The following is a 144,179-nucleotide window of genomic DNA, read 5'->3' as shown; positions in this document are numbered from 1 at the left end:
CTTTCAATATTACAGAAAATGGTTAAACCTTAAAATGAATATTTAACGAACACAGGAATCACCTACTATCAGTTTGGGAGTCCGCTACCGCAATCTCCTATCATTCATCCTCCCTTCCCCCTTCATCCTCTCTGATATGATTCATAATGCTCCGTACCATCGGGGACAATATACTTTATAGTTCAGTAAAATTTAATTCTAACTTCTGTAAGTAGCAGGATTCAGAGAGAGATTTCTTGATATTGCAAGGAGCACTGAATGCTCCCAGGAGGATATTAAATGACTGGACATATGTGCGAGCCTGCACAGTCTCAACTTGCAATGAAATGTGAGTGGTGCAAAGAGTAAAGGGTAAGGAACAGCCGATGCCAGTATGAAGACACCAAGTAGTTCATGCCCACCAGAAGATTACTATCACATCATCCTAAGAACCCTACCAACATCCTTACCCCACAGTGCATAGTATTATCTGACGTCACAGAACACTACTTAGGTACCACACTGCTTCACCCTGATGGGAAATTAAGGAGAATGAGGGAGCAGCCTGTGTGTGGGTGTAGGAATTCAGTATTCTCCTTTATCAGATTCAAGGATAGAGTTTTGTAAAATTTTAATAAATACATATGTCTTTTGCTGGCTTCTTGAGATGCAAAATCAACAAAAACGACTTAAGACAAATGGAATTGAATTTGAAATTGAATTTATAAAGCACAAAAAACCAGAACGCATCAAAGCGCTGACACTAAGTAAGGCCTCAAAGGAGAAAGGGGATCTAAACCCATGTGTAATAGATGCAAACCGTAGCCATGGATTCACCAAGGGCAAGGTGGTTTTAAAAAAAGGCAGGTTTTCACCTGCTTAGGGAAGATCAGATAAGAGTTCAAACGCCTAATATTTTCTGGGAGAGTGCTCCACAGCCTGGTAGCTGCCAACAAGAAGGCTCATTCCCCCATGTAGCTTATCGGAACCTAAGAACATCACCTGCCGATCTAAGAGGTCTACTGGGAGCAAACCAGTTGAAGGCGGCCCTGAGATAACCCAAGCCCTGCTGATGGAGGACCTTATTATACCAGGCACAAGCCCTTAAATGTCACCCACTTCCTCACTGGTAGCCAATGTAGTGTCCTCAAGCCCTCCCTTACCGAGCTGTGTTTCGGCAGGCCCAGGACCAACCGAGCAGCCACTTTTTCGATGACCTGAAGTTTATTCAGCAAATACTGGTTGGCATTAAGAATCATGGCATTACAGTAGTCAACGTGAGATGTAATGAGTTCAATGACCACCAACACCCTTAATTCCTGAGGAAGAAAAGGAAGAATTTTCTTGAAAGTCTTAATGATCCAAAAGCATGAACTCACCGTTTTATTGATCTGGGTGTCAGATGTCAGCATGTTATCAAAAATCACCCACATATTTTTTGCACTGACCACTGGAACGGGTAGGGGATCACAGGTTTGTGGCCACCAACAGTCAGTCCAAATTGAATTCTCTGTCCTGAAGACCACAATCTCCGTCTTCTCTCCATTCATTTTAAGCCAGTTCTCCCTCATCCAACTACTGACTTCAACCATGCAGGACCTAAACTTGTATTGCACCCCTTCAAAATCATCGGAAATGGAGACAATGATTTGTGTGTAATCAGCATAGGAAGACACCTGAAAACCAAAGGAGCATACCAGTTTCACCAGAGGGGCGACATAAACGTTTAATAAGGTGGACTGATGGAGGAATCCTATGGAACTCCACCAGGAAGCTGGAAAGATGTAGCCCTAAAATTTCTGCAGCTGACTGTAATAGTCCTATTCACCAGAAAGGGCCCCTGCAGGCTTAAGACAACATCCCTCAGCCCTTCCTGACACAGGCTTAGAACCAAAAGAGATGGAGATATGGTGTCAAAAGTTGCGGACAAATCGAGCGTAACCAAATAGTCAACCCACCTTGATTGACTTGCTGGTGAATGAAATCACATGCCACCAATAGGGCAGATTCTGTGCTGTGATTGCTCCTAAATCCATTCTGAGAGGGGTCCAGGAATTTGTGATCATTTAGAAACTCCACTAATACCTGGTTGATGTTTCTCCAAGATTTTAGCTGGGGCAGGCAACAAGGAAATCGGCCGATTTTTTAAATCTCCCAAGTCCCAATTAGGCGCACTCCTGACTCCAGAATCCAAGAATAGACTTTCTCCAAGGATTCTGCAATTATATCTGGGGCCATTGTTGCACTGTAGGTGGACAAGGGTCACCCGGCCATCCTGAAGTGGTTTTCGCCAGTAGGGTTTTAATTTTTGCGACCGGGATGGGAGAGAACATGGCAAAACAGCTGTTTGAAGGCTGCCTGGGGGAAGCACCTTCCACGAAAGAGGTATCAGGCCAGAACTTCTGCTCTTGAAATTCTGCAAATATCTTCATAACCTTAACCCTACAAAAGGCGCCCACCGTGTTGCAGAAATCTTGTGAATTCTCCAGCACCTGTTGAGTCAGGGGAGACTTGAGATTGCTAACCGTCTTAAACAATTCCTTCGGTGTATTAATAGCTGATCTTATCTTCTGAGAAAAATAGATGGTTTAGCCTCATTCATGGCACTTTTATATTATACTAATGAATTACAAATTCCGAAAGAGTCAAAAGTGATGAGAATCTAAAAGATGTTTTTTGAAATAGAGTTTGTTGTTTTTTTTTAAACGTGTATCTGAATAGCTCTGGTTCAGAAGAAAACATATCAATGTAAATTAGCTGGAATACATTTCTAAAAGATGATCATTTTTAGTAATGGATTTTCAGGGGGAGGGGGATTGTTGGTCATGTCAAAACTTCCACAGACTGGAGCAATTAAGTTGGGGTCCCACAGAATAAAGTGTCACAAATAGGGAAGCTTTAAACACCAAGAGACAGAGACATTTTTTAAAGTTTGAAAACTTCAAACGCCATGTGTAAACCTATGAGTTGCAGAGATTACATGCTTTACTTTGATATTCAAAACATCCCATAAATTGTTATGCAATTCTTTATAAGTAGTAATATTCCATGAGTACATTAGCACCAATAAAAGTTATTTTGCAAATTATTTGCAGAGCTAACAATCTGCAGGATAAGTCCAGGGGGAGTGAATATATAACACATTTTACTTTTGCTTTAATCTTAAAGGGATTGTAATACTAGCATTTTGTGAATGTGAATGCAGAGATGGAGGTTGTCCCTTACAGGCAACCACTTTTGCATTTTCAATTGGTTTCAAGGATTTGCAGAACCCTGTCTTATGAGAAAGGAGTTCTGTGAAACTTTAGGACCACCATCTTTGCCATGTGAACAACAGATAAATCCAACCCGCACAATGAATTGGCCTGATCACATTGCACATACTCTGCAAGAAAAGCTCTCCAATGATATCCCTGGCCAGGGTGTTTTAAGCTGGCTACTCTTAGGAGTTGATTATGAGAAATTTATGATAAGTGCACAGACTAGTTTAAACAGAGTACAAGAAAACACCATTAATTAAACTCAACAAATTTCAATAATGAAGTCTCATTTAGGAGTGCATTTTTTTACATCAAAAGGACACATTTCTTGACAACTCATAGAGAATAAAAAAATATATAAAAAATAAAAAGATATGTTTGTGGCCATTATGGAAAATGCACTACAAAGCGTCACAAAGTTAAATTTTTTTTAATCCAGTGATGGAACATGAGTTAGGAACGAGGTGTCGAAAACAAATACTGCAAGAGGTACTTATTTTGGATCAAGGGAGAACACTGAGAAGTGCTGTATATCTGACACATGATTACAGGTGAGCTACTACATAATACACTCTATTACCTAAATAGGAAAACTACTGAACTCTAACAATTTTGTGTAGTAGATTCACATGCTGAACACATTGCTGCAATATCATGTTGGGTTGAAATAATATTACTTTTCAGAGAAGTGTTTTTACTTTTGAGGTAACTTGTGATTACTCCCCTGATATACCACAATATACCAGACACATACTATACCTCAGAATTGGGACACCCCCAAAGGGTAACTGTGTACAGATCCAAAACATTAGGAAGTCTAAATATTAGTAAGGTAATATTACAGAGCCCAATGCAGGTGGAACATCTTCAAAAGTGCAAGAGGCAACTCTCTACTTTCTCTGACCTATAGTGGCAGTCAGGGCTCATGTGAATTTACAGCAATCCAACCTACAATCCATTTGTTATAGATAGGTAATGACTGTGTTCTGCGTGGACTGTAGATGATGTGCTGTTCATAGACTACAAATCTGATGGTCTGAAAGTACAGGAGGGAAATGCCTGAAACAAAGTCTTGAGCAAAGTTTCTCCTACTTTCACCTCTTGATTGCCATCAACATACACACAATTGCGTATATTAAATATGTGAACAGAAGAACAAGCAGCACCTCTACAGAAGTCTGCCCAATAAAGCCAGTGTGACTCCATTCTTGCAAGTATGTATGTATTGAGTATTTATAAAGCGCATTCCGGCCCGAGGGCATCGAAGCGCTAACTGGGTGAGGCAGGGTCTACTAACAAGGAGACTCCAAATCTTATTGCGGGAAGAGCCAAGTCTTGACCAGTCTCCTAAATGTTAGATAATTGTGTTCTTGCCTTAGATCCAGTGGGAGAGAGTTCCAAATTTTGGCAGCCGCAATGGTGAACGCTCTATCTCCCCACTTCGCCTTCTTGGTGCGGGAAGTTTGGATACGATAGGCAGAGGCAGATCACAACAGCATATTAGGTCTATACCATTGCAGCTTAGTGGTTAATGCCTTAGGCCCAATCCCATGGACAGCCTTGTGAGTAATGCAGAGAGCCTTAAAAGAGATCCGCTGGGCTACCGGAAGCCAGTGTAGATTTCTGAGGCACTTCTTAGCAGAGGCCCCGCGGGGCAGTTTCAGTAAAAGCCTAGCAGCAGTGTTCTGCATCAACTGTAGCTTATTCAGCAATTCTTTATCCAAGTTGAGCAGAAGCGCATTCCCGTAATCCAATCTGGAAATGACTAGAGCCAGAGTAGCAGTAGTTCTGCAGGATTGTGGAATAAAAGGAAATACTTTCTTTAATTTCTTCAGAGTCCACATGCAGGTCTTGATTATCTGATTGACCTGAGGTTTGAACGACAATTGATCGTCAAACAGTAATCCTAAATTCCTCAAGGTAGACCCTGGCACAGGGAGAGTGCCACACTCTTTAGGCCACCAGATGGAAGACCAGTGTTCCCTCTTAATCCCAAAGCACAGAATCTCAGTTTTTTCGTAATTAAGTTTTAGTCAATTGCCCTTCATCCAGTTATTCACTGCTGTCATGCAGGCGTTGAAGCGGGTGGCCACTTCCTCCATGTCATTATTAATAGGGATGATAATCTGAGTGTCGTCTGCATAAGAAGTTGGGATAAAGCCGAAAGAGCGAATTAGCTCTGCCAGCGGTGCCACATACACATTGAATAGCGTAGGGCTGAGGGAAGAGCCCTGAGGGACCCCACACGGCAAGAGGTAGGCCGGGGATCTAAAATCACCGCTGCTAACTGTGGCCCACCTATCTGATAGAAAGGATTCAATCAACTTGAGAGCCTGATCTCTAATGCCTACCTGATGTAGACGGTCTAGCAGAATGTGAGGTGCAATGGTGTCAAATGCTGCCAACAGGTCCAATAGAACCAGAAAGACGCCCTGCCCCTCATCAACCAATCTGCGTATGGTATCGGATGAAGCAATGAGAGCTGATTCAGTGCTATGGGATTTCCGAAAACCATGTTGCAAGCTGTCTAGGCCCTTTGAGACTGACAGGAAATCAACCAATTCTTTATTAAGGTATTTTTCCATAATTTTGGCCACATAGGGAAAAAGGGCTATTGGGCGTAGATTAGTCAGATCATCGGGTTTGCCCGTTTCCTTCTTTTTTAAGGGAATAATAGTGGTTTCTTTCCATGCCTTAGGATACAAACCAGTTATAAGGACTTCCTGAATAATAGGGGCCAGCATAGATGCCGCTAGTTCTGGTACTAATTGAAGGATGGCAGGGGGGCAGGGATCCATAGGGGAACCCGATTTACATTCCAGAAGTAGCTTGCACACGACCTCTTGAGATGGCATTTTAAACCTAGAGAGTGAAAATGGCTTATCTGGCAACCCATTGGGTGTCAGCATAGGGCGCAGTGGCACAGCTATCCAGGGAGGGGAGTTTACTTGTTCCTTGTCCGACACGAAGCTAGAGTAGATGTTAAGAATTTTACATTCGAAGAATTTGGCTATTTTGTTGCAAAAGTCTTGGGAGTTTTCTACTTTAGGAGTACCTAAGGGAGTGGTGAGAACATTAATGGTTCTGAAGAGCTCTCTAGACGAGTTGGCTGCCTCGCTAATTTTAAGTGTGAAATAGTCCGATTTGGCTACCAAACAGGCTTCTTTGTAGGTGTTTTGGGCTAGTTTTAGCTCCGCTCTCTCATCTTCCCGGGGGCTAAGTTTCCAACAGCGCTCCTTCTGCCGGTATTTTCTTTGTAAGATTTTGAGGTCTTGAGAGAATCATGGTTGGTTGGGTTTTTTCCTGATGCGAGGGACAGAGACCCTCGCCGGTGCTAGCAAGTCCATTGCCTGCGTAATGCCCTGATTGAATCTGGCAAGCGGTGACAGAGTGGACGCCTTCAGATCATTCCAGTTATGTATTAATGCTATTTCCAACGGTCCTGCTTTAATGTTTTTCCAGGGTCTTAGCAGTTTTTTCGGGGGAATGGGAATCAGAGGCTGCTGCATGACCAGAAATTTAAATGTCAGGAGAGCGTGGTCCGTCCACTCTAACGGGGTAGTTAAAAGATTAAGTTCTTCCTCAGGGTGGGTAAAAATCCCATCAAGGGTATGGCCTGCTCTGAGTGGCCAGCCCATCCTTTAGGACCCAGTCCAGAGCTGCCATGAGATTGAGAAATTCCACGACCAGCAAATCATCTCGTATTATCGAAGTGAATGTTAAAGTCTCCTAAGATAATTGCTTTAGGGGCCAAGATTAAGGGTTCCAATAGTAAGGTCCATATCGAAAGGAACTTAGGGATGGGGCCGGGGGGCCGGTAAATTAGCAAGCCTTCAAAGATCAGGGATTTACCAGAGAAAAGTTTAAAGGCCATAGTTTCACAGACCTCTAGTGCTATTCCAAGTGCAGGTGAACTTAGACCTGCAGATAATAGCCAGGCCTCCTCCTCTCCCTGTATTCCTGTCTACCCTATAAAAAGAGAAGCCGGTGGGGGCTGCCTCAATAAAGTCAGGGTCCGAATCTGGCCTCGCCCAAGTTTCTGTTTGGAAGAGACAATCTATGTTAAGGGAGGAAATAAGTTCATTAATTTCAAAGTAGAACGTGCCCGAGGAATAATGCCGGGCATGTGTTTAGATGTAGCACATAAGGTAGCTCAATAAACAGTGAAGTTTGCAACACTACAAGCAACACGATTGGTTGTTGTTTGTGACAGCAAGATGCTTGAAGGGCTCACTTACCCTGAAATGTGAGACCTGGCATGTGCGCACCCCACCTTGAAAGAGATGCATGTGTAATGGTGGCTACCTGAGGCTGTGGGTCCAGAAATGATCTATCCACTAAAGACATTTCAACCTGGGTTCTACCAACACTAGGACCTCCCAGTCTCCTGTTGCTTGTGACCATTTACTAGCTAAACACTCTAACAAAGCGTGCCCATTCAATCAGCGTTGGGGATTAAGATCATGTACGATGCCATCAATACAAAACTCAATTTTCATTATCACTGGACAGAGGAAGTAAAATTAGACAAAGAGGAAGTGACATCTCAGAAACAACATTACTTGTTCCTGGGTGCAATAGGTGTTAACTGTGACTGCAAAGTTTGAATCTGTTGAGGATGCAAGTGGTACCTGTTGACTTCTGAAGCCTAATAAATAGAGAAGGGGAGCTGATTGTTGGGTGTAATGAAATTCGTTCTTGTGTTACTTTGGTGAGTGAGTGGCTAGAAATTAAAGGAACTCCAGAAAACATCCTGGGCAGCTGTGGAGAGAATCTACTGGGCTGTGAGAACCCACTGGTCTGAAGTTATGTACTCCCATTCTGGAAAGTAAAACGTGAGTCTCCCAATGACCCGTGTTGGTTGATTAATACACAAATGGAGAAGAAAAGGAAACAGCCAAGGCACACCCTCCTTGTTGGCACATTTGTACAAATCTAGCATACCTTGTTTAAGCTGTTAGAAAGATGCAAAAGTCTCCAGGAGGATCTAGCAGATTCTGCAAAGGTGGCCTCACCCTCAACCTATTGTGGCAGGCATCATCATAGACGACCTAACCACACTAGAGTTGGTAAATACCACTCTGGTGGGCTCAACCTGTGATGGGAGTTCTTAGATAAAAATTTTTACTGGAAATGCACAGGGTCCAGATAAAAATATCTTAAGATTATACCCAGAGAATTTTTTTCCTTTACTTATTGGGAGCCTTCAATATCGTTAAAACCAAAATGGTGTATATTCAGAACGATTATGGTTCAGTTACACCAATTACTTAATCAACATATTGCAGCCAGATATACAGCCCACACGAGTCTACGGCCTTCTTCAGAGTCAGAGTATTTTCCTGCCTACTTAATCATACATTCTTTGTCTGGTTAGAGACCACTGGACCTGGAATGGCCATTAACACAGAAGGTGCTACAGGAGCACTGTCCCTGCCGGTACTGCTGCCGATTGTTGGATGGAAAGGACTGCTGAGGCGGAATGGTTAGCACAGGCTCTGTGCAATTTTGGTTGAGGGGCATGTTTGTCTAAGACAAAAGGTGACCTGTTATTACTGCTGCTGGAATGCACCTATCACCTTGGCTATTTTATTGTTCTTTTTGTATTCTTAAGCATCATCCACTTAAAGACCAAACAAGTGTTCTCTATCAAAGGGCAAGGCAACAGGATATTGCTTGACCTCTGGGCAGAATATGAAAATGTGCATTTCGGTGGAGTGGTATAGACTTGCTGGAGACTGCATCTGCTGCATCAAGGAAGCACTTAATACATAGTGTGTTTTTCCCCTCTTGCACAATATTGAGTCCCCTTTTTAAGAGAATCAGGCAGATCATGCAACAATTCCACCATTTTCGCAGCATCGATGCCTGTCATACTGTGCCAAGAGGGCTTGCGAGTTGGCAGTATAGCTGTCCCAAAAACAACAAATTGTCTGGCAAGTTCTATGTATTTGCCTTCCTTATCAAGTGGTGACATGTCTCCTCTACCCAGCATAAGAGCATGCATTCTACTGTGTGGATAGAAGGGACATTTGGGGATACATGAATCATATCTTGTGGGGAAGGCATAAACTTCCTCTCTAACCAACACATAAGTACCTTTGTTTTGAATAGGTCTTTAATGATTGCTGTACGTTTTTGAGGATGGTCTTGCCTAGGCAAATACAGAGTTGTCTTTTCCATCTTGAAAGCTTCTTTTTCAGCTTTCTGAGGAACATTATGTGCTCAGCAACAATCAGAATGATCACATGGCCTGCAGATGTTTAATTGAGTGGAGTATGCTAATAGCCCTTCATCTTGGAGATCAACACTGTAAATGTGTCATGCAGCATTCTTGTGTTCTACTTCACTTAGATCTTGGAGTGTTTGATCAAACCTCATATTACCTACCATCTCTGTATTAGTGTGTGGAGTGTGTATATGCCCTGGTGGAGCTGGTGCCATAATAGTAGCAGTCTTTCTGCTTTTCATTTTTGTGTACTGGCTGTGAAAGGTGGAGTCTGTAGCACAAGGAATTTAGAGACGGGACAAATTTGTATTGTGTGTTGGTGTACTTCTGCAGAACATTGATGTTGTGTATGTCTTCCTGATCATGTGTAGGTCTGGAGTCCAAGGTTCTACTGTATCAAATCCTGTGTGGTCATTGGTGTCTTTTTTGGTGTCATACGTTTTTGGAGTCTCCTTGGACCTGATCACCTCAGGGGTTGAAGACTGTTTTCAATGATGAACTAGGTCAGCTGTTATGATGGGTGTTGACTCAGGGTGTAGGAAGTCTAGCTTTCTTTTGAGGTGTTCTGTCAGACAGGGCTTGCCACTTCTTTTTTGAGGCCATTCTCTAGTGGTGATTCTTGGTGTCTGTGGAAGCTGTGGCCTTGCAAGGCTAAACATACAGTAACTGGGCCTCGAGGTTCATGGATGAGATCAAAAATGTGATCTTTGCCCTGAGTGCATGCTTCAGTCACGCACTACAGAACCTTGGTGTCCAGAGTCAGTCATCTTGGGAACTAGAGAATGGGCTCTGCTTTTGTTAAGTCTCTGGACTACAAGACCACACACCTTAACTGTCATCTAAATCAAATGCCTCGATGTTTTTGTACAGCCCTAGTTGCAGACTAAGGGCCTGATTATGAACCACCACACTTGCGGTGGCTGTCGGACCACCGCTGTTGTGGCTGTCTGACCGCAATACTAGGTTGGCGGGCAGCCCTGCCACGCTACCAGGGTCTCCGCTGGGATCAGAGATCATGATGGGCTGACGGCAGGGGCAGGTTGCAATCAGCCAGGGCGACGCTGACCTCAGCGCCGTCCTGCTGATTACAACCTGGTTCTCCGCCAGCCTTTTAATGGCGGTTTTACCGCCATTAAAAGGCTGGCGGAGAACAGGTGCAAAGGGCCACAGGGGGACCCTGCCTGGCACCCTCGTAATGGGCACTGTCTGCACAGCAGACAGTGTGCATTGCGAGGGTGCTGGTGGCACCTGCGGGCGGCAGCATTGCCGCCAGCTCTATTACGAGCCAGGGACAATGCTGCTGCCACTTTCTCCCTTGGTTTCCGCCAGTCAGCCCAGCTAGAAAGTCATAATGGGTCCGGCGGGGAGATCTCCACTACTGTGGTGGCCACCCTGTCGGGAGTTTGGCGGACGGGTGCTCCCGTCTGCCAAAATCATAATCAGGGCCTAAGTATTTTGGTGATGTACAAGGGCCCAGAGCTTCCACTTGGTTCCAAGTCCATGTCAGATAATTTTTTCACATTTATAAGTCCTTGCACATTGAACAGGCACTTCATCAGGGTCTCTCAGTAAGGAGAGAGTGCAGATCCTTAGATGGTCTGACCATGGAAATGTGTTACTGCAATTAAGGCAGAATTTAAAGGCAGTATTTTCCATTACCCCCTGTCCCCCTCAAATGAGTCACACTCATTTGGCCTGGCCTTATGCAATTCATTCCTGGATAGTTTGTGTGGTGTACTTAGCACCTAAGTGGAAGTCTGTGGTCCTGTGGCTCTCCAGTGACAACATATTCCTTATTGTGCAGACTTCATGGACACTCAAAAACAAGTCGGCGGTGGAATATGTTTCCTCATTGATTGCGGGTTTGAGGGCAGGAGTGTGCAGGGCATGTGTTCTGCAACAGCAAGTAATGCAGACAGCTTCAATTTAGCAGCATAACATTAATTTAAACCAATTTATGCATTCTACGTCCTTTGCTACTTGTAGACCCAGGCTTACGGGTATGTATCTCACACTAGCAGACATGATAAAATGAAAGCATAGAGGCACATCATTACCCATAATAGTCAAAATAGGTTGTGGAAACATTTCAGAATCAGTCACATACTTCTAGTCATTTTGACTCAAAGTCTACCACACACAATACACTCCAATATACTTCAGGTACATGCCAAGGGGCTGAGAATTTCTATCAAAAATATATAATTGGGCAAATATTGTAAGCTTACGCCCTTCATTTGAAACTATCATTAGGGAGGTTTAGAGAGTGTGAGTCCACTCAGGTGCTGGTGGGGTAGTTTTAGGATCCCCACCTCCCTAATTCACTTTCAATGACTGCTGCCAAGAATACTAGCCAGTGCTATGCACATTTAGTCATGTCAGAAGGAGACAAAACTGTGCCAGCATTTGAAGAGTTTCTGCGGTGTGTGTGTATGAATGTGAAAAACACTACACAAAGGAAGCAATATGGCACTGTACAATGTCCTTACACCCCAGGAATCGAAGCAAAACATAAAGGATGAATATGCGAACAGGAAGCAGAGAACGCTCAGTACAGGGGAGAGAGAACGAAGTATATAGTAATGAAATGGGAAACACAGAGAGAGCCATAGTATCTCAGATAATGGCATTATGGGGGATTCTCGTTGGGGGTGAGCTGGGGTGTTCAACAGACTAATCGAGGCATTTAGTTAACTCATCTTAAAACATTCTTGCAACGTGGGCATCATCTGGCACAATTAATTGAAATATGGCGCTCAAGCTGACAATATGTAGTCGACATTTTTGCTCCTCTTAAACAATTGAAGCATATCTTTCCTTTTATTAACTTGGAACTTCACAAAGTTGTGGTATGTTGTTAATGCCAAATTGGACTGTACACTCACCTAGTACCTACCGATTCTGCCCTCTCAAGTAGTTCAAATTTAGTACATCCAGAAGGCTGCATTGTGGGAATCAGAAATTTGATTCCCTCTGTGAAATACCTTAAGGATTGCCCTGGCTGCCTGTGGAGAGAAACAACGCCTCAATCCTCTGAAAGATCTTGTCTCGTTTGGGAGTTAACTCTCCTACCGTTTATAAACGTTGTTGTTACTCTGGGAGAGTAAATATATTTTAAATCTATCCAACCTAATAATCCATGGTTCCCAACACAGACTGCAAGACAGGTAAAACGCTATTCCTAGAGACTTAAGAGTCTGTTACCTTGCAGAGTAGAAACAAATGAGAAGCCCAACTTATTTTTTGTTTTAATATTTTTTTTTTTAACCTCAATACTCAATAGACTCCTTTTTGAGTCGACTAAAAGTCAAGTCTTTTGGTACATCTTATGTACCCTTAGCATTATAATAAATCTCAAGTTCGCATTTAAATGTGCATACAATTTCTGAACTGTCTGGAAATAAATACTCCGAATTTGACCACAGAGCAGATAAAAATAATTTACACAGATTCTTATATTTTGACTCGATTATTACAACTCTATGAGGTTATGAAAGTCCAGGAGATACCGAGGAAACAGAAACTGTGCATCAAGGTAGAGAGGGAACCTTTTAGGCCTAGACGGGCCAACGTATTCAGCAGAGGTAGGGGCACAGAATCTTCAGTCAATCGATTACATTTTTTGATTCGGTAAAAAGACCATAAAAGTACAAGGATAAAACATACAAAACTTTATACACAGCATAAATAAAAATGTGTTCATAATTTATAAAAAAAATAGTAATACAATCAAGTCCTTGACAAATAATCAAACCTATAACACTTACTTAAAACGTACATAATGAAAATTGAATTATAATAACTTAATTATCAGTAAAGCCAAAAATAGATTAAAAAAACAATTTATAGAAATGCCACTTGCATCGTCCTCCACATAAGTATTAAGAAACGAGATACAGCAAATACTAAACTTGAGGTGGTATGGTACCTAAATTTGAAGTGCATTTTTATATTCCCTAATGCGAAGGAGTAAACAAACCGGAATAATCCATTTCCTTCTACACTGAACGTAGGCAGCACAAAAACAAAATAACACATCTTCAACCGTTTCCTTTTCGGCTCCACAAGAGGGCCAAATACGCCTTTCACTGTCAATAGTCAGAGCCCAATTATTAGTAAAATGAGCAATTGGAAGGGACCCATTCCTAAATTGCACATACAACTTCCGGGCCAATGAGGGGCTCAATATCATCAAGAAATTGTTCAAAACTAAACATATCCTTGATATGAAGAAAATTGTTGGCCAAGCTACCCAGAGAAATGCTACACAGAACATCAGCTTGATGGACTCAAAATATATTTTCTGAAACAGATCTTTACTGAATAACCAAACACTCTCTGGGTCTTCCCACAATTCTCCACACCCTATCTTATTTAGGGTCTCTTTTACACACCTAAACCAGGGTATACTTCTTGACACAAACTGGTCTAACACTTCACGTAATCCTGATCAATAGGAGGATAACTCAGGGCTAGCCCATAACCGTCTCCAACACAACAAAGTCCTAAGCTACACCACCTCAGAAAAAGGCCTCAGGCCCCCATCAAGTCTAAGCAGTGTCAAAGGCGAGCTAACAGGGAGACCTAGGAGTTGACAAAGAAAACAATTCTCTGCCACTTGTAATTGTGACACTTTTATTATAGCCCCATAGTTCAGAGAGTAACATCCAAAGCTTGCATTTTACAAAGGTTAATTGCTGGAGACATAGGACGAAAAGATAAACTTCTGTGCTCTAAGGAGCGCCCCACCATATTGCACAAGCTTAAGTTTACGTTTATCTATATGTGGCTCCAGTCCATGTCTTCAGTTAGGGTCATCCCCAAATAATAAAAAAACCTTAACCCTTTCCAGGGGCCTCTTAGTAAGCGTAGGATTAGGGTGGGTAGAATGTCCAGCATTTGTAATCATAAATTTAGTTTTGTCAGCGTTTATCTCAAGCCCTCTCTGAGCACAAAACATCTCAAAGCGCCACAATAATTTCTGCAAACCCATAGGTGACTTACAAATCAAAAGTGTGTTATCAGCAAACGTCATAACTGAAGCCTTGATGTTCGCTATCCCAGGAGCATGTCCCTCACATTTGTCTAAGTAGGAGACAAAATCGTTAACAAACGGAGTGAAAAGAGTGGGCGCAAGTACACATCCTTGCCTAACCCCTTGGTTCACAGGGAAGCGATCCTTCAATTCCCCCGCCACTCCACACCGGGCCTGTGCAAAGTTGCCAGTATGCAGCCCAACAAAAATAACCAGAAGGATGGCTGGGATACCCATATCCACCAAAACCTGCCATAGTTTTGGTCGGGGGCCATATCAAATGCCGACTGTAGGTAGACAATAGGCTCCCACGGCCAAAAAACACAGTTTTCCAATAAATTAATTTAAAACGGAAAACCTAGTCTAGGGTACTGACTCCTTCCCTAAACCCAGCTTGAAGCAGAGATACAATATTGCACTCCTTGGCCCACGCCTGAACCCTTATCATAGGCTTTAATGACAGAAAAGAGAAGTGATCTAGCAAACTTGCATTCCTTATCAAACCATGACTTTGCAAAGCGCCGACTATTGGATTTTTTGGATTCTACAAGAAACAAACACCTAAGATCCTCAAACAGCTTATTATGATTTAAAGAGTTGGAATTCTGTACCACCTCACCACCGTCATCGCCCCCAAATCTAAGAAGGCCCCCCAAGCAGCTGGTCACTCTCGAGTAGATACCACTTAACTGCCCTTCCAATGCCTTCAAAGCAGCCCACTTTACTCTATGCATATTACTGGACACCCGTAGCCTGGGATCCAAAGGGTCCCCAGAGCAGGGCTCCAAGTCCAGAACTCAGGGGTCGATATCCAAACTTAGGGCATTATGATGACTATCGTAACAGGGGACAACAGTAAAATCAATCAAAATTGGCCAGGCCTGGGGTCCACCAATATATAATCAATAAGACTGGTGCCAGACATGCGATTGAATGTGTGTTTCGCCTCGCCGTCAGTCTTGAATCTACCATTCACAGCTCTATGTCCCACATTCATGGTAAAAGCATTAATCTGCATTACTAAAGGGGACCATTTCTTGATTAGGGCTATTATCAACCTTGGTATACCCCATATACTATCTTCTTCCTGATCGATCATATAACAAACCATCAGCATCTAGGGGTCAAACTGACAATTGAAATCACCACCTACCACCTTCAGTATATCCCCGGAGGCAACCACCATATGAGAGGTGAGCAAGTCCATGATAGGTGATTCCTGTAACAAACTGTTCGGTCTTTAGTACACATTATATAATTACACAGTTCTAGATTTAGTTCTTGGGGAAACACACAAAATATCGGGGGAAGAAATTGAAACCTCCGTAATCTTACATACTGCACCAGAGCTAACCCAAGTTGACAATCCTCCCGAAACCCAACCTCAGCCACTTGTGACAGCACATGTACTGAAATGAACAAAACCTGCTCGGTGCAGAGGCCTTACGGCATATGTTTCAAGAAATAGGCAGATAGAATATTGATCAATTAATCCAACCCATTTAGGAACTTTGAGGTTGGAACTCAGCCCGGCAACATTCCAGGATGCAATTTATGCGAAGAAATATGATAAGTTTGTTCACTGGCACCCAGAGTCTGGCTGGTCCAGATACTCACTACTACTGTCACCAGCCAAAGAAACTGGCTGAGCCAAAGGATTTAAGGGAACAGTGGACAACTTGGACTCCCCACCTACAGAATTAGGCTGACAGTAATAGACCACCCATCCTAGAGCCAGATAACTAGAAGGAACGACCTCCCCATTATTAGTGGCTACTAGGGCCTCACTATGATTGTAAACTAGATGGCACCCCTCTCTTTCAATTAATTTCACCTGACCAAATATTGGCAGCATGTCCCTCAACATTCCCTGTGAGGTGGTCCTTCTTATCCATACTATACCACTGTAGGTCTAATCACTCTACCCCATCTAAGGCACTGAAACGATTCAAGACTGGAATCCAAAAAGTATTAATAGCCTGAAAAGTCAAATCCCGACATACCCTAAAACTAACAGCGGATTTGTTGACAAAATTGGCCGCATCTCTGCCACTACAGGGTTTGTAAAAATACTCCAATGATAATAACCTTATTTTGGATACTCTCTTAGATTGAATAAAGGGGCCGTAAAGTAACCTCTGAACAACAATCTGTGGGGATCTAAAATTAATTATACCACCATCACCACGATGATCTTTTACTCCTCGTTCCACCCAGCTCACTCTTCGGGTAAGCAAAATCTCTCTTGCCAAATAGTAGGGGAATTGCCTCGGATTGGCCAGCCACTTCAAACATTTATTAGTCAGCTCAGTCTGACCCTCCCTCTGATTTTCCTGAAACTCAGCAACACCAACCAAAACAACAACATATGGGCAGGAGGGAGATCAACCACTGGATGCTTCTTAGTGAACTCAATAGTATTAAACTTAACTGAACTAGATCCAGCAAACTGAGAAGATGAAGCCGCGGATTACTTGGCCAAATCTAAAGCACCCCTTGCACCTTCACCCACACCGTTGTTACTTTAAACATTACACGATACATTAGGACAGGTTGCATTGTCCACAGGGACTATATTGCACACCGCTTGGAGCCCTAATCAAATTATTTTGTCAATCAGAGGCTAAGGCACAGGCTCCATTTTCCCCTCCAGACGTCCGGCAGGCTAATTGCTTTAACTGAGTAAAAGCAGAGCCAAGGGCCCTTTCGATGGCTTCCAACCAACTAATTAGGCGCAATAACACTTTTGTGGAGATAGTCTTTGATTTTCCCCCAAAAAGCCTCCAGATGAGCATCTACCCAGGGATCTTTAAGCCTGGACCTTACAGGACTAATCGTTGGGGCATCCCCTGCACAAGCAACTGTGTGATGGCCAATAGTATCAACGAGTGTCTGTGGTACCAATGTATCAGTCAGGTAACTGCACATGATGACCGGGAGAGAATCTTCTTTCTGGCCCCCTCCTAAATTGAGGGGCAGATTAACATTAGCAGAACTGCCAGAGTCACCGACCAAGGTAGAACCATTCTCTGCAGTAGCACCATTGACAGAGCTAGACAATTGGGGTCCAACTTGCTCTGCAATGTTAGGAACTTCCAGAGATAAATTCCTTTCTGTTAGTGCAATTTCAGTTGATATAATCCCCACAGTCCTCTGTAACATTTTGTCGATACTAGTAGCCTTCGGAGATGATGGCACTTTAGAAACAAACATCTGCGCTTTCTGCTTGCCCTTTATCAGAAAGAAACAGGTCACTCAGAATAGAGATCCCACGAGATTGCACACTGGAGGATCAGAAAATCTCTAAGAGACACAAGAGCCACTTACCTCAAAGAAAAAATGACAGAGAGGGGGCCCAGCCCAGCTTCCTCCAAGCTCTGACAGGCTCGGACAGGCCCGGGCTTTGACAGTACGCGTCCCGCGCAGTTGAAGAGCTGAAAGCACTTTATAGCACTGGCTGGACCTGCCCCCACTAGATCTCCTGGCGCTGCAGATTCTGAGGCTTGGAGTCCCACACACTGTACATGTGTCCTGCTCAGCTTTATAGCACTGGCTGGACCTTCCCCCACTGGCTCTTCTGGTGCCTCCTAGCACTGTGGCTTCTGGACTTGGAGTCCCATACACTGTACATGGCGTCCCGTGGAGCAGGAGAGAAGAAAGTGCTTCTTAGCGCTGGCTGAACCTGCCCCACTGTCTCTCCTGGCGCTGTTTGGAGCTGTGGATTCTGGGGCTTGGAGTCCCACACACTGTATATGGCGATTTATCTAATAGGTGCATTTACTCATTGCTGTTGTGGCGAAACAATGTTTTTGCATACTGTGCCAAACATTGACATATTTGAAATATTTCACTGGTTTCCCAGAACTGGCTGCACAACCTATGGTTTTTAGCCAATATATTTGGAAAACTAAGTTGTAAAATGAATTGTTTGCCCTACTTTAAAATAAATGTGAGAAGTTCAGACTTAATTTTCTTATGTAACATGTGCCTGATAGTAAAAACGTTGCAGGGCTGCCTTTAGCTCAGACTGCAGTACAGGAGCCCAAATACCTAACAGGAACAAATACCAACTTATAGAACAAAAAACATACTCCTTAAATATCTCATACTAGGAAACGATGAGCTACCAGCATTACAAATCCTATCCAAGCTGGTTGATGTGGCTAGTGGCTTAGAGCACTTCATAGCATGCAGAGTGATTTCTGAAAATAAGGCCCTGTAAACTCATGATCTAGATTATCTGGATCATTCAGAGCCGCAAAGTGCCACCCACCGACGAAAAATCAAGAACCCAAGGAAGGACGCACTCCGGGAGCTCATCAACTCTTCCGCACACAACACTAAGGAACTCTTCTCAGTCATCAACGAGTTCACAGATCCCCACTCCAAAGCCACCAGCATACCACCATCACAGGACCTCTGCGACAAACTCACCACCTTTTTCCACCACAAGATCCAGGACATCTACAACAGCTTCCTCCCGGAAAAGCCTGGAACCGGAACCTGTGACCGTCCCAACCAAACCATCTAAAGCTGCTCCACGCTCACCATAGAGGAAACAGCATCATGAACAACACCCACTCCAGAGACCTCACGGAACCCTATCCGCACCACATATACATCAGAGCCAGTGCATCCATCACCCCAAGCTCCGGAACACAATCAACTGCTCCATCAACACTGGAATCTTCCCAGAGGACTGGAAACATGCCGAAATACGCCCTCTCCTGAAGAAACCTTCAGCCGACCCATCAGAACTAAAGAATTTCTGGCCCATCTCGCTACATTACCCCGTCAAAGTACTGGAGAAAGCAATCAACGTACAACTATGGAATTTCATCGAGACCAACAACTCCCTGGGCAGCTCCCAGTCCGGCTTTCGCAACATCCACAACACGGAGACAGCCCTCCTGGGAGCCACTGACAACATCCGATTACTCCTAGACTGCGGCCACCCCGCAGCGCTCATACTCCTCGACCTCTCAGCAGCATTCGACACGGTCTCCCACAACACACTGCGCACCAGACTCCATGACACAGGAATCCGCAGAAGAGCCCTGGAATGGATCCACTCCTTCCTCTCCGGAAGGACACAGAGGGTCAGACACCTGCCTTATCTTCCAGACCCACAGAAGTCAACTGTGGAGTCCCCCAAGGATCCTCACTGAGTCCCATACTGTTCAATGTATACATGGCCTCTCTCGCTGCCATCGCCAGAAGCCACAGTATGAACATCGTGTCATATGCCGATGACACACAACTCATCATTTCCCTCACCAAAGATCCAGACATGGCCAAAAGGAACTTCCACTCAGGAATGGAAGCCGTTGCCACCTGGATGAGAGAAAGCTGCCTCAAGCTCAACTCGGACAAGACTGAGCTCATCATCTTCGGAAACGCTACCTCAGCTTGGAATGACTCCTGGTCGCCCACATCCCTCAGTGCCCCTCCTGCACCGACTGAGCACGCCCGCAACCTAGGAATCATCCTCGACTCCTCCCTATCGGTGACCCGCCAGGTAAACTCAGTCACCTCCTCCTGCAGGCAGACACTCTGCAAACTTCGGAAGATCTTCAGATGTATCCCAGCAGACTGTCGCAGGACAGTCACCCACACCTTAATCACTAGCAAGCTCGACTACGGCAACGCCCGGTACGCCAGCACCTCAACTAGAAACATAAAAAAACTACAACTCATCCAGAACGTCCCCGCCAGACGCATTCTAGACCTCCCTCGCCGAGAACACATCTCCCAACACCTTAGGACCCTCCACTGGCTACCTGTCGAGAAGCGAATCAACTTCAAGCTACTCACCCACATGTACAAGGCAATACACAACACATGACCAGCCTACCTGAACCACTGTGTCTCCTTCCACACCCCGCCAGATCCCTCGCATCTGAAAAACCACCGCCGGAGGACGATCCTTCACCTACATCACAGCAAAGAGCTGGAACAACCTCCCCCTGCACCTCAGACAAACCATCTCCAGGAATGGCCTCAAGATGTGGCTCTTCGGCTGAGGCTACTCCCCTCCCACCCCAGCACCTTGGGACCCTCATGGGTGAGTAGCCGTGCTTTACAAAAACTGATTGATTGATAGAATATCACAGTGGAATTCAACTGAATCCCTTTGTTCTTCAATCCTAAATTGAATCAGCGTTCCCAAATTCTCCTAAACAAATCTCACTACCTCGCCCTGCAACTTTTCAGAGATGGGCAACTTTAACCACAATACAAAGAGAGGGCTATGGAGCCAGGTTTCACTTGAAACCCACAGCTGCAGGCTCTTAGTGAGTGCCAGACGTGTACTGAGTGCGGTCACATGAATCTTCTGTTGTAAAATGGTTCCCCGAGATAATGGCTAAGCATCAAAGGAGTCCCTTGCAGAATCATGCTGTTCAATGACCAGTTAAGAAAGGACTAGTTTTTATATGGTATACTGCAGGCATACTTGGCAATCAACATCTGCAGCAAAGCAGCTCCCAAAGAGCAACCATGTTTGTAGATAACAGTTGCACTGACAATCAAACGTGTTGATAAGAAAAAACAGTTATCAAGCTTTGCCTTACTGAAGTAACTTCAGAATTTGAATGAATGGACATTGAGCACAAGGCACTGGGGGCAGGGGTTTCTATATCGGATTTCACTTGAAACTCACACCTTACGGCTTGTGGTGAATCAGATTAGGTCATAGATATTTTTAATGATTCCCAGGGCCAAAGGCTATGGACCTGATGGGTAAGCCCCTGTCAGAAATATGCTGTTTAATTTAAATGTAAGAAAGCATTGTGCTTTAAATGTTATACCGCAGACAAGCTTGACACCCAGCATTCACCGAACTCCACTGATGAGCTCCCAAGGAGTGAACACATGCCTGGAAACAGAGTTATGTTGACAATCAAATGCAACAAGAAGAAAAATAGCGCTAAAGCTTTGCTGCACTGTAGGAATCACAACTTTGCATAGATGGACTATATTTGCCACAATGCACTGGGAGAATTATAGAGCCGTTTTAATTAAAGTCCTATGCTTAAAACTACTGGTGAGTATCAGTTAGGCTTTCAACGCAGCCACATGGATGCCATAGAGAGCTGGTGACAAAAGCTGAAGATACACCTGTACCATTGGGTTCTTAAGTACATTTGGCATTTCTCTCTCTTTCTCGGTTATGCTCTTATCATGTATATCATTACATGTTCCTATATATACCACTTCAATTGCATCATTTATTTTAAATTCGAATATGGAGGCACATATACCATTGCAAAGCTTAATACAGAGGTACACTTTTCATGAAAGAGCTGCAAGTTTTAATACTTGTTCAAAATAAATCAAACATCTGACTGTTCAAAATAAAATGTGTGCTTTATTTAAACAATATAAATAACACAAAAAAATGTATCTTAATTTTATAAAGAAAGAATGGTAAAAGTAAGGGCTCAAAAGACATTTGTTCGAAGATAATCACTTTAGAGAGGTTTCTGGCACCAGAAGCTTCAAGTTGGGCATTGGTCCCTCTATTTCCTGGGTCACATTAACTGATTTTGTTTGGAACTTTTGTAACAACAAGGCCAGGATTCCAGGTAGATAGATGAAGTAGACTAAGGCCCTCATTATGAACACGGCGGTCGAAACCGCCGTGTTCATGCTGGCGGTCAAACTACTGACCGCCAGTGTCCCCGGATCCCCGCCAGCCGCATAAAAAACATTCCTGTGGGTCGGCGGGCGGAAACACTGTTTCCGCCCGCCGGCCCACAGGAATGCCTGGCCGGGACAGTGACGGCGGCTCCACATGGAGCCACCGCGAATGCCTCTATGCGGCGGGTGCAGCTGCACCAGTCGGTGCAGATCACTGCCCAAAAATCAGGCAGTGACCTGCGCGGTGGGGCACTGCACAGGGGCCCGTGCACTGCCCATGCCAGGTGCATGGGCAATGCAGGGGCCCCCAGGGGTTCCCTGGTGCACCCCTCCCGCCAGCCTTTCCCTGGCGGGGAAACCCGCCAGGGAAAGGCTGGAGGCTTACGAATCATTATCCGAGGGGCAGCACCGCTGCCCTGTCGGATAATGATTCCGACCGCCGCAAGGCTGCCTGGCGGAGGCAGCCTGGCGGTGAGCGAGGGCCACCATCGGCAGCCCTCATAGTGTTCATTATGTGGCGGTGTGGCCTGCAATGCCGGCTGGCGGGTTTTCCTGCCACCACGGCATGGCGGGCCACACCGCCATGAACATAATGACCATCTAAGTCTGGCTTCTCATAATTTTATGCCCAAATCCAAACCAGTGCGTTTTGCTTAAGTTGCGGCTAATTTGTGTACAGCAAGTATAGCTTTTGCTATCCAATACAACAATCACTTTAATCACGTATGTGGGTCAAGCTCTTAGAAGGTTATGGTGCTGAGACTGATCCACAGTGTCCCCACCAATAGTAAGAGATGTGCTGGTCCTTTGTGCAAATAGAGTCAACTTTCAATGGACTGCTAGGTGTCCCAGATCATGGGATGTACTTCTTGGAATCCAGGCTACCCCTGCAAAAAAGTTTTGCTTCCCTTGGATTTAACATATCTTGAAGTTTTCAGGATAACAGGTGTGGACTGAGATAGTAGAAAAAACTTTTTTTGCAGGTTCTGTCTCTTGAAGATGTATATGCTGTGCATAAATTCGTCATCTGTAGGTTGGTCCTGGACACACATCTAGTTATACTGAATGAAAAAAATGAGAGTTGAACACTGGCACATCACATTTTACTCACTAGAACACCAGAGCAAAACACACGAAGACTGAAGCTTGAATGCATCTTCAGTGTGTATTTCTCCCTGTGGCATAAATGGGGGCAAATAATCTATGAAATAATATTAATAATCACTTTAACTGTCCTTCAATTTTATGAGAAGGCATTGACACTATAGTAAATGTAAAGCACTAAAACTATTGTTTGCGACCGGACTCATACGTGTTTGTGAACATAGAGCATTAGCAACAAGGATTGATTGGAATGGCCTGATTTCTGTCGTCTTGCACAGATCTCTGTAATACGGATGTGGGGGAAAGCAGGAGCAGAGCTCCCATTTCCCTGGTTTACATATAGCGTATAGAGCCACATCACCCAGGGCTTTCCTTCTTGTAGAATCCGCCCTTGGCATGGCTGCAAATTATTTTTTAGTAATCTAATAACAGACTGAATAACGTGTACTATCCAGTGCTAATTGTCCCCTAGTCATAACAGCCAAAAGCCACAGTCAATTAGCATTTCAGATCTTACGCAGCACATCAGTACTCTTCTTCTTACATATACACTCACCTTGCAACTGGTGAAAAGTGAGTGAGGAAGAATGTGGGTAAGTGTATAATTTGATCAACATGAAAAAGTTAAATTACATTTGGTAACAATTTAAGGTAAAACTGGAGAATAAAGCTCCCCCTTGAAATCTGTATGAATGGTTCTATAATGAAGAGAGCCCATACGTGATTGTCTCATCTAACAAAGTCAATGCTAATATAAAGCCACTTTGAATCTTATTATTTAATGGAGTATTTTTGCATTGGCAGGAATTGCAGCTACATGAAGCTTGTTAAATCCGACACGGACAATGGCTACCTCTTTCATGAGCTCAATGCCTGTAGTATTTCTAGGTCTTACCCACTGACTGGCTTCCTCTATCAATAGTCTGATATTTGGTATCATTTTCATCTTGCAGTGCATGGTCTGTAAATCAATTTAACCCCTGCAAATCTAGTATGTGATTTAAACTTCCGTCTTTTTGTCTCTGGAAAAACATGCAGTTCAGTTCTTGCCTTTCTTCAATGGTTTATCCTTTATTTCACCCTTTTTTTAATGGTTTGTCCCAGTAGGTCATATTGATGATCCATCTTGACGCAGTTGGAGGGTAGCTTTATGGTGTTCATGAGATTTTGATGCAATACCCATTTCTATCTGAGGCACTAAGTGCCAATTTTGTTGGAATAATCTCAACTTTCCACCTGAGTGGGATGCTTAATTCGGGGAAGTGTAATACATTTTTTTTGTGCATGTGCTATTCTCTCTCTAGCTTTGCGACCTCTTCCACTTGATGAAGGGTTGCATGAGAAAGAGCCTCTTTGAGGGATCTGAGGTTGATGCCTTAAGAGTGACTATAAGATGCACAGGCAAGGTTACATCTCGGGCACAGGGGTATTTGTGGGACAGCGGGTCTCTGTTCTTGTGGTTTCTCTTTACAAAAGATTATTGTCTGCTGTAAACATCCCACTGATTCTACAGTGACTGCCTTTTGTTAAAACAATGTCTACAGCATTGAGGATTCCTTGCCCAAAGTAAGATTTTCTTCAACGAGCAAAAGTAATACTTATGACTGCACCTTAGGCATTAAGCACGAATCACCTAGCCATTGGATGGGGGGAGGGTGCTAAAACACAGAACCAGTTGTGACTGCCTGCTTGCAGTATCTAGTAAAGTCCTGATGCAGAGAGGCTTGAAATACTTTTCCCTCCTGAACAACAGAAGCCACATTCCTTTGGTGCCCATCAGGTAGAAACTTAATGGGTTATTCCATTTGGTGTATCGGTTTATAAAATAAACATTGCAATGCAGTGGAGTCCTTAAAGAGCCAGGAAATGGAAGTTCTTGCCTCCAACTCATTTTTAATCAATGGATCCAGACACTTGCTTTCCTTGTCAGGGTGAAGCGCTGTAGTGAACCCTGGTTGACAGTGCTTTCAGGCAGTGGGGAAAATCAATGAGTCAGATTCCACATCCTTTCACATTGACTTGGTACCAAGCACAGTTGTGTACCACAGTGGGCTGGGTGGATGTGTTGGCACCGGGAGCCTTTGACTGATTCTTGATAAGGTATTAATGTTTCTATCTAGAAGCATATGTAGTCACCCTTCTGTTCGTTCATACTCCACAAGATATAGTTTTTATACTACATTTAGTTTCTTCATGTGGTAGAGAAGGATTAATTGGATAAGAGTCAAATGTCTCTCTTCTGAAGATTGCAATCTGTAGATTTTCTATGCCCGCAAACTCATTGTGTTTGAGGATTTCTTAAGGATCTGCAAGGCATTGCTAATCTATATATTATGGATTTAGTCTCATAGATTAGAGGGTGTCAGCTGTGTCTGATTCTTGTAAATTTTAGGCGCAGTCTTCTCTATTTTTTCACATCTTTCTGAGGGTGAGGTGCAATACTTATGTCTTACTCAAAAAGCAGCTTATTCTTGCTTAGAATGTCTTGATATTGATGGCGTGGCATCAAAATTTCGAGTTTTTATTTTGTCATTTAAAAATATCCAGCTTGGCTCAAGGACAAGATGATGGATTTGAGGATACAAAATCACACATTTTGTTTTGCTCGAAACAGGTGCACACACTTTGTGGTGGATGGCGCAAGGTCACACCTGAGCAAATTTCCAAATACCCTCAGGACTATGGCATGAATATAGCATTTAAACATGGAAGGGCCACTGAATGTACCTTTTTTCCAAGAGACATGTACTTCTCCCTAAAGACTGTAGTTGTGTGTTTTTGTAAGTATATTATATTGCTTCAAACATATCAACATTCTCATCGTAACTGTTGCAAAGTCCCTTAGGACGCCACCATTTCAACTTCAGAGCACTCAAACTCCGTCTCCGGCCCTGGCTCAGGCTGGACCAGGGTTCACAGATAAATCCACAGTTGTTGTGTGTTCTGAATCGATTGTATAAGAAACCAATGTCTATGTCTCAGAAATCACACACACTGATTCAGGAAGCTCAAGTTGTACCCCCCTTGATGTTCTCCTTAGGACGCAATGACTATACACCAGGTGCAAGTCTATCTTTTGGAATCTTATTACAAAAAGGGTAAAAAATTAAATAGCATTTTCTCCACACCAAGTAATTCTATATACAATGTAATGTTTTGTAAATCTATTAGTGGCTGGTAGATTCCACATGGTCCTCGACGCTTTGATTACAACGAAGATGATAATGCTCTTCTTCCAACACAACACGTTCCCAGACCTGATGGTTGAAAAAGAGAATTAAAAGTGTGTTCAAATGTGGGGGGTCACCAGGTGGGCCTCACAGAGAGTAATTTATAATAAATACCAACATCTTTCTTAAAGTAAATAAAGATTCTATTCCAACCTCTAGATGTCAGAAGTACAAACAGTATTCTGATATATAGTAAGAGCCATCCTGTAAAAACCCTACTGGCACTACTTCCCAGAAGAAAATGTCTATCTTGCAGTCTCATCTTCTTACTGTTTCCCAGTCTAACAATGAACATGGTTACGGCAAATACGGTCCACCTGTCCGGCAGTGGACGCTGCCAGGCAGATTGGTATAAAAGTCTTAACGGGGGCAGAGAAGTAAGGGGGAGGGGGAGGAGCGTCAGGGAATAATCTGGGATGTAGCTGGCTGGAGGAGATGCTTAAGAAGAACTGCCAGTTTTACCCTGTTAAATTCATTTTAACTTTCCCCATTAAATCTGTTGTAATTTTCACGATTACACTGGTCACTGAGCAATTATAACAGACACCCAATGGGAAATTAAAATAAGTTCAGTTTTCTCACAGACTGACCATACCTGCCCATTTAAAGCACTTTATTAAAGGTATTTTCACCACTCCAACAACAAATGTTCTTTTCTCAAATAATGTGCTCTTGTTTATGTCCCATCGCACTGAGCGCACAACGATTGCACTTTGTGCAGATGAGGTATTTTATAATAAATACAATGGTATTTGTAGTGTAGCTCATTTCACATCACCTTGGTGTTCTTGCACAACTCAAAGGTGCAAATTCGTGCAGTTTGCAAGCGTGGGGAAGCAGAGGAAAAATTAGATTAGTGTGTGCTCTGAGAGAGACAGAGGTCTGATGGAGCTGTGCAGCACACAGTGTCAAACAAGGCAAGCGGCTGTTCAGTCTGTACCCTTGACTACAATGAAGGAACTACGAATACTCGCCAAAATGCGGCGAGCTGGCCTAAGGCGAGGTGCTGCTGCCGCTGTCGCCATATGAGGGCACTGCGGACCGATACAAAGTCATGGACCGGACTGCCTTCCAGCTGACACCAATTGTGACTGTTTTCCAGTGAAACGCACAATTGGCCATGCCAAGGTAACACTCCCAGCTGAATGGGAGATTTGGGGCAAGGCCATAATGGAGGTGTCTACTCGCATGCTGAATCCGAACTGTCACTCAGATTCTCGTAGAAGACGAGTGGGCGTTTCTTATAGGTCTGCCTCTTCTTCCTGCGCGCCTGCCCCACTGTCAGACGCCTCTTGATGACTGCTGCGGAATAAAACACAGAGAAAGGACAAACTGTAAGAAAACAGACCTTGGCTTAGCCAGGCGCATGCTTTCACAAATCAATACATTGTGCAAGAGGCCAGTGTCTTTCTCCTGCCTCATTAGTCGCTAGAAGTCCACCCCACTGAATTCAATATAGAACACAGAATTCACAGAAACACAGCACAACAGCTTCGCCCCAGAGGCATCTACAAAAACCCCAAAACAGTCCCATTCTCCTAGAAGCAATGTAACTTTTGAATGTTAGGAAAGTGTAAGCGATTATGAAGGGCATAGATTCAAGGAACTCTTCAAGAAACGACATTATATACATTCTTCTGTGCTGGTCATCAACATAGCCAGATTATTCAAATTAAATTTACAAACTGCTTAATTGTACACTACCCAATGGAACGATAAGGAGCTCTTACAGTACATACAAAAATTATTTATGTGAGAAATTAAAGTTACTTTACATTGCCAAACAGCCCAGCCAATGTCTTTCGTCCAACAACAGACTTCATCAGGGTTGATATATCCATATAAGTATAGTGGTTGAAATAATGACACTGAAGTATTGTGTTCTGCCCAAGTGGGATGTGTATAGTTGGGAGCACAGCACCAAAAGCAGGAAATCACTCCTGAATACTTATATGGAAATATTAACCCTGATGAAGTCTCTTGTTGGACGAAACGCATTGGCTGGGCTGCTTGGCAATGTAAAGACAATCAATAAAACTCTACTGCGATACTATTACATGGCTCCTCGTTGGATGAATGGAAGACAAACCAGATTTCTGAGGAATATTATATATTTTTTGACGTCTTGATGAACTGTTGTAACTTTCATGTCTCACATAAACAATTTTTGTATGTACTGTAAGGGCTCCTCATCATTCCGTGGGTTTGTGTTTCAAAGTAAGTGATCCCTGAGCAATGGGTTCACAGCGGGTTGAGCGCTGGAAACCACTGGTGTGATCATTGTTGATCTACACTGCTCTTGGTGCTTTCTGGGCTTAATTGTACATTTAAAACAAACTCCTTTAGGTGAATAGGAAATGAAGGTAATTCATAAAATGAGTCTCAGCGTAGATGCTGATCCAGTCTCAGTGTCCCAGTCTCTACTCTTCCCCCGCCGCTGCAGCTCCACCTGCCCAGGGTCCTGGGTCCTCCCAGCAAAATAAGCAAAACCGTAAGTACTCCCCCCGCCCAGCCCCTCGCCCAGCCCCTCGTTACTCACCTCTGTTTTCTGAACTTCTGTCTTCTGCTCTGTCCTCCAACTTTTTCTTCGTACCTCTGCTGTCCTCTCTCTGTCCATCTCCCTTCGCTTTCTGCTCCTCCCTCTGGTAGCCATCTTCCTCCGGTTCTGCTCTTCTCCTGTGTCCCTCTCTTCCTCCTCACCGCACTTTCCTCGTGTTCTGCTCTTCCTCTGTGTCCCGCTCCTCTTCTTCACCGCATTTTCTTCCTGCTCTGCTCTTCCTCTGTGTTCTTCTCTTCTCCTCTTCCTCACCGCGTTTTCCTCGTTCTCTGCTCTTCTTCTGTGTTCTTCTCTTCTTCTGCACCCCGTCCTGCGTGTTCTTTTCTTCATCTGTGTTCTTCTCTTCTTCTGCACCCCATCCTGCGTGTTCTTCTCTTCTTCTGCACCCCATCCTGCGTGTTCTTTTCTTCATCTGTGTTCTTCTCTTCTTCTGCACCCCATCCTGGGTGTTCTTTTCTTCATCTGTGTTCTTCTCTTCTTCTGCACCCCATCCTGCATGTTCTTTACTTCTTCTGTGTTTTTCTCTTCTTCTGCACCCCATCCTGCGTGTTCTTTTCTTCTTCTGTGTTCTTCTCTTCTTCTTCTGTACTCTTCTCTCCTCTTCTGTGGTCTTCTTTTCTTCTTCTGTACTCTTCTCTCCTCTTCTTCTGGGTTCTTCTCTTCTTTTCTTCTGACTCATCTCCTCCTCTTCTTCTGGGTTCTTCTCTTCTTTTTTTCTGACTCCTCTCCTCCTCTGTAATCCATCTCCTCCCTTCCCTATCTTCTTTCCCTTCCCCTCCATCTGACCCCCCCGCCCTCTGCTTTCACGCTGCCACCACCCGCTCGGCCCGCCCCCCCTGCTCCCATTAGTCGCCCCCCCCTCCTGCCCCCAGCTGACCCCTCCTCCGCCCCTCCTCCCTCTTATGGCGGCCACGCCGCTGGCGCGACAAAGGCAAGCCCGTCTGCGCCCGTCCGCGCCTGGACCGCGCCCAGCGCCACGACCCCTGGCCCCCAGCATTCCCAAACCCCACAGCACCGCTACGACCCCCACCTCCCTCCACGCACTCAACCCGGGACGCTCCAGAACCTGCTTCCAAGCCAACCCGAAACGCACCCATGGACCCTTCGCATGCCTTACCTGCAAACACTCCTTCCACCGCGACTGCTCCCCGCCTGCCAGCCCACGCGCCAATAACCATCTCAAATGCATCCTCATCAACGCACGCTCCGTCCACGCCATTGAACTATGGGACCTCCTGGACTCCACCGGACGTCGCCTTCATCACTGAGACCTGGATGAACGCCTCCTCGGCCCCAGACATCGCCATAGCCATCCCCGACGGCCACAAGATCACCAGGAGAGACCGCACCAACCAAGTCGGAGGAGGAATCGCCATCGTATTCAAGGACTCCATCAACGTCACCACTTCCACCGAAGAAACCCCCCTCGCCGCCGAACACATGCACTTCCAGATCCATACCGACCCCAGGACAACCCTCAGAGGAACTCTCATCTACAGACCCCCTGGACCACGCACCCTCTTCAGCGAATCCATCACTGACTTCATCTCCCCGCACGCCCTAGCCTCGCCGGACTACATCCTCCTCGGAGACCTCCACCTGGAGCAGAACAACGACCCCAACACCACCACGCTGCTCGACAACCTCGCCAACCTCGGTCTCAAGCAACTAGTGAACACCCCCACCCACATCGCCGGACACACGCTCGACCCCATCTTCTCTGCCAGCAACCACGTATCCTTCAGCCACTCATCCGTAATACACTGGACCGACCACAGATGTGTCCACTTCACTTTCAGACGCAAGACTCTCCACCTCCGCACACAACCCATCCCACGCAGACATTGGAACAAAATCCCCACGGAACAGCTACTCTCCACTCTCAGCGACAACCAACCCACCTTCTCCACCGACCCCAACAACGCAGCCCTCAGCCTCACTCATTGGATCACCAACTGCGCGGACAACCTCGCACCCCTCAGACGCCTCCCAAGACAGACCAACACCAGGAAACCTCAATGGTTCACCGACACCCTCAAGGAATAAAAAAAAAACTGCTGTACCCTCGAGAAAGCCTGGCGCAAAGACCACACCGTAGAAAACATGTCTGCCCTCAAAAACGCCACCCGCAAACACCATCAGCTGATCCGCGCCACCAAAAGAACTTCCTTCACAGACAGACTGGACAAGAACACTCACAACAGCAAAGAACTCTTCAACATCGTCAAAGAGCTCTCCAATCCTAACGCCAACTCCAACTCCAACTCCATCACGCCCTCACAAGATCTCTGCAACTCCCTCGCTACCTTCTTCCATCGAAAGATCACCGACCTTCACGACAGCTTCGGTCATCAGTCCCAGCCAACCACCACAGAACCTACTACCCCAGCCATCACCCTCAACGCCTGGACTCACATCAGTGCGGAGGAGACCAAAGCTACCATGAACACCATCCACTCCGGTGCCCCCTCGGAGCCCTGCCCCCACTTCATCTTCAACAAAGCCGACGACATCATCGCCCCGCATCTCCAGACAATCATCAACAGCTCATTTGCTTCTTCCACCTTCCCCGAGAGCTGGAAACATGCGGAAGTCAACGCCCTCCTGAAGAAACCTACGGCGGACCCCAGCGACCTGAAGAACTTCCGCCCCATCTCGCTCCTCCCCTTCCCTGCCAAAGTCATTGAGAAGACCGTCAACAAGCAACTGACCAACTTCCTTGAAAACAACAACCTACTCAACCCCTCCCAGTCCGGATTCCAAGCCAACCACAGCACAGAAACCGCCCTCATCGCAGTCACAGATGACATCAGAACTCCGATGGACAACGGAGAAACAGTCGCCCTCATCCTCCTCGACCTCTCGGCGGCCTTCGACACCGTCTGCCACCGAATCCTAATATCCCGCCTCCGCTCCACCGGTATCCAAGGACAGGCCCTGGACTGGATCACTTCTTTCCTCTCTAACCGCTCCCAAAGAGTCTACCTGCCTCCGTTCTGCTCAGACCCCACCGAGATCATCTGCGGCGTCCCACAATGCTCCTCGCTCAGCCCGACGCTCTTCAATGTCTACATGAGCCCCCTCGCCGACATCGTATGCAAACACAATATCAACATCACCTCCTAAGCCGACGACACTCAGCTGATACTTTCCCTCACCTGATACTTTCCCTCACCAAGGAACCAACCAACGCCAAGACCAACCTGCAAGATGGAATGAAAGACGTCGCAGAATGGATGAAACTCAGCCGTCTGAAACTGAACTCAGACAAAAAACTGAAGTCCTCATCCTCGGAAACACCCCGTCCGCTTGGGATAACTCTTGGTGGCCCACAGCCCTTGGCACAGCACCAACCCCCTCAGACCACGCACGCAACCTCGGATTCATCCTGGACCCACTTCTCACCATGAACAAACAAGTCAACGCCGTATCTTCTTCCTGATTCCTCACTCTCCGCATGCTCCGAAAGATCTTCCGCTGGATCCCCGCCGACACCAGAAAAACGGTGATCCACGCCCTCGTCACAAGCCGCCTGGACTACGGAAACACCCTATACGCAGGAACCACCACAAAACTCCAAAAACATCTTCAGCGAATACAAAACACCTCCGCCCGCCTCATCCTCGACATACCCCGCAACAGCCACATCTCCGCCCACCTGAGACACCTGCACTGGCTTCCCGTCAACAAAAGGATCACCTTCCGGCTCCTCACCCACGCACACAAAGCCCTCCACAACAAGGGACCCGAATACCTCAACCGTCGCCTCAGTTTCTACACACCCACCCGTCAACTTCGCTCCGCCAACCTCGCACTCGCTGCGGTCCCTCGCATCCGCCGCACTACGGCAGGTGGGAAATCCTTCTCCTACCTGGCGGCCAAGACATGGAACTCCCTCCCCGCCAACCTCAGGACCACCCAGGACCACCTCGTATTTCGGAGGCAGCTCAAAACCTGGCTCTTCGAGCAGCAGTAACCCCCCTCCCCTAGCGCCTTGAGACCCTCACGGGTGAGTAGCGCGCTTTATAAATGTTTTGATTGATTGATATATTCACAACCATTTTGTCCTTCTGTACCCATGAAACGGGTTTGGCAAAATGTTTCCATCTTGCCCACCATCCAGATCAATATCCACAAAGGACTGCAACGCCCACTGCACTTCTCCATGTGAGAGTCACGCTTCCTTCCTGATACCGGTGCCTCACCAGTGAGCCCTTTGCCCTCCACTGTTCTGCACACTCGAGGTAGAGACCAAGTTATGCACGAGTCGATCTCCCACGTAGGAATGGGAAACACTATTGAAGTTTCGGGAACAAGACTTCTTTAAAACCTCTCCTCCGGAAGATCCCCTGTAAAATACTCCATAGACGCCATTATCTTGATTTATCCCATTTGAGTTTGTCAATCATATTCCTGTTGTGGGTAAATACCCGTGGACGAGGTCTAATATTGCATTTTTTTCCCAAGCTCGAGTTTTTCAAAGTGGTATACTAATGAAGAAAACAAAGAACTCAATGTATTCTGTCCCTTAAAGTGAACAGTGCTACGGGGCTTTGTGCAAAATGAGTTTAAAACATTACTATAAACATAAATCGGTTTAGATGTTACACAGAATTTTCACTGAATGTCTAACAGAAGTATAATAATATAAATGTTATAATGAAACTGGAAAATGGTAACATACTAATTTAAGCAAATAAAACGTCTGAAAATACGATTAGGCTTTACTCACAGTTGGCCCCTACATGATTTCATCAAAACCCCATTACATGTATGGTATAAGTTATTTATTTAAAGTAGCAAGCAATGAAATGGAGACTGACATTGCCAAAATCATGCATCTGGACTTTTGTCCCAAGTGTCAGCCTATAAAAGGGTTTCCAATCAGTTGGTGTGCCCTTACTAGATGATGCATGAGCTGCTTACCGGACACAGTCTCCTGTCCTTCGTGGTCGCTGTCAGGTGCCCAGTATAAGCTCTCGCTCTTCCGGAACTTTCTCCACAGCCTGGTGTATAACACAGCAAGGGTTAGCAGAACAAAGAGGAATGTCAGTGCTGCTGCAGCCCAGGCAGCTTCTTCTGTACGAGGGGTCCTCACAAACATGTCCACAGCAGCACGTGGTACCTCGTGACCACTTTGAATATGTTTCGTGCTGCCCAAGACCCCCGCCTGTGCCAAGGCCTGGTGGTTGTCTGAAGAGCCCACTGGACAATTACACTGTTCCTTTTTAGCACTCCTTCCTTCATCTTTCTCCACCACTTTGGTGGACATGGTACTGCTATTTCTGGAATCTGGGACTTCCAGTTTGGAAGCACCATCCTTCACATCTTTGGAAGGAGTGGAAGAGTGGCCATCGTCTATGGCCAACCCTTGTCCTTCATGCCTTACCAAGTTTGAACTGTTCCCAGTTTCCCTTTCTTTGTCAGACTCGGAGGAAGCATGATTCTGGGAGGAGTCCATGGATTCTGCCATAGGTACTGAAACATTCACCGTGACAAGTCCACTCTTCTGAGAAGTTTGCAGATTGGAGCCTCTCTCACGAATGTCCACCTTTTCATGCAAATTGCCTATCGGTGACAACTGGGTTGGAGAGGTCATTTGAAGGCTCATCACATTGTGAGGCACAGGTGCAGTACCTTGTGAACTTCCTTCGGTCCCGTTGTACTTCTGTCCTGCTGTTTTCTCCTGCTCCTTGCTGTCACTGAAGCTATCTCTACTTCTAATCTCGGCACTGTCATTTGTAGAGTTACCGGTGTACCCAGATTGCTTCACAGCAGATCTTCTGCTTTCCTCCTTGCTTTGAATGTCCTTGTTATTTTGTGCCTCCCTAGGAACAGCTGTAGCATTCTTTGTCTCTTCCAGACGAACACCCTCTTGCTCGCTATCTTCTGATACAAACTGCATGCCTTTGGGCTTGCTATCAATACCCCAACCACCTGTTGACCTAGGGCTCCCTACTTCTTGTCTGACTCCATCATCTAGAGACATGGGGTGATTTATGGAAGCAGGTGGGTGTTTATGAACCAAACTGTTTGATTGAGTAGTAGGTACAGCAGCCTCGCTGACTCCCACATCATCTCCAGGGCGCCCTTCATGGCGTTCTCTTGGAGGATCCGATGTTGAAACATTGTTCAAAAACCCCCTGTTAGTTACAGGATCTGGCGGTACTGCCCTTTTTCTTTTCATCATCTTGTTGCGGATTATGGTCAATCGTTTCACTTCCCGACTCCTTTCTTTAGTGACTGCAATGTCCTGGGGCAGATTAAAGCTCTTCTTCAGCATCTGAACCTAACAAATGAAAAAGAAACATACAGATTAACAAGAACTGAGGCATCAGGCACCTAATTTCCTGCACTCCATCAGGAAGGGGCATGCAACTTTGGTCCACTCCTCCCAGGTAGCCTATCTGGTTTCTGTCTCAAGTTCTTACGAGAACCTCCCTATTGCTTAACCTCTCTTAACCAGCATCCGATTAGAACACTTTTGAACCTGTCTGCAGTGAGCGTCCACCACACAGATTCTGTTTTATTATTTTAAATGTATTTCCAGACTAACGTTAACGACTACACTTACAGAAATAAAAAAGCTTGCTTATTTATGTAAAAATAATAATGCACATATTTAATTAAAATAAAATGTGAACAAGAGGGCACATAACTAGAGATATCTGTAAACATGGGTTCAGCTCCATAAACGTTTACAGAACTTCCCCATATGTCAACTACGCTTGAATCCTAGACATATCATAATTTTCACACCTGCCAAACTAGCTATCTCTGACAATGAAAATGTTACAAACACATTCGTTTTAAGTGGGGTCTTCTAGTTTTTTAGCCCCACTAAGTTTCCCATTATCCAACCACTTAAGAACTAAGATCTGTCTGTAGCTGCCCAATTCCGGGATACGGAGAATGGACTCAAAATTATATATTTTTTTCTCTACTGCCAGATCTTTACCCTGTTCCCACCACAAGCCACAACATTTAGAGATCAACATAATCTTATTAGAATTTTCGGCTGAACCAACCAGAGACAAAAACCCAGCTGCTGCTGCCCTGCCCCCCCCCCCCTCCTCTCTCTCGCACCGCACTCCCGCCGCTGCTGCCCCCATGGCCCGCTCCCTTTTTTGTGCCGCTTTTTGCCCCCGCTCCCACCTGTCCTCTCCTCCCCCTCACCTCCCTACTTAATGGCGGCTGCTGGGCCAAAGGCAAGCCTGTCTGCGCCCGTCCACGCCGGGACTGCGCTGAGCGCCAGAACCCCTGGCTCTCGTCCTCCAACCCCCGCTGGCACGTCTTCACTCCGACGCCGCCACCCTCCACGCCCTCAACACCAGCCGCTCTCCCGCCTGCCTTCAAGCCTCCCCGCAGACCACCCGCGGACCCTTCTCCTGTTGGAAATGCACCTTCTCCAGCCTCTATGCCAACGACCCACCAACCAAAGCAGGACGCAGCCATCTCAGATTAATCTCCTTAACACCCACTCAGTCCACAAGCACGCAGTAGAGCTATGGAATCTACTCGACTCAGCCTCCCCAGACATCACCTTCCTGACCAAGACCTGGATAAAGCCCTCCTCAGCGCCTGACATCACCGTAGCCATACCGGACGGCTACAAGATCACCTGCAGGGACCGCTCCAACAAACCAGGGGGAGGCATCGCCATCATCCACAAGAACACCCTCAGGATCACGATCAGCACCACCGAACACCTGCACTTCCAAATCTACACTGACCCAAACACCACCCTCCGAGGGACCCTCATCTAAAGTCCCTCCGGCCCCCGACAGCAGTTCAGCGACTCCATCACCGACGTCATCAGCATGCACACTCTTGCATCCACTGACTACATACTCCTCAGGGACTTAAACTTCCACCTCGAGAACACCAATGACAACAACACCGCCACCCTGCTCGACAACTTCTCCAACCTCGGCCTCAAACAGCTCGTCACAACACAGACCCACTCCGCAGGACACACACTCAACCCTATTTTCTCCGCCTGCAATCACATCTCCTTCAGCCACACCACCGAACTCCACTGGACAGATCACCGCTGCATCCACTTCTCCTTCAAGAAACCAACAACACACCACCACCCACAACAGATCCCCCACTGCAATAGGAACAAGGTCACTGAAGATCAACTTATCGCAACTCTCTCCCAGAACCCACCCATCGACGCCACCAACACTGACGCAGCTGCCCGCAACTTCAGGCAATGGATCGACACTTGTGCCAATACTCTCACCCCGATCAAGAATTCCTCCAACAGACGCACCAACAGAAGAGCCTTATGGTTTATCGCTGACCTCCACGAATCTAAGCAAACCTGCCGTAGACTTGAAAAAAAGTGGCGCCAAGATCAGACTCTGGACAACCACACAGCCTTCAAAAACACCTTCTGCAGACACCACCAACTCATCCGAACCACCAAGAGAACCGCCTTCAAAGACCGAATTAACAACAACGCACACAGCCACAAGGAGCTCTTCAACATCGTGAAGGAACTCTCCAACCCCAGCTCCAACGCCACCGACATCCTACCATCTCAAGACCTCTGCGAATCCCTAGCCTCCTACTTCCACTGCAAGATTGCAGACATCCACAACAGCTTTAGCACCCAGACCCCCCCAGCAACCACCAACACCACAGATTCACCTCCGACCAACCTCCTGCTCTCCTGGACCCCCGTCAACGACACCATCGAAATCATGAAGACCATCCACTCCAGCTCACCATCTGACCCCTGCCCTCACCACATCCTCAACAAAGCAAACTCCGTCATTGCACCCCAACTACGAAAGATCATCAACAGCTCCTTCGAGTCTGCCACCTTACCGGAGAGCTGGAAACACGCCGAGATCAACATCCTCCTCAAAAAACCCAAGGCGGACCCAAAGGACCTCAAGAACTTCCGGCTTATCTCCCTGCTCCCCTTCCTGGCAGAAGTCATCGAGAACACTGTCAACAGACAACTGACCCACTCCCTCGAGGAGAACTGCACCCTGGACCCTTCCCAATCCGGATTCCACAGCAACCACAGTACCAAAACTGCCCTCATCGCCGCCACCAACGACATCAGAACCATACTGGACAATAGCGAAACCGCGGCCCTCATCCCCCTGACCTTTCGGCCACATTCAACACCGTCTGCCACCACACCCTACACTCACGCCTCAGCACTGCAGGAATCCGTGACAGAGCCCTGGACTGGGTCACCTCCTTTCTCACCGGCAGGACCCAGAGAGTCCGCCTTCCCCCCATTCCGCTCGGAGGCCATCAAAATCATATGCGGCGTACCCCAGGGTTCTTGCCTCAGCCCGACCCTCTTCAACGTCGACATGGCCCAGCTCGCTAACACCACCCAATCCCAGAACCTCAACATCATCTCATATGCCAACGACACCCAGCTGATCCTCTCCCTCACCAAGGACTCCGCCAAGACCAACCTCCATGAAGGAATGAAGGCTATCGCCGAATGGATGAAGAACAGCTGCCTCAAACTCAATTACGACAAGACGGAAGTCCTCATCTTCGGCTCAAACCCCTCAGCATGGGATGACTCCTGGTGGCCTGCCACTCTCAGAGCCGCTCTGACTCCCACCGACCACGCACGCAACCTAGGATTCATCTTGGATTCCTCATTATCCATGGCCGAGCAAGCCAACGCGATATCCTCCTCTTGCTTCAACACCATCTCCGCATGCTCCAAAAGATCTACAAATGGATCCCCACCATACCAGAAGAACAGTCACCAAAGCCCTCGTAAGCAGCAAACTGGACTATGGCAATGCCCTCTACGCAGGAACCACGGCCAAACTCCAGAAGAGGCTGCAAAGCATCCAGAACCCCTCTGCACGCCTCATCCTGGACATCCTCCGCCACTGCCACATCACAGGCCATCTGAGAGACCTGCACTGGCTCCCAGTTAATAAGAGAATCGCGCTCACACAGCACTGCACAACACCGGACCAGAATACCTCAACAGACGGCTCTCCTTCTACACCCCGACCCGGCATCTCCGCTCCGCCAACCTCACCCTTGCAACTGTCCCACGCGTCCGCAGAACTACAACCGGCAGCAGATCATTCTCGGACCTCACCGCCAAGACGTTGAACACTCTTCCCACCCACCTGCATCAGACCAAAGACCTCCTTACCTTCAGGAAACTTCTCAAGACCTGGCTCTTCGAGCAGTAGCAGCACCTACCCCCCTTCCTCCACCCCACCTAAGCGCCTTGAGACCCTCACGGGTGAGTAGTGTGCTTTACAAATTCCGGATTGATTGGTCTAAATCTTCTATCCTGTCTTCCACACACCCATTCATGACACTCCTGTCAAATTTTAAGAAGTAGTTCAGACATAATATATATATTTTTTTTATTAGTCCTGGGAGAATACACCCTTGCTCCCTTTTTCAGAACCTTCATAGTTGCTGCGGTGCTTTCAAGCAACTTCATGCTACTGCTAAACCCTTATTCAAACAAATCTGTAATCAGCAATTGCATTCCCATGTAAAGATGATCACTCTCAATCCAATTAGCTGCCTCTACGTTACCCAACACCAGTTTATTTTATAATAAAGGGTCTAATAATCCTAACAAAAAGGATTGACTGGCAATTCAAAGTCATAGCAGTCCACAATATTGACTCCTATTGTTTTGTACCACTCTGCCTCCTCACGATGAATTAGCATCCACGGTGTGTCAGATGTGAATTTGGCTGTCACTTTACCCTTACCAGGCTAGCACGTCTCTAAAAACACAGTCAAATAGGTTACTAGCTGTGGGGCAAAAAACAAGAATGAGGTATTTTGGCTCCTCTCTAGTGGTGAAGAAATATCTAAAGCCCCTCCTGTTGTAATTCAGCCTCTTTACTAAGATCCCACAACTACATTCTGCAGAGGAATCAGCTAGGCAAACTGAATCTTCTCATACCTGTTCTTTCAAAGAGTGCTCTTGGATAATTGGTCTCACCTTAAATTATGGATTCAGATAAAGCCTCTGGTCATTCTCATTAAGACTCACCATAGCTGGACGTATAAGGAGGTAGTCGTAAGTATTGCCTTTATGTCCATATTTTGAGGTGTGCCGAGTGTTCTCATGCAGCCATGTCAATGCCTCAGTCACATTGATCTGCTGCATTTCAAGTGTTGCAGCCCAGGAGGCCAAAGCAAGTGGCTGGCGAAAAGCAGGGGAAAAAGACAAATGATCAGTTGTGGTCAAACCAAGACAGACTCACAGGCCTAATGAAAAATCCAGAGACGTGAGATACACCATATCTACTAAGTGGCAAAACAGATGGCTTGCACAACAGGAGAGCCAAGTCCTTTCAATAATCAAAGAAATGACAGAATCATAATGAACTACTGTTACAGATGCCAACTGTGGTTGTGTGGATATGATGACTTACAAACAACATGCTACATACTCAGTAAGTTGGTCCATCTCCCTTAATAGTCATCGATTCTGTAAGCCCAGCACAAGCCAGCATAAAAATGTTCTCAGAGCTAATGTAATTGACAAGCTTTGACCCATTACATTAAAGAGACCAAATGGGATGGGTTCTGCACCTTCTATCTTATATCTATTCCTAACTCCCCCTTGGTAGGTCAAGAGCAAAGTGTCCTCAACAGGACAGGCAAGGTTCTGCGCATTAAAACCCAACAAAAGCCACCCTAGGCTAAATTAGGGCTAGGAATGAGTGTTCCTGGTCTAGCAGACTGCCCCTCCTCAAGTCTGTGATGCTGCTGTACATCGAGAACCCAAGCTCCTTAGGAAATCAGCAGTCCACAATTCCCCACTACTCTCAACTGCACTCCAAGTTTCTTTTCTGCTGTGGGTCTGAAGGTAAACATGGCAATGATGGAGAGACAGCATCAACAGACTGACTTTGATACAAAGGTCTCTCTCTTGCCTAACTGTATCTCTATATACAATGATTACTAACTTTCAGGCCTTTTAACTCCTCTGGGCCAACTTCATCCTCCCACTTGTACCTCATTCTTTCCTCACTTCCTAGCGCACTCTCATGCTTCCCACCACACCTCTCCTGCTCCCTCCCTACATTTTGGTGTCAAGCTGACCAGACACCTAAAGCCGGTTAACCTCCAGGCAGGAGTGCTGACTGCCACCAAACATTTTCTGCCATTTTAAGGATCTAACGTTGTGAAAACACTAGCTCCGGCAGGAAGAAGTACACAGCTCCACACCCTTAGTGCCAGAAGAATTTTTTTTATCAAACTGTACATCTGCCATCTGCAAGAAGTCAGTCACACATACACAGTTTGTGCTTTGTATGGTTAGGGTGTCTTTGGGTTATCTCAGAGGCTTGGGGCACTAGTGAAGTCTGTAACCCCATGCATTAAAAAAACAGATATTCAACGACAGGACTAAACACTATGATCACAGTGTGCATGACAGGGCTGCGGCTAGCAACCCAGCCAATCATCATGCAGACTGTGTGGTGACTGTCCATACTGCAATTCAAATCAGAGAGACGGAAAGACTGAGGGAGAGTGAATGAAAGAGACACTGAGTGAGAGTATGTGTTTTTCTATTTATCTATCTGTGATCAATGATAATCATCCGGCTCACTAGTGGCATAATGATTGCCAAGCTAGACATAAAGAAGTGTCCATGCCATGATGATATCCACCATGGCATAATGCTGACCCAGAAATGATGGTGGTAGTTTTTGCCATACTGCCGGCATGGCTTTCATAAAGCTGTCTACTCCTGACATAACCTTTTCTTGACCACACCTAGAAGATTGCTGATGTCTGGACACAACCAGCCCCATAGCTGTGCACCCATCAGCCTGATGGACTTCCTTCCATACTACATGTGGTTCAAACTTGCTTGCATAGTAATTTTGCCTGGCTAGATCTCAGGATGGCTAGACATGTACGGTGGAAATGCCTGTAACTATTCGGGACCAAGACCCTCGTGCATTTTGAAGCCAGTACACCAAAGTGTTAATTGTATTCTTTGAGCCACTAGAAGTCAGTGGATGTCTTTGAAGGCCTGTGGGATCTGAGACCATTTCCTGAAGTTGGGCAGAGACTAGCTAGTTTTTTTAGGGCTTTAGTGTAGACAATTTTGTAGTAAAAGAGCCCCAACGCCATGGAGAATCTGGTCAGTTAAACGCAGTGTTGAACGTGGGGTAGTGGGGAAGATCCTTCAGAGTAGAACAATAGGATATGATGCTCAAAGGAAAACCTCTTGTCACTAGGTCTTTTACTGCATGAATAGGAGTGGTGACTAATTGATGAATTATGTCCTAATTTTGGTATTAGAGCTGTTGAGACATAGTGTAGGAAAATGGCTCCCTGTTGCAGTTACCCCCCACTTTTTGCCTGATATTGATGCTGACTTGACTGAGAAGTGTGCTGGGACCCTGCTAACCAGGCCCCATCACCAGTGTTCTTTCACTAAAAATTTAACATTGTTTCCACAATTGGCACACCCCTGGCACACAGATAAGACCCTTGCAAAAGGTACCAGTGGTACCAAGGGCCCTGTAACCAGGGAAGGTCCCCAAGGGCTGTAGCATGTGTTGTGCCACCCTAGGGGACCCCTCACCTAACACAGGCACACTGCCATTGCAGATTGTGTGTGTTGGTGGGGAGAAAAAGGCAAAGTCAACATGGCATCCCACTCAGGATGCCATGCACACAAAATACTGCCTGTGGCATAGGTAATTCACCCCTCTAGCAGGCCTTACAGCCCTAAGGCAGGGTGCACTATACACAGGTGAGGGCATAGCTGCATGAGCAATAGGCCCCTACAGTGTCTAAGTCCATTCTTAGACATTGTAAGTACAGTGTGGCCATATTAAGTATATGGTCTGGGAGCTTGTCAAAAACTAACTCCATAGCTCCATAATGGCTACACTGAATACTGGGAAGTTTGGTATGAAACGTCTCAGAATAAACAACCCACACTGATGCTAGTGTTGCATTTATTACAAAATGCACACAGAGGGAATCTTAGAAGATGCCCCCTGAATTTTACCCAATCCTTCAGTGCAAGAGTGAATGGTCTGTGCCAGCCTGCCACTGAGACGAGTTTCTGCCCCCCTGGGGTGAGAACCTTTGTGCTCTCTGAGGACAGAAACAAAGCCTGCACTGGGTGGAGGTTCTTCTCACATCTCCCTGCAGGAACTGTAACACGTGGCGGTGATCCTCAAAGGCTCATGCCTTTTGCTGCAGCACCCCAGGGCATCCCAGCTAGTGGAGATACCCGCCCCTCCCGCCACTGCCCCCAGTTTTGGCAGCAAGGCTGGAGGAGATAATGAGAAAAACAAGGAGGAGTCACCCACCAGTCAGGACTGCCCCTAAGATGCCCTGAGCTGAGGTGACCCCTGCCTTTAGAAATCCTCCATCTTGAGATTGGAGGATTCCCCCTATAGGATTAGGGATGTGCCCCCCTCCCCTCAGGGAGGAGGCACAAAGAGGGTGTAGCCACCCTCCAGGACAGTAGCCATTGGCTACTGCCCTCCTGACCTAAACACACCCCTAAATCTAGTATTTAGGGGCGACCCAGAACCCAGGAAATCAGATTCCTGCAACCTACAACAACAAGGAGGACTGCTGACCTGAAAGCCCCGCAGACACTACGGAGATGACAACTGACTTGGCCCCAGCCCTACCAGCCTGTCTCCAGACTCAAAGAACCCTCACAGCGACGCATCCGACCGGGACCAGCGACCTCTGAAGCCTCAGAGGACTGCCCTGAACCAAAGGACCAAGAAACCCCAGAGAACAGCGGCACTGTTCAAAAACAGCAACAACTTTGCAACTTTCTTGCAACTTTCAAAGACTTCCCTGATCCCACCGGAAGCGTGAGACTTGACACTCTGCACCCGACGCCCCCAGCTCGAGCTCCAGAGAACCAACACTGCAGGGAGGACTCCCAGGCGACTGCGACCTTGTGAGTAACCCGAGACAACCCCCCTGGACCTCCACAGCGACGCATGCAGAGAGGATCCAGAGGCTCCCTCTGACCGCGACTGCCTGGAACAAAGAACCCGACGCCTGGACCAAGCACTGCACCCGCAGCCCCCAGGACCAGAAGGAACTGAACTCAAGTGCAGGAGTGACTATCAGGCGACCCTCTGCCTAGCCCAGTCAGTGGCTGGCCTGAGAAGCCACCCTGTGCCCTGCCTGCACCGCTAGTGTGACCCCTGGATCACTTCATTGATTCCTATTGAAAACCCGATGCCTGCTAAGCACACTGCATCCGGCTGCCCCTGTGCCGCTGAGGGTATGTTTTGTGTGCCTACTTGTGTCCCCCCCCAGTGCTCTACCAAACCCCCCTGGTCTGCCCTCCGAAGACCTGTTGGCAGACTGGAACCGGAGAACCGTTGTTCTCCATAGGTACCTATGTGTTTTGGGCCCTCCTTTGACCTCTGAACCTGACCGGCCCTGTGTTGCTTGTGCGGTGACTTTGGGATTGGCTTGAACCCCCATCGGTGGGCTGCCTATGCCCAGGAACTTGAACTTGTAAGTGCCTTACTTATCTGACAAACTAACCAATACTTACCTCCCCCAGGAACTGTTGATTTTTGCAGTGTCCACTTTTAAAATAGCTTATTGCCATTTTAACTAAAACTGTGTATGTTACTGCTCTAATTCAAATTCCTTACATATCTGTCTGGAGTACTTGTATTTACTTCAAATCTTGAATCTTGTGGTTTTTAAAATAAATTAAGAAAATATATTTTTCTATTTAAAAACTATTGGCCTGGAGTTAAGTTGTTGAGTGTGTGTTCCTCATTTATTGTCAGTGTGTACAACAAATGCTTAACACTACCCTCTGATAAGCCTACTGCTCGACCAGACTTCCACAAAATAGAACATTTGAATTATCTAATTTTGCCACTATCTTACCTCTAAGGGGAACCCTTGGACTCTGTGCGCACTATCTCTTACTTTGAGATAGTATATACAGAGCCAACTTCCTACACATGGGTAACACTCTTCTCTTTTAGCCAATTGCTTATATGTCTGTATGTAGTGTGTAGTAATTGCCAGGAGTTTTCCAGACAATGTACAGCCTGCAACGGCTATAATACAACGATGTTATCAGCTCATGTCAGAGAATCTAGACCTTTAGGAACAGAATTTGCATACTCCCCCCATCAAATGGGTTCATAGTTCTGATCTGACTGAGCACAAGTTGGCCTATGTGACGTTAGTATGCTATTTAAAAGTGATTTCCCCTTTTATCATTAGTTCCTAGACATCCATATGATCAATGGGTGATGAATAGTTGAAAAAAGCAACTCATCAGAGCATAAACCCAACATCCACCTCCAGACAGTCACTGTGTGATGACAACCTCAATTCAGAAAAGGGCATACCATGTTGCCTCCCCTTCTTTCTCCAAGGGAACAAGGCTGTCTGGATATCATGCTCCGAGTGTCCTAAATTCTCATATATGCTTTCATGACATAAGTTGCACCATTGGTAAACTGGGTGTCATACAGTTGCTCCTAACATACCCTTGCCAACCTTCCACCGTCCAAATGAGAAGGTGTTGTTGTTCCATACATCCATTAGCTGCTGTTGCACTGCTCAGACACTACCTGATCAACATCCAGATATAGCTGAAAACATTCTCAACTCTGAATGGGATAAAACCAGAAGTTATTTTGAAGTGCAAAGGAAACATTGAAACCCCCAAAGTGTTGCAAGTCTCACAGCTGCAGCTTTTACCAAACCCTGTGCAATGATCAGCTGCCTTTTAGCTAAGGTCGCACCATACAAATATCACATACATGCATATATAGCCTTGAATAATCCTTCCTTTTTATTGTTTGTCAGCAAGATAGACCATATTAGAATTGCCTGGTAACTGAAACATAACTATTGTAATGTGCTTGAGCTCGGTCTTTCCTACATGGCAACCAAAAAACGACATGCCATTGAAAAGTAATGTAGTTGGGGTATACTTCTGTGAGCTGCCATTCACTAGCTATTTCCTTTCCTATTCTTTTTAGGTATCGTCTATAGACAGCTGTCATTGAAAGGTCTATTGTGTACAATATCAGTATTTATAGTGGGTTTGGTCAGCCCACTGCTTATCATTAGCTGGCTTTCCTGTCGCTCTTATTTGCTTGCTTCTTATTCAATGGTTTTCCTTTCTCTTCTTGTGTTTGTCTGTCCCCTGGAGCTTACTTGCTTCACCATCCTTTTGATGAGATGAGTTGCAAGCTTCCACTGCTTACATTCACAGAACTCCTTTTTTTAATTTTTCTTTGAACACTTCATGGGAGTGCACGTTTTCTTGTGTTCTCGCTTTCTCCCTATGTGCTGTTCTGGCTATAAGTGTTGCTGTCCCAGCCCCCAGCTTGTCTTTTGTTTCACCACCCTTCCGTATCCTGCTTTTTTAAAGTTTTATTTCCAACCACCACAGGGCTCCCCAATTGCTCCCCTATCCCTCATTGTGCACCACTGCAGCACTGAGCTGCTCCTCCCCATGCTCGTCTCTTGCTCTCTTCTTCCACCCTCTCCCAGTCACCATTTTTTTTTATTTACATTTTTTTCGGAGGGACAAAATATTTTTAATCTACCACTACCAGATGGGCATCTGACATTTTAGAATGGGAAGCTAAAGTTAAAAAAAAAAAAAAAGTCTGTCACAGTTTCATCACGCAAATGTGCTTTTGCATGGTAAAGCAAGCATGTGCACACCCCACCACACTGGGGCTAGCAATTTTCAAGGTTTTCTTGGTTTTGTTTTTGCTGATGCAGAGAATCTTTTTTTGTGTTTTCGCTCATGCTACGTAACATTGACAACAAGGATTGGCAAAGCCAAAAATGTCAATTAGCTACAATCAAAGGTGTGACATAATGACTTTGTCCATGCCTGTTTTCCATTATGGTGGTGCACCCACAGAAACATAAGCAGAGACTATCGTTTGAAATCTGCCAATGCACTTCTCTAGTGAGCTACTTTATGGCACTATTCAATGGATGTCTGCCTCTCTGTGGCATGACATTAAAGAAACGGAGACCACATTGACACAACACAATGCAGCCAAGCTGCTGTGCTTCATAGAGGAGGCACATAGAGAGAAACTTCAAAGAGGCCTCAGTCAGCCCCATACTTATTGTCCCTTCATGAGATGTAGGGTTCCCGCACAGGTCAGCCCCTAACCCATCAAACCCATAATGGATCTAAACCCAGATCCAAAGAGAGACAATGCACACCCCAGTCAGGGAGCATTTTACTCATAGCTGAAGGGAATTACAGGACCCCATTTGAGGGTGACAGGACCACAACCATGGTAGTCTGGGTTGTTTGCTTCTGGTGTCCGCCTTACTATAGCTCAGCAAATACGGCATAGTGCAACCCCGCCGCACTTGACTCTCCCGGCCACGAGGGGAAGCAATCACATGTTTTACAGGTAGGTAAAAGAGACTCAACAGTCAAAAAACAAGCAGAATAATTAATTGTGAAGCTCAGTACGTGCCTTAAAAAACAGAGTGGCACTTTAACGCCATTGCAAAACTAAATACTACATTCATCAATGGGAACTCAACTGCGGGACTATAAACCCATCTACTAGTAAAGTGTTAGAACCTCTATAATGCCCTCTCCCAGTTCCCATGGTCTCCCTGATACTGACCAGATCTAGCAGACATAAATGGTCATAGGTAACAATCAGGAACAGGTGTGAGTTCTCAAAGAGACGATCATGTTAGAGAACCCGTAGGTCAGTTCTTTTCGATTTTGAGCAAAATAGTTAAAACTGGCAAACTTTAATTTTCACAGAAAAAGATAAATACTACCACATGTCTTGCAGAACATAAGAGTAATATCCATACTAACTGTCAAAAATCTAATGTGGCTAAACACTCTGCAGAATTCTCACATAATAAAAATTAACTGAGTTTTGGCAAGGGTATGCCCACACGTGGGTCCCTTGCTCACTTTGAACACTGGATTCAAGCTAGCCTGGATGAGGAGGGGTGATACCTATAAACATGTCCCAGGAGGCTTGTTTCAGATCCAGGAGAACTTGGCTTGGCACTTCGGGCTGGACTGTTCCCATGGAGAGCAGGGTCAAGAGTAATTTGCATATGGCTGGGTCCAAACTGGAGTGACGTGGCGAGCAAAATAACAGTGGATTAAACCCAGATCTGTGACTGGGGTGAGTGTTTGAAACATTTTAACACTCCGTCCATTTTATTTTGGTTTTGCTATGCAATGTAGACACATCCTTCGTGCACTGTAATAGCTCTCACAGCAGATAAAGATAATGCTGGCTCCAAGCAAGAGTATCCAAAACATAGTCACAATGAAGTGTGAAAGCTATGCACCTGGACGTCATCAGCTTTCCTGAATAGCTAATTCAGGAAAGCCCTGCCTAGAAACTTTGTCACCTGAACAACAAAAACAGCAACCCCCACCCCTCACCCCGACCACCCACCAAAAGGGAGTGCCCAGGAAGAACTAATCAGTAGCCTCTTGCTATCAAGGCCACAGATTCATTTCTAAAGGCACCCCTGGGTCCATCCTCCCTCACTTCGGTGTCCGTCACTTCCGGCCAGCCACAGGAATGCAGACAATACACTTTTACTGTCAGGGAAAGCTGTAATACTCCATTGTGTACCATGCTTAAACAGGGGCAATCCAAACAGAAATTTAAAGGGATCCTCTTACTCGCTCTTTGGTGAGACCGACGTGAGGAGTGATAATGTGCTTGTAGTAGTAGGTACGGGCAAAGAGGCAGAGATCTTCTTTTAGGGCTGGATTCACACATGGATGGTACAGAAAAGCCACAGCTCCATGCTGGAAAATAACAAATGAGCAATTAAAGGTTAAACATATATATGTACAACTTTATTTCCAATGGCATATAACCACTCGCGCTAAGCTGCTGGCAGATGGGATGTGGGCTACACGATGTGCCCGATGTTTGGGCTGTGCTCATTAGCATCACAAGCTGTGGCATGGTAGTACCCTGTCAGCAGACCATGTAAACTAAATACCACCGGCAGACAATTGTCACATTTACTCACTGTAGATTACAATGTATGTTAAACAACTAATTTTCAGGACCTTCAGAGGCAGTAGCTCCACTGTTTTTTGGCAGCTATCATTTATGTCTTAGCTAGAGAAACGACTTTTCCAAACATTTCAGTCTTCACTCTATGCACACATTTCAAAGCTGATCGAATCCACCCCAAGCACACACTACAAACCACATCAGGTAAGGATGGTCAAACAGAAAGTAGTGGCTGCAGTGGGACTAAAACAGTGGGAGACATGATGAGCACCTAAGATCTGAAGGAAGTACAGCTGCGGCACACTTGTAGAGGGCAGAACTAGCAGTGGTGTAGTCGGTGCAGTGGCACCAAGGCCCGGAGCAGGAAAGGTGCCCAATCTGTGCTGCACCACCTGGTGACGTGCCTTTCTGGGGCTAAGCTCTGTGCTTTCTCTTCAAAGAAGGGGAGTGAAGGGGCTTGGGTGTCAGTCACAGAGGAAGAGACAGGCGGCCGATGGCACTGGCACCGCCAGATCTGAATGGACGCAGTGCAGCTCGCATGTACTGAAACTATAAGTTTTCAAGCTGAGCAGGTTTGTAATTGATTGACTGCACAGGCAGTCATTCAATTACAAAGCAGCTCAGTTTACCTCAGCTGGACCGTGGTCATGCCAATGCCACACATGCTACGACCAGAAGTTTCTGGCTGGCTACTGTCATTGCTGCTCAAAGGTGTTTCAAGGGCAAATCATTTGAGAATAGAGGTAGTGGTGTTCGACACAGTGAGCGCGCCAGAGTGAGACAGAGGAATGACCTATGCAGGGCTACTGCAAGGACCATTGCACTCTAACCCAAATCCATCCCATGCCATGCACACGGCATGCCTGAAGAGTTCTGTAATCCAGTACCTTGGTACACAGTATCTATTTCTCTTCCTCAGTGAGTGAGGCCAAACCATGCCCCTCCCTCCTAAAGTTACAAATTCATTTGTGACACAATTTATTAAACCTAAATGCCTCAGTGAAGAAATGGACATTAAAACTAGTGAGGACATAGCCCTTAAATACCAACATCTCAGGGAGATGTCCCTAGCATGTCTTGCCTCAGAGAGGCCTTCAGACCCCACACCTGAGAGAAATGGAATGCTTTGGACCACCAGGCCTTAGCTGCAAGATGATCTTCAGACCACATGCTTAAGTTAAAACATGCCTTCCCTCTCCAGTGCCTCATTGAGGGAACTGCCTTTGGACCAATATCTTATTATGGAAAGAGCAATATGACTGTGCACTTCATTGTGGTGAAAGTCTTAACACACCCCTCATTCAGGTCACAGCCTACAAAGCCACGCCTCAGTGCAGAAAGCACATTTGAGAACCATGTCTCCATGATGAGAAACCATAGGGCCATACCACACTGAGGAAACGGCAGAAAGACTTTATATCGTAGTGCCACTGGGGCCTCAAACCTCAGTGATGAATGCCTTTAGAAACCAATGCCTCATTGATAACAGTTTCTTCTGACTACATGCCTCGGCGAATGCCATTTTGGGCCTAATATCTCATCAATATGATGATAAATCCTCTAACCTATTGGCTCATCTATGTCTCAATGAATATATAGCTATATAAGCTTGTGCGTCAATGAAATTATGGCTTAGATCATGGGCATTTCCAAACATTTTCCCAGGGACCAAAAAGTTTGGTCTGTGGTGTGACCAAGGGGCACACTGATTCCAGCAGGGTGGCGGTAGGGTGGAAGAGGTGCTGGGGGGTACGTTCATGGGGGTTGCAGCTGGGTGTAGGGGAAGCAAAGCATGAATATCTTGTGGCTGAATTGCACAATGCGAAACCAGAAAACCTGGGATCAATCCCAGCTTCCCCACTCAACTAAATTGTGTAGTCCTCGGTAACTGTTTTAGTTCACTTTCCCCCCTTTTTAGGTTGAGCCTAGGCAGTGCTTGCCCTGTCGCTTAGCGACCTGTTGTAGATGGTTTTTGAGGTTCAGCTCTACCCAGTCATTGTGATTTGTCTATACCAGTGTCTTTGAAAAATCCTTTCTTGCTACTGGGTAATCTTCCTCTTTGTTCTACCTTGTTTCTTTTTTGTGCCCTCCAAGGAGATTGGACCAACTACTATATAAATATACTGCTCACCATTTTACGATGTGTTCAGGGACTACTTTGATCTTTCATCTGGATTACTGGAGAGGAGTGCTCGTCTTTCTGAGATCTGCTGGAAACAGGTCTGTAAATCTTATCTGGTCACATTTGCTGTTCATTCCAAGACTTCCCTTGCTTTCCTCCCTTCGCCATGCTGTCTTTCTCATTTGTTTATTTATGAGTTACCGGTCCTGCCGCACAGAGACCAACTCCTGCTCCTCCATGGGCCGCAGCTGAGCCTCTAGGTCCGTTCGTTCTCCATACCTTGGAGACTGCAGCCCATGTCTGTGTTTCAGCTGTGTTTTTTTGCTGTAAGAATGTGTGCAGTACGGTACTGCCAGGACATAAGTACTGATATGTTCACAGGGTCTGCTGTCCTGAGGTAAGACCTGCTGCAAACAGGGAGCTTCAGTTTGTCTGGTTTCTTTTTTGGCTTCCTTGTCACTTTGCTATTGAAAGTAAGATGGATTTGTGCAATTTCTTCACTGTGGTATGCTTTCTGTACACTCTAGGACAGTCCGTGGTACCCATTGGAGAAGGGAGACCATGTGACTGAGAGGTGCCAATGTTACTCTTTTTGTGTGTCAAGACGCTGTTAGTTTCTGAAATAAATATTGGGAAACAGCGAAATGCAAAAGGTGAATTACTACGACAAGGCTGCAGTCTATGGTGATTACCTCTATCAAGGAGCAAATGATTTTGCTTATAATGCCACTCAGTTGCACTACCCCCAGCCCTCGCCGCTTGTGGAAAGAGAGTACCATTGACTGGCCTGTTCCCTGCAGTCCCCCGGCAGCACCGTTCCCCACCACAAAGCCAATGACATCACTGAGAGTTGTATGAGAGGTCTGGGGGCCCAAGCCAGCCAGAAGCCCAGTCTCATCCTGGACCCACAGGAACTCTACCAACCCCTGCCGCTGCCGCCCTCTGTGTCCCCACCACAGCATGTCGGCGGAAGCCCTGCCTCCTCCACCAAAGCCTCCAGCCTGGTGTCGCTCATCACATCCAAACAGATCTTCACATGGATAAAGGAGTCTTGTCAAAACCCCAATCCGATAACCGGCAGATCAATTTCAGGTAGCAGCATATTTCTACATAAACAGCCTTACAACTTTCTGTTGGCCACTTGTGAGACTTGTCATAAGTGCACGACACATGTTTGCTTCCAGTCAAGGTCAGGATGTGTGAGGTGTGTAACCATTAGCTGAAGTTTAAAGCCAGAGGTGTTAGACATGAAGGCTTGCCTCTGTGGGTATAAAGGCAGATATGAAAATGAGGCAATCAAAAAAGTATACCTCACATGTACTTGGTTCTTCCACTATACATACATTTTAAACTAGGAAACAACTTTCGCAGTAGGAGTTGGAGAATACTACATTTGAACCCACAGCAGAAACCAACTACACTTCGGTGCCAACAGTACCAAATCAGGGACTGCACACTTAATTCAATACAAATGCCGTATCCTGGGCCTCCCCTCAGTCAAATCCTGAGTTTCTGTTGATCGACTCTCATTCACCAAAGTAATTCCAATGTGCAAACAAATAGCCAGTGATGCTCTCTGTACCCTTAGAAGAATGGCACTTGCAACCCCATAAACAGTCTTTCCATTTGCAAAATGTCCACACTAAATGCCAATACAAGAATATCAAGAGCTCCATAACATTTGGGTCAGTTTTTACAGGCCTGCACCTCAACACCACTGCTCTAACAGCCCCAACAGCAAACAACTCATCCACAAATACACATTCATTTTCACACACAGATGCATAGTTTTTTTCTCTCTCTCTCTCCAGGCTCTCCACACACACAACGTATGGCCATACTGCCATTCGTAGACATTTTTAGCCAAATTTAATTCATTTCAGGAAGAAAAGAAAACATTTCGAAGTGGCACCACAATTGTAATCAACATGCATCCGTGGTAAATCTGACGAGCAATCGCAACATTTGCATTAATGGCATGCAAAACGACTTCTTTGTTCATTAGAAGCAAAACAAGCCCTGCTTTTCAATTCAGATGTACACATACACACAAACCATTCTAACAAATAAGCGGATTGACTTAGACATCTACAATTTTAATATAAAGTGAGCTGCCCGACAGAATGGTGCACTATCTGGTTTCATCATTTAAAACACATTGTAATCACTTGAATTCCCTCAGTGTAATGAATTCCCCATGGTAATTCCTCATTCTAAGACTTCTAGACAGTGCTAGCTGCTTCTTTGATCCATCTCGTAATTCCTCATTCTAAGTCTCCTAGGCAGTGCTGCAGCTGCATCTCTGGTCCCGTCAGTAACTCCTCCATTTTAAGTTCTCTAGGCAGTGCTGCAGGAATGTCTCTGTTCCCAGTGGTAATTCCCCATTCATAGTCCTCTAGACAGTGCTGCAGCTGCGTCGCAGTTCATACATCCTCTACACTCCAAACCAAAACAAATAGGTAAAATATATTGTCATTTACAACGCCAAATGCGCGACCTATTGCATTGCAAATGCATGTTCATCATTCTCACAGAAAAGAGGACCTCGAAATACATGACTTCAGGATGTGTGCTGTACAAAACCTTCTCCTGTGTTTGACTTAATAAATTATAATATATATTAGCACCCAAGCTACCCAAAGTTTGTACATAACATCGGACTTGCTTCTTAGTTCACTGTTGGCATTATTGCCAGGGTGGAGGGGAAGCATGACTTTCTATATTCATGTTTGAAAACTATCACTTTAAAAAAAAAACATACTTCTCAATGACCTGATATAATCTGATGTACTAAGGTGGAACTGTTCTGCATGTTAATGAAATACACTTTTTGAATTTTGAAGAAACTTTATCATATTCTTATACATTTGCTGCAAGATGTCTCTAGAATCAAAGGTGTACCTGAAGTTAAGCACTGCAGGACAATCTAGTTACTTTCTTTCTTTAACTTCAAGTAACCCTTAAATAAATGCTTGCCTGTTTATTGAGCATCTTTTTAATGGTAGTCCCGAGTCAAGTAAACAGCAGCACAGTGCTGTTGTTGACCAGGGGCCAGGCCTCTTGTAAGGGTCAGGAGGGCCTAGGCCTTAATTTGAGTATCACTGGTTTAGACTCCCGAACCACTAATGGATGTTCCCCCCCCACCCCCAACCAATTCTCAATGAGAGAATGGCATTTTTACTCCATTCACAGGGAGGAACTGGCCATAAGGCCCAACGCTTGTGTGGAGATGTTCTTAACATCTCAGACCTGAGTGAGGAAATGCCCTATGCATCATTAAGCCGACAGACGACTGAAACATTGCTCTGAGGACACAGCCTTTAAATCTCTCATTCGGTGTGGAAACAAACTTGGGGATTCATATCTTATTCAGGAGAAACCGAAGGACTCATCTTTAACGAGGCGACAAGCAAAAAAAAATAATAATAATCACACTTCAGTAAGGAAACAGCATCCTGAATCGGATTGGAGACAGGGCTTAGACCCATACAGCTCAGCGAGAAGATACCCTGGGAACACCCCACTCAGCAGATGTCCTTGGTACACCGCTTCTTAATTACCTCACTGCTGTAACATTTCATCCCGTCAGAAAAACCCACATCCCAGAAATGAGATGGTGCTAGAACTATACCGCACACAAAGTAATGCCTCGGAGTTAAAGAAGCCCTTGGTCCCAATTTTGCAGGAAAAACATGTTTTGGTCGTCAACCCACAGCTTAGGTAAGACACCTGAGGCAGTAGGTTTTGGAATCCAAGCTTTATTGATGAGAAGATTGCACATTTCAATGAAGTGACAAGCTTTTAGTCAGAAGACGGGCTTTATGATCAATATCCCTATAAAGCACTTTAATCCCTTCATTACAGTGATCAAATGCCACATCAACCCCCATGCTACAGTGAAGAGATGCCATGGGGGCTACTCTTGCATCAGTGAAGTGCTGCCCATAAGTTTTTTCACCATTAATGAAAATAAATCTTGAGTCGTTAGGCCTCGAAAAGGAGAAGTCCTTAGACCCATTTCTCATAAAGCAGACCTACATTATTGCTATGAAGAACAGATAATCCTAGTTCTTTACTGAATAACTGAAGAGTGTTATGGTCGATGCACTGCAGTTTCAGCAAGTCTGTAATGCCTGCAATTTACTCTGTGCATTTTGAATGACAGAGAAATCTATTGTCCAAAACACCATATCGCTAATGTGCAGCATATTTAATGTGCAGCATCTTTGATATACATGCATGGTCATCTGACTGCACCTGTGAGGCACAGGCACTGCAGACAGGTACGTTGTCATAGGAACTCAAAGCAATACCTCACTGATGAGGCCTGATTAGGGTGAAGACAGTTTGGGGTTGCTTGTGGTCGCTTCTGAAGGGGGCCTTGCCTGGCGGTTCAGGATGGGCTGTTTCCATGAATGACAAGGTCAGTACTGATTTGCACAAGGTGGGCCTTTTTCTAAGTGACAGTGGCGAATAACGAAGGGCTAATGTGCAACCCTGAGCGACTGTCAGGGGTTAAACTATTTGCAAGCATTCTTGCCATCACATTTTGTGTGCATTATGGAATGCCCTAAGTAGCTAAGGGTAAACTCAGACATGGGTACCCTGCTCACTCTGCCATACGATTCAAGCTATACCTCACTGATGAGGCCTAAGTAGGTCAAAATAGGTCACAGGTTGCTTGAGGTCCCTTCTGGCCTTGCCTGGTAGTTGGAGATGGACTATTCCAGTGAGGAGTTGGTGGAGTACTGATTTGCATAAGGCAAGCCTTTGTCTAGAGACACACAGTTGGTGAAAAGCAATGGGTTGGAATGCTACCTCGATTGAATGGCAGTGGTTAGACTATTTGCGGGATTCCTCACATGTTTTGTGAGTACTATGTGATACTCTAAATAGCCATGGGTATGTCCAGATGTAGGTCCCTTACTGACTGCACCATATAATTGAAGCATAATTCACTGACTAGGCTGAAACTGGTAGAGGGTTGCTTGTGGTCCATTCAGGTAGGGGTCTTGCCTGGCAGTTTAGGATGGACTATTCCCAGGAGCAAGGGTCGGTATTGATTTGGATAAGGTACAGATTTTACTCCTGTCAGTTACCCACTCCTCCTGCCATACGGCCCTGTCATAGCAATGCACCTACAACAGCCTGCTAAGCCTGAAACTGATAAATGCAGCCATGAGCAAAGCAGCTAAACAAATCACCCTTGAGATCCACCACACCTGACGACTAGTGGGATCTATAGAAAACACGGGCATCACTTTTTCTGCTACACAGGCACTGCATTACGCAGGAACTGTAAGCTTGCAGGATACCAGCACAACCAACTAAGACTGCTAAGGATATTAATAGGCACGGACAACCCATAACATATGGACGACATAGGAAGTGACACATATGGCATGCAAACACTTCTCCAGAGACATTCTCAGGACATGGGGACTCAAACAACTAGCCCCTTATGGCCTACTGAGCCTATAACACACAGAGCCAGAGAATATGTTTTTAGCCTGTGACACTAAGGTTAAATTTCACCCTGTGTCTGAGACACAGAGGCAAATCTCACCCTGTACTTGACACACCTGAGCACTTCTAAACTTCTGCGCCTGCAACATATAAATGCACTGCATACTCAATGTTTTGAAAAGACACTTCTGATCCACCGAACCAGTGGCATGCACAAGCTCCTTTTTCTCAGCCAGCCTGAAACAAAGCAGTACCTTAGACCCACAGTGGCTGCCGCATGTAGGCAGTGCAGATCCCCATGCTTGCTACAAACTCAGTCACTGTTGACCTACGGTGTCCACAATATACACAGGCACCACCTACCAACCGTGCCTACCAGTCACATAACATGGCATATACAAGCCCCGTTAACAAACAGGAACAGTTATACCATTCTATGTGTGACAAACACACGCACTGACATCAATAGTGTTACATGACACGTGCAAGTACTGCCCATCCAATGTGTCGGACACACAAGCATAGCTGATCTACCATGTCTGTGAAACACAAAGGCACTTCTGGACCAGTGACCTTGATAAAGACCTATCCTCCAGAGTGCACGCAGGCATTGCAAATTCACTGTGCATATAGCACATGCCCTGCTGACCTGTAATGAAACGGGCATTGCCATCTACTATGCCTAACACACAGAGACACTGTCAATCTCTAGGGATATGGTCCTACAGATCTGCCACTCCTGCAACACACAGGCACTGAATATTCAACATGAGTGAGACACAAACACTGCTTTTTAGGCAACACAGTATCTGCTTAAAACACTGAGAACTATTGCAATTTAAAGTGCCTGTTGAGACAAGGAACATCTGTTTGCCCACACTTTATATGTATAGGCACTGCCAATTCACAGGATATGTGAAACACAGGCACTGCTGACAAACGTAACCTGCTGCAACACACAGACACAGAACAATTATTACTCCTGCTGTATGCCCATTAGGCTTCAGGACAATTGATTCTATGACATATGACAAACCACAGAAAACTATGTGAGGCACTCAAACGCGTTTAAATCTAAAGTATATTCCCACGTAGTTTGTGGTTGATATAGTAAATAAATTAGCAAACAAAGTTCAAACAATTCCCAAATTGTGTAGTCCATTCTACGACTTCTAGCGTACTCGCGTTACTGGCGTTGGGACTAGTGACGCCGAGTCCCAGACGGATTTGTTCTCAAAATAAATTTTATAGACGGACGGAGTCTGTTAATGATTGCTGTGTACTATCAGCACGTGAGAACACTGGTAACGATTTGAAGCAGTGCTTTGAAGGTTCTAGGTGAATTTGACTGACGGTTGGGATTGATAACGTGGTTACATGGAATCCAATATACGTCTGGAGCATATCCTGGATACAAATTAGCCCTGAAGAAGTCGTTTGGGTTATTGCGCCATGACGAAACACGTATTGGCTGGCTTGGAGTGTTATCTGATGTTTCGATGAATTAACTTTTTGGACTCAAATTTAGGAGAAGTTTAGATCAATAAACTACGTGGATTGGACTACACAATTTGGGAATTGTTCGAACTGTGTTTGCTAATTTATTTACTCTATCAACTACAAACTACGTGGGAATATACTTTAGATTTAAACGCCTCACATAGTTTTCTTTAGTTGGAGGTTTACTTTGTAAACATGGTAAGGGATGGGTGTTTTCCCTTGTGAGGGCACCTCACCAGTACATTGTGGCTGTTATTGGTCCTGAGCGCCTTTTTCTTCCCTCACCATTGCACCCCATTAGTGATTTTCACATGACAAACCACACCCATTGAAACCCAGGGGTGTAACTATCATAGCTGAAGCAGATGCAGTGCACCGAGGCTCAGAGCTGTGAGGGGCCACTGCACTACACTTTTGGTTGTACTATACTCCAAAACTGGAAAAGGTGGCCCATTTTCATACTTGCTCTGGAGCCCAAGACACAATTGCTATGCCTCTGTACGTGTAACTTAACAAGCAGGACTGGCCCACGTTCTAGGCATATTATTTGGAACCTCGGACACCAGCCTTTGTGTGTTTCATGTGAGGGAGGCACCTAGGCGCCTGAGCACTCACCTGCAGGTTGTGCACCCACCGCTGTGGAGGGCAGAACTTGTACTCTCCATATCGGGCTCGTCTTGGTCTGGACGGACCACTAAACAATATGAAACAAGAAAAAAGGGCAGTGAAAAAGAAGAAACAGTAAGAACAGTGACATAAGCAAGGCAAAAAGACAACAATATGAAAAAAGAGAAGTAACAAAGTGTATGACAAGAGAGGAAATTTGGCAAAATATGGAGTGGGGAAGGATGGTATAAGGAAAGGAAGGATGAATAAGATGAGGGAAGACATGGAGGACGCGTTCACTTAGGATGGCAAGAGGATTGCTTGAAAGGTGTTCTAGACCAGAGTTGTGCATTCATTTCAGCAGTCTTTACCTGCGCCTTTCCAATCACACTGAAATGCCTGAGGCAGAGGAATCAACCCACTTTGTTAATCCACCCAATAAAATGTTATTTATAACATACATATACGTGGAGCACTCTTAAACGTACATCTATGTTCTGTCTTGTTGAGTTCTACCCCGGTTGACTCAGACTTCACCGTTGCATGGCGAGCTATGTGGGCTTTAACTGAGGGAGAGCAGAGAGAAGCCTTGCTAGAGTTGAGAATTAACACTAAACCTCGAAACCAGCTGAAGGTCGCAGCACCCACAGACTAAAGCGAACCTGCACAGGAACACAACTTGAGCATGAAGGGATGGGGGCACAGAAACTTGTTCACAGCGTGAAGCGAAGGGGCACAGTAACTTGCCTTGAGCATAAACAGATGAGGCCAAATAACCCATCTAGAGGATAAAGCGAGGGGGCACAGTCGCTCAACTCAAGCATATAGCGATGGGGCACAGTAACTTGCCTCAAGCATAAAGCGAGGGGGCACAGTAGCTCACCTCAAGCATAAAGTGAGAAGGTACAATAGCTCACTTCGAGCATTAGGCTAGAGGGCCCCTTAACTCACCTCGAGCATAAAGCGAGGGAGCACAGTAATTCAATTCAAAGCATAAAGCGAGGGGGCACAGTAACGCACCCCGAGCATAAAGCGAGGGGGCACAGTAACTCACCTCAAGCATAAAGCAAGGGGGTACAGTAATCCGCTTCAAGCATAAAGCCAGGGTGCATAATAACTCACCTCGAGCATAAAGTGATGGGGCACAGTAAATCGCCTCTAGCATAAAGCGATGGGGCACAGTAAATCGCCTCAAGCATAAAGCAATGGGGCACAGTAACTCACCTCGAGCATAAAGCGATGGGGCACAGTAACTCACCTCTAGCATAAAGCAATGGGGCACAGTAACTCACCTCTAGCATAAAGCAATGGAGCACAGTAACTCGCCTTGAACATAAAGTGATGGGGCACAGTAACTCGCCTTGAACATAAAGTGATGGGGCACAGTAACTCACCTCGAGTATAAAGCGATGGGGCACAGTAACTCGCCTCGAGCATAAAGCAATGGGGCACAGTAACTCGACTCGAGCATAAAGCGATGGGGCACAGTAACTCGACTCGAGCATAAAGCGATGGGGCACAGTAACTCGCCTCGAGCATAAAGCGATGGGGCACAGTAACTCACCTCGAGCATAAAGCGATGGGGCACAGTAACTCACCTCGAGCATAAAGCGATGGGGCACAGTAACTCACCTCGAGCATAAAGCGATGGGGCACAGTAACTCACCTCGAGCATAAAGCGATGGGGCACAGTAACTCACCTCGAGCATAAAGCGATGGGGCACAGTAACTCACCTCGAGCATAAAGCGATGGAGCACAGTAACTCACCTCGAGCATAAAGCGATGGGGCACAGTAACTCACCTCGAGCATAAAGCGATGGGGCACAGTAACTCACCTTGAGCATAAAGCGATGGGGCACAGTAAGTAGCCTCGAGCTTCAAACGATGGGGCACAGTAAGTAGCCTCGAGCATTAAGCGACGGGCGCAGTAACTCACCTCAAGCATAAAACGATGGGGCACCGTAAGTCACCTCAAGCATAAAGTGATGGGCACAGTAAGTCGCGTCAAGTATAAAGCGACAGGGCACAGTAACTCGCCTCGAGCTTTAAACGATGGGGCACAGTAAGTAGCCTCAAGCGTTAAGCAATGGGCACAGTAACTCGCTTCGAGCACAAAGCGACGGGGCGCAGTAACTCACCTCAAGCATAAAGTGATGGGGCACAGTAAGTCGCCTCAAGTATAAAGCGACGGGGCACAGTAACTCACATTGAGCATAAAACGACGGGGCACAGTAACTCACCTTGAGCATAAAACGACGGGGCACAGTAACTCACCTTGAGCATAAAACGACGGGGCGCAGTAACTCGCCTCAAGCAAAAAGCGATGGGGCACAGTAAGTCCCCTGAAGCATAAAGCAATGGGGCATAGTAACTCACCTTGAGCATAAAGCGATGGGCACAGTAACTTGCCTCGAGCATAAAGCGATGGGGCACAGTAACTCACCTCTAGCATAAAGCGATGGAGCACAGTAACTCGCCTTGAACATAAAGTGATGGGGCACAGGAACTTGCCTTGAGCATAAACTGATGGGGCACAGTAACCCACCTAGAGCATAAAGCGACGGTGCACAGTAATTAGCTTTGAGCATAAAGCAATGGGTCACAGTAACTCGCCTCGTGCATAAAACGATGAGGCACAATAACTCGCCTCGAGCAGTGCTTTGACAGTAATCACATATGGCGAGTGGGGGAGAGTCAGGGACCTTTGCAGCAGGGCCGCTATATCTTACCTGTTAGGGATGGACAGATTATACTTGATCTCTTGGTCGATACAGTAAAGATGGGCTTCCTGCAAAACAAACAACATTTAGTGACAGAGCGAGGTCCAGCCGTGTCTAATGGCTCTGTGACGCTCAAACAACACCTGTTGTGCCCTGCCCCTCAGCCTTATCTATCTTGGCACAAGCGCTGCCAACAGGCAACAGAGAACACACTAAACTAGTCCTGCTACTGTGAAATACAAGCACGGACAATGCAACCCCTTTTAGATTTGTGCATTGAAAAGGCTTTTTAAGGCTTCCGGAAAACACAGAAAATATGTCACAAGATCATCAACAGTGTAAGCTTCCTTTAAACACACAGAACCGGTACAGCAGGGGTAGAAGCTGTACAAGCTATTTCAACACGGAACACTTCGAATAGGTGCTGCAGCATGCCACCTACCCTTGCACCAAACAGGTACAGCCTGTGCAGTGGCGGTTCAAGCCTCTCTCATGCAGACAGCTATAGCCTTTGCAGCTGCAATGCAAGCTTCCCTCACACAAAACAGATTCAGCTGGTGTAGCAGCAGTGCAACCAAAGATCACACAGAACAGACACCGCCGGCACAGCAGTGGTGGAAGCTTCCCTCGCTCAGAGCACGGACAATGTGTGCAACAGCAATACAACCTAACCCAGAACAAAAAGAACTGTAGCCTGGGCAGCGGCAATGCAAATGCAAAAACTGCCTGTAATCTGTGCGTTCACATATATTTCAAAGGAGAATAGCAGGTAAGTTGATACTCCATACATGGTTATTCTCAGATACTAAGACCTACACCCTCAATCGATAACAGTGATCCCAATCACACTGAAACCATTTCTGGGGGGTGGAGATTGGGGCTTATAATGATAATAATAGGGAAACAGCCTCTCACGTTTCAGGAGTAGATGAGATTAATAGTCTTATAATGTGTAATGGTAACCATTATTACCCGAGTATCCAGAGAGAGAGAGAGAGAGAGAGAGAGAGAGAGAGAGAGAATCCAGTTTATATGGTGTGGGTGTAGCAGTGCACCTCCTAGATACTTCTACTCAGATCACAGGAGGCAGTACTGTAGCTCAGAGCTCAGCATATGAACCAAATGCACAACACCTACAGCCACAGACTACTGATTTGCTCTGGTATGTTTTAACCAAAGCCATAAAACCAGAAATGGTCATCACACATGGTAAAATCATAAACACAAGGCCAAAACACATGCACGAGAATTTGTCCAAGTATCCACCCACGTCCAACTAGCATTCACCAATAGTTCCAGTGTGTACAGCCTTCACTATCAACAAAAAGAGTAAAAGTAACACTCAAAACACACATTTTTGCTGCCAGTGATCACAATATGTAGAATGGCAAACAGGCATTTTCATCACAAAATAATGGCAACTTGTTCTCACCATCTACACCTTAAATGTAAGCATCATTTAAACATGCTTCATCTCTTCCTGTGTTTCGGCCTACATCATTTGTCACAGGGCAAAGCACAGGGGCAAGAATCTTCTACAATAATTACTTTGATAAATTGAAATTAAAACTGTGCAAAATAATGTTTGTGCTTGTAACTGATGCACCAAATACAGGGTTCATGATGCCACCCTTAATTAATCAGATGCAATATGTTCCAATTAAATTGTATAGATAAAATTGCAAATCACATTCCCTTATCACTTTGACAAAGATGACTATAAATGTAGTATCATTTATTGGATTCAGTATGTGTTAATTATTTATTTTGCTTATAGGTGTGGTTATTTATTGGTATAGACATTGTGAGCTCACAAGCATTGCATATGGTGTGCAAATTATGGATTGTGGTCCGTGCCATAACTTACAAATTTCAGTGATTTTTTTGGTTTTCATTTGTAATGATAACTGCACTTTAAATATAGTTTTTGGTGAATTGCTGAGTTTTTTCTCTTTTGACATGGTTGGCTTTGTTTTAACACCTCAATATACCTTCACTTTACCCTTTGTTTTTGTTTTTCTCCTCGGATTTTATGTTTTTTTATTATACTCCACATCCAAGAGTTCCCTTGTCTCAGCTCTCGGTGGGCCTTCCTGTTCAGTCTTATGTCAGGCACAGTGGAGGGTTGTCTGTGGCCTTGACCCTGCACCTATCCTGACGTAGGTGACCAACTCCTTCTGCGCACAGCCTTCAGGTGGCCATTCGCTGTGCTCAAACATCTGTGGCCCTTTGCCCATCCCCTTATAGCCATCCAACCCTTGCTGCATATGGCTTGAGCAACAGGGGTTGTCCACAGGGTCTAGTCTATGGCCAGACCCTTCTTTGTGTATTTTTATTTGTTTTGGAGCTGCTGTTCTAAAATATGATCTGCGGAACCAGAATAAGACTTATACGCTGGTGGTGTGGTCCCATGCAAGCTTGAGTTGCTGCTTTTAGTACCACAGATTCGGAACCATGGATTAATTGTTAAATAAGGGGGTCTCATTTTGGGGTCCCCACATCCCTTGGGGTCAGGGTGCAATCACACAGCCCATCAGAAGCCCTTACATTTAGTTTTTTAGACCAAGCCCTTTGTTCTGTTATGGAAGTTGCAACATTTTCTCCTGATGTTGTGGCCAGCCAACTAGATCCTTTCAGATCCACAAATCTATCTCAGAAACCTTGGACCCAAAATGTCAGACTAGAAAATAAAACTCAAGTTTCTTTTTTTAAATTATAAATTAGTGGTCAAGATGACTCTAAAATGTAACCTTTTCAAGACTAAACCGAGCAATTGTTTAGGTTCAAATTTCTTGAAAGCTACCGAGCGAATTCAAACTAAACCAATAAAACACAATCATTTAGTAATATTCTACCTTCCTGCCAAATGTGGTGTTATTCCATCCAGCCATTTGTTTATGTAATGAGAGCAAAGTTTCCTAAAAGAATTAAAATAGGAAATGGCACTTTTGAGAGCCCCTCCCTTTTTCTTGGCCCCGGCTTCGCATATCTGCATGAAATATCCCATGAAGAACCAAATGTGGATGTCTTTTTTGGGGGAATAGTTTCATGCAGAAACTGTGCCAAGAAATAAGGCCTTTTCTATGGAAACCAAAAACTCAGCCATTAACAATACTTGTGCTATTGTCACCAGTGTTTTGGCAATGAGGAAACCCTTCTTGATGCTGAAAAGTCACAAAGGGCAGCTGTGTAAAGGCTCAAAGAGAGTACACATCAAATATGCGAGGAACAAGTTAAGATGCCACTGTGGCATAACAAAGGGAAAAGGAGCCCTTGCAAAAAAACTCAACACAACAGGTAATAAAGAGGGAGAATTCGACCACCTACTGGACCGGGTCCACAACTCCACCCGCCCGCTTTATTGTAATGAAACATGGCAGTGAGTTTGTCTCTGAGCACCTGCATCAGTCTTCTTTTGATGGAGGGCAGGAAGACTTTTTCAACACAAAGCAGATGGCCCTGAGCTCCAGAAAGCGGATGTAGAATCAGGCCTCCTCCGGCGACCAGATATCGTTGATGATCTCCACCTCTTCCAGGTGTCCACCCCCACCCAGAAGCGATGCATCGGATACCACTGTCAGACTCCTCTCCCTTCTTCACCCAGAGCTATCACTGACCTAATCACAGTTGAGCAATCACCACCAGATACACAACACCTACAAGCACAGAGTACTCTTTTGCGGTCTCCTCCGAGAGTTGGACATGGTCATCCCCTTGATGTAGAGCCCCTGAGACTTCAGATCCCACTGCCACCTGATGTGCTTCACCAGCAGGAGGCAGACTATCCCAGCAGCTTCAACGTCAGCCTCACTGAAATCGATGACAGAGGCTGTAAGATTGGGACTGTAGCCTGAATGACCTGGACTCCAGGGGAAAGGCACAAAACCTAACCGTAACCAGAAAGGCTCAGTTGGAAGAGAACATTTGAGAAGTAGTCAGGTGATACTTCTGCATGTTTATAGTGAACCCAAAGGATGTCAGGATGTTCACCGTAGTCAGCAGCCAATCATTTCGTTAGTGAAAGACTGTGACCCCTGACCTTCAATGATGTTCTACCACCACTATCATCACTTTTGTCTGCATCGAAGCTGAGGTTCCGGGGACGGACGTGGAATGTGGTGCCATAGGTGGACTTGGTAAAGGTGCCAGTAGGAATCTGGTAGGGGTCAGAGTTTCACCTTTCGGCCCGATTGGCCTTTGGATTAATCAACACACAGTGCAGGCCTCAGAGTCGTGAGTCAACTCACCACCACAGGCAACCTGATGGAGATTTGTCACAGATATTTGCTTACAACAGTCCCTACAAGGTTTAAATGTTGTTGTGCTGTGGGGAGGGGTGATATCTTCCCTTACACAGTGGTTTTGTTCAGAGGATCTTGAGGTTAAGTGGTCTCAAACAGATGAGAGGTAGAACTGGATCTGCGTCTGGTGGCAAAGAAAGACAGGAACTGACATCTGCGTGCAGGAGGGGCAACTAAATTGGCTCCACACATCACTTCCAGAGCAGAAGAGTGTCAGCGCAGAGCTGCACAGCCCCACAGACCAGCGTGTAGGGGGTTGCTTTAAAGTTTCCCCATCTGATGCCTGGGGAATTAGTCAAAAGGTGAGGAATCTGTGGTTAGAAGTTTCTATCAGAAATTGCTTTTTACAGCTTTGGGTTTGGCACTGTATTACATAAATGACATTTGCTGGTACTTAGTTTGGAAAAAAGGGTGATATGTTGTGGTCTGTCTGTCTCAGTCATCCATCATCTGTACTTTCAATGAATAATGTGGGTAGAATGTCACTGTTGAGTGTTCTGTCATTGAGCTATTATCATACTAACGGTATGAATCCTTGGCCTAGCATTTGGTGTTACATGTACGATAGCATTGACTTGTACAAAATAAAATGCAACCCATCTGCCTGCCTGCTCTGAAAGAACCTTTAGGGCATAAGGTGGTTTGTTGGTCTCCTCCTCCAGTCATTAGGACATGTTAGTCCCACTTCTCTTTTAATCTGACATACCAAACAGTGAGTCCTAGGAAATCATATTTTCTATTTTCCGCATTGATGATGAGAGCTCAAGACAACTTAGGTACGTTAACGGGGTCAAGAAGAACAAACTCTTACCTGCGCAGGATACTGTCTGGCCAACTGTGGTATGACCTGTCAAAAAGGAAAAGGCAAAAATTCAGCAAAGTACTTCCAATATCAAGCTTCATAAAAACAGGGGTGACAGCAGTCCTTCCGCAAACGTGGAAAACCTACTGTGTATCCAAAAACTTTTAACAGTAAGGACAGCAGCACACATATATGCAACCACATCTACAGCATGAGTAATGTAGGATACTAATAGCCCAAACATGGTAGCAACTGTTCATACTTCTCTCACACCCATAACAGTGAGAGCATGAGTACATACAAACCAAGCTTCATTCACATAGAGGCCTTGTACATCAGAAGAGCAACCTGCCAGTTTATGATTTCACAGTGGTATAACTTTGGCAGAACTTAATGTGTTATACCGAGGTCTACTATTCTGCAGACACATGAATTAAGAATCCAATGAAATCTGTCCCTATCAGGCATGTCACCAAATTAACACAGAGAATTTATAGTAAATACAGCCTGCCCCTCCTGTTTCTATACTGATAGGAAATTTAGAGCCCAAGCGACTGTCTCTCCCGGGCGCAACACCATACAATCACTAGGCATTGAGGCCAAACAAACTTGCTTGTATCTCAAACATATGCAACTAAACAGTGGAAGGATATTGAGGGCTTTACAAGCCAGACCATCCCATGCAGGTTACCATATAGATATTGGGAATCAAGGCCAAATCAGCTTGTTCATCTAAGATATGTCAACAAAAAGAGGCTGAAGATTGAGGGTTTAACCAATCTGTATCTTCCCGATTGTGACCATAGAAAGAGAGATAATTTAGGGCCCAATCAGCCTATCCCTCCTAGGTTCATTACCGTCCAGATCCAGGGATTCTGGGGTCAAACTAGTTTGGTCGCCCCAAACACTTCTCCACAAAGCTTCAGGGAATACAGAGTGCAACCGGCCATTCACTCTGCGTCATTTTCCTTTTCAGGTATGGACATTCTCTTTCCATCATGGACAGCGGGGTATAATGCAATCACTGCATTGTTTGCTCTAAAGGTGTTCATTTGGCAAGCTTCTACACAAATCACCACAACCAGCGTCTCCACTTAGAGGACATGGCTACCCCTATGTGCAAATGGGAATAACTCTTATCCTGAGTTTCAGAATCGTAAGATAAAATATTGTGTAGTGAACAACAAAACATCTGCTTTCGCCTGTGACTAATTTTCAGACTGTGTAGTTCTATGTGCTTCGAGTAAGTTGCAATGCATACCAAACGTTGCTGTTTAGTGTTCCACCGCAGCCAGTCGCTTTATATTGCCTTTTGCTATTTACTGCTGTTACTGAACCTCTTATTAGGATCAGAGGCAGATGCTTGTATGGAGGCTACTCATGAATGTAGATGTTTTGTCTGCAGTGCTATAAGGTAATGCTTCTTTCTGCATGATCACCCCCAATGTTTTGGACTGATGCTACTGGTTTTTCTACTCTAAGAGTTCACTGAGGCCTGCTAACCTCTTAAAGGTGTATGTTTGACTGCCTTATATCTAACTGGCATAACTTAACTTACTTTTACGTCCTTACTATTTGGTACCAGGGGTGCCCAGGGCCTGTAAGTTATTGTCCATTCAGGGCTGCAGCACTTATTGTGCCACCCTGAGTGTGACAAAGTAAGACATGTCTCCCAGCCTGTCACTGAAGACCGGTAGGGCAGTTTTAAACTGCTAACTCAAATTTGCCATTTAAAATAATGGCAAAGCCCAAACCTCCGTTTTTAATATATACGTCAGTCCTACAGCAGGCCTGTGGAGTCCTAAGGCAGTGTGCTGTACATTAAAAAGTAGGATGTGTATTTTTATAAGTCTCAACAGTAAAAACCTCAAATTGTCATGTTTATGTAGAAAGACACCTAGTTCTATTGGCGAGGACAGAGTTACATGCTGACTAAGCTGTGCTAACTTCTTAATGGGACTACTAAAGTTGTCAATTCAAGGTATCAAAACAATCATTACATTAAACCAGACTTGACGCCCAAGTCACATTTAATGTAGCTTTTGAATAAAAGCAAAATTTGGAAAGTTGCCACTTTGTTGCCCAGGTTTTCCAGTGGCCATTTGCAGGTGCTGGCCACAAAGCAGCCTTCTATCTACCTAGGGAGAGGTGTGAACGATTCCCAGGAAAGGACAAACTATAGGTGTTACCTGCCCCTGGCAGGAAGTCACAAAGGGTGTGAGCCCTAAAAACGAGCTTTAAAGCAGAAGCCATTGTTGAAGGGAAAATGGTGGCTACACAAGAGAGGCGCTACCCTTTTGTCCAGGTAGATAGGTTCGCTTCGGGGATAGAGAGGGGAAAATAGGTGTTAAACCATTTTTTTCATAGATGTGTAGCACTCAGGTAGCCATACCTCTGGGGTGGGCTATCAAGCTCCACTCACCAAGAGAGGGGTTCTGCCATCATGGGAAAGGGCAGAATACTGCATTCTGGGATAGCTTGATGCCACACATCACAAGAAGTCGTCACTAGGCTGGAGGGAATCTGGTAACCCATTGGCTAGGAAATACTGCATTCCCAAAGGCATTTTCTGGGCATAAATATGGCAACCCCAGCACCCAGATCTCCTATCACGTCTATACTTGACAGCAGACCAAAGAAGGACTGCCCTGTTGTTTCCTGGACCTGGCAAAGAGAGGCTGCACCAAAGAAGGACTGCACCTGCTGCTCCTGGGCTGCGACTGTGGTGCCCTGCTCGAGGAAAAGTAAACCGCGGAGCCCCAGAAAGAAGAGGTGAACTCCAAGAGTCAATTGGCTGACTTCCTGATACAGCACCGGGGCCTCAAAAGCTGAAGAAGCTTATCTTGGCAGGTCAATAGCCACAATAGCTTGACTGCCACTGACTGCTGATGTGCAGCCTCAGAAACCAAGTCTTGACACTCAAGTCTGCTGGACCTGGGAGAGTTATTGGAGTGCAGTTTGGTTGCCCAAGAAAGACACTAGCCTTCACCGAATTGAACCACTGGTTTTGTTGTGACCACAGGCCAGTAGTCCAGTGGCAACTGGACTATGCTGGGCCCACCAGGACTTCGAGGGATACCAACCCCTGACTTCAAAGTCACCCCACCAAGACCATGGACCGAACAGTAGCCCCAGGAATCCTCTCCAATCGACCGCACAGCATCCTCAGCAGCCCTAGACTGTAACTGGAGACCAGCAGCAGTTTTCTGGCTGGACTTCAACTGGACTTTGGTGGCCAAAGTTGTCCCACCATGTTCATGGACCAAGGAGGGCACCAGGAAGACCTCAATCATGGGATCAGCATTCTCAGCATACTGTATCCCTTAAACTCCATTGAGTTACCCCATAGAGTCTTGAACTGAACTTGAGACTGCTTTGGTGACAAGGTAACTGCCCTACAAACCCTAACTGCCCCCTTGACCTGCTTCCTGCTGGAGTTTGTTGCCGTAAGTAAGCCACAGTACCCAAACACAACGGTAGCTACCAATGCTTAATTACATTTTGAATAAAAATCTCAGATTCCTATTTCACTTAAATATCTATTTCTCCAGAACACTCTGGTCTATTCTGTTTGTTCTGACGTCTTAAGGTTCATGCAAATAAGTTCTATTTTCATAAATTGGTGTCAGATTTTTGTGTTGAGTGACTTTTCTATTTGGTTGCTTTGCATGTGTTCCTTTGCTTAAGCCAGACTGCTCAAAGTGAAAGCTACCCAGGGTTGAGGTAAGGTTTAACAAACAAGCCTGCCTGTGCCCAAGCAGTTATTTTGAGTGTATTACACTGTGAGATCGTACAAACACACCATATATTTCATCATAAGTAATATGGTGTGTACTGTTGTGATGCTTACACAAAGATACAGAGGTCTAGACATATGACTGACACAAAGATACAGAGATCTAGACAACGCTGTTTATTAATTGTTACCATCACAAATGTTTACTTGCCTAGACAGCCTTGAAAGCCACGGGAGTGCACATAGCTGTCACTTTAAGATTAAGGGTAGAATTTATGTTGCTATACACAATATATGAATATAAATAAAATTAAACATACCTAGGTGATGTAAAGGTAGACGCACTGGGGTCAAGGTAGTGGTAGGGTGATGTAGGGGAAAGAGCAATATACAATTCTTCCTTTTCGGTGTTCCTGCATACACTATGTTACAATGGTCAAATCAATGATAGATATGGTGAGCTCAATACTATGTTTTCTCTGAAGGAGAGGAAGAGTTCTTTTAAATATCAATGAATAATTCATGCTTTTGTAATAACTGAGATGTGATGTTAAAAAGCAAGGTCTTGGATAAATGACAGCTACAAATTATTCACCTTCTGTGCTAAGTAAGGGGTTGCAGCCAGGCAAAGCCATGGGAATACAGATCCTCTCAGTATCAAGGATCTCAGCTTTGGATGAATTAAGACTCAGGAAGGTATCCTCGACTAAAGCGGATTTGTCACAATGATTTGCTTTTGTAGGTGCCTCAATGTTTCCTATTTTCATGTAGATTTGCATGTACATTTTGGATTGAAGTTGAAGTAGCAAAATCACCTCAATGAGGGATCCCGTTTGCAGCATATGTAGCTGTAGGTCACATGCTGTGAACACACCTGCCATTAAGTGTAGGGCTCGGAATGTTACAAGTTATCACTGAAGAGAGAGTTTTAGTTTCAAAGTAATTTGTGGTGACCCCTCAAGTCCATGTGTCCAATTTCTGTGTTAACTGATAACTCCTAGTATGGAAATTAAATACATCTCTCCAGCAGCCCCAGTGAAACTTGCACCCAGGAACAAGGCCATAATTAGATTAGCAAAATGTGGACACAGACAAGAGTATCGCCTCTTTGTAGGGCTTTGAAGGGCCTCTAGTGAGAACCCCTGTTCTATTCAAACCTACAAGGTAACATATAATCATGTACCTTACCCAACACTGCTAAACCCCATAATCATACCCACTTACTACCACATAACCTAAAACTACAGAACACACATTCCAACCCATGATCATCAACGCTCGGATTGCAGCTCTTGACATGGCAGACCTGATCACCTATCACAAGCGTGATGCCTTCTCAATCAAAGAACCATGGTTTACACCTACATATTTGCACATCCTAGCTGCCCTTTTTCCTCAGGCTACAGCATCCATTGTGTAGACCCCACACATAAGAACGGAGATCTCACTGTCATCCATAAGTCTTTATGGTCTTGCACCTTAGGTAAGCAATTAACACTCAACTCCCAGAGCTGCTGACATGCCATTGCGGTCTCTATTAAACACATACCACCACCTTCCATCTCATCTACAGGCCTCCCAGGCAGAACAAGGACTTGATAAATTCTGAGATCACCTCACCACCTCGTTCATTTGACATGCCCACAGCACACACTTGAGTAACCTCAACCACATAGAGAACAAAGCCTGAAAAAAAAATACAAGAGACACTCTCTCAACTGCATCGATACACTCAGCGTCACATGTCACCCCACCAACACTCTCCAAAGGCAATATCACCAACCTTGTCATTTGAACATCACCAACACTCCAATGCAAACCACCCTTGCCTTCGGACTGGACCAACCACTTTGCCATTCCGATCTCCAAGCATCTCATCCTACCAACAAACCAAGGTCAATCCAAAAGAGAAGACCAAACCTTCAGATCTTTCAAAGACTTCTCCATAGACAAGATAATTATTGAACTAATTTCTCACCTTATCAACTCCACTTCCAATGTCAACACCCTTCTAAACAACCTGAAAAGTTTTTGGAAAGCTACGTGAATATTCACATTGCAATCACAACAAGCAAGGGCAAACCAAAGCCTTCAGCACCCTGGTATTCTAAAGACTTTGCTGATAATAAAAGATCCGTCTACAGGAAAGAAATTGGAAGAAAAAAAGAACTCCTGTGGACCTTTTGATACTGAAGTGCCTCCACTCAACATGCAGACATCTCATCAATCAGCCAAAGCAACTTACTCTACCAAAGCCATCAATGTAGCCATCAACAGAAGAAGACATTGTTCAAGACAATCAAGCACTACATCAACTGCCACCCAACCCACAAATTCCTCACTCCACAGAAAAGGGGAATGCCATCCAATTCTTCTGTACAGAAGATCAGACAGCACATCGACAACACCAAGCTTACTTAAATTCTTAAACCATCCCTTCCCATAGAAGTCCATAATGGTCAGCCTTCAAAGCCATCTCTCTCCCAGATTTTGTGGATATACTCCCTCAAAGCCACGTCTTATGAAGATGATGTCTTACCATTGTCCTTACTTAAATCTCTCTGGAGATGCTCTCTTACCCCTACTTACCCAATGCCTCCCCTCACTCTAGGCATATTCCCATAAGCTCTAAAAGGTAGACCAGATCTTCCCACTCCTAAAGAAACCTACATTATACCCTAATGACCTTGCCAACTAAAGGCCCATCGCTCACCTACCATTCATCATTGAAAACTAGTCTATATTCAAGTATAAGACCACATTAATGCTAACCATCTCCAGTACGAGTACCAGTCTGGCTTTGGATCATTCAGCAGCACAGAAAGTCACCTTACACATCACAGATGAAGCTCTCTTAACCACTGATGAAGATTAGCCCTTTCCCCCGATAATGCTGGGCTTCTCACCTGCCTTCCATATAGTCGACCATCCCACCCTCATATGAACCCTTGATTCTTAAATGGGATTCACTGGCAATGTCCTTCACTGGCCCTCCTCTGCGTGTTCATATGGGCATGTCCAGGTCATAAACGATTTCCATTACCTGTTGAGTCCCCCCAAGCCTACATTCTATCTCTTGTCATCTTCAACCTATACATGAAGCAACATGGTGTTCTGCTCACTGATAATAGCATCACGATTCATCAATATGGTGATAATACACAAGTCTACTTGAGTATCCCCTTCTGCAGACATCAAATGGATCAAACACAGCTTGCACATCTTTCAGACTTGGATGTCCAGAGCCTATCTGAAAGCTCATCCCAACCAAGACAGAATTCCTGATACTTGCCAAGAACAATAAACAAGATACGGTAAAAACATGGCTCAATGACCTGAACCTTGACAGCTTCCAACCCCAACTTTCACAGAATGCCAAGTCACTTGGATTCACTCTTGACATAAGCCTCAGTGTCTAGGAACACATTACCGAAAAAACACAAAGACAGTCTCGAACCAACTCTCGATCTAAAGAAAGTTAAACCATATCTGCCACAAAACGACTTCTGAACTGCCACTCAAGCCCTCATTCTTTGGCATCTGGATAATGGTAATGCATACACTGTGCCCTTCTAGAAGCCATAATGGCAACCCTTAGAAGCAACCCAAATACTGAAGCACATCCGTTAGGTCTGAACAAATCTGATCACATCACCCCCATCCTGATGGAGCACCATTGGCTCCCCTGGCTGGCTCACAGCATCTTCAAAACCAGTTGCATAATTTACAAAGCTATCATGACCAGCACCGCTGTTTATCTTGCAGATAAGCTCACCATCTCTGGTGGCTCTTGGCACATCCGCAGCCAAAACACCATCACACTTTAGATTAAGAAGTGTAAAAAATAAAAAAACAAGACCACGCCTTTTCCAGCTATGTAGCCAGAATCTGGAACAACATCCATACATTCATCAGGACCACTCCAACGCTGGGTTTTGTGGCCAAGCATTAAGATGGGTCCAGCCATTCCTCTGTAGCAACGAGCAGAAAATCTCCAGTTCTGAGTTTTGAATGTAAAGTAATGGCCTGTGTAATGGCCGCAATACCTGTGATTTAAGGTCAGAGCCAGGACTCCCCTTGGGGCGGCTGGTTGGGTTTATGAAATACATTAATTTATTCATTCCAATCAACAAGTTACTCATCTGTTCTACAAATGAAGACTCCCAATCAATGCCAACAAATCTTTCTTTTGTCATAGCAGACCCAGAGTTTTCTAGACGCCACAGTGCATGGAGTTATAGGGAAAGTTTACATCAGCAACAAAAGAGTGATAGCATTTGAGAGGCTGCTTTCCCTTTATTATTACTGTGCCCTCCAATGGCGAGAATGATAATAAAACTGTTGGGAGTGATTGCATCGTGCAGTGTTTTAGTCCCATGTGTCTTCTACAGGGCTGTTTGCCAAAAAATGGTCACAAGCAACTGGGACTTGGAGGATCTAGTGTTTGTGGTGCCCAGTGTTTGTTACCAGGCAGACCACTTCTCAATCCACAGCCACAAATAATAACCATGAACACCGACACATCCCTCACAGGTTGGGGAGCGTGAATGAGCAAGCTACCAACTCAGGGCCAGAGGCCTCATTAAGAGGAACTCCTCCAATGTGTTGGAGCTCATAGAGGTACAGGTAGCCCTTTGGGTCTCAGTCCTAGCTGAAAAAAACATTACACACGTTAAATGTAAGCATACACTACATTGACTACCGAGTCTGTTACAAAAACTAAACAGCTTTTTCTTTCTTTTGCACAGACACATCTTGACAATCCCATCTCAAAGGCACGGCTAGCAAAGTGGATTGTTAAATGCCTTCAGATGTGCATGTCAAAGACAAATGCACACTGCATGACCTGCCAAGGTCACATTCTACTCACAACATAGGAGTCTCAATCGTGTTCTTAGATAATATTGCACTTGCAGATATTTGTAAGGATGCCAGATAGGCTTTATGAACATTCATGCCTGACAAAAAGAGTTAGTCAGTTAGGACAGACTTAAAACATTATTCCAAACACTGTCCGCCTTGGATCGCATATTGCTCTACAGTCTACTGCTATCCATGATGTAAACGAAAATTGTATTTACCTGTAACAATAGGTTAGCAGTCTGTAGTGCTGTAGAATCACATGGCCCTACCCATCTCCCTGGAAGTGGGCCCAGGGTAAGACATGTAGACATGATTTTAATTTACTTTCACTTTGATATTTGCATGGGTCTTCTCCGGTGGATACATTTCACTTCTACACACATATATTTACCCATTGGAATAAAAAAAAAAAAAATACACAACATTGGGTGGAGTCTGTGTCCTGATGCACTGTGTTTTTTTTTTTTTTTTTTAGAGAAGTGCCACAAGTCACCTCGACAGCTAAACTCGTTCCTTGAAGAAAAATCTGGAACATCCCAAGCTCAATACTTTATTGGTGGAGCGTGCATAGCATGTGAATCTACAGCACTATAGACCGCCAAAAGACTGCCACAGGTAAGTAACATTTTCCATATAGTTTGTAAAAAATGTGGCGATGTAACTGTTGATGAACAATGCAGCAGTGAGTTTGGAGATAGAAGGCAATAGAGCCATTCTTATCTGTTGGTTGGGGTTAAACACAACAGTTTTACCAGATCATGCTTCCAGGCGATCAAGGGACGTCTTGAAATACGCAGACAGGATCGTATGCAACTGTATCACAGCATGAGCTCCGCCACAAGCATGTTTGGTCTGTATTTGTGCCCAAACTGCCCACCATACAGGGCACTCCAAAACTAGCAAATACATATGAATCTATTATTTAAAAACATAAGCACAGAGCCTGAAATCCTATTTGAAGAAATATCACCAGCTGGGAACCTTTTAGAAAAGCAAAAGAAATTAAAAATAAAAAAAAACAGCAATTGGCACGCTTTTCCATAACTAATCGTTTCATTCCACTCCTAACAAAAAAAAAAAACAACGAAACAGCATAAATAAGGGCCGACGGCATTCAGTTTCTTTTTGATTAAGCTCACCATCTGACAATGTCTGTGTTGAGCATGTGAAAGCATTGCACGTATGCACACCAAGTCGAATTTTCCCTTTTTCTGTTTGCCAAAATTATGGCAGGGACCACAAACACTTTCCACAAATATTCGAGGTCTGTAGTTCCAATAGTCAATCATTCTTTTTTTTGTTTATTGCTGTGCCTCTCAACTCCCGGGAGGCATGGACGAACTTGGTTGGTTAGGACACCAATATCAAGCCTAGTGTTTCACCAACTCTTATGTAGTTTGTTTCTGTGATAGATAATGTATGTGGAGTTCACTGAGGTACACAGAGCAGACGCCTCTAGTCGCGGTACAAACACATGACATTCTGGAGTAAATGTGGTCAAAGGTTCATGAGATGTTTGGAGCTTCAAAGTAGCAGTCTTCATAAATTTGAAGCCGCCCCTCAAGTTTTGAAATAAAGTAAGCTTGCAGTGTTTCTCACTGAGTAAACTGACCTTTGCTTCGCACAAGTGACTGAGTGCACATGGCTTTTCAGTGCCAGGTTAGTTTTCATAGTTGTGCCCGCCGCACGTGACCAGGGCGGGTGACACTAAAAAGAAGCCTTCTAGTGTTTTTCCAATGAAAAACAGGCTATCATCGGGTAAACAAGAGAAGAGTGAGATGTGCGTGTGAAAACAGAGAGGACAATGAGAAAAGGCAGAGAGAGAAGAGACAGAGAACAAGAGGGGGCAACTAGCTAGTAATATTTCCACTTTAATCATACATAAATTGCTTGCAGAACGCAAGGACCCATGGGCGTCAATTCACCAAAATGCCAGGGGTAGCGGAAGTGACATCATGCGCCCTTTGACCTCCACTTTCGTTCACAGGCACAAACTTACATACACACAAATTCACAGTTATACTGTCACATGAACACACTCTCGCCCGCAAACACGCACACAACATGCATTTAAAAACATTTTTACTTAACCTCAGCTGCCACGGAAGGGCATATTCACATTTTTATTACACTAGTGAATGATATTGTATTTTTTACTATTAGTGTAATGAAAAGTTGACAGAAAACAAAGAGAGCGGAGCACCAACTGTTGCCCTCTGTGTTCCTGGCATTGATTTTGCCACCTCTAAAACCAGTGTCACAAACATAGTGCCAGGGTTTGCAAAGGACAACCAGGGTCGACCCCTGGCACCCCGTAAATGACGTCCATGCAAGGACCTGGTGCCTGAATAGTTAAGAACAGGTTAGACAATTCTAAAATAGGGCTGAAGTAATATCTTCTTTATTTGAGTTTAAGGTTATATGTAAAAGGAGGAAAATACACGCTTTTGCTGATTTTTCATTTTTTTTCTTGCCTTCACACGAAAGTACTGGCCATGTTGATGAAGCACCTCCCAGGTGGCGACCAATGAGCAGAGTGCATGGCATCTTGCAAACCCTGCCAATCATCTAGCAAGGCCCGAGGAGAACTCTACGGCAACACGAAGACCTTTAACACGTTTCGAAAGGTAAGAGGAATCTCACCGTCTCTGGGAGAGGCCAGGGATCCGTCGGGCACAGGTAGGCTTCTTTGTCGAGTAAGTCTATTTCGATGTTAAACTGAAAAGAAAAGAGTGTTACATGGGCGCACATTTAACCACAATACGGAAATTGACAGCACTGTCAACGCCTCAACCTGACTAATTATCTCCCAAACTGTGCCTAATTGAACCATTCATCATGAAAAAAAAAATGCCCCATCACTCCCCAGCAAATAGTCCTTGGAGTAGCTGAAAGCAATGCTAATACGTGTATTAAATAGGTTTATTGAAGAACATATGCCCACATAAACACCACAAACGCAACATCGGCACTTTATAATTAAAGTATTTTCACAACATTTTTTCTTACAACAAAATGTTATCAAATTTGCCACAGAAATTCTAACTTTTGGAGTTTAAGACTGAAACAGAGCAAATCCGCCTTTAACAGCCATGGAAGTTTCTTAAAAACGTCATATACATTTTCTGCTCATTTAAAAAAAAAAAAAAACGAACAGAGTAAGAGTATACATTTAATTAATCATGTTTTTTGGAACTGCATTCATATTTCAGTCTACTTCCATTATCATTTTTTTTTCATTACTCTCAACCCTGTATATGAACTGTCCTAACCGCGGGCAGCATTATTCTTCTAAGGAGCAAGAAATAAGATGGATTAAACATCAACTTGATGAAACACACTTCATTTTTATAATGAATAAAAACGCAACAATGTTTTTTTCCAGAACTCATGACATTCCCAAGTGTCGTAAATAACAGATGTTATTATTAACCAATGTAATGGTACTCTACCAGGATGGAAAGCGGAGCAATCCTGATGGCGTTCAGACCCATAACCTACAGATGACTGCCCGTTTTACCGACAATCTTCAACTCGCTGAGCCATCGAGGCCTTCTCTCCTATTACAAATACCCTACACTTGAAAAATATGAGTCCTCGCCATGGTAGCCAGCTCATACCATGCTACCTCTCTGAGATTTTAATTTAAAAAAAAAAAAAAAAAAAAAATCAGTGATTTCTGCGAGTTTATAGCTAGTGTTTGATTCAAATGAAGCAGTTAGACTAACAGGTGATAACTATTTGCAAGGGGCTTCATGGTGACCGGCACACCTGGAGAATTTGCGTACCGTGATCATCAATTCGCCAAGTAAATACTCTCCCTCGTCAGCAGCAGTCATGCTCCTCCCAAAAGACGTCAAATTTGGCAATCCAATCCCCTTTGAAAAGCAAAGACCTTTTTCCACTGGCATTCAGCAAGAAGAAGGGAAGTACAGAACACTGTCCCTCTATGGTTTTGATTTTGGTAAGTAATGCGACTAAAGACAACACAAATATTTTAGCACCACAAAGATACAAAAATAGCCAAACTAAAACTACAATATCATATTTTTGTATAATCACCACGTAGGTAAAATAACCGTCCTTAACACAAGTATGGTGGCATAATTCCATATATAGCCATGAGAGGGACATGGAGATTATATGGTCAAGTGTACAGCCTCCCTAATAGTAATACAAATAAGAAAGATACACTGTTCCACAAGAAGAGACAGAGGTCCACTAGGCACTTCTAAAAGTAGAAGAAAGAGCCGTCACACATCCATTGGATGTCATGCTTCAACATAGGGCTTGCTCCTCGTCAGTCTGGCACTGCAATGTCTGACGGGCCCCGCAAGGGGGCTCTTTGCCAGAGATCTTAATTTGTAGCGCGTGCTGTGGGTAGAGCAAGTAGGGATGAATTTAAACCTTCAGGCAAAAGGAGTGGGAGAGAAAAAAAATAAAATTGGCTTGAGAAACTCAAAAATCTATATTTTATTGATCATAAAGGGTCTCGGTCAAGGTAAAAAACACTAGGGAGTGGAAAGGAGATAATGTTCCACCACTCTATCAAAACACAGGGGGGTGGAAGAAGGGTCTTCCTTCAACCACTAGTGAAGGTCAACATGTTTCACGCCTAAGAAGTCCCTACGGATCAAATGGTGCGTCATTAGGATCAACACAATAAACTTCTCCAAAGCTACACTGGGTACCACATTGTGTCAAGGGGTTAGTGTGAGGAATCTTGAGTTGACTTACTCAAAAAGATACGCATCTTGCAGTCTATAAAGATGAGGATTATGACAACAGTGTATGTTGTTGATGAATGAACAAGTCCACTATTAGCAATAGCAGCACAGGTACATGATTGGTGGATTTGATCTTTTTCTATTTACAAATGAGCATCTTTCCAATCTCTACATATGACAGCTACCGGCGGAGGTGTCTTATCGTGTGGTTTGACAATACATCTGACCTCTGCAGTGCTTCAGTGGCATCTATTGTGTGACTACATGACCACCGAATCGACATTAGGGGGTATGTCTATTGATTGGGCTTCTCTTCCTTAGTATAAGCACCTAGCTTCATTCATATTTACCTCTTTCAATTTGGCACATTTAGTGCCAATACTCACTTTGGCTTGTTCCCCTTTGTAAGGAAATGCCTCCTTGGCATGGTTATCCCCTGACTTTTTGCCATTTGTTGATGCCAGTTATGATTGAAAGTGTGCTGGAACCCTGCTAACCAGGCCCCAGCACCAGTGTTCTTTCCCTAAACTGTACCTTTGTTCCCACAATTGGGAAAATGGTACCCCTGGTACCAAGGGTCCTGATGCCAAGGAAGGTCTCTAAGGGCTGCAGCATGTATTATGCCACCCTGGGGACCTCTCACTCAGCACATGCACACTGCCTCACAGCTTGTGTGTGCTGGTGGGGAGAAAATTACTAAGTCGACATGGCACTCCCCTCAGAGTGAAATGCCCACCTCACACTGCCTGTGGCATAGGTAAGTCACCCCTCTAGCAGGCCTTACAGCCCTACGGCAGGGTGCACTATACTACAGGTGAGGGCATATGTGCAAGAGCACTATGCCCCTATAGTGTCTAAGCAAAACCTTAGACATTTTAAGTGCAGGGTAGCCATAAAGAGTATATGGTCTGGGAGTTTGTCAAACACGAACTCCACAGTTCCATAATGGCTACACTGAAATCTGGGAAGTTTGGTATCAAACTTCTAAGCACAATAAATGCACAGATGCCAGTGTGGAATTTATTGTAAAATGCACCCAGAGGGCATCTTAGAGATGCCCTCTGAATACCAGTCCAACTCCTAGTGCTCGGCTGACCAGTCTCTGCCAGCCTGCCACAACCAGACCAGTTTCTGGCCACATGGGGAAGAGTGCCTTTGTCACTCTGTGGCCTGGAACAAAGCCTGTACTGGGTGGAGGAGCTTCTCACCTACCCCTGCAGGAACTGTAACACCTGGCGGTGAGCCTCAAAGGCTCATGCCTTTTGTTACAGCACAACAGGGCATCCCAGCTAGTGGAGATGCCCACCCCTCCGGCCACTGCCCCCACTTTTGGCGGCAAGGCTGGAGGAGATAATTAGAAAAACAAGGAAGAGTCACCCACCAGTCAGGACAGCCCCTAAGGTGTCCTGCGCTGAGGTGACCCATGCCTTTAGAAATCCTCCATCTTGGTTTTGGAGGATTCCCCCAAAAGGATTAGGGATGTGCCCCCCTCCCCTCAGGGAGGAGGCACAAGGAGAGTGTAGCCACCCTCCAGGATAGTAGCCATTGGCTACTGCCCTCCTGACCTAAACACACCCCTAAAACTAGTATTTAGGGGCACCCCAGAACCCAGGAAATCAGATTCCTGCAACCTACAACAACAAGAAGGACTGCTGACCTGAAAGCCCTGCAGAGACGACAGAGATGACAACTGACTTGGCCCCAGCCCTACCGGCCTGATTCCAGACTCAAAGAACCTGCACAGCGACACATCCGACAGGGACCAGCGACCTCTGAAGCCTCAGGGAACTTCCCTGAACCGAAGGACCAAGAAACTCCAGAGAACAGCAGCACTGTTCAAAGACAGCAACAACTTTGCAACTTTCTTGCAACTTTCAAAGATTTCACTCTTCCCGCCGGAAGCGTGAGACTTCACACTCTGCACCAGACGCCCCCAGCTCGACCTCCAGAAAACCAACACTGCAGGGAGGACTCCCAGGCGACTGCAACCTCATGAGTAACCTGAGATAACCCCCTGGACCCCCACAGCGACACATGCAGAGAGGCTCTAGAGGCTCCACTTGACCGCGACTGCCTGGAACAAAGAACCGGACGTCTGGCTCAAGCACTGCACCTGCAGCCCCCAGGACCAGAAGGAACCGAACTCCAGTGCAGGAGTGACCATCAGGCGACCCTCTGCCTAGCCCAGTCGGTGGCTGGCCCGAGAAGCCCCCCTGTGCCCTGCCTGCACCACTAGAGTGACCCCCAGGTCCCTCCATTGATTCCTATTGAAAACCCTACGCCTGCTAAACACACTGCACCCGGCCGCCCCTGTGCCGCTGAGGGTGTGTTTTGTATGCCTACTTGTGTCCCCCCCAGTGCTCTACAAAACCCCCCTGGTCTGCCCTCCGAAGATGCAGGTACTTACCTGTTGGCAGACTGGAACTGGAGCACCCCTGTTCTCCATAGGCACCTATGTGTTTTGGGCCCTCCTTTGACCACTGCACCTGACCAGCCCTGTGTTGCTGGTGCTGTGACTTGGCCTTGAACCCCCAACGGTGGACTGCCTATGCCCAGGAACTTAAACCTGTAAGTGCCTTACTTCCCTGAAAATCTAACCAATACTTACCTCCCCCAGGAACTGTTGATTTTTGCACTGTGTCCACTTTTAAAATAGCTTTTTGCCATTTTAACTAAAACTGTGTATGTTACTGCTCTAATTCAAAGTTCCTTACTTACCTATGTGGAGTACCTTGTATTTTATGTACTTACTTCAAATCTTGAATCTTGTGATTCTAAAATAAAGAAAATATATTTTTCTATATAAAAACTCCAGGCCAATAGTTAAGTCGTTGAGTGTGTGTTCCTCATTTACTGCCTGTGTGTACAACAAATGCTTAACACTACCCTCTGATAAGCCTACTGCTCGACCACACTACCACAAAATAGAGCATTAGAATTATCTAATTTTGCCACTATCTTACCTCTAAGTGGAACCCTTGGACTCTGTGCATACCATCTCTTACTTTGAGATAGTATACACAGAGCCAACTTCCTACACCCCGCTTTTGTGGCAACAGAGGTACATGTTTACCCAATTTGAATACTCCCATAATAAGTACTCTGTGTAACTAGCATCCTAACTGACTATGGAGGAGAGACCTTTGGCTAACATGATACTCAGTCTAACTATTGCATCTAATCTACAACATATACTTCTTTTTAACATCCCCTTGTTATCAGTGTGTGACTACAAAGGACAGTCTCTCTTCCCAGACCAAGAGCAAGTAATCCCTATAACCTAGGGTAAGGGATAGCCTTTTAGGTTTTCTTATGTGTTGCTTAATAGGTTCTTCTAATCTGTTATGTACCATAGGTGCAGAACGCAAGGGTGAGATTTGTAAGTTTACACCTCGTAGTATATTACCAGTAGTAATACAAGTTTGTGTGGACAGGAATGCATGACTCCAGCTTTTACACAAGTTGCTCACTTGGCTTGCAGTGATTTGCAGTTATTTTTCCACTTGCATGTTCACGGTTGCATGTGTCATGGGAATACAGTAGACAAGAAGTAATTAATTTGATCCAAGCAACTATTTTATTTTTAATTTTAAATAGATAATTGTACCAGCATCATCACTCAGGTAAGACCTGAGTCCTTCTATAGTTAGTTCGTTTTAGGCATTAGCATGCCGTTTCTGATAGGGATCCACAGCCCTGAGGAATGCCCCAGGCCTGATTAGGCTCTTTGTGAGGGCAGAAACATGTCGGCCATCTGAAACAGGCTGAGCCATTATTCCCAGCATTACTGTCAAACTCTGGTTTTAATCATACCTGTGGACACCACAAATAAAGGTAAATATACCTGTAGTTCTCAAGGTATTTTTAATGTGTCTGGCGCCCCCTCTTATCCAGTAACTTTTATCTAAGAACTCCCACCCATCTAGATCCACCAGTAGGTCCAGTCCACCCTCGTGGCACTGTCCTACCAGGGTGGGGAGAAGTCGCCTATGATGAAGCATGACATATCTGTCCGAGGCTTCTGTTTCCATAAGGAAAATCTTCCCATGTGTTCTTGTTGGACAGCAATTGTGTAATTTCCCAAATTGAGATATTAGTCTGCTGGCCCATCAACAGACTATGGGCTTATGCCACCATGCCTTTTAGGTTAAGTATGTCTGACCTGGGAGGACGTTTGGTAGCTTAGTAACCTCCCCCTCTCTCATAAGGGTTGAAGGTAAAATAACCATCAATAGGCATGTCCAGTCGTGGCTCATGGGAGGAAAAAGGGGTGGCGTGTGGCGGGGAAACAAAAAAAAAATGATAATAACATTTTTTTTTTTTTTTTTTTAAACTTACCTTTCTCGCCTGCATCCAATCCTAACGCTGTTTTAATGCTGCTGGCAGCATGAAAACAGTGTTAGGATTGGACGGAGCACCCTGGCTGGGCGCTCTGAAGTAGAGTGGAAGCTTCTGCCTGGTTCCTTCAACCTGGCTGAGTTGGAGAGTGCCGGGTTGGAGAGAGCCTAGTGTGCATGTGAGTTTGGCCGGCCGGAGATGGGCCGGCCAAACATACATGCGCACTGAGGAGAGTGGTGTACACTTCCCCTAGGTCCCCGTCACGCCCCATGGCCCACCCCTTTTACAACAAAACCATAATAAACGTTTTGTTATAAAAGTCTTGCAGCTGCTGGGGGTGCAGGTGGGGGTGACACTCCTCTGCCATAGTGGAGGAGCCGCCACTGGGCATGTCGTATAACAAAGGCTGCTTAATTGTAGAGCAAAACTACTTCATGTTACCCCGGGGGCGGGGCGTTTGTGATGTGTGAATCGTAGCACTAACTCTGTATGCTGTATACATAATAAATGACAACTTAATGCTGGCACAATGAATAGCAGCTTGCAGACAATCAGGACTACAGTGTCCAGAAGTATGTGCCTCACAGGGGGCGGAAGAGGAGAAAGGGAGGCACCTGACCAAAGCACTACAAACAGCACACCTGGTACCTGCTGCATGGGATACCAGCTTGCAGACCATCCGAACTAGAGTACCCACAAATGTATGCCTGCGAGGCGGTGGTAGAGGTGGTGAGGCACCTGTCCAAAATGCTACAAACAGCATCCTTGGCACCCACTGCGTGGGATAGCAGCTTGCAGACCATCAGGACTACAGTGCCCAAAAGTCTGTGCCTAACAGGTGGTGAGAGAGGTGGGGTACTTGACCATAACGATACAAGCAGTGCACTTGGCACCTGCTGCGCAGGATGCGCGCAGTGTGGACCTGGGCATGGCCCAGGCCAAGAGCGGGACCATATGCGCCAGTCAGGGCGCAGAGGAGGCCAGGCTGAGCCACTCGTTCTTCATCTCTGCTTCCGACACTGCCTACTGGAGGCAAAACTCTGCGTTTTACATTTGGCTGAAAAGCACCTCTCACTTACAAATAATTAGCCTGCTCCAATTTCATCACTGCCATTAGTGATGTGGTTTAAGTACAGTGTAACTCCCCCACCGCACCATCAGAATCTGATATTGTTCTACCCACTATAACTGCAGTTACATACTCATTAATTTCACTATCTGAATCTAAACCGGCTCCCCCCAAAAAAGAGAAAAGCACTAAAACTTGTTGAACTCCGAGTCTATACAGAGTGCCCTACTACCCACTCCTGCCCAAAAAGTTATATCAATTGATAAGACAAATAGTTATGATTTATCGGAGGTTCTTAGCCAAAAGTTTACACTTTTATTGGTCGAAACCCTGTGCCTCCTGGTACTTTGTTTAGAGGCGATAGAAGGCAAGCTAGCAAAAATGGAAGAAGGGTGGGTGTGACCAAAGGACCCCATCCTATCTGCTTTTCAGAGGCGGACCAGAGAGGGGTCGTGAAGGTCTGTACTTACTCAATCTGGAAAGAGGGCCAAACAGGATGCAGCAGAACTTCTCCATGTCAGTGCGATCACGAAAGCCAAAACGCAGAGTAAGAATACAAACCTGAGGTCATTTGGCCCAGGACCGAAGTCCATAGGCACTCCTCGTGTCCTTATGTAATCATACTGGGCAATGTCCCACCTTCATCTCAGGCCACAGAAGAAACCAGGGTCCAGTTAAAAAACAAAGTAATTAATTGCCTCATAAAGTTTAGCCTAAGAATACCAAGGATATTTTGGTGGTACGTAGGGTTTCATGAATGGTCCTCTGGCAAAATTTGAGGGGGACTGCCTGATTGTAAATTTTAGATAACCTTATCTTGCTAAAGATGTAATTTTGGTTATTCGATTGTTATCACATCAAATTAGGGCTTTGATGATGCATAACAGGGCTTAAATTGCTTCAAGTGGAAAGTTCAACTTTCGATTCTTGGATCCAGCATAACTGTAATGCTGAATCCAACACCAGCAATCTGTTTGAACCTTTTTCAGACCCAATTAATATTCTGGTGGACGAGCCATTGTTCTGCAGGGGCGATAGAGTAAATTACTCTGTGGCCCTGGTGGAGGGACAGTTCGCTAGGTTTATAAATGACCATCAAGCTGGTGGTAATTTATAAGGCATTGGCAATGCATTTAACAGTTTGGCGCAATGCTCCTTCAACATGACAGAGCCGTCCATCAAGCTGTTTTCTTTTTTGATTTTCAAAAAGAAAAATCGGAAACATGATTTTCTTTCTGAAAATAAAAAAAGATAATGCACCCCTCATCATGGGAGCAGTCTCATGTGATGAGGAAGGCATTATTTATTTTCCACTTTTCCTCATCACCAGGATTTGCATGGCAGTGGTGGACAGAAAAACAAAAAAAGACATAGGTCCACGATCCAAATTGGGCGGACAAACATAGAGCCAATTCTTCAACAGCCCTTAGTCCATCGGAGAAGTTTGGCTACAGCAGAGACTGAGTAGTGACCACTGTAGCCAAACTTAAGGTCTACCCCATCTAAACCAGATGGGCGGGCCACAATGATGGCGGGGAGGGAACTCTGTCACCACTGAGACAGAGTTCCCACTCCAACAACATATAAATCAGGCCCATAGATTATAATGACCGACAGGGTGAATATTTCACCCCCTACTTCTGTCCCATTTTGTGTGTGAAAAGAAGGGGATGACGAATATATGTGCTTTTCCAAACCCGCAATCCCTTCTTCCTTGGGTAGGGCAACGTCTGGGTTGTCTTTCTGGTTTAGAACCACCTTACCTTGTCTTATAACCCCAACACCTGTGGAATGTATTTTTTTTTTTTAATACAAGCTTTTCATCTTACGTGGTCTGGAAATGTATGCTTAGTGTTAATTTTTAGAACAGTGACTTTTCAAACAAAGATATTTCTAATTTTTCTGTTTTGTTTGGCTTCGTAGACAACCTTCCAAACTTTACTGTTACAGTGGGTGGGGGTTATAAGCTGTTAGTGGGAGGAGACTTTAACAACAAGCTGGGGGTAGATCTTAGCTACCAGTAGCGAACCCATTCACAGCTCCACGGTCGCCACGGGCATCAGCGTGAAGAGAAGGACAAAAGGAAAAAGAAGTTTGCTCGCAGTCAAATTTATCGGCAATAGTGCAATTAGCCATATAACAGGGGCAATGGCCAAGGCAGTAACAAAACCTCCCCAAGGCGGGACAAAGGTAAAGCATTTACCAATGTCATCAAAGGATTTTTGAAAGGTAAGCCCACGAACGGGTGGTAGTGATGGGCGAGAGGTGGGCGTGAGTAAAAGCCCAGATACAAACCAACACGTCGGAAAAGCAGCGTGGAAGTGCTGCTATACTCATCCAAAAAAGCAGTTTATTTTATTTATTTTGCTGATAGCGTTAAAAAGTATCAACACATCCCTGAGGGCAGAGGAGTGTTGTAGATAATAACCCGGATACGTACTCCGCACGTGGAAGGTGTGCAGGTGCCTTTGAGGTGAGAGAACATTCTCTCAGAGGAGCAGAAATACAACCTCAAATGGTAGAAAGACCAGAACTGCACCTGGAAGGGAGAGAGAGTCCGAGGAGCAGAGGCAAGGCTTCTGGGCACTCCGGTCTCTTTGGTAAACAAGCACAGGTAGAACCAATAGGTCTCGCCTATACAAGAGCGATTGGCTTTGCCAACGTGGTTTAACCATATTGTTTGCTGGCCTGGCTTCTGTTCAGCATGGCTAAAAGTTAGTGGCGTAGAGGAGAGTGGCAATGAGTGTTGTGTACTGGAGTGGCACAGTGTGGAGTAGCCTAGAGGGGCATACACTGGAGTGACGTGGAGTGGAGTAGTGTAGAGTGCACTGGCGTAGAGTGTTGCAGAGGATAGTGGCATAGAAGGCAATGGCATTGAGGGCAGCGGCATTGAATTCAGTGGTGTAAAATGCAGTTGCCTAGATTAGAGTGGTGCATAGTAGAGTGGAGTGACACAGACTGCAGTGGCGTAGAGGAGAGTAGTTTAGAGTCCAGTGGTGTCGAGTGTAGGGACGTAGAGTACAGTGGCATAGAGTGGAGTGATGCAGAGGGTAGTGGTACAGAGTCGAGCGGCATAGATTGCAGAGGTGTAGAGTGCAAAGCAGAGTTGAGTGGCATAGAGTGCAGTGGCCTAGAGTGGTGCAGAGTATAGTAGCATAGAGTGGTGCAGAGTATAGTGCCATAGAGTGCAGTGGTAGTGAGTGGAGTAGGTAGAATTCAGTGGTGAAGAGTGCAGTGTTGCAGAGTAGAGTGTCAGAGTGCAGTGGTGTAGAGTGTGGTAGAGTGGTGTAGACAGCAGAGGCACAGAGTGCAGTGAAAGAGTGCAGTGAAAGAGTGCATTGGCATAGAGTTCAGTGGTTAAGAGAATAGTGGCGTAGAGCGCAGTGGCATAGAATGGAGTGGCATAGAGTGGCGTAGAGTGCAGTGGTATAGAGTAAATAGTTTCAGAGTAGAGTGAAGTGGTGTGGAGTGGTGCAGAGTAGAGTGCAGTTGCATAGAGTGGCAGAGTATAAAATGGTGTAGAGTGCAGTGGTATAGATTGCAGAGTAGATTGAGTGGCATACAGTGGATTGGCGCAGAGTGCAGGGGCATAGACTAGAGTGTTATAGAGTAAAGTGTATTGGCGTAGAGTGCAGTGTTGCAGAGCAGCATAGAGTACAGTGGCATAGAGTGGAGTTGATCAGAGTAGATTGATATGGCCTAGACTGGAGTGGTGTAGAGTGCAGTGGCAGAGAGTGCAGGGGTGTAGCGTACAGTGCAAAAAGTACATAGCCTTAGAGTAGAGTACAGGGTAGAGTAGAGCAGTATAGCGTGGAGTGGTGGAGAGTGCAGTGGCATGGAGTGATGTAAAGTGGAGTGGTGCAGAATAGAGTGCAGTGGTGCAGATTAGAGTGCAGTGGCATAGAGTGGAGTATTCACAGTGTTGTAGTACATTGGCATTACAGACAACACATTTTCAATTGAATTGACCATTACATTTGCAGACATACAGTTTTACTAATAAAACAGCGCACTGACAGATGTATGGAAATTGCATTACCTAATTTAATGATTCGTTTTCATCATTTGTTTCCAAAACACTTCAGAAATAACAAAAAATTTGCTTCATTTGTGAGTTCATAATTCTGACGTATCCTCAAATACTTACACAGTTCATTTAAATGTTGTTGTGTTCAAGAAAAAAAAATATTTCCTACCCCCGATATCCAGCAAGACTGCCACATAAATCCTCTCACTTTGAAGTCAGAGAAAGAAAAGTAAACAAGCGCCCTCAGAAAACAGTGTCTGACATTTGGACTTAGTATTTGCATGCACAGCAAATGTGACGAGATAAGAACAAGATTTAAAGGCCTGTTAACAGCAATTGAGTTCGTGGAAGAATACTGTAAACGCAGTTAGGCAATGGTAGGGACAAACTAAACCTGGAGAGCCTAACGCAAATAAAGCCAGCAAATGGAAAGCCAGAAAATGTGGGTTACAAACCACAAAGTCAATGGTAATCAACGAGAGGAATACATTCCTGAGTCAATTTTCTGAAAGTCTCCAAGATGTCTTTAGCAAACCAGACAGCCGTGCAGTCAGGTAGGCTGCGACCTAACGAGGACCCGTTACAAAGTTATGTGCCCGGGATCACACAATTGAATCGAATAGCTAATCTGGGTTACCTTGTGTTTTAGCTAGAAATTCTGTAACCGATCCATCAGACCCCCTAAGAATTATTGATCGCAGACCACTGAATTACATATTGCAACCTGCATGGCACTTTTTGGGAAACTTTTGGAAATTCAATGAACGATAATTATGTGGATGGGGGAGCTCTGTGCTTTTCATTGGATTCTGCATAACACAAAGAAATTATAGCATGGCATGCAAACTTGCAACTAACCGGAGTACTTTCTGTTGTTTTAACTTATCAACCTTGTTAAGAGAACGTTTATCACATTAACTGAAACACAGCAAATGTACTACTTTTTTGTGGATCAGGGCCATTATATTGAAGGAACAAGATAGTTATGATACAAAACCTAAAAGGGTTAAAAAAAAAAACAAAAGGTAAAAACAAAAAGAAAAAAAGAAAAAAATAAGCACTGAAATCCACCCATCAACAACACTTGCGGTCACCACTGATGTCATCAATTAGGTCATCAATGAGGTAATATCTCATATCAGTGACAGCATGTATGAGGCCACAATCAAAGCATTGATAAGAATTATGGCTGCACAGCTTGCCATGACTGCGAAACTGAGTAGTTTTTAGGTCTAGGGTCATAACTATAACATTCTTTAAATTAAAGATTATTTTTTTAGGAAAATGCATCTGGAATTCACATAGAACACTATTGCGAGATCAGAGCAAATACCATTAATACCCTTTATCAAAGTTTTCTCAATGATCTTTGCAGCTTTTTGTTATCTATGTTGGCCTGTGGCCAAAGTATTCTGTAGGCATGGTCTGTTTTCGCCTCTGGGAAAGGGTGCAAGGCATGCCTTTCAGCCACTAGTTCATGTGCTCCTCTGGCGTGTGACCTCATTCCCTGTCGACAAATAAAATCACAGACATTATGGAACCAAAATCTGTGACCTCAGGCTGAGGTGAGAAGTCACTCTCCGTGTGGTCTAAGACCTTTAATATCAAGAAACACTTCAATTGTAAAGAGATAAACTTGTAATCCTTTAGCGTAAATTCAATCCCATATGACAATTGCTTTTTCTCCACTTTTAGTTCTTTCTTTATCGCAGATCTCTAAATGACCTTTTGTTGCATTTCTTTTAATATATACACAAAACAGACTTTCGGTGTGCCCAGATGAGTATTCCTTTCTCACCTCATGCTATTGGGTGTCTCATTCCAACCTCTAAACTACCTTCTCCCCTATTGGCATTCTGTACAGAAATACTTTCTGCTACTTTTCCCCCCAAGCGTGGCAAAGTCAATAGTTCTGGCTTTAACATGCTAAATTGATTGTGTTTCATGCAGGAACTCCAACGGCATTTGTGAATGCCTTTGTTAGCACCTGCTGCGTTAGCATATTAAACAATAAGCCTGTTTTAAATAGTAGTGTTCAACTATTTTGAGTGAATATTTACCCCGGAAACATGACTCAACGATCAAAGCAACAACTGACAATTCAGAATTAAATGCAGAGACTTCTTTTGAGTCCTAGAAGTCAATTAGATCACCCCTCAGCAAAGCTCGGTCATCAAGAATCGACTCAGAATATCACTTAGTTCCAGCTTAACTTTACTTAACACTTATTCGATAAAAGAACATGTGCCTGGTAAGCAAATATTGATCACCAGGAGGTCCTTCCACTCCTAAGCATCCACATACATTCCCATAAAAAGCACAGCCTGTAAATTTACCTTTACTACGTTAACGCTGTAGGTTATTATTTTGATGCACACAATGACCTCTCCTCTTGGTCCACCTCAGAACACTAAGTGGCGTTTTATCATAATGCAAACAAACTCAGAAGAACAACAGTTTTTTTCAAAAGGTTTCCTGGAGCAACACAGACTTCAAAATTGACAAATAAATTAACTACCTCACTTTGGGTCACATTAAGGGCCAATCCAGGAGTGCTGAAAGCCAGCATCTTTATAGGCCTTACCTGGATCATTGGTTGGAGCACCCATAAAAACCACCCTCAAAATGACAAATCTGACATGAAGGAAAAAGCACCGGCAACCAATAAAGTACCATCCTTCACCACATTATAGGCTCCAAAAAGTCTTGCAAGCTACCATTCTATGATAACTTGACTGTTCACCTCCAATATCCTAGGTTTTGGTCCATTCTTGTGTGGCTTTGTTGGCCCATTAGCCCCCATTAAGAAGCTATTGGTAGTTCAAAATATTCTATTCAAGGTCTATGAATGTGCACGGTGCATGCAGAGAGTAATTCTCTCCTTTCAGCTTCGGCTGCATAATAGGCATGGAGGCAGGCCAAGCCAGCATCAAGCCCATACAAGATCCCCTCGTTGTCTTAATAGGCTGAAAAAATGACCATCATTTCAAAGCTGCTGCACTATGACTTACAACAAATGAAATGCATGCTTCAAAGGCAGTCACCCTCCATTGAGGAATCCCATTGTCAGATACCACTTTTAAAATTTCTACTGGGACACAAAAAAACTTACCTTACTACTTCTGGTGCTATCTAGATGAAGAGGCGCTATGAGATGGGGACGAGGCCCAGGTTTCGGAATGATCAGACACTACAATTAACAATTGAAGACTCAGTGGGAGCTAATGCCACCTCCAAGCAGACCCAAAGACATATATATGGGCCTCAATATTTAATACAAACCGAAAAGCATGCAGACGGAGGGCCCGTAACAATGACACCAGTTCTACGAACAGGACGGGACAGGGCGTGCGCGTCCCCAATGATGATTGCAAGGGAGACGACTGAGACACTGAGCGCCTAAATGTGTGATCACGTGACTGTCCGAAAGAATGACCTCTGCACACGCCATGGAACCGTTTAGCAGCAAATGGTATTATTAAGGTATATAACACAGTCTTGTTGAGGAAACATTTGTAAGCTGTTTAAAAACAATACAAACAATTTGGGGGAAAGGTGTACGTTTTTGTTTTTTACAAATAATAAAAACAATTTTAATCAAATTCTGCTTGGAATTAGAGGGTCTCGTTGTTACAGGCAACAGAAAGAGAAGAGCAGTCGACACAACCCACTCAGCAAGCATGCTTAGCCTGCCCCCTTCTCCTCAAGCTGCACCTCCCTCATCCCGGGCTACCCTCGGTTCCTTGGCCCTCCCCTAGTCACAGCAGGCGTGTCTCCCCTGCTCACACTTAGCTTTCACTCATTGCTGCCCGACTCTCTTCTCCGCCTCGTGCTCAGGTGTCTCTTCCATGCCTCACGGAGTGTGTCACCCCGTTCATTAATCGCAGCTCCTCCGCTCCCCTTTCTTCTCTTACTCATGCACTCCCCCTCCCCCATGATGTCCATGTGCTCTCTCCACCCTCTCTCACTCTATCCCTTCACTCATCCTAGATTTGCTGTCCCTCCACTGCTTCTCATGATTTCTGCACAAGCTCTCCATCATGTATCCTCTCACCCTGTCCTTTCCCTCACCAGGGGCTTGCCCCCTCCCCTTCCTTCTTACTCGTCCCTGCTGATCGCTCAGCAAAAGCTCCGTCTCTCCTCTCATTCCCAGGCTGTCCCTCCTTCATGCACAGCCTGTCTGCGCATTCTCCTCATCCCTTCCCTCTATTCATCACCGGCTCTCCACACCTTCTCCTTGTAATCCCTGCCCTCTACCAACAAGCATGCATCCAGTGTCTGTGGCCGAGTGTGCCCCTCTCAGGTGGCAGAGCCCAACAGACTAATTTACTTCACCCTCTTCCAGATGCCACAGGGCCTAATGACTTGTAATGAGTGCCTTTTCACACAGAAGCACCTGTAGACGATTTATAGGTGAAAGTTAACAATAGCTTGATATTGCTGCCCGAGTTTTCTGGAAGGGTGGTGCATGACAGGTCTACATTCAATTTCCATTGTGAAGCTGCTAACCATTCCCATGATGTGAGCATCCCCACCCACTAACGAAATGAACTTGCTTAAGATGTACAGAAAATGTTTAAATGCCTTGCTGCATTTGGAGAGAACAGACCTTTTTTTTTTAGATAAAAGTGTACATCTATTGGTGCCGCTTTCCCTACAACATACTTATATTACTAAACTTGAACTTTTCTGTAATGTAAAAACATAAAGCCCACATCTCTGCAGGATATAAATCCCCAGTATGTGTCCAATCCTGTAAAATGAAGACCCAATTCTCTAGGCCCATAGAACTCATGTTGTCTCATCGTGGAAAGCATGAGTAGTTCATGCAGTGCTGCTGTCTTACCCTGCTTCATATTGGGTGTAAACAGCTCTCCCACTCCACATATTTTTAAATGTTATATGCAGTGCTTAATATTTGCCGGTGTTTACCAGTGCTCTGCGTTGGCACTTGTTTCTAAAGACTGGCGCCTATTTATGACAATTTGGAGACAAGGGATCTTCAAATCCCAAATCTTGTGTTTTGCCGTATTCATATTGTGTGTTGGGTATCTCCTTAAGGGACCCCACCACTCGTACTGTTATTCAACAAGGTTATGTTTTTTTTGCAGTTTCATATGGCGCAAACTCAACCCGAAGGTACTGGAGCACTTTATATGAGCACCGATTACATTACACAAGAACACTTTCATTTCTTCAGGCACAGGGAGATGAAGTGATTTGCCAAAATCACAAGATGTTGAGCCAACGCCAAGACTCGAACCTAGTTCTCCACTTCCAAAGTCTGCAGCTCTGGACAATTTGCTGCATCCTCCCTGGGGATACTATTGTACAACCTTACATAATCAATAATTTCTAATAGCATACAGGATTGTTGATATGTAAAAAAATATATATGATAGAGAACATTTATCAAATGAACACATATGTAGACAATCATCTATTTGAATAAAGAATGGCAACGAAGATCCAATGTGAGGTAACACTGGTTTATTCTGTGTTCTTCAACTTCTTGAGACAACAGCCAGCATGTGTTTCGCCCCATAGGGGCGGCCAGGCCTAGGGCGTGTTCAAGGCTCTAACTCAAGTGACCAGTGTCACATTTGTCATAAAAGCAAAAAGTCCACACAAAAGAATCTTAAGGATTCAATCCAAAGTACTTTACAGAAGGGCTGAGAAAAAAGGCTGTGGAAGTTGTCAAGTGAGCTTCTGTCTTTGAATACAAAAATGTGCTTCTCTCTCCACGTCTGTACTGAGCACACCTAAGACAATCTCATGCAGTATAGGAGTCAGAAAAAGACTAGTACAGCCATTTTTCTTTTTACTTCACGTTCCATTCTTTATTCAAATGAATGATTGTCTACATATGTGTTCATTGGATAAATGTTCTCTACCACTTACTTATGACAGTCTACCACAAGTGGTGTGTCTGCCTTTTTTCTTTAAAGATCAGCATAGTGTTTTACTCTTTCATATACTTTTAAAAACACAAAAAGCGTGGTAGTAGTAGATTACATATTGCACATCCAGAGTGAAACAAGTATAAGGCAAAATATAATTCTACAGCAGGAGTTTCAGAATAGGTGCTGTTGTGACAAAGTATCCTACCCCTAAAGATACCTGCGGCAGTGGACCAAAGCCCAGTAACATGTGTTTTGTCACATATAGTGACTTTTTCAAGGCTAAGAACGTCCATTAAGATGTCTGATCCAAATGGAACTCCAAGTTTAAACAATATTGAGTAGAGCTGTGTGAATCAAGTATCCAGACTGATAGTATATGCAGGTGCAGATAAATAACATGGGCCGAGGTGATCCCACTGTGAAATCTGGAGGTAGGATCCCCCAAGTAGTGAGCCGAAATTGATACTGTCTGCTGATTAATATATCGAGCAACAAGTCACAGGTGAATGGTCGGCAACATAAAGTAAGCCCTTATAAACTGTAATCTGAGACCACGCGGGAGAAGTGGCGTCCCAGTCCAAAGTAAGGACCTGCACGTGTTGGCTGTTAATTGGACTATTCTACACTCGGAAGATCGTAATAGCTGGACTGGGTACTCCATGAATCCTGAAAGAAAATTTTGGAAATACTGACTTCGGAAATTTATCTCAGATAACAGTTAATCACACGGTGCATGTAACAGTCTAAGTGTGCTGAGGTATCTATTTTGAATTCAATTTTAAAAACATATGAGGCTAGCGCATCTAGGCCATTCCTAAAGCTTGAGAAGGCGTGGATTAGCTCAAAATGTCCCACTTGTGTTTGTGACGACTGGTAGATGGTGCTGGATCCCTCATCTGGCAGAGGTTGAAGGGACAGTGGGTTGTTTGAGCTGTGCTGGCCTCCTGAGAAATGGCTTGGACCCTGGTACTTACAATTTCACACATTGAGCAAGGGTCCCATGTCATGCTGCCACAGCTCACTCAGCCTTGCTTACTTAAGATGTCATAGAGGAAATGTGAGTATCTCATCCATTCCACAGCACAGCTATGCAAGTCTCTCAATTCACAGGCAGAAAGGAGTCAGAGATCTGGCTTGGGAGTTAGGTCTCAGACAGTACAAGGTGAGCCATCAAAAGTATAATCATGTTTATCATGCTACAAATTAAATATAAAAATATGAAAAGTCTATTTAAAAAAAAAAAAAAAATGTAATATTTGTTTTTCAATCTAATACACTAGATGTATTCTTGTATTGGTTAATAGTTGTTAAAAGAAAAGAATGTCTAAAAATAATAATAAACGTACAATAATTTATTAAGTAATTGCTTAAGGACAATATCATGGGTCAGCATCAATATACACTCATAACCCTATATAAAGGAAGAGTTCTTGTACTGAGCAGACCCGCAGCTAAACCTCTTCTATGTGCTCCCAACGTTTTGTTTAACGAAATGAGACACAGTGTGGTAAAATGGTTTACCCCCGATCGCACAATTGACCTCGTGGGGAAGCTGGGTTTTGAGCTCAGGTTTCCCGGTCAGACAATCTGCAATTTAGTGTCAAAGGTAATCTCTTCCGGTTTCTTTTATTTATAGAAAAGGGAAGTGGTCACTGCATATCTGTATTTCCAAAGTTAAAAAAGTGTAGTGTTTAAAAACGCTCACATGCAAACTATGCAATTCACATGATAAGTTTTCCTCACACTAGGTAAGAAATTTATAAAAAGAAGATAAGTGGCGTGAGTGTAATTCAATCACAAAAAGGGAACCTACCCGAAAATACAAAGCTACAACTGCAAAATACTCCGAAGCCACCAAAACTACGTGGTATGGAATGAAATATGAGAAAGGCAGAGCACTCGGTACATTACTGTAACTGACCTACCTTGTATTCTTGTCGATGCAGTGCACCTGAATATTAAGCCTATACATTAGCGGTAAAGACAATCAGGTCTCAGAAGGTGTCAACTATGTGGCACTTAAGAGCGTGCACCTGGGTAGTTCTTAGTACATTTTAACCTTCAACGCCAGAGGAAGAAGTAAATACATAACTACATTTATTACAACAGCTTCCCTTAATTGAGCAGGATGTTTCAAGTTCAACTCTTCCTCGATCTGCAGAACAGAGCCCTGGCTCACGTGTGGCCCGCTATTCAGCCGGGCCCCAGAGTCGAGCCACTGCCCGGCGAATGCCGGACTGGGGCCGACCAGCTGTCCCACGCCAACGGTGAGACGGTCAGCCACAACGCAGTTGGCAAGTTGTCCCGTGCCAAATGTGACTAGCTTAACCATCCCAGAAATCTCAAGCTATCCCGTGTCAGGCGCCTTGTGCTCACCCAGTCCAGGTCACTTGGTCCAGATACCTCCCGCTGCCACGTCAAGTGTGATTTCCTCACCTGGTCCACATGTCCGCCTGAATCCTATGACAGATGCACAAACTGTTGTTCTAGCTATTTTCCTGGTGCTTATCGGTTGTTTTATGGTGATCGTTATCCAAGTACTTCTTGCCCGGTACTGTGTATCCGGGTACGAACTGCTGGCTCTGTCTGTTTGTTTGATCCTAACCGTGTTATGTTGGTTGTTAGCCCAGAAGGGCTTCTTGCGCTACTGTGAAGCGCTCTAATGTCTCTGGGCCATGTCAATGAAGGGTACAATTGCAAAAATAAACTGACCGGTGTCCGTAGGTCTCTGATGTCCCTTGACAGAGTTCAAAGCTCAAAATCTGTTCACTGTTGGGCGTGATGAATTTACCCCGTCCTGCTTTTTTTCTGTGCGTTCTGCTACTTGCAGTTTGTTTTCCCACTATAAATGTAGGACTACAGGTTCCAGAATGCAAACAAAACGCGCTGTGCGTGTGTGGGGAGCTACTGACCCTGGCAAGCGATAGACTGAAATCTAGTTTCACCCGACTAGAACTCACCAGACAGAAACTCACTGCATCTTACCTTAGCATCGTCGCAGACAGCGCGGCACAGGCTGGCAGCGGCCAGGTAGATAGCCAGTCCCGCCAACACCAGCCGCATCCTGGGGGCCTTCCACCGCCTCCTCTACCCGCGGGCTGCATGTCCTGAACCCTGTGTCCGGCAGAGCTCTGAAGTCCGCATCATGAGGAAAGATGCGGATTAGATGTCCCGACGCTAATAATCCGCAGGGCTGTGGGGGGACGGAAGTTTTACACAACACTGCCCTAGGAGCTCCGAAGTGGACATCTCCGCTCATCCAGCCCTCCAGACAGGTCCTTGTACGCTCCCATGCCATAAAACTCCTGGTTTACGAGGAGGATAAAGGTTCTTTGCGAAGGGTAATTTTTTGGGGGGCGGTTCTTCTTTCCTCGAGCATTACGCGAAGTTGAAGGTGGTTAACCCGTTATCCCTTCCACGAAGGAGGGCAGGGGAAAGGCCGGCTCATATGAAACGTTCCTGCTGTGGCGAGTAGCTCCGTCAGTGCTCGTATATTCAGCCCGAACTTTAATATTTGTTGCTAAAAGTCACACGTGAAGACAAAAAGTAACTAAAGAGAAAGCAAAGCCTCGCAGACCGAAAGACACACTGAGCATGCGCAGAACCTGCTTTACAAAACAAGCACAAGTGTTTTATCAAAATTCTCCTGTAGTACCAGGGAACTGAAAAAAAACACCCGAAAACAAGCCGCAGTCACAAAACGATAAGGACTGATTAAAATGCCAACAGAGAAACATCAACCCGTGCAAAACAGCAGGTTGTAACTGTATTTATACAGGGCCACTGGAGCTGTTAGATTGTGCGGCCGTGAGATTTTTGCATAATTATAGATTTGCCGCATTTGACACATAATTGTTTTTAAAACAAAAAATGTTGTTTCTAGCTCAAACTTTTCAGAAGTTACTAATACGCAGCGACACGTTCTGTAGCGCAGTGGAACGACTTTTTCAAAGCTGGACTGGTCACCTTTGTGTTGCTTATTGCTATATTTGGGTGTTAGCTAGTAGTAAGTAACATGGTACAACCAATGGCCATACCATGTTACCAAGTGTAAAAATGTCAAAATAATGAAGTAATACTATTACAAAATGTGCCGCATAATTTGCCATTTCTTGCCGCATAGTTTCTCAACCCTGCTGCATTATTTGGCCCTCTCCTGCCACATAATGTCAGTGTCCCTGTATTTATACAGTTGTTTCTGCCACCAGGGTTATATTCACGGACGTCAATTCACCAAAATGCCAGGGGTAGCGGAAGTAACATCAAACATCCTTTTACCTCTACTTTCAGTCACACACGCGTGTACTTACACATACACAAACATTTACACTTACACACACACTTTTTCTCACATAAACACATTCTCACCTGCAAGCATGCACATAGCATACATTTAAAAGCAATTTTTACTTATCTCAGATGCCATGGAAGGGCATATTCCAGCTAATTGTATTCCATTTTTGTTACACTATTAGTGAATCATACAATATTATTCACTATTAGTGTGATATAAAATTGACAGAAAACAAAGAGAGTGGAGCCCCAACTGAAGGAGATGCTGTCAGTGTGTTCCTGACACTGAATTTGCTACTTCGGAGCTGTGACCCCTGGCGACCATTTCAAATGACGTCCATGGTTGTATTGGGATCACAATTAGGCCAGGGCACTCTCAAAAAGTGGCTCACATACCTGGATCATCCTTTTCATTTATCACCATTTGTTTAGTCTCCCTGGACAAATTTTTAGAGAAATGTTAAATTAAGCATTTGAAAGCTTATAGAGCCGGTAAAGTTGGTGAAAACTAAAAGCACTGCAGTTTGGCCAGGCTGGCAAGGTGAAATACAACTGCCACAGACATATATCTGACTAGTGTTCCCAGCTGGCCACCTGGCCATTTTTTTACCAGCATGACAAGTATTTTAATGTTGTAGCTTGAACGAAAATGAAGAAAATCACCCTAAGCCAGTCTTTTTAACTCTGGTCATTACATAATTTAAAAGCAAACCAAATGCAAAAGCACATTAAAATCTTTTCTTAAAGGTGAGCTAAACCGAGACAAAAGCAGAAAAGCCATTTTGAAAAGGAATATGTGTGTTTTTATATAAAGAGTCCTCATTATTTATCATGGCTCTGGCCTTTGCAGAATCTGACAGTTTATTTTTTGTTTGTGTAGCTTTATATAGCATGAACTTGGGCCAAAGGCATTGAAGCAATTTACATGAGTACCGGTTAATTTACACAAGATCAAATTCATTTTTATTTAGGCCGTGGGAAATTAGTTGATTTGCCCACAATCACAGGATGCTGGGCCGAAGCTGGGACTCTGTAAGGCTCTGTGGGCCGGTTAACTGAGGCCTTAATAAACCAGCTCACATGTGGCCCTGAGGCACCGTTCCATCGCCCAGTTCTCAACTGCCCGCCTTCGCTATCGAACCTTGTCTATCACTGGTGAGACGTTGAAGCGCTTTTTGGAGATTAGTACACTACTCTAGAACCCAAATTTAGTGGTTAATCCAGTGGTTAAATGTTGGTTATTGTGATTGGTCATATGCTCTCAAGAAAAAAAAGCATTCCATGCATTTACTTCAGTTACTTTGCGATAGATTATATTGATACCACTTAGTTGTGAGCACATTAGAAGCACACATATTCACATGCTGTCAAAACAGCTCCTTTTATTATTCCAAGCACTTACAAAGGTAGGCAAGCATTAGCTGGCTCATGGTCAGACCCTAGCAATCTACATATGTGAGGTTGAAAAACAAAGCACTTGGTAGACTGCGCTTCAACAGCACAATAGCAAAACAGCCTACCCTATGGTACCCTTTTGTCCCCACTACTCTAGGTGAGCCCAATGCCTTTTCTTTCACACCAGAGACCCAGGCTCTTAATAATTTTACATGCAGAGGCATACCCTTGATCTTCTAGAGTTTCATGCCAGACAACTTCAATTTTCGTTATTAGCAGACAATGACATTTGAGGGTGAAACGAGAGTTGCCTTACTTCAATTGCTCTGGCTACAAAAGAAGCATAAGGAGTAGTCTACTCACACCTTTCAGGTGACCTCTAGGTCAGCAGAGGTAGAGCTCGCAGTACTCACAGTGCAGTCTGGAGCTAAGAAAAGGCCCCACTGGATGTTAGAGGGGGTGACCTGGCAGGAGGAGTAGCAAAGGGCTAGGGGTACAGAGGAGCTTGGGATGAGGGGAAGGTTGGGGGAACCAATAGCAGAGAATGGAAAAACAGTACACCTGAAGAAGGAAAAACAATAACCTACTGCAAGAAAAGGACTGAAAGATTGAGCTGCACTCCCCTAAAAATTGTCTCTTCCAACATCAGAACACAATTAATCTAACCTGGGGGGCAGCCCACTGCCACTTTTCCAAATGGCCTAGAGGTCGAGGCAAGTTCTCTTAATGCAGCCCAGAGCTGAAGAAAGGACTGCACTGGAAGTGAGAAGTGGGAGCCAGGGCAGGGAGGAACCGCAGAGGGTGTTTGGTACAGTGGAACTTGGTGTGGGGGATCAGAAGCAAAGAAAGGGAAAGTGCCAATCTGATCATGCTCAAGCCATAATGGGCTCTAGCACAGTACCTCATTTGTAAAACAGTAAGTCCAAGGGCCCTTCTCAGGTGGTGTTATACAGTAGATGGGGCCTTTAGGTGGCAGTGGTTTGCATCCTGTCCAAATAGGGACCCTCACTCTAGTCAGGGTAAGGGAGTCACTCAGCCAAGATACGCCCTGCTCAATCCCTTGGTAGCTTGCCTCAAGCAGTCGGGCTTGTCTCAGACGCAAAGTATTTGTGTATACACACACAGTAGCACAGTAAAAACACTACACAAGACTCCACACCAAGTTAGAAGAGTAGCCAATATTTATCTGAATAAAACAAGACAAAAACGACAAAAATCCAACAGACACAAGTAAAGATATCACTTTTTAAAAGTTGCAAAGAGTCTTAATCCAGAGGAATCAATGATTGTATCTTTTTAACACACAGTACCTGGGATGCATGCATCAAAAACGTAGACGATGGAGGCCACAGAGGAGGTGAGGCACTGGAAAAACAAGGCAATGCATCGGTTCCTTGCTGCGCAGGAGAGGTGATGCGCCTGTTTCTTACTGGCAGGGAAGATGATGCAGCAATTCTCTCCTCGCAGGAGAGGCAATGCGTCAGATCCTTATTGGCAGGGGATGTGATACGTCGGTTCCTTATTGGCAGAGGAGGTGATTCATCAGCGTTCTCCCCACCGGAGAGGTGATGCATTGGTTTCCAGTCACGCAGCCTCGGTTCCTTGTTGCGGTGCGGGGTCGATGCGAAAGTGATGCCCAGGGATGATGCGTGGGAATATCCAGGTGCGCGGTGATGATGGAGCCGCGGTGAAACAGGCGCTAAATCAGTCCTACAGGCAGTGCGTCAATTTTTCCCCTGTAAAGCAGGCTCTGAATCAATTCTTCTGTCACAAGCCAGGCGATTTTCAGCCGAGGCACGTCAATGCGTGGATTTGCTTCCTCAAGACACCAGTTCCCACCTCCAAGGGCACAGGGACTGGATTTGGCACCTCTTGGCAAGTCAGGAGTCTCAGCAGAAGAGTCCAGGTAGTGGCAGATGAAGTCTTTGATGTCTCTGAGACTTCTAACTGGAGGCAAGCTCATTTCAAGCCCTTGGAGAACCTTGGAAAGCAGGATGTAGAAAGCAAAGTCCTTCCATTTCACTCCCAGGACAGAAGCACCAAGCAGCAAACCAGCACAACAAAGCAACAGGCAGACAGGCAGTCCCTCCTATGGCTTCCAGCTCTTCTTCCTGGCAGAATGTCCGCAGTCCAGAAGTGTTCTGAAGTTGTGGTCTCAGAAGTACAATACTTATACTCATTTCTGCCTTTGAAGTAGGCAAACTTCAAAGGAAAGCCTTTGTAGTGTACAAGACCCTTCCCTTCCGGCCCTGACCCCAGACACACTCCAGGGAGTTTGAGACTGCTTTGTGTAAGGACAGGCATAGCCCTATTCAGGTGCAAGTGTCAGCTTCTCCCTACACTTTAGCCCAGGAAGGCCCATCAGGATATGCAGGGCACACCTCACCTCCCTTTGTGTGACTGACTAGAGTGAATTCACAAACAGCCCAACTGTCACCGTGACCCAGATGGGTATTCCACAGCAGGCAGAGGCACAGAATGGTTACGCAAAAAAATGTCCAGTTCTAAAAGTTATATTTTCAAACTTACAATTTGAAAAGCCAACTTCACCAAAACATGTATTTTTAAATTGTGAGTTCAGAGACCTCAAGCTCCACATCTCTATCTGCTCCCAAAGGGAAATTACACTTAAAAGATATTCAAGGCAATCTCCATGTGAACCTATGGGAACCTATGGGAGAAATAGGTCTTGCAATAGTGAAAACCAAATTCAGCAGTATTTCACTATCAGGACATGTAAAACACATGTAAAACACACCAGTATATGTCCTGCCTTATAAATACACTGCACCCTGCCATGTAGCTGCCTTGGGCCTATCTTAGGAGTAAACTTACATGTAGTAAAAGAGGAGGTTTCAGCCTGGCAAGTGTGTGCACTTGCCAGGTCGACATGACAGTTAAAACTGCCCACACAGACCATGCAGTGGCAGGTCTGAGACATGTTTACAGGGCCACTCATGTGGGTGGCACAATCAGTGCTGCAGGTACTTTTGCAGCATTTGATTTACAGCCCCTGGGCACACACTGTGCACTGTACTAGGGACTTACTAGTAAATCACATATGCCAATCATAGAAAAAACAATCACCAATGCCATTTATACAGGATGAACTTGCACTTTAGCACTGGTCAGCAGTGGTAAAGAGCACAGAGTCATAAAGCCAGCAAAAACTAAATTCAGCACAGGATCAAAAACAGGGCGTCAGAAGCCAAAAAGACAGGGGAATCATGCGAAGAGCTGACAGGTCTAACACGTGTCCCCCGCAGCTGAAAGTGGAGAGAACTACCCAACTTCATGGGAGTTCTCATCACTAAGGCGGAAGAACCTGGACAGACCATCAGCATTGGCATGTTCTGTGCCAGGGTGATGTTCCACCGTCAACAGTTTAGGATTCTCACCCCTCATCGGCATTAACCATCTGAGGGGCCTGTGGTCTGTCTGAACCCGGAAGTGAGTCCCAAACAAGTAGGGTCTTAGCTTCTTTAGCGCCCGACCACAGCAAAAGCTGCCCTTTCTATTGGCCTCCACCTCTGTTCCTGGGAAGGTAACCTCCTACTGATGGAGCTACAGGTTGATCGTTTAGCTGTGAGAGCGTGGCTCCCACACCATGGTCTAAGGCATCTGTCTGCACCACAAATTCCTTGGATAAGTCAGGAGCCTTGAGCACAAGTGTAGTGCACATGGCCTCGTTCAGGGTGTCAAAAGCGTTCTGGGATGCCTCTGTCTAGGTCACCTGACAATGCTGCTTCTTCGAAGTCAGTTCTGTCAAGGGGGCAATTATGGTGCCATATCCCTTGACGAATCTCCTGTAGTATCCGGTGAGACCTAAAAAAGGCTCTTACCTCTGCCTGGGTCTTGGGGGTGCCCAAGCCAGAATAGTATCAGTCTTGGCTTGTAGGGGTGCCACCTTGCTGCTCCCTACCTGGTGTCCCAAGTACGCCTCAGATCCCTGCCCTATCTGGCACTTACTGGCCTTGATAATGAGGCCTACACTCTGCAGAGCCCTCAAACACTTCCTGGAGGTGGTACAAGTGGTCCTCCCAGCTAGAGCTGAAGACTGCAATGTCATCCAGGCAGGCGGCACGGAAGTTCTCCAACCTAGCCAGGGCCCTGTTGACCAGCCTCTGGAAGGTGGCAGGGGCATTCTTCAACCAAAAGGGCATAACACAGAACTGGTAATGTCCCTCTAGTGTTCAGAACACAAACTCTCTTTGGCCCCCTCGGTTAAGGCAATCTGCCAGTACTCAGAGGTTAGCTCAAACATGCTGAGGAAATTAGCAGCTCCCAAACAGTCAATGAGCTCATCAGCTCGGGGATGGGGTTGCGTCAGTCTTGGTGACAGCATTAAGCCCCCAGTAGTCAATACAGAACGTTAGTTTGGGTATGACACCGGGTGGGGCAGGCTTGTGAAGAAGAAAAATTGGGCTGGACAAAGGACAAGGGTAAAGATAAGTGCCCTGGCCATGGTGGGTGCAGTCACTGTCCTCAGAGGAATAGCTTCTAGATACTAGGTGGCATGGTCCACCAAGACCAGGATAGACCTGTTGCTCATAGCTGTCTTGGGATCCAGAGGCTCCACAATTTCAATGCCCACCTGCTGAAAAGGGGCGCTCACCACAGGAAGCGGTCGAAGAGGATCCTTGCACCTCATCCCAGATTTGCGACTCATCTGGCAGGTTTGACAGGTCCTGGGGAACGCATTTGAGGCCTTCCTCATTTGGGGCCAATGAAAGTGGGGGACAAGCCAGTCAAAGGTCTTGTCCTGCCCCAAATGACCAGCCAGTGGCACACCTTAAGCCTGTCCCAGTAGGAAGGCTCTGAAACACTGGGATATCACCAGCACACAGGCTGCCCCAGACTCAGCAACCTTAGGCTCTCTATATAGGAGATCATTCTCCCAGTATATCAGGTGAGATCCAGAGGTGACACCAGATGCCTGGGCTTCGGCCTGCTTCCGAAGACCCTCAAGAGTGGGGAACATTTTCTGCACTACGCAGAACTCCTTCCTGGTGGGGCCTCCTTCTCATTGCCAATGGGTCAGCCCAGGCAGGTCCCCCAGTTTGGCCACTTCTTCCCCTGCGGGAATCTCAGGAGCAGGTTTCCTGCACCCCTTGACCCTCCTCCTCCTGGCAGGCACCTGGGCCATTGTTTCAGGCTCCAGATCCTTCTGATCACCCTCTGTGGCGGCCATGGACCGTGTGGTCATGCACATCCACTTTGGCAATCCTAACATCTCCAAGTGCGACCTGAACTCCACCTCCTTCCAGATAGTATGCTGCAGGTCCTTACTTAGCAGACTGTGAACAGGCATGGATGGACTCACAGTTACCTTCAAGAAACCCGAGACCCTCCCATTAAAAGGGAACCTGAGCTACCACGTATAGGCGCTCTCTGTTGTCTACTGCTACAACCTGGTGGACCACATTAAGGATTACCTGCTCTTGAGACACCAGATGACAGCAGACAGTTGTCATACTGGCTCCTGTGTCTCTCAGAGCCGCCACCCTCCTCCCACTGATGGTCACCCACTGCCGGTGCTTCTTAGTATTGTCAGGGTGAGGTGGTTCTCTGGACCACCTCACCCAGGGAGATAAGGGTTAACTCAGCTGGCTCCACACCACTGACTGGGGCCAACTCCTCACCAAGTGCTACACTGGCCACCAGTGTGACTGCCAACTGGTGGGGAGGGCTGTGCCCGCTTGAGACACTTGGAACCCCCCTGAAATGCCCTTCCTGGCCACAGGTGAAATACTTCAGGGGTACCTTCCCTGCAGGCTTTCCTGAAGGGAGCCAACTTTTCTTTTCAACAGGGAGTTGGGAATCTTTACCTTGGGAACTGGTTTGCGGCCTTTTTGAGGACTTCTTACTTTTATCCTTGTCTCCCCCTTCTTCATCTGTTTGGGACCCTGCCCACCCTTGGCTGAGTCTCCCACATACCACTTCTTGTGGGTCCCTGGTACTCATCCAGCTGTCCTCCTGCTGAGCAAACTTCCTGGGGTCAGTAAGCTTGCTGTCAATCAAGTGCTGGTGTAGCTCTGGAAAACACAGACTAGACAGGTGTCCCCATACAAATTGTACAGCCTCTGATAATCTGTTACCTCACTGCCCTTCACCCAACCATCCAGTGCTCTGCAGAAGGAATCCGCACACTCAAGCAAGGTCTGGTAATTGCGTTTCCTACTCTCCCTGAACTTCCTCCTGTACATCTCTGGTGCCTACCTAGTAATAAGGGCACCTTTCATGGTAGTGGAGATGAGCTCGCTAGATGCCCTCGTGCCAACAAGGTATCTGTTATAAGTATTGTATAGAAGAGAACATCTTCTGTCATTGTAAATAGTTATATATATATGTGAATATCAGCATAACATAGAGACATAGAGTATGGGTTAAATATGTACATAATTCTTGCCCAAGTAGTGATAGTAGTATGTTCCGTTCACCCTAGAATGTTGGGACTTTGGAACTACCGGGAGCTTGCTATAGAATGTTGAAGGGTTTTGAGCAGTGGCCTGTGAGGAGTTGAGGAATAAACATCTTTTCTCTGAGTTACCTGTGTGATTACTACAGGATAACTTAAATTGGCGACGAGGATGGGATACCTTATCTGCAAGTAAAGAACTGCGCAGGGGCAGTGTGACTCCTCACCCCTGTATCTGTTTGGCCACTCTTCTGTCTGGTTGACGAGTTTCGAAGTCCTCAGTAGAGCGGAATGTCGTTTTGATAATTTCACCGCTGTGAAGGTTCGGAAGCAGATCAGCTTACAAGCCAAGTTACCACTGGTGAAGGTGTAAAGAAGTTTCTCCGCAGCAGCAGGGTGGTTTAGCATATCCACGCCAGAAATTTCGAGTTGAAGCGAGAGGTGATAGGCGAGGAAGCACCTCTTTATTCTATCAAGTAAGTGGCGCTAGTGAGGCGTTTCCTGGGTTCAGCGAGAGTACGTCATTTTTGGACACTAAACAAAAGTGGAGACACAGTTGAACCGGTGCACTCAGAATCGGGTAGGAAGCGCTCCTTTTCTGCATCGGAAGTCCGTCCAAACAGTACAATAAACCAAAAGAAAAAAAAAAAGGACGCGACTGAACTCGGCTCTGAATTTCGTCAGCTCACGTCTTAAAGCCTTCATATTAGCGCGTTGAAAGGCGTCATTGAGAGGCTGTTCCCGAGCGGTCATAGACGCGATTGGACTGCGGTTTTAGACTGTTGTCAGGAAACCCTCTGTGAGCCTTCCTGGGTGGCGCGCTGTGAGGGGGTCATCAGGAGGCAGTTCTCGGATGAAACGTTCGGCAGCAATTCATTCTTTGTTGTGGTTAGCAAGGCTTCCACATCACGTCAAGTACTTAACATCTTGTCTACATTTCCCAGAATGTTTCATTGACAATTAACAAAGTCGTTAGGGACGGTCTATGTTATCTGTATTTCAATAGTTGGTTGTTCTTAGTGTGGAAATAACTTCCTGTTTCCAAACAGTGTCAATAGAATTCAGTAATCTTTCTAGAAGGTATACAGTCCTTTCTATTAGCGGTGTTGTGGTTGAGAAATAGTTAGTTAGATAATTATAATCTACGTAGAAAAAAACAAAAAAAACTGTAGAGAACATGGCTGCAGCTAGCATGAATCAACCTCCTCCTTTTCTAAATGAGGAAGGGGAACCTAACCTATTATGGAAGGACTGGAGAAGGTTATTTGAATCTTACCTAATAGCGATTGGTGGAGAAAGATTTTTTCCACTTAGGAAACAGCACATTTTATTGCACAATTTAGGTGTACATGGGCGTAAAGTATACGACAATTTAACGGATTATGGGGAGGAGGAGGATGATGTGGATGGAGAGCTAGATGTATATGAGGAGACTTTTAGGAAATTAGAAGGGCATTTTGGAGTAAAAGTAAACATTGTGTTAGAAAGACACAAATATTTCACTAGAGTCCAAGGAAGGGAAGAGAGAGTTTCAAGTTACATAGCTTGTCTGAGAGGTCTGGCTGCGACCTGCGATTTTGGCCACCTTGAAGACTCTCTTATTAGGGACCAATTGGTGAGATGTACCAATAACAGCAAAGTACAGGAAAGACTATTAACCACAAGCCCTTCTTTGAAGGAAGCCATTGAAATAGCTAAGAGCATTGAGCAAACAGCAGAATGCATAAAGGCTTTTAAAAATTCTTCCATTAAAGAGGAGGTAATGGAAGTGAAACCAACACCTAATCAAGAAGGTAAAGAACACAGTAGATTTGAGGAACACAAGATTCAGGAAATCACTAGTAAGAAAAGTATGGTAGGGAACTACAGGAATAGGTGTTTCAAGTGTGGTAGTGTGAAACATTTGGCTAACAGCCCAGATTGTCCAGCCCAAAATTGCATATGCAGAAAGTGTGGGAACAAGGGACACTATGCAAGCGTTTGTAAGGGAGAGAAAAATGAGAATTATGGTAGGAAAACCGTACATAAAGTGGAAGAGACTCAAGACAATCATAACAAATTTGTACTGCAAGTGAAGGAGAGTGATGAGGTCACAGACATGAAGACCAAGTATCCATCATGTGAAATAGCTCTCGATGGAGAACGAATAAAATATATGCTGATTCATGTTCACCATTTACGTTTATAAATTTTGACACTTACAAGAGCAAATTCAAGGATAAAGGGTACGAGTTGCAACCAGTGGATATCAGTCCGGGTGGATACAATAGCAATCCTATACCTTTAAAGGGAATGATATCTATGCAGATAACTTTTAAGGGTAGATCGACTAAGGGCAAGGTGTACTTTACCAGCAAAGGCTTGAATTTATTAGGTTGGGAACACCAACGTGATCTAGGAATACGCTTAGACCCTAACAGAGAGGAACCAGTTTGGTTAGTGGAAAATCCAGAGAATGATTACATTGTATGTGATGAATTTCCTAGCCTTTTTGAGGATAAACTGGGTCGACTTGTAGATTACCAGCACAAAATCATACTTAAAGAAGGTGCAGTCCCTGTTGCACATAGGGCGAGGCCTGTACCACTAATGATGAGAGAACCCCTTAAACAGGAACTGGTACGGTTAGAACAGCTAGGAGTTATAGAACCAATTGACAGTGCATTATGGGTTGCTCCAGTCGTGATCACCAAGAAATCAAGTGGTCATGGTTTGCGTGTGGATCTCAGGGATCTAAATGCGAACATTTGGGTAGAGAGGTTTCCGCTGCCAAAAATTAATGAAATGATAAGCACTATGGGTCCAGCAAAATTTTTTAGCGTGTTGGATCTTTCGTCAGCGTATCACCAGGTGGAGCTGCATCCATCCTCACGCTCCCTTACCTCTTTTATTACACCTTTTGGAGCTTACCGTTACCGCAGGATGCCCTTTGGGTTAGCCTCGGCGGCAGCTGTATTTCAACGTATCATGCAAAACATTTTGAGAGATGTGGAACATGTATTGTGCTTCCAAGATGATGTGTTGATATACGGGAACAACAAATCTGAGCATGACAATACTCTAAGGTGTGTTCTTCAAGCCTTAGATAAGGCTGGAATGACAATTAAGAGAGATAAATGTCGGTTTGGGGTGCCATCAGTAGAATACCTGGGTCACAATATTTCGGAGGAGGGCGTCAAACCGAAAAACAATCTGGTGAGAGCAGTTAAGGAAGCCTTAGCTCCTTCGAATAAACAGGAACTCAGATAATTTTTAGGCCTAGCTGAGTACATGGCGAAATTTGTAAGGAATTTTGCTATAATGACTGCCCCGCTCAGATCACTTTTAAAGAAGAACACCCAATTTGAATGGAGTCATGAATGTCAACAAGCATTCTGTAACATTAAAGAAGCCATAATTAATTCACCTCATCTCGGAAAATTTGATCCTAAGCTAAAAACGTATGTATCCACAGATGCCAGTGGGCAAGGGTTGGGAGCCATGATATGTCAGAAGGCTAATGGTCAAGAAAGAATTGAAGCTTTTGCGTCAAAAGCATTAAATGACGCAGAAAAGAAATACTCAACCATCGACAGGGAAACATTGGCCTGTTTCTGGGCCATAACACATTTTAAATTTTTCTTGTGGGGTCTACCATTTGTAGTCAAAACGGACCACAAACCCTAAATTAATGTATTCACCACGCGAGGTAGTGAACGTGCCACCCCACGTATAGCTAAATGGTTATTAGGTCTGGAAGGATATAATTTTAGTGTAGAATATGTACCAGGAAACAAAAACAACATAGCTGATTTCTTATCCAGATCCACTGTAGACAACAAAATAGACGGGAGTGTGGAGGAACAAGAAGAGAATTTACAAGCAGCTGAACCAATGTTTTGGATAGATCTCGCTTGCCTCACTAAGAAGGAATGGATTGAAGAAACAGGGAAAGACCAAATATTGCAATTAATCAAGAGCAAGATTATAAATGGATGGCCGGAAAGGGCAAAAGATGTAGAAGAACAGTTAAAAAACTACTGGAATGTCAGATTTGAACTTCATGTGACTAATGATTTAGTTATGAGAGGCGAAAGGGTAGTACCCACTAGTGCACTGAGGAACAAACTAGTTGAATTAGCACATGAGGGACATTTAGGGCGCAGTCTCACAAAAAATAAATTGCGTGCCATTTACTGGTTTCCCCAAATGGACTACGAGGTAGAAAGAGTAGTGAAGGATTGTTGTGCATGTGCAGCAAGTGATAAATCTCATGCAACACGTAGAGTTCCACTGTCCCCAGTAGAGATTCCTTTGAAGCCATGGGATAAACTTGGTCTTGATATCTTGGGTCCTATGAGTCATCTGGGGAACAAAGGTCAGTACATGTTTGTTCTAGTGGACTATCACTCACGCTGGACTATGTGCAAGATAGTTAACCAAATAACCACTAGCGAAACCATTAAATTCCTGACAGAAGCATTCATGAGAGAAGGTATCCATAGCACATTGGTCATGGACAATGGAGTTCAGTTCACATCTGATAACATGAAAGATTTCCTTAAAAAATGGGGAGTGCATCACTTCAGAACAGCATTGTACAATCCGAAAGCTAATGGGTTAGTAGAAAGAATGAACAGAGTAATTAAAGAATGTATTCAAAGGGCTAAAATTTCAGGTGTACAAGGTGACCAAGCACTTAATGAGATGCTATGGTCGTATCACAACACACCGAATTTAGTCACGGGTTTGTCACCTTTTCAATCTTTGAAGGGCAGGCAACCCGGTACTAAATTAAATCCCAATTGGCTAAAAGGGGGTGAACAAGTGCATGAACAGAGAGATGTATCTGCAGAGTGTTTCAAGCGTAATCAAAGCAAGTATGTAGAGTGGTACAATAAGAAATTTGGAGTCAAGGACAGACAATGGCGTGAAGGCCAATGGATAAGAATCAGACTTCCCAGGTACAATCCAAGTGATGGAAGCAAATTTTCTAATCCAATTAAAATAAAAGAAGTGTATCGGAACGTAGTCAGACTACAGAATGGCAAAGTATGGAGCATGGATCGTATCGTACCTTGCTATGAAGGAGAAAACAAACCTGTAGGAGAGACTGGAACCATGAACAATGCTGGTCAAGTTCCAAGTGTTCCTCAGAGAAGGATAAGTTCACGTGACCGGAGAGTTCCCATGTGGCAGAAAGACTGTGTTTGGAACCATGAACAATGCTGGTCAAGTTCCAAGTGTTCCTCAGAGAAGGATAAGTTCACGTGACCGGAGAGTTCCCATGTGGCAGAAAGACTATGTTTTCTTTCCGTGAGGGAAGGAGATATGTTATAAGTATTGTATAGAAGAGAACATCTTCTGTCATTGTAAATAGTTATATATATATGTGAATATCAGCATAACATAGAGACATAGAGTATGGGTTAAATATGTACATAATTCTTGCCCAAGTAGTGATAGTAGTATGTTCCGTTCACCCTAGAATGTTGGGACTTTGGAACTACCGGGAGCTTGCTATAGAATGTTGAAGGGTTTTGAGCAGTGGCCTGTGAGGAGTTGAGGAATAAACATCTTTTCTCTGAGTTACCTGTGTGATTACTACAGTATCCCTCTGTTCCACTGTGAAGAAGTTCCATGGGTCCGCCCCCCCAGTCTTTCTCAGGGATCCTGTGCATGTGGAGAGCTGCCTCATAGCCCTGAAACCATCTGTGTATGTCATCCTCCTTAGTGTACTCTTTCCCCAGATTCTTGGGAAGGTGCACCCTTCTCTCAGACTGCACTGATGAAACGCTGCCACCATCTGTGCTGCCCTTGCCTCTCAGGTCCAGCTCCTTTAAGCTCAGCTCTTGAGCTAAAAGCATTTTCTCTTTTTCCACAGCGATTTTCTCTCTCTCTGCTTCTCTTTTGAACCTAGCTAGTTCCAACTGAAGCCCCATCTTATGCTTCAGCTTGAGCTTCTCCAGCTCTATCCAAAGCCTTCTGGACTCCTGCCAGTCCAACAGCTCCTCTAGGGTCAGTCCTCTTGAGGAAATACTGCTGCTTGCCATGGAAGGTGCCTTCCTCCCAGCCAGATCCTGGTTGCCCATCAAATCCTCATGCAGATTCTCCTACTCTTCCTCCACTACAACATTCTCCCCCTCTGTGTGCTCGTCAGCATCCTTTGCTGCCAACCAGGCCCTCAGTGCCTTTTGCAGCTCCTCTTTTCCAGTGAGGCCTTTAATAAGTCACTTCAGCTCCTTACAGAACTTTTTGAGCTCAGGCACCAAATAGGTTTCTAAACTCTCCTGCTCAAACACCAAATCTCCAGCAACTGCTGATGGCTCCCCAGACTGAGACATGATTGTGGGTAATCAAAAAGTTTCAAGAAGGTGAAAAGAAGAGAAGGCCCAAAAAAGAAAAACAGTATGTGGTTGTTTAATTGTATGCGCTACAGAAGAAGTGTACACCAATCGCTGTATGTCAAGTACAAATACAAGTCCTATCCACACCGCTGATCACCAATGCTAGAGATGTGGTCTCTAGTTTGCACCCTGTTCAAGTAGGGACCCTCACTCTAGTCAGGGTAAAAGAGTCAGACAGCTAAGATAATCCCTGCTCACCCCCTTGATAGCTTGTCTCAAGCAGTCAGGCTTATCTTAGAGGCAATGTGTTAAGTATTTGTGTGCACACACTCACACACACACACAGTAGCGCAGTGAAAACCACCCTACAAAAGGACTCCAATCCAGTGTAGGAAAATAGCCAATACATATCTGAATAAAACAAGACCAAAACGACAGAAATCCAACAGAGACAAATAAAGATATCAATTTTTAAAAGTTGCAACGAGTCTTAATCTAGAGGAATCAATGGTGGTACCTTTTTAACACACAGTACCTGGGATGCATCAAAAACAAAGACGCGAGCTGCAGAAGAAGTGAGGTGCTGGAAAAACAAGGCGATGCATTGGTTCCTTACTGCGCAGGAGAGGTGATGCACCCATTCCTTACTGCCAGTAAGGAACCAACTCATTGCCTCTCCTGCGAGGAGAGACGCGATGCATCACCTCCTCTGCCAGTAAGGAATGAATGCCTCACCTCACCTGCGGAGTAAGGAACTGATGCATCTCCTTGTTTTTCCGGTGCTTCACCTCCTCTGCGGCCCTGCATAAAAGAGACTTCAGTAAAATGGGGCTCTAGTGTGCCTGTTCCATATACTTTAAGATGATAGTATGGCAAGATTGCTACATTAGAATTTTGGGAAGTTTTGGCAGGAAGCATCATGGGGCCATTTGTACACAGGTTCCTTTGGTAGACTCTGTAGCAAGTTGGCTCTCTATATGGTGCACTAAAAAGAAGTACACCGTGCAGAGAATCCAGTGGATCCCCAGTTAGTTTACAGAGGCACAAGTAGATAATACTAACATTCTCTCTTTTGTGGTAGTGTGGACGAGTAGTTAGGCTTATCAGAGGGCAGTGATAAGCATTTGTTGTACTCAAAGAGGCAATAAATGAGACACAAACTCAAAGAATAAATCCAAGACCAAATTAGAAAAATAACACTTTTTTTTATATATGTTCTGAAAGCAAGAACTTCAGTCACAAGTAAGTATTGTTTTGTTATGAATTTTTACAGGTAAGTAAAACGTTCAAACCTGTGCGCTTTTACGCACAATGCAATCCCATGGAAGGAAAAGTCAGAGATACATAAAGATAGGTACAGTCGAGATGAGTAACAAAGGTGGCTTGGCCTTTGAAGCTTCCCACCATGGAATGCACATCCTGCATCCTGGCCTCCAAAAGTGTAGACTTTCACCTTATGAGGCCAGAAACGTGTCTATTGTGGCTGAACTGGTTGAGACAAATCAGTCAACATACCAGCAATCAGTAGGTTTCTCTGGGGGCACCTCTAAGATGCCCTCTGGGTGACTGTATTAATAAGTCAATCACTGATACCAAAGATACCTGGATCCAGTGAAGCGATCATGTAGCTGTGGAACTCGTCTTGACCAGTGTCCAGCACATGTATTTAAAATGGCTATCCTGTCCACTTACAATGTCTAAGAATCGAGAATCAACAAAGACATAGCAGGGGCATATCTGCTCATTCAGATATGTCCTCACATGTGATATAATACACTCTGCCTTTGGGCTGGAAGGCCTTCTGTAGGGGGCGATGTCAGCACTATGTGTGTTTGGTGAGGGGCCTTTGAGGGTGGCACAATTCGTGCTGCAGCCCTTATGGACCTTCTTTAGTAGCCCAGGCATTAGGTACCAGGGCTACCATTTACTAGGGACTTACAGAGGGTCTAAAGGTTGTGCCAATTGGAGAAAACACCTGTAGCATTTTGGGAAAGAGATCTGGCACTGGGGACCTGATTAGCAGGAACCCAGTGCACTTTCAGTCAAAACCACATAATGTACCAGCCAGAAAGTGGTGGAAACCATGCCAAAAAGGGTGTTTTCCTACTAGCTCATTAGGCTTGGCATAACTAGCTGCAAGACCTAGCATCAGGGTAGGCTGTGCTGTTGAATCGCAATTTGCGACCCCCTTGCGAATGGCGGCCCTCACAGGGATGGTGGCCTGCTGCGGACAGCAGACCACCATGTCTGTGACTGCTTTTGAATAAAGCAGTTTTTTTTGTAATGCAGCCCATTTTCCTTAAAGGAAAACGAGATGCATTACAAAAACGAAAAATTACCACCCATTTCAAAAGGGTGGAAACTGCGATTGGTTTGCAACCGCGTTCGCGGTCACAAAGCAATCCTGCATTGCACTGCAACTCGCAATTAGGAAGGGAGCACCCCTTCCTAATTGCGACTCGCAAACCCGTTTTGCGATTCGGTAACCATGTTACCAAATCGCAAAATGAGGTTTGTGTATTGCAAAGTGCTTTATGCACATGGCAAACAGCAAAATTTGCTGTTTGCAACGTGCAAAAAGCTTTGTACATCTGGCCCAAAGTGCAGAGTGCGTTCACATCGGATTAGAGTGGCCTGATAACAGCCAGATAGATGTCAAGCACTGTGCAAGCCCATTAAACTTGTGAAGCAGATGTAGTAGCTAAAGTGCATTTTACAACATCGTGTGGCCTATTGGTTTTGGCTCACTCTAATCCTAGCCATCTTGAAGCAGCTATTTCATAAGCCAGTTAATATCGTATGTGAATCCATTGCATGTGGCTTGAAGAGCCAGGATGATTCCCAGTCAGACCACAGAGTACTTTTGAGATAGCAACAGGCTAGCTGTGCCTTGTCCTGCTGGCCTTAGCCAGACAACAGCAACCAGGCTGCATGCCGTGAGTGGGATTGCAATGTGCAGCGGTGTTTAGGCTTGAGGTAAAGCAGGCAGATTATCAATCTATTAAACTGTATTTATAAAGTGTTGCTTCTCACTGGAGTGGGTATCCAGTCACTGTGCTGCTGCGTCAGTCGAAGAGCCAGGTTTTGAGTCATTCCTGAAGTGGGTTGTAGGAAAGTACCCTCTTTTTTGGCATGGTTACCTCCACTTTGTGCCTGCTGTCAGTGTGTTTTTACTGTGTTCACTGGGATCTTGCTAACCGGGACTCCAGTGACTGTGCTCTCTCCCTCTAAATTTGGTTACTTAGCCCTCCCCACAGTTGGCATACTGGTGCCTCCATATAAGTCCCTAGTATATGGTACTTAGGTACCCAGGGCATTGGGGCACCAAGGGTTCCCCATGGGCTGCAGCACATATTATGCCACCCGTGGGAGCCCATGAAAATGTGTCTGCTAGTCTGCCATTGCAGCCTGAGTGAACAGGTGCATGCCCTACAGGTCACTGCACCAGGTCACTGTAAGTCACCTCTGTGGCAGGCCCTTGTAGCCCAAATGGCAGGGTGCAGGTACCTGTGTGTGAGGGAAACCCTGCATGAGCAGAGGTGCCCCTATGAACTCCAGCTCAATTTCTCTAGATTTCGTAAGTGTCACTACCTGTGTCCAGCTACATAGTGGTAACTCCGAACTTGGGCATGTTTGGAATCAAACATGTTGGAATCATACCCCAATACTGTTGCCAGTACTGTTTGTATGATTCTATGCACTCTGGGGGCTCCTTGGAGGACCCCCAGCATTGCTCCAACCAGTCTTCTGGGGTTTTCCAGGCAGCCTGCGCTGCTGGCACCCCTCAGACAAGTTTCTGCCCTCCTGCTGCTTGACCAGCTCAAGCAGAGGAAGGCAGAACAAAGGATTTCCCTTGAGAGAGGAAGGCAACACCCTCTCCCTTTTGGAAATAGGTGTTACATGGCTTGAGATGGGTAGCCTTCCCAAGACACCGGTAGGTTTTGAAGGGCACATTTGGTGCCCTCCTTGCATAAACTGGTTTGCACCAGTCCAGGGACCCCCGGTCCCTCCTCTGGCATGAAACTGGACAACGGAAAGGGGAGTGACCACTCAGCCTGCACAAGAAGTCAGAAGAAATCTTCCTTGGAGTGAAGGAGTCACTCCCCTGTATCTGCAGGCCCCAACTGCAATGAAGACCGGCTGCGTGGATCCTCTCTCCTCCGGAACTGCGTGGATCCTGCATCACAGGTGGTGGTCTGGAATGGTCCTCTCTACCAGCTGTCCAACTTGGGAGAGGGTAAGCTTTTGTTTTCACTATTTGGTATTGCTTTCTATGCTAATCACTGACTTCTAATGTGTACATAATAGTGTGTGTACTTACCTCCTATTGGAGTATTGCCTATTTAGTATTTTAGTATTTGTATTACTAAAATACAGTATCTTTATTTTTGTAACCCTGTGTGGTTATTTCATGTGTGTAAGTGCTGTGTGACTGTAGTGGTATTGCATGAGCTTTGCATGTCTCCTAGATAAGCCTTGGCTGCTCATCAACAACTACCTCTAGAGAGCCCTGGCTTCCTAGACACTGTCTGCACCTCACTAATGGGGGATATCTGGTCCTGGTGTAAGGTGACAACACCATAAGTGCTCATCACACACCAGGCCAGCTTCCTACATTGGTCAGTGAGGGTGAAGTGCGGCATTGGAAGAGGAGGGCATTCCAGGACTTGCTGGTGAGGTAGGAGAAGGAGCAACCTCCAGTGTGGCAGTGTCTGATGCGTGGTAGCTTAGCGAGGGCTAGGTGAGTGGAGCGCAGGTTCCTGGGAGTTAGATGGAGGCTCAGGTGGTGGTTCATGTAGGTGGGTCCTTGGTCGTGGAGGGATTTGTAGGCGTGGATCAGAAGCTGGAATTGACAACTTTTCTGGACGGGGAGCCAGTGGAGGTCTTTCAGGTGCCGGATGATGTGGGTCCTATTTGGCAGGTTGAGAATCACTCTGGCTGCTGTGTTCTGGATCATCTGGAGTCTTTTCATGAGTTCGGTGGTGGTACTGGCATAAAGTGGATTGCTGTAGTCCAGTCTGCTTGTGCTGAGAGCCTGAACCACTGTTTCTTAGTGCTGACTGGGAGCCACTTAAAGAAATTGCGGAGCTGGTGGAGGGTGTGGATAAAGATTCCTTTTAACTGCCTGCTGGGTTCTAGTTCATTAACTTAAGTGCTGCCCTATGGAATTTCACGCACCTAACTGAAAGCTGTGCATCAGTTCCACTCAGACATGCAGTAATGGCTAAGTTGCATCGTGTTATGCCCAAGTTTCACTATATCAGGTTTAACTAGTAGTATCTTAAACTTTTTAAACAGGGACACATGCAGACAACATACATCAATGATTTCTGCCTAAAAGTACATAATCTGCAGTTATGTTCAAGAGAGCTGTAAGGAAATGCCTCCTTGGCATGGTTACCCCCTGACTTTTTGCCTTTTGCTGATGCCATGTTATGATTGAAAGTGTGCTGGGACCCTGCTAACCAGGCCCCTGCACCAGTCTTCTTTCCCTAAACTGTACCTTTGCTTCCACAATTGGCACAGCCCTGGCGCTCACATAAGTCCCTTGTAAATGGTACCCCTGGTACCAAGGGCCCTGATGCCAGGGAAGGTCTCTAAGGGCTGCAGCATGTATTATGCCACCCTGGGGACCCCTCACTCAGCACATGCACACTGCCTCACAGCTTGTGTGTGCTGGTGGGGAGAAAATGACTAAGTCGACATGACACTCCCCTCAGAGTGGCATGCCAAATTCACACTGCCTGTGGCATAGGAAAGTCATCCCTCTAGCAGGCCTTACAGCCCTAAGGCAGGGTGCACTATTCCACAGGCGAGGGCATATGTGTATAAGCACTATGCCCCTACAGTGTCTAAGCAAAACCTTAGACATTATAAGTGCAGGGTAGCCATAAGAGTATATGGTCTGGGAGTTTGTCAAACACGAACTCCATAGTTCCATAATGGCTACACTGAAATCTGGGAAGTTTGGTATAAAACGTTTCAGCACAAACAAATGCACACTGATGCCAGTGTGGAATGTATTGTGAAATGCACCCAGAGGGCATCTTAGAGAAGCCCCCTGAATACCAATCTGACTTCTAGTGTTAGGCTGACCAGTTTCTGCCAGCCTGCCACACACCAGACGAGTTGCTGGCCACATGGGGAGAGTGCCTTTGTCACTCTGTGGTCAGGAACAAAGCCTGTACTGGGTGGAGGTGCTTCTCACCTCAAAGGCTCACCCCTTTTGTTACAGCGCCACAGGGCATCCCAGCTATTGGAGATGCCCGCCCCTCCGGCCACTGCCCCCACTTTTGGCGGCAAGGCTGGAGGAGATAATTAGAAAAACAAGGAGGAGTCACCCACCAGTCAAGACAGCCCCTAAGGTGCCCTGAGCTGAGGTGACCCCTGCCTTTAGAAATCCTCCATCTTAGTTTTGGAGGGTTCCCACAATAGGATTAGGGAAGTGCCCCCTCCCCTCAGGGAGGAGGCACAAAGAGGGTGTAGCCACCCTCCAGGACAGTAGACATTTGCTACTGCCCTCCCAGACCTAAACACACCCCTAAAACTAGTATTTAGGGGCACCCCAGAACCCAGGAAATCAGATTACTGCAAACTGAAACAAGAAGGAGGACTGCTGACCTACAAGCCCTGCAGAGACGACGGAAGACGACAACTGCTTTGGCCCCAGCCCTACCGGCCTGTCTCCTGAATCGAAAACCTGCAACCAGCGACGCATCCAACAGGAACCAGCAACCTCTGAAGCCTCAGAGGACTGCCCTGAACCCCAGGACCAAGAAACTCGCGTGAGCAGCGGCTCTGCTCAACAAACAGCAACATTCTTGCAACTTTTCTACAACTTCAAAGACCTCACTCTTCCCGCCGAAAGAGTGAGACTCTGCACCCGACGACCCCCCTGCTCAAGATCCAGAGAACCAACACCACAGGGAGGACTCCCCGGCAACTGCGACCCCGTGTGTAGCCCGAGATGACCCCCCTAGACTCCCACAGCAACACTTACAGAGAGAATCCAGAGGCTCCCCCTGACTGTGACTGCCTGTAACAAGGGACCCGACGCCTGGACCAAGCACTGCACCCACAGCCCCCAGGACCAGAAGGAACCGAACTTCAGTGCAGGAGTGACCCCCAGGCAACCCTCTGCCTAGCCCAGGTGGTGGCTGGCCCGAGAAGTCCTCGTGCCCTGCCTACAGCACTAGAGTGACCCCCGGGTCCCTCCATTGAAACTAATACAAAACCCGATGCCTGCTTTACACACTGCACCCGGCCGCCCCTGTGCCGCTGAGGGTGTATTTTGTGAGGACGCAGGTACTTACGCTTGCAGACTGGAACTGGAGCACCCCTTTTCTCCATAGGCGCCTATGTGTTTTGGGCACCTCTTTGACCTCTGCACCTGACCGGCCCTGAGCTGCTGGTGTGGTAACTTTGGGGTTGCCTTGTGCCCCCAACGGTGGGCTGCCTATGCCCAGGATCTGAGGCTTGTAAGTGTCTTACTTATCTCACAATCTAACCAATACTTACCTCCCCCAGGAACTGTCTACTTTTAAAATAGCTTATTGCCCTTTTAACAAAAACTGTATATGTTATTGCTCTAATTCAAAGTTCCTAACTTACCTGTGTGAAGTACCTTGCATTTTGTGTATTTACTTCAAATCTTGAACTTGTGGTTCTAAAAATAAATTAAGAAAATATATTTTTCTATATAAAAACTATTGGCCTGGAGTTAAGTCTTTGAGTGTGTGTTCCTCATTTATTGTCTGTGTGTGTACAACAGATGCTTAACACTACCCTCTGATAAGCCTACTGCTCGACCACACTACCACAAAATAGAGCATTAGAATTATCCATCTTACCTCTAAGGGGAACCATTGGACTCTGTGCACACTATCTCTTACTTTGAGATAGTATATACAGAGCCAACTTCCTACACGAGCCTTCAGCATAACTGTTTGCAAAGACCAAATTCTAGTTGTATTTGAGATGACAGAGTAGCATCAGAAAGATTGAACAGAAGTCTGTAGCATCATGTTTGGGCTTTATCCAGCCATGTGGTGATATGATCTTTAAATACCCTTGAGCTGTAAGATAGAGTGGCATAAACCTGACGTTAATTGCTTTGCAAATGCCCTTAAGATCTGGTCCACACATATTGTTTGCCACTTTTTTGAAGCTCATGGACATAGACAAAACAATTTCTTTTAGGCTGATGAGCTGTGTTAACTGGGAGCCACGCTGGTTGAAATAAATGCCCAAATACATGATGCTCGATACTTTCTCTAAGTACACATCTTTCATGAAAAATTTGAATTTGTTGGCAGTATTGTTGTTTCTAACTCCACATACCATGATTTTTATTTTTGAATGATTGACTGCTAGTTTCTTTTCCTTGCAATACAGTGTGAGTGCTTCCAAGGATTGTTGAAGCCCTACTGCAGTGTGATCAAATAATAATGTGTTGTCTACATACTGGAGGCAAAGAATGTGTGTGCCCGCAAATTTGAGAGGAAATGTGCGGGCTGAAGCCAGTGTGTCATTTCTATCTGGCAGATAAAGATTAAACAAAAGTGGGGCTAAGTTGCATCCTTGTTTTACACCAGTATTGGTCCAAATCTTATGGGTTGCTACTCTGTTTGCTGATATTCTCACTTTCACCCAAGTGCTGGTATAAAGGCTCCTGATGACTCTCAATAGGTTTGCTGGGAATCCCCAGTTGGACAACTTCTGTCAGAGTCTCGATCTATCCACTTTATCGAAATGCAGTGGTAAATTTGATGAACGCTACATACAGAGGAGGGGCACCTTTGATGTTAGCAGCCTTGATTAGGGAGGAGAAAATGATTAGATTGTCTTGGGTGCCGTGACTGTGTCTAAAGCCTAGTTGAGTAGTAGGGATTAAAGCCTGCGAATGAGCCCATTCTTCTAGCTAGTTGGACCCAATAAAGGAGACAAGTAATGCCCTGTGTGCGGATGTGAGGGCTGGCAGGGAGGGGCCTGGAGAGAGAGACTCCAGATGTGAGGCTCTACAAGTTTCACATCATTGCTTCTAGGTTTAGCTACATTCTGTCAGAGAGAGCATATTGTGACTTTCATGAGCAGTGACCTAAACGTTTAGGCGCCAGCTGTTTCTTTTGTAAAATAATCTTATTGTTGGAGCCAGAGGTAAATGAGGACAGCATTGGAATAAAGCAAAAACAAATGTCAGCAACATGAGAGGAGGTGGGAGGAACGGAATGCTGCAATAAAACGCAGACAGCTACAAGTGTAAAACACCAACAGTGAAAAGTGAGCAACAAAGTAATGAGAAAAGTGGTCCATCACAGCAACAGATAAAGAAACCAAAGTGGCATAATACAGTAATTGGTCACTGCTCTGAAACAGAAAAAGGAGGGAGAAAAAGGCAGAACTGACCACGAGCGAGCAAGACTTTTTAAAGGACACTGCAACCAACAAATGAAATCGCTTTAAGCCATAACAAGTATACTAAAAGTATTCACGAGGTTGAACGCTTTTGCTTGACCTAATGACAACAGTTCTCTGGGTGAGGGGGGCTGGATGAAAGTCCTTACACATATAGTTGATATATATTTAATTTTAGTAAAATCGAGAGGTCTGGGCTAACGCCAGACATTAAAATAATGGTAATTGTGTTTGTGTTTTCAATGGTAAATGTTTGAATATCCATGTGGGGATGGATTGTATGTTATTTTTGGATTTACAATGAGAGATTATAAATCCTTTGTTTTTAATCTTGCATATCGGCAATCAATTTGCTTATAATTCTTGCAGTAGCAATCAGCGGCGGCTATTATTTGAATGCAGGAAAAACAGCGCTGTCAATCATCTATTCTTATTATTTTATGGTATATTTTTGTGTAAGTCTATTTTAAGTTATTGTGTCAATTTAACAGATTAATGTGGCTAAATAAACTATATTTAAACTAAAACTCATCAGTGTACCGGGTACACTTCTGTTTTCAAGGCCTACGTGGCTCCGAGTCAGGGACAGGCATTAGGTTGCCAAGAACAGATTACCAACTGTCTCAGGTCTGTTCGATCCTGTGTACGATAAAGGATTCCAACTAGAGTCCACTGCAGCTGACAGAGAAGGTGGAATCTCTGATAGACTTGATACCTCTTCCCAAAACAAACACCAAACAACATTGTCATGTTCCAATTGGTGTAGAAATTCGAACTATTGACAGGACAGAATATCGTCACAACAATATTGAGGGAAAAAATCCTGAAAGATACATTTCTATAACTTTTCTATACCTAACTCTACATTTACATACCAGGATTCATGGTAAGTAGATGTGGAGTTAAGATTAGAAAAACCTTACCTCCCCTCAATGCACTTACCTTTCGATGTTTTGTCCCTCGATGTTGTTGCAATAATATTCTGTCCAAGGCCGGAATGGCTTAACTGAGCATCAGGTGTTTGCCTGGGAGGCTGGAAGGGTGGGGGAGGGACACTTTTGTTACTTAGGCCCATATTTATACTTTTTGAAGCACAACTGCGCCAACGCAGTTGTGCGTCAAAAATTTTACCGCCGGCTAACGCCATTCCAAAGCGCCATGCGGGCGCCTTATTTATTGAATGACGTTAGCCGGCGCTGCGGACTGGTCTGCGTAAAAAAAAATGACTCACACCAGGCAGCGCCGGCGTAGGGGAAAATGGAGGTTGGGCGTCAAAAAATGGGGCAAGTCAGGTCTGAGGCAAAATTCAGGCCTCAACCCGATTTGCGCCATTTTTTTTGACGCCCAACCTCCATTGACATGACTCCTGTCTTAGCAAAGACAGGAGTCATGCCCCCTTGCCCAATGGCCATGTCCAGGGGACATATGTCCCCTGGGCATGGTCATTGGGCATAGTGGCATGTAAGGGGGCCCAAATCTGGCCCCCCTATGCCACAAAAAAAAGCGAAAAAAAATACTTACCCCAACTTACCTCAACTTCCCTGGGATGGGTTCCTCCATCCTTGGGTGTCCTCCTGGGGTGGGCAAGGGTGGCAGGGGGTGTCCCTGGGGGCATGGGAGGGCATCTCTGGGCTCCTTCTGAGCCCACAGGTCCCTTAACGTCTGCCCTGACCCAGGCGTTAAAAAACGGCGCCCATCAGGCTGGGCGCCGTTTTTTAAGGCCTGCCCCCTCCTGTGCGTCAAAATGACGTCAGAGTATAAATATGGGGCACAGCCTTAAAGTCATTTTTTGGAAGGGAACGCCTACCTTGCATATAATTAACGCAAGGCTGGTTCCCCCTTCCAAAAAATGACGCACATGGTGGAACTTTGACGCCCGCGGGGTCGGACGTCAAAGTATAAATATGGGGCAGGGTTTGCGCCGATTGTGCGTCAAAAATGTTGACGCACATTCGGCGCAAACAGAGTATAAATATGCCCCTAAGGGTCTGGGTTTGCAACAGTTTTAGAATCACTGCAGAGTTCCTTGTATATCCAACAGTTTTCAGGCACCAATAAAAGTGCCAAGATAACTCTGGTGATTAATGTACCTGCTGGAGAAGGATAGGGTTTTGTCTAGTGGCAGTTTTGACTCATCTAAGGTAGCACAGGTGATTAATATGACTGATGCAAACAGCGTGTACTATGCAGATTACCGAACAGTGTTTTATGCCCAGAGCTCAGAGGGTTACGGCTTTTGTCACAGGGGTACTTGTGTTACTGTGCAGTTCATAAGTTACAGTCATAATCTAGCACACTGAGCTATGAACTGCCATCAAAGAGCTACAGGCAAACTGCATGGTACAGGTTAGAAAGTAATGTTTTTTTCTCAGTCTTTGATTATTCTAATTTTGCTAAAAAGGATTTGTTTGGGTATAAATACATTGTTATTAGTAAAGTCAACCCTATTCACTGTGCTACATTCTGAATGCTGATTTACTGCTTCCTCAGACAAAGCACTCTTAAAAATTAAAAAGTGCCTACCAGTATGGATGACATGTGCATCCTATACCTTGCAGTCCTTTGCCTTATACAACATTTCCTATACACTGACTCACACATGTATGATTCATTGTCTCTGTATGTATGTGTGATGTAAAGTGCTCCAACACCCTACGCTAGTAAGAGAGGCGCTGTAAAACAAATTAAATACAAGTGAGAGAGGGGCTATGGAGATATAAGAGGCACTGTTAGAGGGTGGTTGTGAGGGAATCATTGAAGAAATAAAGAAATAAAGATTGCTGTTTTGTGGTGCTCTGTAAGGTCATCATTTACTGTGCTTTAAAAACGAATACAATTGAATATATAATGAAAACTGTGTTATTGAAAGCACCGTTTATGCCATTTGTTTCCAAATTTTCTTGAGGGGGGTGAACCCCCCATGCCTCTTTGTAGTGGTCATGCTTGCTCGCTATGTACCGTATGGGGGATGGTTTGACAACATTTCCCAGGGCTGCCTTGAGTTCCAAGGTGGGCCCTGATTCTGTCCCATTGATACTTGGAATTCGATATTCCCAACTACAATCATTCCAATTTGGACTCAATGTGTTGAAGGGATTGGCGTTCACTTCAGATGCCTCAGACAGAAATCCCTTCCATGGCTTTGGGTAGGCAGATGGATTGCAGAGTATTATACCTCTGTGCTGTGAAACTGTACAGGTTTCCAATCAGCAGAAGATTTTTGTGTAGAACTATGACTGTCGTGGGGAGGGATACCTTCTCAGTGGAACTTGCACACCAGAATGCCAAGAAACATCTACACCACAAAAGAAGGGGTTGAATCCTAATGATCACCATTTCGCTTTATCCCTCATGGCTGAAACTTTGTTTCAGAACATAGTCTCCATGAAGAAGTTGCTGTTTGCTCTCCCTCTTGTAAAACTGAAACATAGTATGCATAGCATGTTCAGTAGCCCCTTCAAAAAATAGATGAAATGCTCTCTCAAGTTGCTTCTTAATGTCTTTATTGCATTTCAGGTGGATCTCTAGGACAGCGCCGTTACTTTTAACTTAATCCTATATTAGATGGCATGACACTCTAATGAAGTAGTCTGGAGCAAGGCCTGCAACTTCATTTCAGCTCACCTTATAGGCATGACTCAACTAAATCGTTTAATGAGACTTCTGACACCAACCAATTTGAGAACAGTTTGCTTCAAAGCCTCAGGCTGCTTTTCTCCCTGCAAGTGCTATTCCAATATTGTCACCATTCTGAAGTTCACTATAGCTCCGAATAGGCAACTATCAACATCTCAACTTCAGTCAGAATGCCATCTTTCAGGGCAGCTGAGCTGTAATTCTCAGAATTTCGTTCAGAGAACTGTAGCCACTTTAGATGCTTTCTGATCTTTATACAAGAAAGCCTGTACAAACTGGAGTAAGTGATGGGTGGTAGAATATTCTTTGTTCCTTTAAAGTCTTGTGCCAAAGACAGAAAATCTCTGCCGACCAGATCTATATGCGCAATGCTCTGTAGATGCTTAATCTCTGTAGATCCCTCGGGTTGACATTTCCTGTTAATAAAGTGGCTGCAGATCTTACGTTATCATTTTTGGCATAACAGGACTAGTAAAAGTGTCTTCAAACTAGGGGCTTGATTTACAAGTCAGTGGAGGGAAATACTCCGTCACAAATGCGACAGGTATTCCGTCCCCATATTACTATCCCATTCTATCCTATGGGGATTGTAGTACGGCATATCTGTCACGTTGGAGACTGAGTATTCCCTCCGCCGACTTCTAAATCAGGCCCTGGGTTTACTTTGTAGTCAAATTCCAGATACACAATCTATTCTTGCTGACTGTCACTTGGTCCCAGGTTCAGAAAATAATGTGTTTCTCCAGGTGTACGCAGCTGGCTTCTGTCAGATGTCAAGATGCTAGGATCCATCGGGGGCTGGGGGCAGGTTAAATGTCTGCTAGGTGTAAACATGACAGCAATGTCACCTCCAAATTGGACACATGGTAGGATGTCACAGGACATCAGCCTCAGAATAACTTTCCACTGTGTGTTTAGACTAGGTAGTCACAACCTTAAAAAGTGATGTCACTACTTTGGGGACAATGCCACTAAATCTTTATCAAATTATGTGAGTGACATGGCAGGGGATCAATTGTAATGTTCAGCGTCAAGGGCTGGCACTGGAACTGTTAACCATAATTGGCCAAAGCAGCGTCCAGCTGCCTGTCAACTTCACCTTGGTAAGAGGATTGCTGTCAGTTTGGGTACATAAAAATAATTATGAAGTTTTTCTGTCTCCATATCAGTCCAATTCAAAACAAGGCTCAATTCATTGTTGTCGGTTCGCTCTTAAAGTTTGGGTACATAAAAATAATTATGAAATTTCTCCTTCTCAACAGCAGTCCAATTCTAGAGAATGCTCAATTCCTCTCAAACCCTTAGCAGACGTGGCTTGCATATTCCCCTGCAGTGGCCCCTGTGCCTTCTCCCTGCTGCAGCTCCAATCCTGTTATAACTTTCATCTACATTTAGTAACTATGGTTTGTCTTGATCAGAAAACATGAGCGCTGGAGCACCTGGGTCTGAAAGGCTCTCTATCTTTGTGGTATGACTGTCCAGAAGGAATACTAGGGCTTTCCTTAGTTCTCAGATTCTTTGTTTGCGTTAACCTTAGGTTAATTCAGTAAATGGTCAAACTGTTTTTGTTACACCCTGGCATAAAACAGCACAGCACCTTGCAGTTCATTCATTAAACTGTGAAAAAGCCAGATTCTTAGATCCAACTTTTTTACCAGGATTCCTCTCAATCTTATTTTCTGAGGCTGTATGTGATCTGCATTTCTCATTCTGGACTGGCTAAATTGGCACTTATCAAGGGGCACCTACAAGACCTTCGGGAGACTTCTCGCGTGCTTCCCATTGTGTCGGAAGTACAGCAATGTCACCCAAGTGTACCTTTACCTCCAAAGGATTAACAGTTATCACTGATTCCCTAGAAGGTGGCTGGTGCTCACAATAATCCCCGTGGCATCGTTTGGAAAACTTAGACACCTCGGAGCAGCTGAAGGCTATCTTCATTTGATCAGATTTGCTCATGGGGATCAGGTAGTATCTTATCGGTATTTACTAGTAATATATGACATTTGCCTCCTCACTGTAGGGATTATGAAATAAGTGTGATATGCCAATGAGCTCTGTGAGTGACTGCACTTCCATTACAAATCAGCATGCTACTCTGACACAACTTGCAAGAGCAAGAGCAAGACACCTTCTGATACACATGTGAGACCCACCACACAAGGGCACAATTGCTCTGTAATGGGCAGAAAGGACAGAGCCAGCTAGAGATCTGCTTTTTCACGAGTATCTGACACCATATCCAGAGGTAGCCCAGCATAATCGGTGGACTGTGTCAGTTCGGGCTGCGGTCAGCCTCGGTGCAGGGGATGCGAGTCCTGTATAGCGCGTTTCATTATGCCATAGGCCCAGCTACTAGCACTGAGGGGCTAGGATGTATAGGGGATACATACAAACAATTATAATGTTTATTGTCATGCTGCAGACTTTATGTTCACTGTCACCAATACAATCATGATATTTGCTACCATTTCACTACATATATTTTGCATAAGGTTGGTGTATGATAAGTACTTATAGGATTCTATATGTCCCGTGTATGCTGACCTGGGGGGAGGCCGAGGGAAACTCACAAAGACCTGCCAAGTTTCTGACAGGACTGACTGTCCATCCTATATCAGCTCTTCTTTTGGTATATTCTGAGAGAGGGGTCCGGGGACACCTTTCTGTATTCTCCGCTCTGCAGATCTTGCAGATATATTTTCTTATTTTGGAGTCCCAGCAATCAACTGGGTGTGACCAAAATCTTGGCACTCTAATGGCCATAACCTCCCCAGACAGCCACACACTGTATTTATAGACATTCGAATAATACTGGCAAAATTATTTTGATTTTGTAGGAAAAAAACACTTTTTACTCCAAAGTATTTGGTAAACTTAAATATTAAAAATTAATCCCTGGTTGATTGATTAAAGCCTAACTCAATATAAACATGTCAACCATGTTGATAGGGCCAATGTATGTGCACAGGACACTGACTATTTCACATCACAATGGATTCCCAGAGGAATCGTCTCAGTCGAGGGCTGGCACAACTCTGTATCGATGAGGCAGAGGGAAGCTTGCTAAATCGGTCGTATAGAGGACAGAAGACAACAGGAAAGCAAAGCCGACCTGGAATACACACGATGGCCCCAGGAAGCCACTGAAAACTCCCAAGTCCGAAGCAAGGAGGGACACAAACACAGCAACAAGAAATAATGGAAGCGGAATGGGAATAAGCGAGGGAAACTGAGAAGGAGTAAAGCAACAAACATGAGGGACGAATAACAAGGGCGACTGCTAAGAAGAGCCACAACTACCCATTGCCAGGTAAAGGCTGTGTGCGTGAAGGGTCTTATATATGTCTCTGCCACAAATCCCCAGAAGTGACCCAAGATCAAGAACTGAGTAACTGACTAATTACAATCTGTCTGTTGATTGTCTGTAGTAACGCAATATGTGAAACAAAGTGCTCTGCTGTACTCTTGGTCTGTAACATATGCTGCCTGAACAGCTGATATAGAGCTATTAAGTCTTGCACATCACCCTGATTTGCATCACATTGTGGATGGAGAGTATGATCCACTCACACTGTCCAGGTTTGCCAATGCAAAATCATCTGCCTCCTTGAACCAGCGTTACATGTTGTCTGAGTTCAGGTCAGTGCAGGCACACATTCAGGTATATGGTGCGGCAGTTGGAGACTGTGGAAATCAGGACAGCGGAAGCTGAAGAGGTTGGGAGCTCTGTTGCAGCAAAGATATTGGTGGCCAGATCGGATCCTTGATTGTTCGGAATGTGATGTGAGAGCATCAGAGCGCGCGAGAGAGAGGCATGGCAAGGAGAGGTTCTGGAGCTCAGAGCCGGTTATTGCCCGATTGCCGTCCGGTGGTTGGAGCCCATCCGAGGTCCCACCGACCCGTGCTTTATTTGCGCTTGTTGTTTCTGGTGCGGGCACCAGCACTTATTTTTCTTCCTCAAGCATTTGCTGCGAGCAAAGGACATGTGGGAAAGACGAAGGAAGAAAAAAAGGAAAAAGCGTAACAAAGGGAGAAAGCAGAAAGCTGCAAGAGTGAGCTGGAGGGGCACAAAGTGGCTGTAAATGGATTGAAGAGGCCCGAGATGGCGTTAGTCTTACGCCGCCTCAGTATTCCATGTTCGCACATTTAATTGCAGCAGCCGCATGTTTCAGAGGAGAGCTTTGGGCATCGGCACTTTTTTATTTACAAATTAAGCACTGCACTGACCACAAGCAGGTTAGGAGTAAGGAGCACCTTGAGGTCCCAGGCTATGCCTGAGTCTCGGCCCGGAGCCCGCCCGAGATATGGGATATGGGACCTGCGGACCTAGGGGCACTGCGGAGAGGCACCACAACTTTCAAACCTTGACGTTTTCTTCTCCCGCTCCGTTTCTGTTATCCTTGCACGCCCCCCTCTCAGCCCTCCCACCCACATTCTCTCTTGGTTTCGCTCTGCTAAAGCCATCTCCACATACACCGCTCCCACTCCTGGGAGTGTAAGATACAAGGGAGTGGCCTGTCTGTGTTGCGCAGAGGGGGCTACCGCTACCCATTATCCACCAAGACCCAAGGGATCAATGGAGGGGCCCGCAGAGAGAGAGACTCGCTCTCGTCTCTTCGCGGGTGCATTCGAGAGACTAGGAAGTGACGAGGTAAGGATGGGATTGGAGGTGGGTAGGTGGGGTTCGGACTAGAGGAGGGGGGATAAAAGGGGTGTGGGGGGAAGGGACCAGCCTCTTTCTGCGCCGCTCGTCGCGCGGTTCAGAATTTGGTCAGTCCCTGGGGCATACGTTTGTTCAGTTCGTGCAGAGGCAAGTTTTTGTTTATTCTAACTGCTGACGGCATCAGCTTTGGCTTTGCCAAGAGCCTACTGAGCTTGCTAAGTGCATTTCTGTGTCAGCGCCATAGCAACAAGCCACAACGCTGAGGCAGTGAGGGCTGCGCTTCACCTATTAGGCGAAGCCGGCCATGCCGATTTACTCAGGCCTGGTGTGCTTGACCAAGCCTGGGTCGGCATGGCACGCTGGGCTGGGCTGGGTGGCAGCAGTTGTAGCCGCGTGTGTGTCTCCAGAAAGGGCTAAGAAACCCCAAAAAATGGCGGGCGGGCACGAGGTGCGTCCACCCCCTTATGCAATCTGGAGAAAGGGGAAGCAGGGCAGGAGGAGGGAGAGACAGTTGAGGAGGAGGGGTGGGGGAACAGACTGAGGGTGACCCTGGGGATAACCAGGTACAGTTGGTTTCGGCTGGGCCTGCACTAGTGGAACAAGGAGCTCAGGAGCTGTCTGGGCCCAGTATGGAATTGGCCCCTTTAGATCTTTCTCTGCCTAAAGATGGCTGTACCACAGAAGGAATTGCTGGGCCAATACTGAAGAAGAAGGGCAAGAGTTCTGCTAAGATGGGGGGTGGCCCAGTCAAGGCCAAGGCAGGTACTGGGCAGGCAATGAAGGCTGGGGGAGGGGCCGGAGCTGTGCCAGTTGGGTCAGAATTGGTGGGGCCCAGGCAGGTAGGACCTGGGTGAGGCATGGGACCTGGAGGCCAGAATACAGGAGCAGCACCGTATAGTGGCGGAGACTGAAGTGAGGTGGGCACAGCTGTGCAAGGACAGGGATGGGGTAGGGGCAAGAGGCAGGCAACTAAAGAGGGCAGCTGATGGTTCGGAGTATATGGCACGCCGCCTCAGGCAATAGGTCTGGGTAGTTGGGTTTGGGTACCTCAGGTAGAGGTGGGGAGAGGTCAGGAGGTTTGTGCGGCCGGAGAGTTGGGCGGCGCGATGAGCACCAGTGGCGCACATGGCCACGAGGGGCGCGGACGGACAATGTCAGTGTTTGAGAGTGGCAGGAAGAAGGTGATGCCAACAGGGCGCAACAGGGCCTCTGCACGTTGGTCTGAAGCACTAGAGGGGTCTTCGGCGGCCTTCTGTACACCGCAAGATCGGGGTCAACGCAGAGATGACGTGCGCCATTAGGGTCTGGAGGAAGATTCGTCGACTACTATGCTGATGAGTGGTGGTGTTGACAGCAGGTGGGAGATGGATGAGGAGGATGTGGTGGAACTCGTTTATGATGAGGAAATGGATGAGTGGGAGGACGGGGAGATTCGGGAGGCAGAGGTAAGCAGCGGGAAAGGGAGGGGGAGAGGGCGCAGGAGCGGCGCAACCACTTCTTCTGCTTCTATTTTACAGGATTGCGTGTCTGGTGGCAAACCACAAGAGGTGCGGCAAGGTCTAGCATGTGGTCGCGGGTCACCAAGGTTTCATGGCCTTTGGGGACACAAGGTAGAGGTAAGGGGCAATGGTGGTCGGTTTGGGGGGACGTTTCTGGTTTCAGTGCAGCCAGTACACGTTAGTCTATTGGGGAAGGCGATTTTTCGGTTCATGACACACCTGCGGAAGGGGTCCTGCAAGGTGGGGACAGTGCAAAGGATAAGGACGCAGACACCACCGCTGGGAGTGATTCTGGTAGCAAGACAATTGGGGAGGTTACAGGGTCTGAGGACAAGGATGAGGGAGGGCACAAGAAGCGGCTTCCATACATGGGTCTGGCTATGCCTTTGGGTTCGTATGTAGCAGATAAAAGTAAGGCTAGGATATGGAAGCATGAGTATGTGGACATTTTAAAACTCCTACATAGGGACATACAAGCAAAGGAGGGCTCCAAGGAAGAGCAGTGGGAGTTAGCTCGTAGACCGAGAGTTCCAATTACAATGGACAACTGGACTTCGGCATTTTTGATTTTTGCAAGCATATACTGTGAGAAATTCCCAGACTGGGCCATAGCGCTTTTTAAGTACATGGATATTATAAGGAAAGCCCAGATGCACTTCGGGGGTTTTGCCTGGCTGAGTTATGATGAGGAGTTCGGGGCAAGGGTGAGTGTCACTCCTGACAAGCCTTGGGGAGATGACGATCCGGAATTGTGGATGCAGTGGATGGCATTGTCAGAGTCCACAGCGTCTACGCACACCGCAAGCGGTCTGCCAGTGGTTTACAAGCCTCTTCAGGCCCGTCCCGCCCAAGGAGGGGCAGGTGTGGGTCAACGAACCCCGGTACCCACAACAGGAGCTTGTTGGAACTTTAATAAAGGTTTCTGTTCCAGACAGCCCTGCAAGTTTAAGCATGATTGCTCCAAGTGTGGGGGCCGACACCCGGTTACACAATGTTTTTCACTCTCCAGCCCGGCTGAGCAATGGAGAGCGTCCAAGGGAAGAGGTATGCAGGGCGCTCCTGCGCCAAAGGGCTCCTACGCCAATTAGGCTGGAGGCTCTTTTGCCCTGGCTACATAGCTACCCAGATCAGGCCACGGCCTGGAAGTTAAACTTGGGTTTTCGTGAGGGTTTTCGGGTCAGTTACCAGGGTCCACGGGTGAGGCGGTAGGCGGACAATTTGCGGTCTGCCAGAGAGATGCCGCAAGTGGTGAAGGACAAGGTGGATAAGGAAGTGTCTTTGGGCAGAATCGCAGGGCCTTTCTATGAATGGCCAAGTAAGGACCTTATGATCTCGCCTTTGGGAGTAGTGCCGAAAAAGGCACCAAGTGAATTACGCCTGATTCATCACTTATCATGGCCGGAGAGTGCCTCTGTTAATGATTTTATCCCACCAGAGGATACTAAAGTAGTGTACGCATCTGTGGACGATGCCATCAAGTTGGTCAGGGGGTGTGGCAAGGGAGCGGAGGTGGCAAAATGTGACATACAATCAGCCTTCAGGCTGCTGCCCGTACACCTGGATGATTTTGAGTTGTTGGGGATGCAGTTTGATGGGGCAATTTATGTTGACAGAGTTCTCCCAGTGGGTTGCACCATTTCTCGCGCACTTTTTGAAGCTTTCAGTACTTTTCTACAATGGGTTTTTGTAAAATTGAGTGGGCATTGTGCGGTGACTCACTATTTGGATGATTTTCTTTTTGTAGGAACTGCCAGTTCCGGGGCTTGTGGGAGGGCTCTGTTTGCTTTTCAAGAGCTGTCGCAACAGGTGGGAGTGCCTTTGTCCCCGAGAAAACAGATTGACCACAGTCAGTGCTGACTTTTTTGGGTATTGAATTGGATGCAAACGCTTTGGTTGCCAGATTACCAGCACCTAAGGTAGAAGAAATGCTGGAATTTTTGGGTAACGTGCAGGCATCGCGCAAGATTGATCTGCGCACGGTACAGAAGCTTTTGGGTTACCACAATTTCGCTTGCAGGGTGGTTTGGGGTGGGGGGAACGTTCTGTAGGCATTTAGGTTTAGCCATGTCTGGAGCAGTACTGCCGCACCACAGGATACGTGTGTCGGTAAGTTTGAGAGAGGATGTCAGGGTGTGGGAAACATTTTTGATGCATTTTAATGGTGTCTCCATGTTTTTCTGTGAAGAAGATACAGTTTGGCAGGTACAGATTTTTTCAGGTACAGCAGGGGCCACATGTTTTGGGCTTTTTTGGGACGGAAGGTGGTGAGCAGAAACATGGCCCAGACAATGGTTGCAACAAGGGAGTAGCATTGCTTTCCTAAACTTTTTTCCACTCCTGGTGGCCATGGCCGTTTGGGGACATGAGCTCGCTAACAGGATGGTGGTTTTTCGGGTTGACAACATGACAGTTGTTGATTTAGTCAACAGGCAGAGAGCAAGGGACCTCAGGGTGTTGCTCTTGTTGCGCCAGTTCATGCTTCGCTGTTTGTCATTAAATGTTATTTTCAAAGCTGCTCACATACCTGGGATATACAACGAGATTGCAGATTCCCTGTCTCGTTCACAGAGGCAACGTTTTCGCAGCCTGGCACCAGGAGCAGAACAGAACAAGACTACGGACCCGGCAGACATTTGGGAGTGGGGGCGTGATGATCACTGGGCTGGTGGAATGTCCTTAGCGGAATCCACTCGGCGGAGTTACTGGCTGGCATGGTTGGATTTCCAATCCTTCAAGTTGTTTCCGGGCAATTTTTGGTTGCAAAAGGATAAAGAGCTTGAGTTGCACGCGTTGCATTTTGTGCTTTTCATGATCCAGAAAGGTTTGTCGCCTGCTACCATTGGTGGTTAATTGGCAGGGGTTTCTTTTTATGGCAAGTTGTTTTTTGGTTCTGATCCAGCTAGGGATGATTTGTTGGGGAAGATGCTGAAAGGCTGGGGTAGGGTTAGATCGGTTTCAGGTAGGGCGGCAAGAGAGCCCGTCACTTTCGATTTGTTCCTGGAACTATTGCACGTTTGGTCGGTATGTTGTACAGATGAGTATGAGTTGGCGCTTTTCCGTTTATGCATGGTGTGGATGTTCTTTGGTGCTTTTCGAGTGTCAGAGCTGTAGGGGGTAGGGAGAGGGGTAGGTGTGCAAGTCAGGGAGGTTTGTCTGCATGGGGAACGCTTGGGAATTTGGCTTAGGCGATCTAAGACTGATCAGTTAGGGAAAGGCAAATGGGTGTGGTTGGAGAAAGGTGGTAATGAAGGGGCTTGTCTGGTGTTGGAATGGCTGAGTTTCCGAAGCGTGCGGGGTGATGCAGGAAAGAATGGAGTTTTTGTACATAGGTCTGGTGCTAAGCTTGCAAGCTTCCAGTTTCTGCAAGTTTTAAGGATGGCTTTAAGGCAGACGTGTCGCCAGGAGAGCGGTTTTGGCACACATTCATTTCGGATTGGGGCAGCTACTGCTGCGGCTCATTTGGGTTGGGACTGACCAAAGATCAGGCCTATAGGATGATGGAAGTCTAGATGCTGCGAGCTTTATGTGAGGCCTTAGGGAGGCTTGTCTGGTTTTTATAATTGCTCCATTTGTTGGGGTATGGGGACAGTTTTTTAAAATCATTATTACAGTTCTTTTTCTTTGCAGGATGTGTGTCCAGTCCACGGAAGGACAAGATGGTCACAGGGCTGGTCGGCCATTCCTTTATCCATTGGGCAGCAAAGTTTGCGAAGAAGCAGATTTATGGACGGCCGTTGGGACTTCCTAGTAGCCAACATGAAGTTTTTTGCTGAGGCAAAAGCGGCATGAGGTGGGGAAATCTGCTTGCCGAACTGGGGTTGTCCTGATTTGCTGCTGATTCATCTGGGTGAGAATGATCTTGTGAAACTGTCAGGGCTTACACCCCTGCAACACATGCAGAGAGACTTGGAGCTGCTCAAGCAGAGGTTACATGGTACCTACCTGCTTGGTTTGGACTGAATTTGTGCCTCAACAAACATGGAGAGGGGCCATTAAGCATGGAGCCAAGGAGCGGGATTGCAAGAAGCTTAACTGAGCTATGAGGGTTTTCTGTTGGGCTCATGATATAAAAAATGTAAAGCACAAGGAGATTACAGAGCAGGATGAGGCACTTTTCTGGACAGATGGGGTGCACCTGTCTAAATTGGGGAATGCATATTACCAGACAGATCTTAGGTTATTAGTCAGGGATTTATGGGGCGAGCAGATGTGGCTCAGAGAACAGGAATAAGGCAGGCAGGATGCAGTAGTGTCTTTCTTTGGTGGGGCAGCAAAACACCAAGTGGGTTTGTGCTGGTTGGCAGTAGATGGGGGAGGGTGGAGAGTAAGATGCAGGCTTGGCCACCCTTCCAGGGGAAAAAAACAAGCAGGTGAAGGATCAGAGTGTGGGGGATGCACGAAGCAAGTAGGGCATGAAAGGGAAAGGGGAGTGTGTAGGGGAATGGAATCGAAAGATGCTGGGTTTGAGTAAAAGGATGAGCGAGGAAATGTTAAACGGTGGGTTTATTAGAGTTGGGTTTTCATTGAAAAGGTGAGGTTATGCATTATTGTTACAATCCTAGCCTAAATAAATGACCTTTTACACTGAATGGTTTGTGTCACTGAAGTATGTCCCGATGGAGGGGCCCGCGGAGAGAGAGACTCGCTCTAGTCTCTCCACGGGTGCATTCAGGAGACTAGGAAGTGATGAGGTAAGGATGGGATTGGAGGTGGGTAGGTGGGGGTGGGACTAGGGGAGAGGGTTAAATAGGTGTGGGGGGACGACTGGCCTCTTTCCGTGCCGCTCAACATGTGGTTCGGAATTTGGCCACCCACCCACCGGCAATAGGCAAAGGAGTTATGGGGGAGAGTAGGGCGGTATTGACTTAATAAAGGAGTGTAGGGTGAGGGCTGAGAACGTCGGTTAGGGCAGGTTTGAGGTGGTGCGTGAAGCAGTAGATGGGGGAGGGTGGGGAGTCAGATGTGGGCTTGGCCACCCTTCCAGTGGAAAAAACAAGCAGGTGAAGGATCGGAGTGTGGGGGATGCACGAAGCAAGTAGGGCATGAAAGGGAAAGGGGAGTGTGTAGGGGAATGTAAGCGAAAGACGTGGGGTTTGAGTAAAAGGATGAGTGAGGAAATGTTAAAGGATGGGTTTATTAAAGTTGGGTTTTCGTTGAAAAGTTAAGGTTATGCATTATTGTTACAATCCTGTCCTAAATAAATGACCTTTTACACTGAATGGTTTGTATCACTGAAGTATGTCCCGATGGACAATTTAGGGCCCCCAGAAGGGTGGGTAATGTGCTGTGGGAATAGTGTCCTGTTCACAGCACACAGCGCATTAACCCTTCAGAACTGTTGTTTTGCTCAAACTAGTGACTGGTTCAACTTGGGGGCTTACCTTGGAGGCTTAGGAACTAAAACCTGAGGCAACTGGTGATGCATACGGTGGTTGATTAGTGACACCACATTGGATGTAGCCTGGCCACACACAGACTGCCCTTCTAGGTTGGGGTGCAGTTTGTGAGGCTGGTGCATGTTCTCTCCACCTATCACAGCATTTCTGCAACTCTCCAAGAAACTTAAAACAGCAGTCGGATCCATCATCCATAGCACAGGTGGGCCCCAAAGACAGTTTCTCCATGGAGATACATAGACAAGTGGGGATGTGTAGGGTTGTTGTTAAGTGACACCACATTGGGTTGAGCCCAGCCACATAGAGATGGCCACACTAGGAAGGGTGAGGTTTGTGAGGTTGGTGCATGCTCCCCCTGCCTTTCACAGCACTTCTGCAACACTCCAAGAAACTTAAAACAGCAGTCAGGTTCATCATCCAGAGCACAGGTGGGCCTCAAAGACAGTTCCGCCACTGAGATAGACAGACAAGAGGAGGGGTGTTAGTAGGTCTGAAGTGCCTGTGTGTAAATAAAATCCTGATTGGAAAAATTAGATCATTAAAATCAGGCAACAGCTTGTCCAGAAATATTAGAATCAAAATAGAAATACTAGAAGCTCAAAGTCAGTCGATATAACCAAATCAAGTGCAGGCCAGGGCAGTCCATTGATATCACCAATACAAAACTTTTTTAGAAAAGCAGACCTGAATCACAAATTCACCTTCTTTAAGGACCTGGCAGCAGCGACCTACTCAATGTCAGAAAATCTCACAGGCCTTCTAACTCCACTAACTCCTAAACAAACTGAACCAATAAGGAAGTTAGCTCAATGATGCAGTCAAGACCCAGCAATGGAAGTAAACGTAATTTTACCCAAACAAATGATTACTTTTATGTGCCAGCTTCAAAGTGTATCACAATAGAAGCTCAGGTTCACACTCCAAATCAATCTCATTCGACATTCGATTCAGCTCAACCCAGCCCACATCAGGAAAGACCCCAGGTAGTTTATCGTTCTACCATTGATCATATAGGCTACGCTTGATTTCAATATCAAATAACAATGACCAAGTTGAGGCCGTGGAAGTTAAAACGATCAATTTGGCTGACACCACCGAAGGACAGGAGCAACTTGCGACTATTGTAACAACTACATCATTACATCCTAAACAAGAAGATCTTCCAGAAACACAAAAACTCATAGCAAAGACTTCGACATATTTCCTGAGAAGCTTCTGGGAGACATAGGTAGTGACCCCCCGTACTGCATCAAAACAAATACAAGGGGAGTAACAAGAATACTTCAAAGTGCAGCAAAGAACCAGCCTCACTGAAATCAGAATACCTCGGGTCTTTATGAATCATTGTTAAACACTTTACAGGCCTCAACTGAGGCCCCCAAACTGAAGTCAGATACGTTGGATATTCAGATAGATCTTAGGAATCTGATGGCTTCCCACATCTCTGGTATTCATGCTAAGTTCGAACAGTTAACAGACTTAATAGTTAGGGTTCAAGAAATTCACCTAAGCATCCCACCTGCCATCTTGACAAGTATTATAGAATTTAAGAAATCATCTCCGGCTTACAATGTCACTTATAATGCCCAAATACAGCAACCAAGTAAGCAGACAAAAAAGATGACAGTTGAACCTCAGCAAACCTCTGGGGTACATATGCCTCTTGGTGATGCCATAAAAAACTCTATGAAGCAAGAGCAGATAGAAAATGCATTGCAACCTTTGCTGCAGTAACTGTCAAGTGGTGAAAACCCGAACAAGCCCACAGTTCATAACTAATCACAGAGACAGAGAAAATGTGCCAGGAAAGCTAGGAGTAAATACCAGATCACTTGAAAAGAAGAGTCTACCAGAATATATCTGATATTTGCACTAAAACAGGACAGAAGTGATGTAGCTAATATAAAAATGTCAACTGATGCTCATACGGGCAAAGCAATGGATGAGGATCTTTCAGTCCCAGGATCATTAAATATGTCCTTAGCGACTAAAAATATGACTGTTAACACGGCCAAGAGAGGGCAAAATAATCCAATTATGGACTATATCAGCTGTGGAATACAGTTACCAAACAAAACAGTGGAGTGTATCTGACAAAAAACTGCAATAACTGGATGAGGCAGGGCTAAACGTGGAAAAGGATCAAATCTGCAAATAGAATTTATTCTTGCACATGGCCTTTCCACACAAACGGCTAATAATGTTAGGGGGCTTACACATGGTCAAACAAATCTATTGGCGCCAGAATGCCCCATTCCATTCCATCGGCAAGTGTAGCCTCTGCTTAGGATGTTATAATAGAAAATCAGGTAAGTAAATCACTAGCAGCCCCAACTGCACAAAGAAGGCTGATTAAATTGATTAGTAGACTGGTTGAGAGAGGCTATCTGAAAAGATTGGTCAAACGAGCAAGGAAGAGAGCGTGGTACAACCACAGAGAATGGCTTTTGGAGCCTAACCAAAGAGAGGATAGTTTGACTAGATTAACTTGTGCCACCACATTTGGTCCAGCTAGCAATGCTATTAAGAAGATAATTAAAAGACAATGGGAATTGGTCTAGGAATTTCTTACTGAAAAAGAGCTGCTCCTTTTCTCCTTTAAGAGAGAATGCATTGGTAAGGGCAGCTTTACCACAACTACCGAAAACTTCCACTAACACACTATGGGGTCTTCCCGTTGTGGTGGGACATCACAAATGTGGGCAATGTCTAGCTTGTAAACTGAGTTTTAATACAAATGAGTTTCGTTTTGACAACAATGTGTTCAATTTGACTTTCAGCAACTGTAATACACAAGACGTTATTTCTGTGATTTGGTGTTCGTGCAACTTGATGTTATCGGAAAGACAACCCAAAAGGTAAAGTGCAGAATCCTGCAACACAGGAGTAGAATTAAATGCAAAACCACGGGAGCACCCCTTGTGGAACAGTATCAGCAACAACAACGCAACAGCGAGGACATAAAGTGACAAGTCATAGAAAAAGTGATGTTGGGACCTGGTGGAGGGGACTAGAACGGTCTTCTTTCCAAATGTGAAGTTATTGCATGGAGAAATTCGAAACAATAACAAAAGGTCTCAACACGCTAGAGGATTGGAGACAGGCTACGACGTTTTGAGTGGATGAATTTTCGATGGCCTGGTAAAGTTGTGAACTGTGCAGACCAAGGACTACTTAACATTCAGAGGCCAAACCGGGGAAGAATTGTCCCCCGAATATGACATTTATGAGTGGGGTGATTATTTGATTGTATTCTATTGTATATCCCTTTTTCCCTTTCTTCTCTTCCCTCTTTCCTTGTTCTGCCCCTTTGTTCTGCTACAGAAATTATTTTCTACTCATGGTCTGTAATATAATGGGCATATATAGTTGGTTTTCTCTTAGGTGGAACCACATAAACAATCTTGGTAATTAGCTCAGTTCTACAATGTGATTTCTAATTTAAAAAGTTTACTTTAAAAAAAAAGATTGGTTTGTTTCATCGCACCAAGAAGGGAGATCTACCTACTGTTGTTAACGAATACATCGAGTTAGATGATATTAAGTTTTTCTCTGACTTTGCTACTTTTTTCTATTTATTTTGTTGACGAACACCAGAGGGCGCTCCATCCCATCTCGTGCGTCAGTTAAAATGTATATAGGTGGGTTGTTCCGGCGAGGCAGGAAAGATGCAAGTTGGCGTCCTCCTTCTCCCGGGAACAAGTCCTGTGTTTACAACTTTATTTACGGATATAACCTGGCAATAGAGTTTGTTTTTATGGTGGTACACATCACGAGTGCCATAATGTAATTGGGATTGGTTACCTTTGGCGCGTTCAGAGGGATGCAAGCTGGCGTCCTCTGTCCCTCCCAAGATGTGTAAGCTTTGGTATTAAAGGATTTTGTACCAATGTATCTGTGGAAGCAGGCTTGCTCTAAATGTGGTGCACATTACGGGTGCCGTGTTCCATAAAGATTAATTTCATTGGGATTAGTTACTTTTGGCATGTTCAGAGAGATGCAAGCTGGCGTCTTCTGACTTGCCTAAATGTGTAAGTTTAATTATGTAAACATTTTTGGCTGTGTACTTACGGTAGCAGGCTGGTGCCAAAATGTGTCAGCTTCGGTATGGAAGGATTTTTTAGTTGTGTATTTGCGGAGGCAGTCTGCCACTAGACTTCGTTCTAAACGAGGTGCACATTACGGGTGCCGTGTTTCATTAAGATGAATTGTTTTCGGCACGGTCGGAGGGATGCACTTTGGCGTCCTCCGTCTTTCCTAGATGTGTTAGGTGCTGTTAATAGCTGTGTATTCGATGGCTTCATTTTAGTAATCTGACACAATTTTAATTATTTGATGCATGGGTACTTTTCACTTTAATGATGTCGCTTACTGGGATCGATGACGTTGTGGTTAGCTGTTCAGGCACGATGGGAGGGAGGCAGGTTGGCGTCCTCCACCCCGCCATATTAAGCAAGTTTCTATAAGCATGCCCGCATTTACATATCAGACGGTTTTTAATGCAGAAGGTCCCTAATTTTAATGATGGTAACTAGGTTGTGGGACATCATTTTTTAGACTTGATCATTGATATAAATAGCAAGTAGTTGGGTGTGTTGTTCTGGATGGACTACAGTTTAGCCCGTATACTCAAAGAAGGTTGTCTGACCTCTATTTGTAGATTCGCTGAAAGAGTAAGTCGAAATCAGAGAAGCAAATTCTAAAAAATGCGAGAAGTAATAAATCTCACATTAGAGAGGGACATTCGTTTGTCATTGAAGTATCAGCAGACACGATGATTGGCTTATGGTGAGTTCTTATGGAAAAGTCTGGATTTCTAGAATTGGCTTATTTCCCCTGTGACTATGAAAAGAATAAGGGTCTGACCCCCACAGACACACAAGGGCTTTTGTTTCTTTTGAATAGGAGATATTCATATTGTTGACTGGGAATAAGAAGCATTCGAAAGAAAGTCACATTAAAATTCTTAACACCTTGTGTTCTGATGGGTAACTAGTTAATTGTTTGAAAATTGTTAATCTTTATTAAAATGTTTTTGCTATCATACAATTAACAATGGAGAAGGCTGATATAAGTTTTTCGGTTCATTTTAGGTGCTACCTAGAAAAGACTATTTGTCCTAATGATGACCCTTTAATGATTGGTTCTTGTATGTGGGGTCAAAACTTCGACACACCTTACTGTGGATTATTGTTTGAGATGAATAGCGACTTCTGGACACCTGGATTGAAGTGGTCTTTTTGAAGATCACTGACTTTTTAACCACATCTTTGTATATATTGTATGTAACAATGTGGCACTTTTTCTATCACGCTAATCACTCTCACTGCACCGTCACTTTAGGAGCACCTAAATATATTGATTCTTGACTTAACTGAATAAAAGGTGTATGTAACAGAGTAACCTTTTTCGCTCAAAAGGTTTCTAGATTTATTAGAATTATTGCAGTGGTAGTCAAGGGCTACACTTCCCCCTTGGGGCCAAAACATATTTTTTGCTACCACTGTGTAGTTAGCGGGTTGGCCACTCAAATGGTAATATGAAAGTTGAAAGAATAGTGGTGAACTTAAACACACATAGGATGAGTAGATCAAAAATTGAATCAGCAAAGAGTCTGACTAGAAAATCAACAAAAGCATTCTCGAAGTAAGAGCTCTTACCCACCGAAGGAGAAAATAAAACTGCAACTTCTTCTAAAACCAGAATATGATTCACAAGGCCTAAAGGATACCCTCAATAGAGAAAATATTACAAGGCTACTTGAAGAAATCCCCAGTTTGAAGCACCTCAAATAATCAGACCTGCTACCAGTCAAATTTATTTCCAATGAATATCATAACCAACCAGAGCAAACCCTTACTACATGGAGAACTAGAGACATAGCACTCTCAATATTGAATTT

General features: G+C 45.3%; 1 protein-coding gene across 2 annotated transcripts; it reads right to left on the bottom strand.

Moving 5' to 3' along the window:
- Positions 1–27,046: 27,046 nt before the first annotated feature.
- Positions 27,047–98,830, bottom strand: TP53I13 (tumor protein p53 inducible protein 13). 2 transcript variants are annotated; one of them, XM_069226239.1, is made up of 9 exons: positions 98,220–98,830; positions 77,814–77,888; positions 66,581–66,616; positions 61,478–61,536; positions 58,757–58,835; positions 48,708–48,836; positions 40,062–40,214; positions 33,962–35,324; positions 27,047–27,780 (listed from the first exon to the last, which is right to left on the bottom strand). In XM_069226239.1, exons 1-9 carry the CDS (start codon positions 98,295–98,297, stop codon positions 27,659–27,661), a joined length of 2,094 nt encoding a protein of 697 aa, XP_069082340.1. In that variant the 5' UTR covers positions 98,298–98,830; the 3' UTR covers positions 27,047–27,658. The 2 variants fall into 2 exon arrangements, with proteins under 2 accessions (XP_069082340.1, XP_069082341.1); XM_069226240.1 differs by lacking the exon at positions 77,814–77,888 and having other exon boundaries at positions 27,529–27,780; positions 98,220–98,446.
- Positions 98,831–144,179: the final 45,349 nt, after the last annotated feature.

This window comes from Pleurodeles waltl, chromosome 3_1 (genome assembly GCF_031143425.1).
Source record: "Pleurodeles waltl isolate 20211129_DDA chromosome 3_1, aPleWal1.hap1.20221129, whole genome shotgun sequence".
NCBI classification, from domain to species: domain Eukaryota; kingdom Metazoa; phylum Chordata; class Amphibia; order Caudata; family Salamandridae; genus Pleurodeles; species Pleurodeles waltl.
Note: the sequence above shows the minus strand (reverse complement) of the source record. Positions and strands in the feature narration are given on the sequence as shown.

Coding starts and splice junctions, on each gene's coding strand:
- TP53I13 (XM_069226239.1), bottom strand. CDS start 98,297: ATGCGGCTGGTGTTGGCGGGACTGGCTATCTACCTGGCCGCTGCCAGC. Junction 61,537..66,580: donor CCAGACAGTATCCTGCGCAG/GTAAGAGTTTGT, acceptor TTTGTTTTGCAG/GAAGCCCATCTTTACTGTAT. Junction 35,325..40,061: donor TCCTTATACGTCCAGCTATG/GTGAGTCTTAAT, acceptor TTCATTTGTTAG/GTTCAGATGCTGAAGAAGAG.